The sequence below is a fragment of the Eulemur rufifrons genome, chromosome 20 (genome assembly GCF_041146395.1).
Source record: "Eulemur rufifrons isolate Redbay chromosome 20, OSU_ERuf_1, whole genome shotgun sequence".
In the NCBI taxonomy this organism is placed as follows: Eukaryota; Metazoa; Chordata; class Mammalia; order Primates; family Lemuridae; genus Eulemur; species Eulemur rufifrons.
Window position 1 is genome coordinate 41,818,018 of NC_091002.1, and position 121,887 is coordinate 41,939,904.

General features: G+C 46.3%; 2 protein-coding genes across 3 annotated transcripts; one reads left to right on the forward strand and one right to left on the reverse strand.

The window, feature by feature from the left end:
- Positions 1 to 28,407: 28,407 nt before the first annotated feature.
- On the forward strand, positions 28,408 to 90,701 carry SLC9A8 (solute carrier family 9 member A8). 2 transcript variants are annotated; one of them, XM_069495640.1, is made up of 16 exons: positions 28,408 to 28,464; positions 30,408 to 30,589; positions 33,670 to 33,750; positions 44,131 to 44,189; positions 47,417 to 47,500; positions 52,937 to 53,038; positions 54,137 to 54,171; positions 58,951 to 59,094; positions 65,271 to 65,409; positions 66,534 to 66,639; positions 73,937 to 74,053; positions 76,823 to 76,905; positions 79,915 to 80,026; positions 85,258 to 85,478; positions 88,046 to 88,192; positions 89,059 to 90,701. In XM_069495640.1, exons 1-16 carry the CDS (start codon positions 28,439 to 28,441, stop codon positions 89,164 to 89,166), a joined length of 1,746 nt encoding a protein of 581 aa, XP_069351741.1. In that variant the 5' UTR covers positions 28,408 to 28,438; the 3' UTR covers positions 89,167 to 90,701. The 2 variants fall into 2 exon arrangements, with proteins under 2 accessions (XP_069351741.1, XP_069351740.1); XM_069495639.1 differs by having other exon boundaries at positions 52,937 to 53,037; positions 54,094 to 54,171.
- A 10,328-nt stretch (positions 90,702 to 101,029) lies between these two features.
- On the reverse strand, positions 101,030 to 104,270 carry SPATA2 (spermatogenesis associated 2). Its single transcript, XM_069495890.1, has 2 exons — positions 103,856 to 104,270; positions 101,030 to 102,901 (listed from the first exon to the last, which is right to left on the reverse strand). The coding sequence occupies exons 1-2, from the start codon at positions 104,189 to 104,191 to the stop codon at positions 101,678 to 101,680; spliced, it is 1,560 nt and encodes a 519-aa protein (XP_069351991.1). The 5' UTR covers positions 104,192 to 104,270; the 3' UTR covers positions 101,030 to 101,677.
- Positions 104,271 to 121,887: the final 17,617 nt, after the last annotated feature.

The window sequence follows — 121,887 nt, forward strand, 5'->3', positions numbered from 1 at the left end:
GGGAGAGGCTGCTAAGGGTACAGGGTTTCTTCTGGGAATAATGAAAATGCTTCAAAATTGATCGTGGAGATGGTTGCACAACTCTAAATATATGAAAAACCATTGAATTGTACATTTTAAATGAGTAAATTATGTGGCATATGAATTATATCCCAATAAAGCTTTATAGAAAAAAGTTTAAAAATAATAATGATAAGGAAGTGAGCTGTGACTGTGACCTAAACTGCAACCCAATATTTGAACATCTGCACCTACGATGTGCTCAACTAGCCTGAGCCAAAAAGAGCGAGGCGGGGAGCAGAATATAATTAGCAGAATATATTGAAAAGTCCAGGAGTATTTCAGGCATGGCTGGATCCAGGAGCTTAAGCAATGTCAATGAGACTTTGTCTTGCTCCGTGTCTCAGCTCAGATTTGCCCTGTGCTGCCTTCCTTTTCAAGCAGCTGACAAAAATGGCCTCAGTAGCTCAAGGCTAGTGCTCTTATCATCCTGGCCACCCTGTGGGAGTACATTTGTCCTCATAGTTTTAGTAAAGGTCTGACGGAATGTTCACTTTGACCTAGCTGGGGTCACCTTTGAATTAATCAGCATGGCCAGGATGATTTTCTGCTCTGGTGGGCCAGGACTGCACGATGTGACCCACGCTAGAGCAGGGTTTGTGGTCAGCTTCACGCAAACTGCATGGTCTATGGGGGCGGGGCTGTGCCCCAAAGGAAGGTTGGGACTCTGGGCAGGCCCGAGCCATGGCTACCCATAGTACTGGGGGACTGTGGCTTCCACCGCCCAGGTTTCACCCTTGCTTCTTCCACACGCCAGCTATGTGACCTGGGCAAAGTGCTTACCCTCCCATGTGTCAGTATCTTCCTGTGCAAGGTGGAGATCATAGTACCTCCCTTGTAGGGTTGTTCCGCAACTTAACTGAGATGACTCAGTGAAGGGCTTAGAATGGTGCCTGGCACTCACTATATTGGCTGATATTGTCACACACACACTGTGGAGCCAATGCCAGCTACCCATATCACTTCTGGGAAAGCAGGTCATAAAAATACCAATTGCTAGTCAAATAGGAGTTAAGGAGGCAACTGCGAGGAGAAGGGAAAAGACAGCCCTGGGACCCTCTGAGAGACAGAATCAGGGCCACCTACGGCACCTCTGTTGGGACACAAGTCACTGTGTGGTGATCGCACGACCCCATCAGACTGAGGGTTCCCTCTTTGACTCTTGGCACCTGACAGAAGGCCTGGCCTAGCAGAGGTGGATCCAGGGTTATAGGTTCTGAAGTTCATGCAATTTTCAAAAAAGAATACAAAACTGTAAATGTGAAATAGTTAAGAAAGTATTTACTGGCAAAGAAAAAATCATTTATCTCGAATGATGAGACACTTGGAGAGTCAGGACCCTTTCTTCTGAGGTCTCTTTAAGCAATTTAAAAAATACTAACACAAAGGCTGCCCCTCCCTCACCCAGAATACTCTAGAGCTCCCAACACTGGTAAATCATGGCAAATTTGCCTTTGGGCACAATAAAGAATCTAAATAAATGTCTACTGAATGACTAACATTATGTAGCTACACCCCAGATTATTCTTTACAATGAACAATCCATGCCCACAAAGCTAACAGCCAGATGGTTAGTTTTTTGTTTGTTTTCTTTAAACAATGAAGACAGTTTTAAGAAATCTCCTCTCCTGAAAAGCAAAGGGATCCTGCCCGACTGAGTGCTGGGGCTCTCAAGTGGACTGACCTGGATTAATTTTCGGTTCTGGGTTCTGACTGGGGTGAATCACCGCCCTTCTCTAAGCCTCAGTTGCCTCCCCCATGCAATGGGCAGAGCTGAGAGGAATAAATGAGAATCATCTCAAGCATTAACTGGCGTAGCCCAGTGTCTACAATATGTGTCTAATAAATGAACATTTATTTTCCATTTTTTACTTGTTTATTTAAGTCATACTTTCAAAAATAAATACAAAAGCGTGTCAAACAGCACCTCACACTACAAAGAAAAAAAGAATAAAAAAGAAAGGAAAACAAAAAGTACAAACAGGGGAAAAATGAGTCCCCCTTCCTTGTCTGTTCTCACCCACTTCCCTCCCACAATTAGAAGTTTTGAAACAATTTCAAATTTATAGAAATGTTGCAAGAATAATTCCAAGAAATGCAGTATACTCTTTGCCCCAAATCACCTATTTTTAATATTTTGCCATGTGTGTTTTATTATCCTGTCTTTCTTCATGTGGATATATTTATTACTATTAATGTTTATTTTTCTGAACCATTTGAGAATAAGTTACATACGTCCTGTCCCATTGACCCCTTAATATTAATATTTCAGCATATGTTTCCTAAGAACTGGATATTATTTTCTGTAACCACAGCACTGTTATCAAATTCAGGAAATTTACCTTGATACCATTCTTTAATCTACCATCCCCCAGCTTTGTCAGCTGTGGCAATACTGTCCTTTACAGCACTTCCCCCTTCTAGTACAGGAGCTAGTTCAGGTCCATGATTTGTGTTTTGTTATTACGTTTCTTTAGTTTTCTTTACTCTGGAATGATTCCTCAACTTTTCTTTGTCTTTTATGACCTTGACATTTTTGGAAGAATGCAGGCCAGTTATTTCACAGAATGTTCCTCATTTGAGGTTTGTTTAACAAATTTCCCCCCAAATTCCTGTAAGACAGGAATTCAGGAAGGGCATAGGAGGGAAAGCATCTCTCTGCTCTGAGATATCTGGGGCCTCAGCTGGAAAACTCAAAGGCTAGAAGGCCGGAATTATCTGAAGGCTCATTTTTTTTGCTCATCTGTCTGGCAGCTGATGCTGGCTGCTGGCTGGGGCTTAGCTGGCGCCGTTGGTCTGAGTCCCTACACATGGCCTCTCCATGTGTCTTGAGCTTCCTCACAATATGGCAGCGGGGATGGAAGGGCAAGTGACCCAGTTAGAGAGAGAATGGAGGACACCATATTGTCTTCATGACCTAGCCTTGGAGGTACGCAGTGGCACTTTGACTGCATTCTATCAGCTGAGGATATTACAATGTTCTGCTCAGGTTCAAGGGCAGGGAATGTGGACCCCACCTCTCAATGAGGCATGTCAATGGCACATTGTAAGAAGAACATTTGTGATGGGGTACATATTGGTTTGGCCATTTTTGGAAAATACTACCTGCCCAGTTTGATTCAGGATCTGTGTCCCTGGCTGAAATTTGACTTAAGTGATGTTGTATCCTCAGGGTATCACAATTGGAGAGGCGTGAGGTCCATCTGCCCCTAATTGATGACGTAGATTTTGATCTGCCAATGAAAGTAAAGTTCTCCCTGAAACTAATAAGTAATCCATGCATGAGGGAGGGGTGAAGATGAAGACCATTTAAATATTTTGTTTCTCATCAAATTTCTCCCTTTAGATTTAGCATCTATTGATGATTTTTTGGCAGAAGCAATTCTTTTTTTTTTTTTTTTTTTTTTTTTTTTTGAGGCAGAGTCTCGCTCTGTTGCCCGGGCTAGAGTGCCGTGGCATCAGCCTAGCTCACAGCAACCTCAAATTCCTGGGCTCAAGCAATCCTTCTGCCTCAGCCTCCCAAGTAGCTAGGACTACAGGTATGTGCCACCATGCCCGGCTAATTTTTTCTATATATATTTTTAGCTGTCCAGATAATTTCTTTCTATTTTTAGTAGAGACAGAGTCTCACTCTTGCTCAGGCTATTCTTGAACTCCTGACCTCGAACGATCCTCCTGCCTTGGCCTCCCAGAGTGCTATGATTACAGGCGTGAGCCACCACACCCGGCCCTGCCAGAAGCAATCTTTACAATAGTTATAAAATACTATATATATTTTAATTCACATAAATGTAAACATTTCTGCACCTTGGATTTGTTAATTGGTTTGTTTTGTTTTGTCTTCCTGTAACAATATATCTTGGAAGACATTCCACCCTAGTACAATCTTTTTTCAGGAGTGGCTATTATTTTATTGATGGTGAGTCAATGTTATTTTAATGATAGCTGCTCCTTCTCAGTCTTCCCTCACGAATTTGAGGAATGCCACACTCCCTCATCATCCTCAAGTCTTTGCTTAAATGTCACTTTCTCTGGGATTCCTTTCCTGAACACTCTATTAAAAATTACAAACCCAGGCCAGGCACGGTGGTTCACACCTGTAATCCTAGCACTCTGGGAGGCCAAGGTGGGAGGATCACTTGAGGTCAGGAGTTTGAGACCAGCCTGAGCAAGAGTGAGACCCCATCTCTACTAAAAAACAGAAATAATTATCTGGGAACTACTAAAAATAGAAAAAATTAGCCATGCATGGTGTTGCTCGCCTGTAGTCCCAGCTACTTGGGAGGCTGAGGCAGGAGGATCACTTGAGCTGAGGAGTGTGAGGTTGCTGTGAGCTAGGCTGACGCCAAGGCACTCTAGCCTGGGCAACGTAGTGAGGCTCTGTCTCAAAAAAATAAAAAAATAAAAAATTGCAATCTGCCAAACATGTCTTGCACTCCCTATCTCTGTCTCTGCTTAATTTTTCCCCATAGCGCTCATACCATCTAACACACCATGTATTTACTTGTTTGTTTATTGTCTATCTCCCTCCACTAATAAGTCAGCTCCAGCAGAAAAGGGACCATGTCTGTTTGCTACACAGATGCATTTCCAGCACCTAGCATAGTGCCTGGTAGATACTCAATAAATATTTATAGCATGAATGAATGAATGAAGTGTCTTTGTCCCACCCACGAGCCTTGCCTAGAGCCATATACAGATTAGGTGCCCAAAAAGTGTTGTTTGAATTCATGCATAAAAGAATGAACAGCACCAACCCCACTGTGAGTTCAACCTGAGGTTGATCTGAAGCTGCTGCTCAAGGTTACTTATTGAAATTTCCCTTTCTAAACAATCTCTCCCACAGTCCCAGAGCTGATAACGCGGACAGTCAGGCTGGCTGGCACCAGACTGGACCAGGATGTGGGGCAATCAGGCCACATCACAGGGGTGAGGGGAACTCTGTGGCCAGAGGCTCCGGGGCAGGCACCAAGGGGAGCATTTGGAGGGAAGCTGACGCCTGTACCTCGAGCTGAAACAGGAACCGTGGTGGCTGGCAAGGAAGGATGCCCCCACCTGTGCCCCTCAGTCCCTGGGCCACTGCCGGCTTCCAACAGACCATAGAGACTTTGCGGGGGGCACTTTTTGATTGAAGTGTAACAAAAAAGTGCACACATTAGGAAACTGCACACATAGTGACAGCTCAGTAAATTTTCACATAAGCAACCCAGTAGGGTGACCAGCCCCTAGATCAAGGAACAGGACGTTCCCAATGCCTGGAAGCTTCCTTCTCATCTTTGCCATCCTTAGTGCTAACCATAATCCTGAATCTAGCACTCATGATTGTTTTTGCCTGTTTTTGAACTTTGTGTAATGGCATCACATAACACTAATTCTTTTGTGTATGACTTCTTTGCTACAGACTTCTTATGTTTGCAGCAACAGCCTTTTGACCCTGTCTCTTTCTCCATGAGCTCAATGAGGGAGGGAACTTACTAATAACTTACTTTGCTTGACTGGTTTCAACGTGCCACCCATTCCTTCACCGCTCAACCACCCAGTGGACTGGAACTGTTACTGCTTCCATTTCACAGAGAAAGGGACTGAGGCACTGAGAGATTAAATAATTTGCCCAGCCTGGAAGTGAAGGTGTGCGTTTGAACCCAGATCTGTCTGATCGCCAAGTTCATATTCTTGCCAACCGTACACTCATTGTCAATAAAATGACCATTTATTGAGCAACCTCTTTGGACTGGGGACTATACTTGAGCTTTATGTTCATTGCCTTGTTTGATTTTCCCAGGCCCTGATGAGTAATATACCATACACCTGCTTAACAAATGATGAAAGGAGGATTCAGAGAGGTTACATAACTTATCCAAGGTCACACAGCCTAAGAAGGCATGAAAGAAAGATTTAAACTCTATTGTATTGATTCCAAAGTCCAGTACAGGATGATATCAGTACCCAGAATTTATGTACATCTTTCAAATATATTAAAATACCTACTGAGGGCCGGGCGCCGTGGCTCACGCCTGTAATCCTAGCACTCTGGGAGGCCGAGGTGGGTGGATCGTTTGAGCTCAGGAGTTCGAGACCAGCCTGAGCAAGAGCGAGACCCCATTTCTACTCAAAATAGAAAGAAATTATATGGACAGCTAAAAATATATATAGAAAAAATTAGCCGGGCATGGTGGTGCATGCCTGTAGTCCCAGCTACTCGGGAGGCTGAGACAGGAGGATCGCTTGAGCCCAGGAGTCTGAGGTTGCTGTGAGCTAGGCTGACGCCACGGCACTCACTCTAGCCCGGGCAACAGAGTGAGACTCTGTCTCAAAAAAAAAAAAAAAAAAAAAAAAATACCTACTGAGTTTTCAAAAAAGAGACAACAACAATAGCAGTCTCCTTTTATAGAGCTTTTCTTGGTCAGATGCTTTGGGCAAAGATTGCAAATGATCCCCTAATATCTGTTCTTGCCTCCTCTCTCCTAGTAAGAGTACACTTGATTTTTAACTTGGCTTCCTATGGCTTTACTCCATATCCCAGCCTTTCTTGCAGCTAGGTGTGGCCACATGACTAAGTTTACAGCCAGTGGAGAACTCTTCCCCCACAGACCCACATCGCCCCTATCAACCCCTGCATCACACCAATTTTGTTTTTAAGAGATAGGGTCTTGCTATGTTGCCCAGGCTGACCTTGAACTCTTGGGCTCTAGCAATCCTCCTGCCTCAGCCTCCCAAGGAGCTGGGACTACAGGCGCACCACTGCATCTGGCGTACACATTTTTTTTTTAACCTCTCGGTTTCTCTGGTTGAGAAATGGAGGTTTAAATATTTATTTAACAAAAGCAGGAAGTTATGTGTTAGAGTCACCTGGGGCAGCGGTCCCCAACCTTTTCGGCACCAGGGACTGGTTTCATGGAAGACAGTTTTTCCACAGCCAGGGTTGGGGGTGGGGCAGAGCTGAGGCGGTGATGTGAGCGATGGGGAGCGGCTGTAAATACAGAGGAAGCTTTGCTCACTCACCTGCCACTCACCTTCCCAACAGGCCACAGACCTGTACCAGTCTGTGGCCTGGGGTTGGGGACCGCAGTCCTAGGGCATAGATTGGGAGAAGCAGCTAGGACGGGAGGAACACTAAAGGGTTTGTATGGATAAACAGACTCCGTTTGTTGGGAGACCACTGGCTCCTGGAGCTGGGTTGCTGCTAACTGAATGAGTTTGGCCCAGGCCCTTCCCCTAGTTGGGCGCTGGTTCCTCATCTCCACATGGGGGGTTGGATTACATCTATCCTCTTGGCTTTGTCTACTCAGTCTCAATTCCCCCATCCTCTCATAACAGCACCCTGATTTCCCTGGGAGCCTCCTTCTTTACTCCTTGTCCATATCAGGCAGGTGGGGCTAACTCCTTCCTTGGCTCAAGGGAACATGCCCCACAATGGCCAATCAGCACACCTCCTCCCTCTGCCCACAGGGATTGGTTCACAAATGGGCATGTGCCCCAAGCGGACCAATAAGTCAGCCCTCCGGCTTTTGCTGGAATTATTGGGAAAGCATTGTCTTCTTTCTGCTGTGCTAGTGCCAGGCCAGTGTGATGAGGGCCTGAAGCTCAAAGGTGGCCACTACTGGGAGAATGAGAGAAAGACTGAGCCCTGATAATTTGTGAGCCCCTGAATCTAGCCATACCGGAAGCCACCCACATATCCCTGAACATGGTATTCTCCATGAGCCAATATGGTTCCTGTCTTGCCTTAAGTTGCTGTAGCAGATGATGTCACTTCTCTGCCCATATCCCCTTGGCACTCATCCTTCTGCTGCACAATGACCTGATGACTTCCAATTCCCAGCAGCTGGGGACTTTGCCCCCATAAACACTCAGCACATGCAGGCTGAGAATGCTGGGGCGTTCACTCTCCCCTACAAGCAGCCTTTAGCCAACAATTGCCAGGAGCTGGGCGATAAATGCCCCTTGCCTGGACAATTCTGAGGTGTGTCGTACTCTGCGTCCCAGAGTGATAACCTGCTCAGCTATCTAGAAACCTTCTATTGGCTGTTTTCCCTTCTCTGTCTCACTTCTCACTCCCCCACCAGGGCTTCCTGGGATCATTTCCCAAATAAACTATCTGCACGCAAATCCTTCTCTGGGATCTGCTTCTGCAGGAACTCAACCTAAGCAATTCCTAAGATCAGTTTTCCATCATGTACACCTAAAACGGCAGACACATAGTTCAAGCATTCTTTAAAATATTTGCCTAGTAACTATATTTTTCCTACCTGCTTTTCAGCTGAAAATCAGTGCATGCACTGTGTGAGGTGACTTATTTGTGTGCACAGCAGAAAGGGGCCCAATAAGAGAAAAGCCCCAGAATGTCCCTGGGGTAGCTCAGTGGTCCACCCTGGCCGCTTCCTCTTTCTCACCCACCAATCTTTCCCAAGCCCATTCACTCTGAGGCTCTGGACAGCTCCCCCGCCCGCCCCCGCCCCAGGAGATAACCCCAGTTCCTTCCGTAAGGCCTCAGCCATCTGTCCTGTCAGTGATAAGGACATTTCACGTCTCTTCCTGTCCCTGACCTCTAAAAGAACCCTACCACCCCAGGGCCTGTGATGTAGACTTAGACCAAGGTGTTCCCTCTTGGGGATAAAATCACTGGGAACAGAGAGGTTCCTAAGAGGTCACTATTCATTTATTCAACAAATATTTATTGAGTGCCTGGGCAAGGCATTCTAAATTGCAAACAACAGAATCAACTAGAGGCAGCTGAAGCAGGAAGGGATTTACTAAAGGTGTGAGGTATACCCTAGATGTTAAACCACCACAAACAGTGCAGCCAGGAGCAGCAGAGCCAGGAGGAACACCCACCTTCGCTGCTGAACTGTTGCAACAGAAACATCACTGCTGCCGCTGCCACCTCTGCTCAGGACCTAGGAAGCTAGAGACTGGCTGCCAGAACTCCCCTACCATTCCCCCCAAAGGACCAGATACCTCTACCACTGCGCTTGCCAGAAGATTCTATCTCTGGCATCTCACTTCTTGCTTCTGCCTCCAAGGCTCAGCAGGGGAGCCTGGGGCCCATGAGGTGCTCCTGCTGCAAGGAAGTGTGGAAAATGTAGTTCCTCTCTTTCTGGGCTTCGTGGTACAGGAAGCCATACTACAGGGGATCAGCATAGGTATCCCACGAGCCAGTCTGTAACGCCTACAACAGGCTCCCAACAAGGATAAAGTCAGAAAAGTCCCCTGCTTTCCAAGAGCTCACAGTTGAGGTGGGGAGACCAACACCAGAGGAGTAACTCCAGGAGGGATAATATTACTTAAGGGAAATTAGACACAGTTCTGAGAACATGGACCAGGAAGACTCAACCCATTCTAACAGGACCTCCTGCAAGAGGTGCCATTGTACACGAGTCAGGAAGATGTTTAGAGGCTGACCAGGCAAAAGAAAAGCAAGAGGGAACAGCACCTCAGGCAAGGGGAACTATCACATGCAAAGGCTCCACGGCAGGGAAGCTCAGAGGCGTGGGAAGAACTGAGAGAAGGCCAGATGACTGGAGAACAGAGAACAAGGGGAAGAGAGGGAAGGAAGTGGGGGAGCAGGGAACAGACCACGACCTTGTAGTCCACGTTGAGGAGTGCAGACTGTCTCCTAAGGGCAACGGTGAGCCACTGAAGGCTTATGAGCAGGGCAGTGACATACAGGCAACTGCTAATATTTGCTGACCACTTATTCAGTGCCAGACCTTTTTCTAAGCTATTGACATGTATCATTTAGTATATATTTGCAACAATCCTATAAGTAATGTTCTACATACCGTGAGAAAATTACTCAGCCACTCTGTGCCTCAGTTTCCTCATATGCACAATGGAAGTGATAATAGAACCCACCACAGAGAGTTAGTTTGAAGATCTCAATAAGTGCTTGGCACTTGGGCCATGCTGTGTGTGTGTGTGTGTGTGTGTGTGTGTGTGTTAGCTTTTGCGACTATTTTCCCCATCTTACAGATGAAAAAGCTGAAGCCCAGAGAGATGAATCAACTTACCTGAGATCACACAGCTAATAAAGTACAGAATAGACAGGACAGCGTGGCAAGGGTAGAAGGGCTGGTGAGCATGGAGAAGCCACATCTTTGTGCCAGGAGCAATGGGAATGAGGACCAGCCATTGGGACCCACATGGCCAGCCTGTGCTCTGATTGGTCGGTGCCTGGGTCATGCCAGTTGTTAAATATTTCAATATCGCCCCTGATATTACCATATATGTGACATTGTTTTGTGGCTTTAACGTTTACATAAACGGCATCACACTAAATGCTTACTTCTACAAGTTCCTTTTCTCACTCCACATTATATATTTAAGATCTATTTAGATGGAGTCCATTCTTTTTAATTGCTCACTAGTATTCCATTATGGGAATATATCATGGTTTACTTGCCCATTCTGCGGCCAATGTCTATTCAATCCCTTCCACTTTGGGCCCATTATAAGCAATGCTGCCACACCCAACTTTATGCACGTTAGAGCCTCTCTAGGGCGGATGCCTGGCAGTGGGATCACTGGTCACAGGGTTCATGCATTTCAATTGCCAAGTGACAGTGCGTGAGAATTCTTGTTTCCCCACTTCCTCTACGATAAGAATAATGTCACCACCCCGTATAACACTTACTATGTGCCTTTCTATTGGACATGAAATAACTCATTTAACGTCCCAGGAAACTTTGAGGCAGGGAGCATCATCATCCCCACTGGACAGACGGAGAAATGAAGGCACAGAGAGGTGACAGAACAGGCCCAAGGTCACCACCTAGGAGTGGCAGCGCACACCATGCACCCAGAGAGGCTGGCCGCAGAGCCTAGGGTGCTAATCTCTCTTCTGTACTTGGTATTTTCTGGTTTTCAAACTGCTGCCAGCCCACAGCTGTGCAATGTTTCCAAGTGTCTTCACTTGCCGAGCCTGCTCAGGAGGGACCTCGAGCCTCTTTCCATCCATTTGTTGGCCAAGCAGGTGTCCTCTTCAGGAAAATGCCTCTTTGTAGCTTTGGTTGCCCCTGAATTTCTAATCTTCAAAGCAAATGCTCCTGAAGGCCAGGACTTGGGGCAGGGCCTGGCACAGAGCAGGCACCTGTTGAAAATGGGCCAGACTGACTGGCAGTGTCCCTCCCGGCTCTCACCCTCCCTTCCTGCCGGAAGTCTGATGCCGATGAATAAACCTGCCTAACTCACTGGCCCACACCCACGCTGGGCACCGCAGCAGCTCCCTGGCCCCAGACTCATTTCCCGCTCCATGACTTGACCTCATCTCCTTCGACTCTCTCCCTCCCTTGTTTCTCTGTCCCTTCAGTTGGCCAAGTTCATTCCTACTGCAGGGCTTTCGCACAGTGTTCCCTCTGCCTGGAACACTCTCCCCACGGTGGCTCCACTCATTTATCGGGACTCAGCTCAAATGCCACCTCCTCAGAGAGGCTTTCCTGATCATCCTGTTTAGAGGAAACAGAGGTCTGAAGAGATTGAGCATAACTGCTAAAAATTGTGCAGCTGGAGTATCGGTGAGATTTTTTTGAATTATGTTTTCTTATTATGTGCCTATATATGCAATATTTTCTAAAATGATGATTCCCTGTGTGATTTTTTCTAAAGTCAAATGTAAAATTCATTAAGAACAAACCCTGAGGAAGGACAAATGAGTTTCGGGGGCTCTGTTTCCCAGTCCTCTGGGGTCAGAATCGGATCTTAGCATTTTGGGGCCTCCAGGATTTCCTTACGCCCCACTGCCACGGCCTCCTCTTGCATCCGATGACCGTCCACTCCTGGCTCTGAATCAGAAGCCCGAAAGCAAAATCCAGGATCCACAAGGCCTCTCTGCTAACCCGCCTCCCCTCCCCCACAGATGCCTCTCATCTGCAAAACCGGGCTAATAAAAGACTTCACAGGGATTTAGCATCAAGGGGCTTAAGAACATTTGGCGGAAGGAAGGGCGATTGCTGTGTGGGAACCGTACTGTGTGGTGAGTTTGGAGTCACATAAACTCTAGATCAAAGCCTGGCTCGCTGTGTGACCTCAGGCAACTCACTTAATCTCTCTGAGCCTCAGTCTCCCTGTTTGTGAAATAAGGCTAATAAAAATACCTACTGAGTCCTTTAGAAGGGACATTTATAGAACTGGACAGTGGCAGATCCAGCAGCCCAGTGATATCATCAGGGACCCAGGTTCTTTCCCCGTCTCTGTCCACAGTGTTTGTTTCGCCCTCAGGCTGATGGAATCCTCGTGATCACAGGGTGACTGCCAGGAGCCATCAGGGCCACCGGCATTCTCTTTCATGTCGAGTGGGAAAACAAATTCACTTCCAGACTGTCTCCTGGAAGAGTGTGGAAGAACTTTCCCAATACTTCTGGCAAACTTCTCTCCACATTTCATTGGCCGAAGATGGGTCTCCTGCCTGCTCCCAAACCAGTCTCTGGCGAGGGTATGCAAGTCCCATGATTGGCTTAGACTGACTGGGCCTGAGGCCTGTGGCTGGGCTGAACCGAATGTCAAGGAGTCAACTATTGTCCACCCCATCTGCCTCGCAAGGCCGCTGGGGGCATGAGACGAGCTCATGCTTGCAAACTCAGCTGAGAGCAGTTCTTATTACTATTAACATTACAGGTTGAGCATCCTTTTTCTGAAATGCTTGGGACCAGAAGTGTTTCAAATCTCAGATTTTTTTTTTGATTTTGGAATATTTGCATTCTACTTACTGTCTGAGCATCTCTAATCTGAAAATCCAAAATCTGAAATGTTCCAAATGATCATTTCCTTTAAACATCATGCTGGCACTCAAAAAGCTTTGGATTTTGGATTTCAGATTTTCAGATTAGGAATATTCAATCATATTATTATGATTATCATCATTACCAACATCACCATCATCATTTAGAGGCCTTGGCATCAAACAGACTCCAATTGAATGCCAGTTTCTCTACCTCTTAGCTGTGTGGCCTTATGAAAGTTGCTGAGCTTCAGTGCTACTCTAAAATGGCAATAAGTGGTCCTATCCCATATCATTATTGTGTGGCAATAGTTAGTGCTCAGTATGTGCTGATAGCGCATGTTTTTTGGCCTTCCCAGTGGGAATTTGGGCGGCCTTATCTACCCTCAGTAGATATGGTTCGGCTGAGGGACCTCCCTTCTGGTTCTAGGAGTGGACACATCATCCTCGCTTGGATTCCTGCATCCCTCGGGCCAATCTGATTGGTTCAGGGAGAGCAAGTGTGATCCAAACTGGACCAATGACAGGCAGCTCCAGAACCTTGCCAGGGAATGGGGTTCTCTTTTTTCTCTAGAATTGCTGAGCTGGAAAAATGGAAGCTGGGAACTACTGGAAACCATCGTGGTCACCTCCTGAAGAAAGCCAAGAGGAGGGAAAGCAGAAATGAGAGGGGGGAGAGGCGAGGCCTGTTGATACCGTTGAACTCCTGGAATCCAGCCATACCACTGGGCTTTTCCTTGTGTGAGCCGATAAATTCCCCTTTTTGGGAATAGAACCTCCACCTCAAAGCTAGTTTGAGGTGGAGGTTCTGTTATTCGCAATGACGTGCACAAAGTCCAGCCCAGCCCAGCAGAGGTGAGGAACTAGAAAAGGAGGTGGCCCTCTGAGGGCAGGATCGTGCCTAAGTCAGCTTGTTATCCCAACAGTTTTGCCCAAGCCGATGCACCGAATGGAACTGCAGAAGCTTTGGGAGTTAAAAGCACAGTCTAGCGAGTAGCCCTCCAGATTGCTTCTCTGTGATTAGAATAAACAGACATACACACACACAGAAGGATATTTTTAGAAAAATGGAACCATGCTCTCCATTTTCAGTTCAAACATCACCTCCTCAGAGAGGCCTTCTGCGACCACGCATCTGGAGTACCTCTGGCCGCGTCATGCTCTCTCGCACCCCGGCATGTTTCACTACCTACGTTACCCACTGGGTTTTCTCATGCACTTTCTCTTTCTACCAGATTGTCAGCTCTGTCAGGACAGGGATTTTTCTCTGCTTGCCATTGCTGTGTCCCCAGTGCCCTGAACAGACTGGCTGAGTATTCAATAGACATTTGTCAAATAAACATTGCTCCGCAGTTGGTTGGTTTGTTTAAACTTTCAGGGTAACAGACATGGGTCTGCCTCGATCTTTCAGTGCGTGGAACTCTGTTCATTGACTGGGTCATGTTTGTTTTCCAAACCCTGTTGAACGAGTGGGGGTGAAATAATGGCCAAACCAACCAAGGAGATGGGTGAGTCAGTCCCTCCTGCCCCGAAACACAGAGTAGGGGAGGGGGAAGGAGGACCCACCCAGCCTTAAACAGGCTTGTCCTGATTCACAGGGAGAGGACTTGACTTTGTGTCAAGCAAGAATTTCCCCGGCAAAAACAGTTCGTAAACATACGAAGACTAGGACAGGGAAGTAACTCATTGATTGCTTCAACACCACAGGGTGGAGCTGTTTATTAAGCCCCCCCCCCAAAAGGAATTAACTTAAAATTCTTTTCTGATTATAAAAATAGTATTGGCTCATTATTATAAAATTTTTTTCAGACGATAAGGAAAATTGTGAAGAAGAGAATGAAACACAGTCATAATTTTATAGCATTTTATAAATAATCTCATAGATTTTTAAATGCATAGAGGTATATTTAAACTCTAAAGTGAAACTGTGCTTTTTATTTAACAGGAATACCTAAGATTTCTTGAGTACTTCACAATGCATATACTAGTTGCTGTCTGTGTATGAATCCATTTTATACTCACAGTAGTCCTGTGTGATGAACACCATTATTAAGCCCATCTTATAGATGGGGAAGATGAGGCACTGAGAGGTTAAGTGATTTACCCAAGATCACACAGCTGTAGGTGGCCAAGCTTGGATTCAGACACAGGTAATCTGGCTTCAAGGACTATGACCCTAACCACCACACTACATTGCCAAGACAGAGCGTAGGCCCTTCTCAAGTTAATGTCCACAGATATGAGTCATTGTTTTCAGTGTCTAATTTATTCTTCTATTAATAAACAACTGGGGCTTTTATAATTTTCTCCTATTAGGAAATAGAGAGAAACTTCCCTTTGGGGCCTTTAATGAGGTAAGAAAACTGTGGTTAGATGTCACCACAATCCATGTTTCCTACCCAGGAAAAGCAGCAAAGCGGCACCACTTGGTTTTATTTGTTTGTTTGTTTGTTTGTTTGTTTTTTCTCCTACTTAACACAGTCCCAAACAAACAGCCAGTGAAAAAAAGGTAACTGAGCATACTTTAGAAGCTTGAAGAAGTGACCACCGTCAGCAGGGGGGAAAAGAGTTACCAAAAAAGACAAAAATTCAGAAGTCTAAGACTTAATTTGGATGCAGATGATCTAACGTAGTTTAATACTGTCTGAAGCCTTCACTGTATTCTAGTGCAACACAAATGTTCACCCTAATGACTGAAATATCCATTCTGAAAAGCTCAAATGATAGACACATACTCCATCTGACGACAGTAAACCATGGACACTGCATCGCAGATGGTGACAGATGGAAACATACAAGCAAACACAGGGAAGACTCAGTCCTCTGGCACGCTGGCTGGGCTGGAATCCCTCATTCTGTCTTTGCTGACCATGTAGCAAGGGTAGGAGGTCACCTCACCCGCTCTGTGGCTGTTCCTTCAGGACTGTGAGGGTGGCAGGAATATGAAATGACATCCTGGATGTGAATTTAGGTCATTAGCAGCACCGTGAAGCAGCCGCCCCTTATGCACACCTGTATGGGCTGCAGGGTTTGCGAGTATTTGAGAAACATCCATAAAGGACTTGTGTGCCAGACATGGTTCTAACAGCTTCATGAATATTAGCTCATTTCATCAAAAAATAGTACTCTGAAATACATACTGGGGAAACTGAGGCACAAGGAGGTTAATTTGCCCAAGATGATGGAGACAGTAAGTAACTTGGCTCCAGTGTCTGGGTTCTTAACTCCTAATCCAATCAGCCTCTCTGTCTATATCTTGGCCCAAGAAAGCTGGCTAGCCTTGGGACATTCAAAGCAAGTTCACTTTCAGCTGGGGGTTGAAGGGCAGCCAGGTAAATATCTTTTTTTTTTTTTTTTGAGACAGAGTCTCCATATGTCACCCATGCTAGAGTGCAGTGTCATCATCATAGCTCACTGCAACCTCAAATTCCTGGGCTCAAGCCTCAGCCTCCCGTGTAGCTGGGACTACAGGTGCACGCCACCATGCCTGGCTAGTTTTTTAATTTTTCTGTAGAGAGGGGCTTTCGATATTGTCCAAAATGGTTCGAACTCCTGGCCTCAAGCGATTCTCCCACCTCGGCCTCCCAAAGTACTAGGATTACAGGCATGAGCCACACCACCACGCCTTTTTTCCCTTTTAAACAACATGCATTTATTAGCCCACAGTTCTGTAGGTCCCAGGTTCACGCAGGCTCTGCTGTGTTCCATGCTCAGGATATCACATGGCCGAAGTAGAAACATCAGCCCATCTGAGGCCTCATCTGGAGGTTCTGAGAAGAATCGACTTCAAGCTCATTCAGTGTTGGCAGAATTCATTTCCTTGCAGTTGTAGAACTGAAGTCCCTTGTCCTCACTTGGTATGAACTGGAGGCTAGTCTTGCTGCAGCTAGAGGTCTCCTGCATTCCCTGTCCTGCGGCCCCTTCCATCTTTTTGTTTATGGCAAATATCTTAAGTGTCTCACAGATTTGTCTTGAATAAGAACCAAAGGTAATAGAGTAGCTCCTGTGGGAGGCTGGGGGAAGAACCAAAGGGCCAGGGAAACCCCTTAGAAACAGGTGCTCAATGGGACTTTTGTTTCCATTTTGGTTGAGGCCCCTGTGTTGGTGTGACGTGTCCTTCTCTAGAGAGAGCTGGAACACGTCTGCTGTTAGCAAAGGGGAGACTTCCCCAAACCAGCCCACTAACCCTTAGCCTTGAGGGTGCACCCCGGGAGACTTGAAGATTACTGAGGAGAAAATAGGGGTTCAAGAGTATTTTTGGAGTTTTTTGCGCTACTGTGTACATAGCACATAGTAGGTGCTTAATCCATATTTAATGACTTATGCCTAGTCTAGGTACCAGAGCCCCTGAGAGTCTAAGGGTGATAACAGATAATAAGGAAGCAGATTTTTTTTTTTTTTTTGAGACAGAGTCTCGCTCTGTTGCCCGGGGCTAGAGTGCCTTGGTGTCCGCCTAGCTCACAGCAACCTCAAACTCCTGGGCTCACATGATCCTCCAACCTCAGCCTCCCAAGTGGCTGGGACTACAGGCATGCGCCACCAACCCGGCTAATTTTTCTATTTTTAGTAGAGACGGGATCTCACTCTTGCTCAGGCTGATCTCAAACTCCTGACCTCAAGCGATCCTCCTGCCTCAGCCTCCCAGAGTGCTAGGATTACAGGCATGAGCCACTGCACCTGGCCAAGGAAACAGATTTTAAAAAGAAATAGAATATTATGCTAAATGAAAGAAGCCAGATAGAAAATGCCGCATATTCGATTCCATTTATATGAAATGCTCAGAACAGGCAAATCCATAGAGACAGAGAAGAGAGTGATGATTGCCAGGGGAGTGACTGCTGACAGGTAGGTACAGAGGTTCTTCTGGAGGTGATGGAAATGTTTGGGAATCAGATACAGTGAATATACTAAAGGTCACTGAATTGTACACTTTAAAATGGTGAAGTTTATGTTATATGAATTATATTTCAATAACTTAATTTTTATCATTAGGGACAGGGTCTCGCTGTGTCGCTCAGGCTGCATGATCCCACTGCTGATCAACATGGGAGTTTCGGCCTGCTGCGATCCTGACCTGGGTCACGTCACCCCTCCTTAGGCAACCTGATGGTCCTCCGCTCCCAGGAGGCCACCACATTGATGCCAAACTCAGTGCAGACTCCTGATCAACAGAGGGTGCAGCAGCCCAGAACTCCTGGGCTCAAGCGATCCTCTCACCTCAGCTGAGACTACAGGTGCACGCCACTGAACCCGGCTCAATAATAATTTTTAAAACATTTTTTTACAAAGAACAAAACAAGAGAATTTCACATAATATGTGCCATGAGGACAAAACTGTGAAATGCTGGAAGAGACAGTAGCTGGTAGGGGCAGGAGGGGAAATGACCTCAGTCAGGTGGTTGCTCTGAGAAAGTGACATTTGTGATGGGACCTGGATTACGACCAGGAGGTAACTATATGAACATCTAGAAGAAGACAGACACAAGAACAGCAAGTATAAAGGTCCTGGGGTAGGGACAAGCTTGGCATGTTCAAGGAGCAGATAAGTGAGGTGGGGTGCAGGGGAAGAGGTCTAAGAGGGGTCAGAGACCCCTTCAGGAAAGGAAGCAGACCAAACAGGGCCTTGCAGATCACTAGGAGGAGTCTGGGTTTTGCCCACAGTAAAATGGAGAGTCACGGAAAATGAACATGATCGGATCCATATGCTTCCAGAAGACTGCTTGGACTGCCGTGTAAAATCAATGCAGTCGTGTACACATAATGTTTCAGTCAATCGTGGACAGCGTAAATGTCCCATAAGATAACACCACATTTTTACTGTACCTTTTCTATGTTTAGATAGGAACAGATACACAGATACTCACATTGCATTACCACTGCCTACAGTGTTCACTGAGTACAGTCACATGCTGTCTGTGCTGTCAGTATAGTCACACGGAAGCAATAAGCTCTACCAGACAGCCTAGGTGTGTCCGAGGCTACACCATCTAGGTTTGTGTAAGCACACTCCGACGTTCCCACAATGGTGTAATCACCTAACCACGTGTTTCTCAGAGCACAGCCCGTCATTAAGCGGGGCATGACTGTCGTAGGCAGGAGAGAGTAGAAGCAGCGAACGTGAGGAAAGCCCTTTGACACCACGCCTGTGGCTAGCGACACTCAGCAACTGCCAGTCATCGCTCGTGAACTAGAGACATGCCCGTTTGCCATACTTATTTAAACACAGGAAGTCAAGGCTGTGGCTATTTTGATATTTCTGTCTTGATACTGCCTCTCCTCCCTATTCTGTGAGTCACCCAGGGCCGCCGAGTCTTCCTCCCCCACCCTCATGCCTTCTGTGATCTCCTCACCGTCCCCACCCCAGGACAGAAACTCTAGCTTCCAGCCTGCCCCTGGGCTTACCTTTTTTCTTTCTCCCTTTAAAAAAGATCTATTTTTTTTTTTCTTATTTCACACCATATGTCATTTTGCAGAGAAAATGATAAAAAATATAAATGAGCAAAAGGAAAAAAAATACCCATGATCCACAATTCAGCACTAATGATTATCAAAACAACATTTTAATATATGTTATTCCTGTCCTTTTTTATTTTGGGGGTTTTGGATTTTATTAATATTTGTATCGAGGTCACCACACATGCACAGAAGTTGAAGAGTCAGATTTCCTAAAAACAGAAATCTCCACTTCACTCCCTTCTCTCATTTTCCTCTTCCCAAAGACAACCACTTAGGGCTGATTGTTTTGGTACTTAACTCCATGTCTTGGAATAACATGCTTGTATCGCCACTTCTTAATTTTTCAGTTTTTAGCAAAGTCTGCTTTCCCACTCTGGGTGATGAAAGTCTTTCCTTCCACACTCCTGCCCAGCATGTACACACCCTGCCTACCTCCCATCCTCTCAATATAAGTCACATGGTAATTTTGGTGCAATCAATATTTACTATTATATTTACATTATTGTAACAATATAAATGCCATTCACAGCTGAGCTCCATGGTAAACTATAATGACCTTTGCTTTTCTGAAAAGATTCCCATTTTTCTTGGATTAATTATTATCTTGTTCCCATACCGATTCCACCCAGGCCTAGTTTTCTCAGTATTTGTCAACAGTTCAACTTTAAACTCTTTGCAAGTGTCCAAGTGTCCTCTTAACAACTTCCAATGCATCAGAAATTTTACCCATTTACCTTCTAGAAGGAACCTCGCTGAAGTTTTCAGAGCTGCTCACATCTGGACTGGTTACCTCTCTGGTGCTCAGCTGTCATCCTGGGATCTCCCTCATCATCTAGGGATCCCAGCTGCCTTTCTCCTGTGATGGGTTTCCATTTCCTGGGTAACGTGTCTTATTCTTCCTTCCTTGACCCGCCTCCTTTTGGTGTAGCACAGCTTCCAGCAGCTCCTTGAGAAAGGATGTGTGGGAAGTGGACATTGTGATACTTCCATATGCTGAAAGTGTTTCTCTTCTTTTCATTTCTTTCATGATGGTTTGGCTGGGTATAAAATTCTAGGTTGGAAAGTGTTTTCCTTCAGAATTTTGAAGGCATTGCTCCATTACCTTCTTGCTTCCAAATTTTGGCTGAGAAGTCCAAAGTTATTTTGATGCTCTAAATGTGACCTCATTATTCCCCTCTCTTCTGGAAGTTTGTAAGGTCAACTGTTCTCAGTATTTTGAAGTTTTATGATGATGTTCCTGGAAGGACCTGGAAGTCTGACTGCTTCTCAAATAAGCTCTTAATCAATTTCCCTTCTGTCAATGGAAAAGAATGTAAACTGTAAAATAATTTAAAGAGTTTTATTCGGAATTGAATATGTGCAACCATGGCCAGAGAGCCATGCCCAAGAAGCCTTGAGCAAGCGGTCTCACCGTGGTTGGGTTACAGTTTGGTTTTATACATTTCAGGGAGACAAAAATTACACATAAAGTCTTAAATCAACACATGGAAGAGGTTCACTGGTTTGGCCCAAAAAGACAGGACATCTCAAAGCAGGGCATTACAGGTTATAGGTAGGTTTAAAGATTATTTGATTTGTAATTGGTTAAAAAAAAAAATCAAGCTTTGTCTAAAGGCTTGGAATGTTTTTAAGTTAAGATAAGCAAGTCTGTTAATCAGGAACAAGCCACCGGACATATACTGGACATATACCCAGACTCAAATAATCTGCTAAATAAATTGATGACCTGCAAGTGTGGTTTAAGCTTTGTCTTGCATCGCCTTAGACCTGTTAATGAGTTACAAAAGACATCTCCAAGAAGGAAAGGGGAGCATGACGAGACATGTCTGACTTCCCTTCTCATGGCCAGCAAGTCAGCTGTAGGATATTCTGGGGTCCCCTTGGCCAAGAGGGAGTCCATTCAGTCAGCTGGAGGGGCACTTCAGATTTTATTTTTAGTTCACACTTATTATACCTTCCTGTCCACAACCCCTGCCTGCATTTCAATTTTACTTTCAGAGGCACTGGGTCCCACCAATTCCTGAGCCTTCTGGAATTTGGGGGAGTAAATCAGGTTGGGAAAAGCCCCATTATTGGCTGAAGATTCTGTTTGCCTTCTACCCTACAAAATGATCTTACTATTATCTCCTCTCCTGTTCTCCAGTCTGTTAAGTCTGGAGCTGATAGGGAGACATACGAAGCCTGGGGTGTAGCAAAATGCTGTTAATTTGAGGATCTGGGTGCAGATGGGTGGAGGCCAAAAAGAGCACCCATGAGAGAAAGGAGAGAGCCTTGGGTTTTACAGAGGGTTTTTCCAGGGGGAGTGAGCAACTGGGCCAGAACAGCCACTGTAATAAATTCTTTTCAAACAACCAATTTCTGGGACCCCTGCATCAGTCACATCCTGCAGAGAGAGGGAGGGATAGCTTTGTCCTTATGGTGGCGGGGCGGGGATGGGGATAGAAATGCGGCATCGCTGCAACTGTCTGTGGTCAGAGTTAGAGTTACAACCTCCAGGCTCTCCAGACTCCGGTGGCTATCGTTTCACAGGCTTTATGATCACTAAGTTTTCCATTAACCACACTTCGTCCTATACATACTCTCTGGGTTCCCACCCTGAGCAAACCTAACACAGTCCTTGAGGGTTTATGCCTTTAAAAAATAAACCCCTTTACTCTCAATCTAGTGGGGCTTAGGGGTACAGCAAAGGTAGAAGCCCATGTTTGTTCTGCCATCTTTTCTCAAGAGTCTCACTGGCTAATCTTACAATGGCGCTCCCTACCTCTGCTGAAATCCCACTTCCTCCTCCCCCAGAGGCCCTGCCTGACTCACCTCTCCTTTCCCCGTGCCAATGATGGGGACTGCCACACAGTAAGCACAGGGGATGTTTGTGAACAGGGTCATCCTCGGTGGTGGTTACCAAATGGGATCACCCTAAGAAATTCCTGAAGTGAATGTCTTAGTTTGCTTTGCCCAGATACAGAAGTGGAGAATTAAGACAGGGAAGTGAAAGAAGTCAGTACAGGTGTGTTTTCACGCACGTCACCACTGTGGGCAGCTGGAGCTTAATCCCACTGGGGAGCTCCAGGAAACAGTTTAGCACATGCCCCTCACACCTGTTCCAACCGAGGGCGAGGGGGTGGGGGTATTTATCCTCCAACGCCCTCCGGTCCTTGGTTGAGGAGCACTGACTCCCCAGCACAGCTGGCTCGTGCTGTGCTGACGGGAAGCCTGTCTCAGTCTATTTTTGCTGCTTTAACAGAATGCCTGAGACTCTATAAAGAAAATAAATTTATTTCTCACAGTTTTTTGTTTGTTTGTTTGCTTGTTTTCAAATAGAGATGGGGTCTTTCCCTTGCTCAAGCTGGTCTAGAACTCCTGAGCTCAAGGGATCCTCTCAACTCGGCCTCCCAGAGTGCCAGGATAACAGGCATGAGCCACCGCGCCCGGCCTATTTCTCATAGTTCTTGAGGCTGGGAAGTCCAAGATTGAGGGACCAGTGTCTGGCAAGGGCCTTCTTGCCGTGGCATCCCACAGCAGAAGGGCAAAGAGAGAATGAGAGAGAGGCCAAGAGGACATGACTCATCCTTTTATATGGAACTCATGCTCAAGACAACAAGCCAACACCTACTATACTGGCATTAATCCATGCACAAGGTCAGAGCCCTCCAGCCTAACCACCTCTTAAAGGTCCCACCTCTTCATACTGTTGCAGTGGGGATTAAGTTTCCAGCATATGCTTTTAGAGGGACACATCCAAACCACAGCAAGCCCTTAGGCAGAGTGTCACAGGTATTTGCAGTGGGAACTTGCAAGAGTTATGCAGGTACTACAGTCTGCTATGTGGGTAGAGAAACAAGTGGAAATTCATATTCCCAGCCCCGCATCTGAGACCCAGTAGGTCTGTGGTTGGACTGGAATCTGTTATTTTTTCACGAACTCTCTCAGGTGTATCTGTTGCACCTGACTCCATTGAACTCTACTTTTTAATTTCTGCCTAGAAATTCTAGTGTCTGTTATCTGCTAAGTGGCCAAGGCTAGATTAAAGCATTAGAGTCCCTCGGCATTAAAGAAATTATGCCCATTCTCTCCCATGTGTAAATCAATATGAAATAATACTAAACGGCAAAAGTAAATGAAGGGAAGTCCAAATGATCTTATTTTTCCTATGTGTGTGGGTGGAATAATGACTCTCCGAAGACATCCACGTGCTAATCGCTGGCTGCCACGAATATGTCATGTTCCATGGCAAGGATGGATTAAGGCTGCAGATGGAATTAGGTGGCTAATCGCTGACTTTGAGATGAGGAGATTATTCTGATTATCTGGGTGGCTCTAACATAATCACAAGGGTCCTTATAAAGGAAAGAGCAAGGCGAGAGAGTCAGAGTCAGAAGCAGAGGGTGGAGCGATGCAGTCCCTGCCTTTAAGGATGGAGAATGGGCCAGAAGCCATGGAATGCGGCAGCCCCTAGCAGCTGGAAAGGCAAGAAGAACTCTGCTGTAGGGCTTCCAGAAGGAATGCAGTGCTGCCAACACCTTGACTTTAGCCCAGTGACACTTCTAACCTACAGAACTAAAAGTATTTAATAATAAATCTGTGTTGTTTTAGGCCAATTTCTTGCCATAAATCTCTTAATATATATCTCCTACTGGTTCTGCTTCTCTCATTGAACCCTGACTGATATTCATGGTAACCACTTTGATTCCCTGTTTAATGAAAGTATGAAATATCAAATTCTTTTAAAAGTTTTTGTTTGGGCCCATTTTATGGACAGCTTCAGCATTTTCTGAGCTTTGGGAAAACAGTGATGACTAAGACTTCAAGTTTCTGTAAAATTGGGCTAACAGGAGTACTTACCTCATAGGATTATTATGAGGATTAAATACATGAGTGAACATAATTCACTTTGAATAATGCCTAGGACAAAGTAAGTGTTCGAGCAACTTTAGAAGAAATAAAGACCGAAGCCAGGAGAGAGACGAGATCCTTGCTTTCAGGGAGCTTATATGCTAAATATAAATGGGTGATAACTCTGAGAGGAAGGAAAGAAGAAAGGAAAGGAAGGCGGGGAGGAAGAAGGGAAAAAATAACTGATGGCGAGTGCTTCAGAGACACTTATTTATGTTTAAGACTTTATGTCGCATTGGCAGCCCGTGGCCAAATCCAGCCTGCCACCTGTTTTCATATGGCCCATGAGCTAAGAATGGTTTTACATTTTTATTTTTTTATTTTGTTTTTTTTTAATTTTTTATTTTTTCCACTCTGAATTACCAACTGAATACATTTTTAAATGGTTGAAAAAAATCCAAAGAAGAATAATATTTCGTGATATGTAAAAATAATATGAAGCTGAGAGTGATGGCGAGTGCCTGTATCCCAGCTACTCAGGAAGCCAAGGTGGGAGGATGGCTTGAGCCCAGGAGTTCAAGGCTGCAGTGTATTAGGATTGGGCCTGTGAATAGCCACTGTACTCCAGCCTCAGCAGCACAGCAAAACCCTCTCTCTAAAAAAGAAAAGACTCTGGGAGGCTGAGGCGAGAGAATCGTTTGAGCTCAGGAGTTCAAGACCAGCCTGAACAAGAGCAAGACCCCGTCTCCACCAAAAATAGAAACAATTAGCCAGGCTGGTGGCACATGCCTGCAGTCCCAGCTACTCGGGAGGCTGAGGCAGGAGGATCACTTGAGCCCAGGAGTTTGAGGTTGCCATGAGCTTGAGCTTTGATCATGCCATTGCACTCTAGCTAGGGCGACAGAGCAAGACTCTGTCTCCAAAAAAAAAAAAAAAGAGAGAGAGAGAGAAAAGAACATGAAATTCAATTTTCAATATCTGTAAAGTTCTACTGAGGCCAGGTGCAGTGGCTCATGCCTATAATCCTAGCACTCTGGGAGGCTGAGGTGGGAGGACTGCTTGAGCTCAAGCGTTCAAGACCAGCTTGAGCAAGAGTGAGACCCCGTCTCTACTAAAAATAGAAAAAATTAGCCAGGCATGGTAGCATACACCTGTAGTCCCAGCTACTCAGGAGGCTGAGGCAGGAGGATCGCTTGAGCCCAGGAGTTTGAGGTTGCTGTGAGCTAGGCTGATGCCACGGCACTCTAGCCCAGGTGACAGAGCAAGACTCTGTCTCAAAAAAACAAAAAAAATGTTTTTCTGGAACACAGCTATGCTTATTTATACTGTCTATGCTCTTGCACACTACAGAGTTGAGTTGCTCCTACAAAGATCATAAGGCCCAGGAAACCTACACTATTTACTGTCGGACTCTTTACAGAAAAAGGTTGCCAATCCACCTTTAGACTGAGTAGCCAAGGGAGGGCTTCCCTGAGGAGGTGACATTTAGGCTGAGACCTGAATAACAAGAAGGAGGAAGACTGGATAGGGAGGAGGGCAGAGCTGTCCAGGCAGAGACAACAGAGAACAAAGGCAGAGCTTTCTCTCTAACCCTTCTAAAGGGAGGCTCTGTCAAAAAATGTGATACGGTTCTGTGGCTTTAAGGGTGCTATGACCTCTCAGGGTCATAGAACCTGTAGGTGCCAAGCGGGGCGTGGTATCCAGGACTGCCTGGCTCCCGAACTTGCTCTGCCCCATGCTGGCCCCTTCTCAGCCTGGCATGGAACAGGAGCCCAGGAATGACATGTTGAATGGCTTTATTTGTCTTCCTGGGACAATGACTGGAATTTTAGATTCATTCCCAAGAATAGGTGAGAAGAGCCATGGACTCACCCATGGGCTGAGAGCAAGTGCTCTACAGACTCAAGGTTGGCAGCAAGCCCAGAAGAGGCCACGGTTGGGAGCCTCATGACCATCACAAAGCCCTGACCCGGCCTTGACGGGAGAATCTGTGGCAAGGGCAGTGGGTGGGACAGTGGATAGAGAGGAGCAGCCCTCCACGAATCCAGCTGTCTGGGGTTTCTTGGCACAGGGAGAAAAGTGTTAACCAGTGTGGCCAGAGAGAACCCAGCTCTTAATCCTTTGTGGGCCAGTTCATTCCTGTCAGGCTCTGTGCTAAGAGAGGAAAGTAGACTATCAGCCCCATTTTAGAGCCAGAGAAGTTAAGGCAGTGGAGGGCAACGGGGCCACTGGTTAAAAATGCAGACACTGTGTTTGAATCCCAGCTTCATCATTTGCTAGCCGTGTGACGGCAGGCAAGTGGCTTGACTTCTTTGTGCTTCAGTTTATGGATAATGACAGCATCCGCCTCAAAGATATGTAAGGAATTAAGGAAATGACAGCCCAATGCCACACCTACAGGAAGGACTCAGTAAACATTAGCAGATCCTAACGACATTCTCTCAGGTAGCTTTGACAACAGTCCTAAGAGGTTTGGGAGGACAGGTACAATGAACACTATCTGGGTGATGGGCACACTTTTACCCCTGACTGGAGCATTACAAGAGCAATCCATGTAACCAAAAACATGTGTATACCCATAATACTTTGAAATTAAAAGAAAAAAGTTTGAGCCAGACAGATCTCTTCTCCACTCAATTCTTCAGGGCCAAAGCCATGTTATCCTTGACCCCTCTCTTATACGCCATAGTCCATCAGCAAACCCTGCTTTCAATATGCACCCAGAGTCCAACCCTTCCTGCTACTTCCAGGGTATCACCTTCATCCAAACTGTCACCAGCTCTTGCCTGGATTATTGCAAAGACTTCCTAGCTGGTCTCGGGGCTTCTATCCTCACCCTCCCACCCCCAGGCAACTGTCCACAAGCACCAAAGCTCATGTCACTTCTCAATCCAAAACCCTTCTATGACTTCCTAACACACCTACCATTAACAAACACATTTATTTATTTATTCAACAATTACTTATTGAGTGTCTACTGTGGGTCAGGTACTGTTGTAGGCATTGGAGATAAAATGGAAAACAATATAAAAAAATTTCTGCATTCATGAAGTTTCCATTCTCGTGGAGGGAGTGGACAACAAACAAATATGTTAGGTGTCATGTGGAAAAATAATTCAGGGAAAGTGGCCTTGGATTTTAAGTAGGATGGTCACAGAGGCCTAACACACAAGGTAAGGGTTAAATAAAATCCTTAAACAAAAGCCTTAAAACGAAAGGGTTAAACAAAAGTGGGAAAGGGGGAGCCAAAGGGTTACCTAGGAAGAAAGCATTCTAGACAAAGAGTGCAAAGGTGGAAATGTTCCTGGTGTATTTTGGGCACAACAGGAAGCCACTGTGATGATATTGGAAAGTGGTGGGGGGGGTCGGGGGGAGGCGAGGAGGAAAGCTCTTCCTCAGAGAAGAAAAGGGGGGCCATGTGAATCCTGTAGATCATCCAAGGTTTTTTTTCTCTAATGGAGATTGGAAACCACTGGAGGTTCTGAGTAGAGGAGTGACTGGAGTTTTAAAGGCTCACAGTGTGTGTGGAAGACCATCAGGAACAACAGTAGAGTCAGAGACTAATCAGGGACTGCAGCGACTAGACTATCCAGATGAGATACGGTGGCTTGGATCAGGAAGGCAGGTAGCGGCAGGGGAGGTCCATCAGATCCAAAGGCCTTACAGTGAGGTTCTGGCCCTCCTGATGAGGTCCCTCCCAGCCCTCCAACCTCACCTTGTTCCTTCTGGTATCCCCAACCCCCCAGGCACATAGAAGACATCTATTAAGTATTTGTTGAATCAATGAACAAATTAACGAATAATCTACCCCTAGATCAGCATCTATTTTAATGCAAGGCATACAGTTCGAACTCGGCAAATGTTTACAGATGGAATACTGAACAGTCCTGCAAAGTCCAAAGGGTTACTCCTCTTTCCAGCTGAGGGAAACTGAGGCTCAGACTGAGGAAGTGTTCCCCCTGGTGTCCCTCTGCACAGTGGGGCATCCTTCCTTCCCAACCCTTAGCGGAGTGGGCACTGGGTGAAGGGTGCTTGCCCTCAGGGTGAGTCACAGTGACCGCACAGGAGTTTCCCCAAAACGTTCCCACCCCGTGGTAGGGAAAAGCCAGAATCTTTTCGGGGCCAGAAGATCATGTGGCCAAAGCCGGACACACATCCTGAAAGTCACCCCAGAGCAGGGGTGGGTCCTCCCACGCGCCTCCTCCCACCCTCGGGCCACTGAGACGAAGGGACAGAGGGCCGCCCTCGCGCGGCCGAGGCCCCGCCCCCCACGCGCCCAGCCGCCCGCGCACCCGCCCCTCCAGCGGAAGCCGGAAGCAAAAGCGGGCCCTGCTAGTCCCGTGGCTCCGAACTCGGTGGTCTTGGAGGCTCCGCAGGATGGGGGAGAAGATGGCGGAAGAGGAGTGAGTGGGCTTTTTCCGGGGCGGCGGAAGCGGCAGGGCTGGGCCCCGGCGGGTGACAGCGAGCGCCTCAAGCCGCCCTCCGGCCCCGGAAGGCGGAGCTCCTTGTGCCAGTTGGCCAGGACTGACTATGCCGGTGCCTACGAGGAGGGCGGGATGGGCGGGCCTGGGCCCGGGCGGGCCCAGCGTTCTCCTTGAGGTCGTTCCCTCGAGCTGGGTTCGGCCGCCCAGCGCAGGCCCGGAGGGACGTCTTGCGGAAACTGCAACCCATATTTCATTTTCCCAGTCTTCGGTCATCTGAGCGCGTTCCTCCGCCTATTTCAGGAAGTCGTCCGGGTCCCCCACACCTACCCGCTGCTTAGCCAATTGCTTCCTGCGTTGTAATGATCAGTTTTCATGTCTGTTTCTCCACTAAGTTTCATTCATTCATTAACTGTTGGCCGTCTAGTCAATTTCAGGCCCTGGGCACATGATAGTAAAGGAGGCCAACCAAGAGCCCCCGTCAGGGAGCTTCCATTCTAGCGGGGAAAAGAAGACCATAAATAGACAAAGTGGTTTCAGATAAGTGCTCTAAAGGAAATGGAGTAGTGTTAGGGTGGGGAAGGCTACTCAGGATGACCTGATGGAGAGATAGAAGAGGTAACATGAAGTTCAAAAGGCCTGAATCAAGAAAGGGTTTAGTGCTTTTGAGCGACAAAAAGAAAGGCGGGATTGTTGTAGCGAGCAGGGGGGGCGGCTACCTGTACAAAGTGAGAATCGGAGGGGGTCTGTGTCCTCCAGGTACTTCTGGGCAAGGACGGCTGTTACGTCCATTTACACACCTGCAGGGCACAGTCTGTTACATGTTATAGATGACCTATCCCTGTTTGTGGAATGAGTGAAGATTAACAAGGAACCCTTTGATTGATACTGGACTCCCTCACTTGATAATATTTCAGATGTTTCTTGGCCAGCTAGGTTTCGCCGGGGGGGGGGGGGGGGGGGGTGGGGGGGGGTGGGGGGTGGTATTTCATGTACTCACCTTATTTATTGAGCATCTGCCTTCTCCTAAACACTAAACTGGGCCTCAGCAACACAAAGCAAAGGAGATGGTATGGCCCAGTGATTTGAAGTTTGAATTTGAAGCTTGATTCTGCCACTGACTGAGATGTTGGCCAAATTATGCAACCTCTCTGAGCCTGAATTATTCATGGTTAAAGAAAAGAAAAGTAATAGTACCCACATCCAGCATGTTATGCCTATTCAATAAGAGGTGGTATGTTAACCCGGAGCCTGGAATGAAGCAGTGCTCAATAAATACGAACTGTTAGAATCATACTTACAATTATTATTGTATCAATATTGCACTAGTTCACAGTCCAAACACAATATGAGGAGAGAGCTCTGGGAACAGAAGCAGTGGGGTGGGTAAATTGGGGTGTGGTGGGATATTACAGAGGAGGTAGAATTCAAGCCTTTTGAAATTTGAGAAGGATTTTGTAAGGTAGGGTAGGGCATTCCGAGCAGATCAACAACTGAGTGAATTCAGGGGGCGTCTTCATCTTGAGGAAATAATCTAAGGAAAAGAATGTAAATGGAGAAATAAAGGTGCTAAGTAAACAGTGTCAGGCCCTGGCACATGATAAGACTTCAGTTTGCCTCCCTTTAAATCTCCCTTTAAATGTCAGAGAGCGGGCAGCATTTTGTTTCTACACCAGCCCTGATTCCCCCTTGTCCCTGTCCTCTAAGTGACTGTATTCAAAAGCACCTGAGGCCACTGGCACCCGTGTGCTGTGCAGGCAGGGATTTTCTTAATCAGTGTCTCTCTGAGGCCTGCCTGTCAGTTGCAAGACTTTCGAATCCTATACAGCTCTTTCCCAGCTTCCCTTTCTGGTTTAAGGTGTGTGTATTGATACTTTGGGCCCTTTTTCTCTTTATCTAATTCTGCTGCTTTTTATGTCCTCTAGTAGGTTCCCCAATACAACTCATGAGGGTTTCAACGTCACCCTCCACACCACCCTGGTTGTCACAACGAAGCTGGTGCTGCCGACCCCTGCCAAGCCCATCCTCCCTGTGCAGACGGGGGAGCAGGCGCAGCAAGAGGAGCAGTCAAGCGGCATGACCATCTTCTTCAGCCTCCTCGTCCTGGGTGAGTATGAGACACCGTTGGCTGCCGTCCTCTGCCTTCTTGAGTGTCTGTGCTCTGTGTGCTCAACCCTCTCGTTCCTGTTTACTTTGTCTAGTCTGTCTCCCATTTGGTTTTCACTTCAAACACTGAGCGAAAATGATCAGTTGATAATGTCCCAGCAGGATACTTCCTTTTTTTTTTTTTCCCCATAAAATCATGTCACTTAGCAGTTCTGACAAGGTCTTAATGTAATATCTTAGATGCCTTTGAAAGAAAAAACTAAAGAATTTTTGACCTAGAAAGAATCTTGATCATCTAGTTTAGTGGATTTCAAATTCTAGTCATACAGGGGTGGGTGTGTGTGTGTATGTATGTGAGGTGGTGGCAGGAGGTAGGGGGAGTCAAATGGGAAGGTGTCCAACCTCCTGACCCTAGCTTCAGCCAGAGCAGCATTTTTTTTTCTTTTTAGACAAGGTCTTACTCTGTCACCCAGGCTGGAGTGCAGTGGATTCTTTGTAGCTCACTGCACCCTCAAACTTCTGGGCTCATGCGATCCTCCTGCTTCAGCTTCCTGAGTAGCTGGGACTGCAGGCTTGCGCCACCACACTTGGCTAATTTTTCTATTTTTTTTTATAGAGTTGGGGTCTTGCTTTTGTTCAAGCTGGTTTTGAACTCCTGGCCTCAAGCAATCCTCCTGCTTTGGCCTCCCAAAGTGCTAGGATTACAGGCATGAGCCACTGTGCCTGGCCACGAGCAGCGTTTTGTCTATTATATTTATTAGCTTCCATGTAAAATTCTATTTAGTTAAAGGTTTTGCTGCTGAGTAAAAAAGAGCCCCAGCGCCCTGTTTTCTTCAACCTCTACCATCCTCATTAACTGTGGTCATGGCTTTTGCCATATCTGTGTATCACCTGCACTGTTATTATATAATATCTTGTTTAACTGGATTAACTCTAAAACTTAAAATCTCATTTTATTCAATCTCCTCCTTTAATGGGTGAGGAAATTTAGACCCAGAGAGGTCACATGATTGACGTACTTGGGAGACTAGAGTCTGATATCCAGGTTTCCAGACATCAGTCAAGAGGTTTAGATAAAAGGCAAAAACTGAAATGCCTCCCAGAGGCAGTAGACAGTAGACAACTGTTTTAGACAAAAGAAATCCAGCTGAAACTACACAACCGCTTTTGATTAGCTGACTAAGGAAGAAATAGCTTAGAGTTTGACCCAAGTCCAAACTCTTGTTTGAAAGTGAAGTTGGCACATTTACATTTTCTGCTTTTCTTTAATGATACCAAAGTCATATTTCTAATGAGATTAGATCTTTTCAGAAGGTTGAAAGGTGGAACTGGATTTTTATTATTTCTCTGATGTCTATTAGGACTGTTTTTTTGAGGAAAAGAATAACTTCTTTCACGTTTATATTCAGACTCTGGTAAGTGGTTAAACAATTTTAATAATATAGTGATTTTGTTTGGAATCCTAGGACTCATCCTTGTCTTTCATAGAGTTTTAGAAACCTTTAAACTGAATACTGAAAAAGTACACATACCAGAAGTGTACGATGTCCCATATAGATTTCATACACCCTGGTCATTTTTTTACCCTATAAATGTAGTTGAATTCTGTGTCTGGGGGATTACTTCAACAATCAAGGATTCTTTTTTGTTTTTTTCCATTTTCTTTTGTTATAACTGTTGAATACAAAGAAGAAAAGCAGTTCTTAAGAAATCTTTAGTAGCTGAAGTCTTCCTTCAGGATTAAGGCATATTAATCTATTTACATTGTTGTCAGCTTAGTATGTTAAAGAATGTAAAAGGCAAGCCTGGAAAAAAAAGTCTTGTAATCACTTTTTTAAAGGGAGTTTGAAAAGTATAATAAGTAAGACTTTCAGGATTTGGAGCATTTAAGATTAGCTGTGCCAGAGACCACAAAACAGGTTTCTATAATGTGCTTTTAAAACTAGACAAAATCCTGTCCAGTGTTATATCTTTGGGGCCAGAAAGGGCTGAACTGTATTGAATAATGCTGTGTATTTCTCTTAGATCGTCTTCTCTTCAAACAGATTATAAAGCTAGACTCTAGAGTCACACTAATGTTAGGTGGGTTTCATTTTCACCTAATCGGATTTTTTTTTTTTTTTTTTGAGACAGAGTCTCACTCTGTTGCCCAGGCTAAAGTGCCGTGGCATCAGCCTAGCTCACAGCAACCTCAAACTCCTGGGCTCAAGCAATCCTCCTGCCTCAGCCTCCCATGTAGCTGAGACTATAGGCATGTACCACCATGCCCGGCTAATTTTTTCTATATATATTTTTAGTTGTCCAGATGATTTCTTTCTATTTTTTTAGTAGAGACAGGGTCTCGCTCTTGCTCAGGCTGGTCTTCAGCAGGCTGGCAGAAGGATTGCTTAAGCCCAGGAGTTTGAGGTTGCTGTGAGCTAGGCTGACGCCATGGCACTGTAGCCAGGGCAAAGGAGCAAGACTCTGTCTCCAAAAAAAAAAAAAACAGATTTCTGTTGCTCTTCCAGTAACTACTGGAAGATGAACTAGTTTAGGCATACAAAAACACACAGAGAACGTACAGTAAACACTGCTAGTGTATCTCCAGGGTAAAAAAATAAGACATTAAAAGTACAACTGAAGGCCAGGCACAGCGGATCATGCCTATAATCCTTGTGCTCTAGGAGGCCAAGGCAAGGCAGGAGGATCCCTTGAGTTCAGGAGTTCCGAGACCAACCTGAGCAAGGGCGGGACTCATTTCTACTAAAAATAGAAACAATTAGCTGGGTGTGGTGGTGATGGCCTGTAGTCCCAGCTATCTGGAGGCTGAGGCAGGAGAATCGCTTGAGCCCAGGAGTTTAAGGTTGCTGTGAGCTATGATGACACCACTGTACTGTAGCCAGGGCAACAGAGTGAGACTCTGTTCCAAAAATAAATAAATAAATAAATAAATAAAAATACAACTGAAGTTCACTGTGTCGTTGCCAACTGTCCATTTTCCTGATAGCTCCCCAGAAATAGCCAATGCCTTGAACTTAGTTTTTATCATTCAAAATTGGGCTTTTTTTTTTTTTTTAACAATGTCTTATTTTTTTCTCACAGCTATCTGCATCATATTGGTGCATTTACTGATCCGATACAGATTACATTTCTTGCCAGAGAGCGTTGCTGTTGTTTCTTTAGGTAAGTGCTTATTGGTGATCCCATAATAAAAGCAGTAACAATAACTATCACTTTTGAGTGCCTCTTTAGTGCCAGGAGCCACAAGACATGCATTACGTACCTGATCTTACTCAATCCTGCCACAAGGATGTTATGGTACCATTTTACAGATGAGGACACTGAGACTCGAGAAGGGTGGTAACCTCCTAAAGGTTATGTAAAAGCCCATCTATACAGCTCATAGGTACTTTTTCTAGGCCCTTCTACTTGGGGCACATTGACCTCTGTCTGCTGTGAGGCTAGGCTGACATCTAATTCAACTAAGGCAAGTAATTGACACTTAATTCATAGACTCACTAAATTTTATGGGCAGAAGGGACTCTGACTTTACAGTTTAGGGGGGAGAAATGGCTCACTTAAAGTCAGTCAGATTGAAAGTCTTCAGAGAGCATTCCATTTCACTTATATTTTTCTTTTGTTTCTTGTGGCAATTAACTGTTAAGATAATTAGCTTCTAGTTGGAGTGAAGGAATCAGTGTAATAACTGTTGTGAACACACATGCAAGTTCACTGAGGTGGTTAGCAAAACAAGAAGCAAGGACATGCCAGTAAATATTAAATTCAAGGCTAAAATGTGGGTGGGATGCTTAAGGCATAGTAAATAAAGTTTTACTAAGGTTGGCCAAAGCTTTAATCAGTTTATTATATTATAGTTATTACTTTTACTAGTTTCCACTTGCCTACTGATGTGTTTAATTTTTCCTGATTGCTACTGATGCTTTATAAGTTCATTTTCTTTGCCTTGTAGATTTTGTTTAGTGGAGTAGTGATTCTTTCACAGTGTAGCTATGGCTTAGGTTAGCTTTGGAAATGGACATTCAGACTCTGTCCCCTAGCGTCCCCTTCCCCCCCATCACCACCTGAGTTCCTACTATCCTGGCTCAGACCCTCCAATGTTTTCCTTGCACTTCACGGTACTACTAAGTTCCAGATTCTGCCCTATGAACTTTCACGTTGCCGTCTCTCTTAAGCCTCAAAACCTCCAGGTGATGCCATATTTTAAGGAACAGGCACCACTGAGTATTATTGATCTTCAGTACAGAGTTGAAAACCAGTTTTACTCAAAGAGTTCCTGATCACTTTTTAGGAGCTTCTGTAGCTGTGTATGTTGGCAGAGTCTAACAGCCTTAGCTAACAAGATAGTCTTAGAGCTCTAAGAAATGGGAGGCTCGGCCGGGCGCGGTGGCTCACGCCTGTAATCCTAGCACTCTGGGAGGCCGAGGTGGGCGGATCGTTTGAGCTCAGGAGTTCGAGACCAGCCTGAGCAAGAGCGAGACCCCATCTCTACTAAAAATAGAAAGAAATTATATGGACAGCTAAAAATATATATAGAAAAAATTAGCCGGGCATGGTGGTGCATGCCTGTAGTCCCAACTACTCGGGAGGCTGAGACAGGAGGATCTCTTGAGCTCAGGAGTTTGAGGTTGCTGTGAGCTAGGCTGACGCCACGGCACTCACTCTAGCCTGGGCAACAAAGTGAGACTCTGTCTCAAAAAAAAAAAAAAAAATGGGAGGCTTGCTCATTAACATTCCATTCTGCTATTAGGCATGAAAATAAACTACGTAGCTAATATCCATTATTCTGGGACATTCAGTAAAGGCTTGAAAAACCGACCACTCCAAGGAATTTGAAGTTTCATAGTTTCTTAAGAATGAAAATTATAGTTGGTATATATTTAGGTGTTGTACACATGAAAATTAAAAGCATAGGTCTTATAATTTGATGTGCAATGTTAAGTTCTTCACTGTCTCTTGACTGTTTGGGTAACTGCAGCTCACTGAACACCAGTGTTTGTATTAGGACTTACTGCCTAATGCAAGCCCAGTGCTCTTGGTTGCCTCTCCAAGAGTCATTTCCCTCTTTTTCCTTGAAAATAGAATCCTAACTTGGGCCAGGTATGTTGCCACAGTGCACTGAAGGAAGTCCCTCCAAGTTAAGGTTGGTCCTTGCCATTATGTAGTTCCACTCTCTTTTGCCTGTGATTGGTTGAGGGGGTGGGGACAGTGAGATGGTGTTTTGGCCAATGACACCAAGGGGAAGTCTGCTGGGGCCATGAGTCCTAGAAAATGTTTTCCTCTATGATAGAAATGAGAAATTTCTCCTTTCTTCCTTTGATGCTGCTGAATGAGGGTGTGATGCCCGGAGCACTGGTAGCCATCTTGCAACCACTAAGGGTCAAAGACAAAAGCCGGAATGCTAAGGATTGCCAAGGGGACAGATGGGAATCCCAGATTCTTGATTGCATTGTTGTTTTGTTGAATTGATAGCCCTGGAGCTGCCTTTTTCAGTGCTGCCTCTTTTATGAGAAAGTAAACATCTATTGTTTAAGGTAGTGCCAGCTTTAGCCTTAGTTGGGTCAAGTCTCCTGGACCCAGTTCTCCATTTCTCAACAGTGCTTCCCTTTTTTTTGGCTCCACTCCCAGGTGGGCTCTCCTTGTGTGGGAAGCCCTTAGAGCAGCAATCGCAGTGGGAAAGAGGCCCTCCTCTTCTCTGTGGCGCCAGAAGTTGTAGGATGAACTCTGACCACGTGGCCATATCAGAATTGGGGGTGGGTGGAATGGTGTTGGGGGTCAGCCAGAGCTCTCCGTCCACAAGGTTCTTGTCTTCATTGATGTTGCAGAAACAGTTATAGCCTGTATAGGTAGGTCTTGGGAGAGGTGATGGAAAGTGAGTCTTGCTTTTAATACTTATTTCCTAACTCAGGTGATTGGAAAGCTGAGCACTTCCAGGGAAAGAGTGTTGGGGTCCAGAAAGTATTTTTGTTATTCTATTAGAGGACATTTGGTTGGAATTTGCAAATGCTGACAAAGCTATCAAAATAGTTCTGTATTTCATAAAGCTATAAAATTGAAGGAAAACTTTTTTCTCCAGCTGGAGCAAAGTATAACAAAATCTGGAGATATCCACCATTTCAAGAGCTTCCAACTTTTATGCCAAAAAAGAATCCAGATGAAGCTACAAGAGAAAGTAGGATTTTCATTCTTTAAGGGGTAAATTTTCCCAGCCTACCTCTTCTAGCTGGAAGTTGGGCTGCAGTCATTTAGAGACACTATTGGCCTTTTGCTTTATGGTTAAGCACTCAATTCCTAAGAAATTCATATAGAAAAGGATCATTTGCAACTCCAAAAGCACATTTTTCCTCCTTCTACTTTATTGTATTTTTAAATGAGTGTCTATCTAGCTTTATTTCATTCTTTATAAAAACATGGTTTCCCAGCCTGAGCAAGAACGAGACCCCATCTCTACTAAAAATAGAAAGAAATTAGCCAAACAACTAAAAATAGAAAAAATTAGCCGAGCATGGTGGCTTGTGCCTGTAGTCCCAGCTACTGGGGAGGCTGAGGCAGGAGGATCACTTGAGCCTAGGAGTTTGAGGTTTCTGTAAGCTAGGCTGATGCCACGGCACTCTAGCCCAGGCAAGAGAGTGAGACTCTGTCTCAAAAAAAAAAAAAAAAAACAAAAAAAAAACATGGTATCCACCTGAAGTTCTAAACTAAACAAATTTCCTTGGCCCTTATTCAAAGCTTTCAGGATACTTTGTATACTTTATGGAATTCTGTAGTTTGGGTCTTCCTAAAAATAATTTTTTTGCATAAACAACTATTTTATATATAAAAATGAAAACTGTTCATTGACAACTTCAACTATTTTTATCATGCTTCATTCTCTTCCAAAGCATGTATAGGCATATAGATATGTATTAGATGACTTGATGTCTAATTTAAGTTTATGTCATTTTTTGTGTTCATTCCTTTTTTCTATTCCTTCCATTTATTAGTTGAGTTCACATATTTATTTTTACTGGCCCTATAGTACTGATTCACTGATTATATATTTTGGGCTAAAATTTGTAAGGAATGCAAATGAAATACCCGTAATTGTATTGGCCAGTATCCTTTGTTGTGTATAGCAACACAGCAGCTACAGTTTGGAGTAACTGCTTGGCTAAGTTTGTATTAGTCTGCTGTCTTCTGCTGTGACCCGTCCAGCTTTTGCAGGGGTAAGACCAGTTTATTAAATGGGGACCACGACACTTGCATTCTTTAAGTATTTGAGGACGGCAGTAACGTCTGCCATTCTCTCTGGGCTGCTGTGTTGTTTTTTATTCACTAATTTGGCCAGAGATGGTAGGGGACAGTTTTAGGCACTTGTACTTGACCTTTTCTACTACATTAGCTCTCTATAGGTCAAGGAACTAATGTGACAGTCCTGCTAACTGCTAAGTATGTCCCAGAACTGAGGAAACCACCACCAAGTAGATGAATTGAGAAGTGAGCCACTATTTGACCAACCTATGCTAGGCCTTCGCTTATTACTGGACCTCATGTGACCCTTGTCTAAGAGGGGAGCCGTGGTGGTGCCCTGGGATCACTGTCAACCTGGACCCTGCTTCTGACAGCCTTTGAAAGACCTGGGTATGCTGCTTTCCCTGCGATGTATAGTAGTTACCTGACTGAATGGCTGTAGGTCTCTTTGGGGGAAGGACTGGGCGATCAGTGCTGCTGATGCTTGCTGTGGTATTACCTTCCTCGTGGACCTGGCTTTTCCTTTAATCCATGGATTCTGGGTCCCAGAACTGCTCAGATCTGGAAATTGAGTAACATTGTGGCTTTCCGTTGGAAAGACTGAGGCAGGAGAATTGCCTAAGCCCAGGAGTTTGAGACTATAGTGAGCTATGATCACTCAACTGCACTTTGTGCCTGGGCAGCAGAGTGAGACCTTGTCTCAAAAAACAAAAAGAAAGAAAGAAATCAGAAGAATGTGAATCCTATACTAACATTAGTCTTAAAAATTGATATGTACATGCATATGTATGTATATGATTATTAATGTACAGACATTCTCAGAAGAAACGTACAGTGTCACCAAGAACCTGGTAACACTGGTAGCCTCTGTGATGGAAAGAAGGAAGCAGGAGTGGGAGGGAGCCTTATCTTCACTGTATACCTTTTTCTACTCTTTTGCACCTTTTTCATTTTGTACCATATACATCTGTTACATAATCAAATAAAAATAGCATGATTTATTTTTAAAGAGATTCTGGATCTGCTAATTACTAGTGATGCTGGGCCTTAGCCTCAGTTTCCTTGTAAAGCGCAGGTGACAGCACCTTCACTTCATAGGACTGCAGACATTACACAGGGTGACGCGTGGAAATCACTTAGTGTAATGCCTATCGGGAAAGTAATCAATAAGTGTTAGCTGCTGCTATTAATATTATCATCTATATTATTATCATTTATTATTATACCTTGTTAGGGTAGAGAATGAGCTGAAGTAATTTATATTTTACACATTAGCAGAGTGCCTGGCACACAGTATCAATATGTGTGTGTGTGTGTGTGTGTGTGTGTATTTTTAGCACAGTGCAAATAAAAATATATGTATGTGCATATATATATTTTTTAGAGAACTAGGATTATGTTCTATTTACTGTTTTTTAACCTGCTTATTAATACTTATTAAGCATTTTTCGTATAACCCTAATGTTGAGGAATACTCACATTTTACAGTGATGATGGTAGCGCGCAGCGCACTCTGGAGAGAGTGAGCATTAGCGGTTCGTAGCGGTGGTGCAGATGGACCACAGCAGTGCCGTCTCCTGTGTGTTCAGAACTGGGAGCTGGCAGAATGCACCCAGGAGCCAGCAGGCCAGCATCTCTTGTTGGCCCTGAGCCCTCATAAAAGCTACTTAAGGTGGCTCAGTGGCTCACGTGTGTAATCCTTGCACTTTGGGAGGCTGAGGCTGGAGGATTGCGTGAGGCCAGGAGTTCAAGAAAAGCTACTTAAACTCTCTGAGCCTTCGTACTTGCAGCATTCTTTTGAGGATTAGAAATAATTTAAAGTGACAAATCCTGGGAGAATGGGCTCAACAAATAATCATTAATTGCTCCTGATGCTCTCAATGCATCTAGCGGTGTCCCTGACGAGGTGTGTGCACAAAGATCAACTGGGAGCAAAAGAAAATTGTACAACTTGTACTTCTATTTATTTTTAATCTCACTCTTTTACAATTTCTATTTTTTGTGTTAATTTAAAATATGTTAGTACAGTAGCACTTTCATATAATTAAAAATAAATAAAAATTTGTATAACTTAGAGTACACACTCCAATTCTTTTTGCTAATGGGAACATACGAAATTGTATCTAGAGCATTATTTCCATCTGGTGGCCAGTTGTGTGATATAAATTAATTTCCCCTACCTTCAACTGATTTTGACATAACTTTAAGCCTCGATCTCAAGAGGTAAAGTAGTTGTTTGCCAACTTAATGCTGCGCCATAGTTAGTCTGAGGACCAGTCCCAAGAGGATTACTCAATAATAATAAAATCACATCGTATTTTACAAAGCTTCCTGGCACCTCATAAGTAATAATATAGACGCAGACTTGGACAATAGAATAATTACTGATTTTCAAATATAACTGCTTCATGTATAGTTATGAAAGCATTAATCATGGTACTGAGGTTTGGTATATCCCTCCCCTTCCGTCTCCTTCTCGGTCTTCTAAATTAATAAATAAAGTTTGTCATACATTTACAAGGGAAAAAGAAAGTTGGGGTTTTAGTAGAGCAGAAAAACACTAGCTTTAAAAATGAAATCTGAAACCATGGAAAGAGGTTCAGCTTCCCTAGTAATCAGGATGATTACTGAATGCAAATTGAATCAAATACAAACTGAAACTTAAAGTACAATTTCTTGCCCATGATATTGGCAGAAATGTTAACATCTGATCATTACCCAGTGCTGGTGAGGATGTGGGACGCTTTCTTGCGAAAGTGTAACTCGGTACAACCACTTGGGAGGATAATTTGGCAACATTTTCAGAGATAATGCTCATGCTTTGTAATCCAGCCATTCATAGTGTCTGGATCTGCTCTAGAAAAATACTCTTTGCACAAAGTGGCATGCTCGTTGCAGCAACACTGTTAGTAGCAAGCAGTTGGAGACAGCTGCCAGTGGGGGAATGGTTCAAAAGATCGTAACTTTAAAAAAAATTGAAATATAATTCACGTATCATAAACCACCATTTTAAAGTATACAATTCAGTGGTTTTTAGTATATTCACAGGGTTGTGTGACTATCACCTCTAATTCTAGAACATTTTCATCACCCCCAAAAGAAACCCCACACCCACTAGCAGTCACTGTCCATTCTGTACCCCACCTTCACCCCGTCCCCTGGAAACTACTAATCTACTTTCTGTCTCTATGAATTTGCCTGTTCTGGACATTTCATATCAATGGAATCATACAATCTGTGGTGCTTATTTTTGGCAACAGCTTTATTGAAATATTCATTTACCACATGGTTCACTGTTTTAAATGTATAATTCAATAATTTTCAGTATATTCACAGAGTTGCACAACCATCACCACAATCAATTTTAGAACATTTTTATCATCCCAGAAAGAAAACTCATACCCTTTAGCTGTCATCTCCAAACCTCTCCTCCCTACCCCTAAACAACCATTTCTGTCTCTATAGATTTGTCTATTCTGGACATTTAATATAAATGGAATGGTAAAATATATGGTATCTTGTGTCTGGCTTCTTTCACATGGCATATTTTCAAAATGTATCCGTGTTGCAGCATGTATAGTACTTCCTTTTGTTGTTGAATAATACTACATTGTGTGGATATACCACATTTGTTCATTCATTAGCTGATGGACTCTTCAGTTGTTTCCACCTTTCGACTGCCACAAATAATGCTGTTATGAACATCTGTGTGCAAGTTTTTACATGAACATATGTTTTCAATTCTCTTGGGTGGATTTGCTGGGTCATATGGTAACTCTACTTAACTTTTGAGGAATTGCCAAACTGTTTTCCACAGCGGTTGCACCATTTTACATTCCCATCAGCAATGTATGAGAGTTCCAATTTCTCTACGTCCTTGCCAACACTTTTTATTTTCCATTTGTTTAATTATAGCCATCCTAGTGGGTGTGGAGTGATATCTCATTGTGGTTTTGATTTGTACTTCCCTAATGATTTATGAGGTTGAGCATCTGTTCATGTGTTTGGTAGCCATTTGTGTATCTTCTTTGGAGAAATATTTATTCAATTTGTGGCTTTTTTTTTTTTTGAGACAGAGTCTCACTCCATTGCCCGGGCTACAGTGCTGTGGTATCAGCCTAGCTCACAGCAAACTCAAACTCCTGGGATCAAGTGATCCTCTTGCGTCAGCCTCCCAAGTAGCTAGGACTATAGGTGTGTACCACCAGGCCGGCTAATTTTTACTAGTTTTAGTAGAGATAGGGTCTCACTCTTGCTCAGGCTGGTCTCAAACTCCTGACCTCAAGCGATCTTTCCACCTTGGCCTCCCAGAGTGCTAGGATTACAGGTGTGAGCCACTGTGCCTGGCTGGCATTCGTGTGTGTGTGTGTGTGTGTGTGTTAATGTGTGTGTATATGAGTGACATGGTCTCACTATGTTGCCCAGGCTGGAGTTCAGTGGCTGTTCATAGATGCGATCATAGTGAATTACATCCCCGAACTCCTGGGCTCAAGTGATCCTCCTGCCTCAGCCTCCTGAGTAGCTGGGACTACAGGCGCATGCCACGACATCCCGCTTCTGTGACATTTTTATGCTATGCTCTAGAGCTATTAAAAGGAATGAGGCAAATCTATATGTATTTATTAACATTCCCTGACTAGATCACTAAGAGTTAACATTGAGCAAAACAGTAAGCAGTAGAATGATACGTTATAATACCGTGTCTTATATAAATACAAAGGCATGGGATGCATGTATATGCACACAAACGCACACACACATACCAGTACTATATGGTTAAATATACCCACACACATACATATATATATATATATATATATATATAATATATATATATATATATAATATATATATATATATATTTTTTTTTTTTAAGAGGATAAAGACGGGTTGAGTATAATATTCCCCCAAACTTATCAAGATGGTTTATGACTTTGGGCCGGGAAGAAAGAGAACTAAGATGGGGGTAGGATATGATCCAAAGGGACTTTTGTCTTATTTATAACATTTTGCATAGTATTCATGAACTATTTGGCTAATAAAAAGTTTAAAACTCCATAAAATGTGAAACACAATTTGAAAAGATTAGAAAAAAGGAGCTCTTGGGAAACTCTAGCAGGAGCAGGGTTAGAATGCAGGCTTCATGCACCTCAGCAAATGAAGGTACAAACACTGTTCTGAAAATGTGTTCATCGATGCCCTATAGCGCAGCTATATTTTGTCTTGGTCACTTTCTCTTTTTCAAAATAATTTTATCATTGTTTTACTAATATATAATAATACAAATAGTAAAACGCTTCATAAAGTTAAAATGAACTTATCTCCTCTGTTCCTCTCAAACTACCCACTCCCCACCACCTCCAGCAATTAGTGTTAGTACAGATCCTCTTCCAGTTAGATTTCTATGTTCTGGTACTGTCTCCTGCCTCACCCAGTAAGGTGTATTTCTTTAGCCTTCTCTTGATGGGGAGAGCTCGTTCCTCTGTGGGAAAGGCGGAAGTCTACAACCTGAAGCATCTGTGGCAGTTGTCTGCAGGCTTGCTTTGTGTCACCCCCTACCAGACATTGTGATTTGGTAGGTCTAGAGTTCTGCTTGGGTGTCTTTAATTTATCAAAAGCCGCCATGGTGATTCTGATGAACCATCGGGGGTAAGAGTCATTTATCTGGTGAATAGCAGAGCAATCGTGAATTGTACCCATGCTATTTCTTTGGGAATTATTTTTGGTGGTGCTTTATGAGAGAATGATGAGCCTGTCAACTTTATAGAAACATGCCTGAACTTAAATGGTCTGTTTTCTTCCAGGAATTTCACAGAACTTTTACTTTAGGTTATTTCTGGCATTTGGGTTTTATCTCTAACTAAATATTTGACGTAGAGCTGCCATCTGAGTCTGAGAAAGTGATCATGGATTCTTTTTTGAAAATGGGAGGAATAAACAATATAGGGCCAACTTAGCTTGGAAACTCCCTGCTATCTCACGTTGGAAATGGGTGGATGTAGCAGAAGTGCCAGGCATTAAATCTGCCATGCCAGCCATGGTGTCTGTGGGTCTTACTTTGTAAAGCTCTTTCTTCTTCCCAGACTTTTGTAGACTTCATTATAGTGTGTTTGGCTGAGATCCAAATGTGAGAGACTCATGTGACCCATAAAACTTCACGCTAATTCCCATTCTTATGTTTTCAGATGTAAAATTTGCAGAACTCTATAAAAACCATTTATAGACACAATAATATGAAGTTTCTCTAGAATAATAAACCTGAGTAATCTCTCTCATATCTTAAATTTATGTTAAACTTTATGTTTTCTCTTTTAGGTATTCTCATGGGAGCAGTTATAAAAATTATAGAGTTTAAAAAGCTGGCAAATTGGAAGGTATGTTTGCCCAACTATTCGTTTTTAACATAAACACAATTTTTGGTTGTTCTTAGTTTTAGTAACATTGATGGTTTTGCTGGCTTTCTTATCATTAATTGACTTACAGTGGAGTTGTTTATATTCTCCCATTAATTTTTTAACATTGTATTGGATCTAGGTTGATATCTTTACATCTGAGTTTTTGCAAAAAGCATAAATCTCACACTTTCAAGTGAACATGGGAGCACTCAATGGCATGTTTGTTGTTATTTGCATTTTTATAACCCTAGAGTATCCTACTTTATTAGGTGGGGAAAAGACTTTAATTAGCATTAAACATTAAATAATATTTATTGCTCCCAGTTTCATTCTGACAGCTGAGGACAATAAAATATATTTGTCCAGTACTCTAGAGCTTGCAGAGTGCTTTATGCACGTTAGCTCGTGTTGTCCTCATGACAGCCACGTGAGGGAGATTGACCAGGTGTTGTCACCACCCGTTTTTATGGATGAAGAAAGTGGAACTCAGAGAGCTTGGGACATACCTATGTCAGAGCTAGAAAGAAAGTGGCTGAGTTGAGTCTTCTGTCCAGACCTCCTTGTCCGGTATATGCAATATTCCTCCATCATACCATGCTGTCCTCGGTTTGCTGATATATTAATACACCCCTTGTGTTTATACAATGGTTATTAGGGTGTGAGCATCACTTTGGGGTGTGAGGACTAATTGAAACTTGAATTTCAATTTAAACCTGAGCATTCATATTGAGTAGAATGTTACAAAATTGATTTTGTGAAGAGAAATAAGGTTCATTTCAAAATAACAAATAATTATATGGCTAGAATTTATCACATTGGAGCTACATCTTAATTTGATGTAGCTCCTAGGTTAATTTATCTGTGAAACCATAGATTGTAAAATTTGCAAAACAAGGCTCATAGTCTGACCTAAAACACAATTTGAAACTGTTATAAATAATAGTCATGAAATATTCTATGCATTAAATGAGTTCTCAAAAAGTGTATATTGAGCTCCTAACATTGATAGAACTCCCTCAGCTGCAGAGAGAGCAGAGGAAGGGGCTGGGCAGGCTGCCCTGGAGCACAGGGCATGTGGTGTCTGTCCCTTCCTTCAATTTGCTTAAATTTAACCACCCTGAGAGTGGGTCCCTCTAGGGCCGGGTCACAGACTGGAAACCTTTCCTAGGCTGGATATATCCTGACATGTACATATTTTGTTTGATTTGACTTACTTCCAAATGAGGTCACATTCTGAGGTTCCTAGTGGATATGAACTGGGGCAGGTGGGGATGGGGTACACTGTGCAACCCGACTATAGGTGGGTTCTCCTTTTCCCAGGGGGGTTAGTTTTTGAAACTCCAAAAGGATCTGTACAGTGGTCCCACTGCACGGATCCGGAGAACAGATTGCCCCACAAAGCGTAGAGCTCAGCCCATCACTTTCTATACAGTCCCAGTCTGAGATAGGAGCTTGTTGTACATGCTGTTATTTTAAGACTTAATAAGGCATTTCAGAAGTCATCATTTGCTTCTCTTTTCAGCCTTTTTTGAATGTTATTTTAGTCTTAATGGTAACAGCTGTGCATTTGTAAGAATACATTTAGGCATTCTTTTGAATAGGGATTTTGATAAGAAATCGGACTGTTGAGATTGGGACATGGAAATATTCACATGAAAAAGGGCCTGATTTTGCAGTTTTAGATAAACTGTGTATTACATGTAGCCCTTTGGGCTTGAGGACCAATATATATTTTCCCCAAATTCTATCAACAACTAACGATATACATTAATGTAGAAAATAAAATTCTCATTGTTTGATCCCGCCAAAGATGGCTGTGTTCTAGGAATACCTTTCATAATGGCACTTTCAAATCTGAAAGCATGGTGCTGTGGTTTGGATGTTTTTCCCTTGCAAACCTCATGTTGAAATTCGATCCCAATGTTGGAGGGGGGGCCTAATGGGAGATGTTTGAGTCAGGGGCAGATCTCTCATGAATAGATTAATTCCCTCCCCCCCACCCTTGGGAGTAAATTCTCACTCTATCAGGTCGCTTGAGAGCTAGTTGTTAAAAAGATCCTGGCACCTCCCTGCCTTTCTCTCTCCCTCTTGCTTCCTCTCTCACCATGTGATCTCTCCACTTAGCTTTCCACCGTGAGTGGAAGCAGCCTGAGGCCGTTCCAAGTTACCCAATCTTGAACTTTTCAAGACAGCAGAATTGTGAGCCAGATAAACCTTTTTCCTGAGCAAATTACCTAGCATCAGGCATTCCTTAATAGCAACATAAAATAGACTAAGACACGTGGTAAGGGGCTCTCTTTATAGCCACATCCCAATTTGCAAGGCATCAAGTGGGGACTATTTCATCACAGTCAGACTTAGGAAAATGGAAGCATTGTCTTTGACAAGCAGAAAGAAGGCAGAGCTATTTTAACCATGTGTATGGTTAAATTTTCCTCTGAGTGGTTTTTTTTGGGGGGGGGGGCGGGGCTTACCATTACCTTTTTCCTGGAGGAATCCAATTTGTATATTTGTTTTTGAAAATGTCCTATCTGATTTGAAATTTTCTATATTAAAATTAGTTTTCTGGCCGGGCGCGGTGGCTCACGCCTGTAATCCTAGCACTCTGGGAGGCCGAGGCGGGTGGATCGCTCAAGATCAGGAGTTCGAGACCAGCCTGAGCAAGAGCGAGACCCCGTCTCTACTAAAAATAGAAAAAAATTATATGGACAACTAAAAAATATATATATATAGAAAAATTAGCCGGGCATAGTGGCGCATGCCTGTAGTCCCAGGTACTCGGGAGGCTGAGGCAGGAGGATCGCTTGAGCCCAGGAGTTTGAGGTTGCTGTGAGCTAGGCTGACGCCACGGCACTCACTCTAGCCTGGGCAACAAAATGAGACTCTGTCTCAAAAAAAAAAAAAAAAATTTAGTTTTCTTTTCCTTACTAAGGAATAAAAAGCATATTACTGTGTGTTTGGAAGCAATTCATTGTACTATTTCTTTTGCTGGTCACCTTTTAAAATCTCTTGTCCTACATTTTAAAATGCAGTTTAATTTTGTGTATGTGTGTGTATCTCTCCTGCTTGGTGTTTGTCATTTAAACATTGTACATTTCCACTGGGCCAAGCCCTGAGAGGATAACTATTTTGACTCTTCATTGATGAATTTATTTCTTAATTACACTAATTCCGTGTCTCTGAAAATACCCAATTTTTATTTATAGGAAGAAGAAATGTTTCGTCCAAATATGTTTTTCCTCCTCTTGCTGCCACCCATTATCTTTGAGTCCGGATATTCCTTACACAAGGTGAGACTCAGGCACACGTTAGTGCTTCTGTGATGTTTCTCTTGTTCGTGAGGCAAGTTCGATAAAGGCCGGGGTGTTAATTTAGCAGCAGCGGCTCTGCGGCTTCCGGGGCCTGCGCGGTAGAAGCTGGACTGCAGTGCCTGCCTTTCGCAGAGGAGCAAACGTCATCCACCAGCTGCTTTAATGGTTTCAAGCAGTGTGGCTCATTGAGCCAGTGTTTTCCACAGGGGGATACTTTGCCTAGAAAGATGGCCAAAGTGATTTTAAGTGACACGTGGACAATACATTGACTCCTCTTGTTGGACACAGACTGACTCATGTTAAGAGGATAGACTGTGTCCTGGGATGACAGGGAATGGGCCCCAGGCCATTTTCTTCTCTCAGCTCACCCTGTGGCACCTGTCTCCCTCCTTAAGTCCGTCCATCCTTCCCTGGGCCTCAGCCCCCAACTAACTTTCCTCCCCTTCATCTCCCAGCCTCCATTGCTTCCACCCATCCTTCCCCACCTGGTCCGCAGCTGTTCCACCCGTTCTCGCCTCCCTGGCTCTCTGGGCTTCAGTGTCACTGGCCTCTGTCCACTTCCGTGCTTTGTCTCAGCCTTGCCGGCCTCTGCCCTCCAACCCTCAGTGTGGCTCTGTCTGGGCAGGAGCTTCTCACTTTTAAGCCTGTCTCTGTGTGTGCATGCGTTTTTATCCTCGTCTGTGAGTTTTCTTTAAATATAAATGTATTGAAGTATTAAAATAAGGCGATTCAACTTAGAGTATTAGTGATCCAACAGTTATTTTGTGAATGTGATTTTTAAAAAATTGTGAAGGCTGGAAGAACAAAGGTTAAGCCAGCCCTTGGAGAGAGCAAAGAGCCTGGACTTTGGAGCCGGGGAGGTGTAGGGCTGATCATGTGCTGCCCCCTACAGTTTCCTTTTTGGTAGAGTAGAAATTATTACTAAAACCCCACCAAAAACCCTACCTCCCAGCTTGCTTTGAGATTCACACTAGGTGAGAGAATGTAGGCAAGGCACCACCCACCACACTAAATAAATGGAGTGCTGCTTCTTTTGTTACTACTAATAACATTATTATCTATTATTAATAATATTGGCCGGGCGCGGTGGCTCATGCCTGTAATCCTAGCACTCTGGGAGGCCGAGGCGGGTGGATCGTTTGAGGTCAGGAGTTCAAGACCAGCCTGAGCAAGAGCGAGACCCCCGTCTCTACTAAAAATAGAAGGAAATTAGCTGGACAACTAAAAATACATAGAAAAAATTAGCCAGGCATGGTGGTGCATGCCTGTAGTCCCAGCTAGTCGGGAGGCTGAGGCAGGAGGATCACTTGAGCCCAGGAGTTTGAGGTTGCTGTGAGCTAGGCTGACGCCACGGCACTCTAGCCCAGGCAAAAGAGTGAGACTCTGTCTCAAAAATAAATAAATAAATAATATTAATATTAGTAGTAGTAATAATAACTTAGTAAATTTAAGAGTTAAATTTGTCAAGAGAGTTTTGATAAAAAGCATACTAATTAAATCTTTAATTTTCTAGCTGGTACTAAAACAAAAATATTCTAAGATGTTCAGTCCAGATTTTTTTTAATAAGTTGTTATTTTATTGTGCATCTATCCAGAGAAAAGATGAAAAGGATGTTTAATGTAAAAAAAAAAAATTCCCAAGTCTTACAAACTGTTACCGATATCAGATACTTGTTAAAAAGGAAACAAAAAGAAATTGAATGTCAACATCTTTTACTCTTTCCTTTTGTAAACAAATCTTAAAGGAAGTGTAGGCCGGGCGCGGTGGCTCATGCCTGTAATCCTAGCACTCTGGGAGGCCGAGGCGGGTGGATCGCTCGAGGTCAGGAGTTCGAGACCAGCCTGAGCAAGAGTGAGACCCCGTCTCTACTAAAAATAGAAAGAAATTATATGGACAACTAAAATATATATATATACAAAAAAATTAGCCGGGCATGGTGGCGCATGCCTGTAGTCCCAGCTACTCGGGAGGCTGAGGCAGTAGGATCGCTTAAGTCCAGGAGTTTGAGGTTGCTGTGAGATAGGCTGACGCCACGGCACTCACTCTAGCCTGGGCAACAGAGTGAGACTCTGTCTCAAAAAAAAAAAAAAAAAGGAAGTGTAAGTAGATTATGGAACTATTTCAAAACAATACTGAGGAAATTGATTTGATTATGACATTTTGAATATTATATTAGATCATGTAAAGTTTTTGTTTTCTAATTGTTTTATAGGAGGGAGAGAGAAACTTGTTCAAAATTTGAGGAAAATAATAGTGTCTTAGAAAAACATTTCTTTGACGATGACATATTCCAGCAGAAAATGTGACAATTTATGAGAAAGGGACTGATGGGAGTTGGAAATGCCAATTCAGAGGCTCTTGTCCATTTCCTGCCCTTCCCCAAGGAAGATAGAAAATTGACATTGAATGTTTTATTTTAATATTGCTGTATTTGCTAATATAAATTTGGGGCTGGAATACAAATTTCAGTAAGATTATCATCAGTTGATACGCCTTAAGTAGGCAGCTACTGTAAATATATAAACAATAGGTTGTTAATTATGTCAGAGAGAAATAGACAAATTTGCTTTATACAGCAGGTGGAAGTTCTTGTAATGTGGTAACTTGAATTGGGTAAATTTGCAGTATCTAGATTAATATTAACCAGGCACATAATTTATATCAGAATTAGATCCCTATAAACAGACCAAGACTGATTAATCTATTTTTAAATAACAAAATAAAGGAGCCATTTCCAAAGAAACTCACAGATGAAAGCCTTTGTTTAGGAAAAACAAATCATGTGTTGGCCTTGAGTTATTTTAAAATTCTTTGTGTGCTAAAGATTGATATGCCAAACAAAGGAATTGAATGTCAGATTATGGGCAGCCAAACCAAAATTACAAAGAAACTTCCTGAAGGAGATAGGCTTATTGGAGCAGTCAGTGTTGGGCTGAGGATACTCTTTCTGAAGTGAGCTTTAAAATGGCAGGTCCTGACATCCCTGGCTTGACAATTTCTGAGTGAAAGATGGGATCCTCTTATTATTATTATTATTATGGTACAAAATACTTGTATGTCTCCATAGGGTACATGTGATGTTTTGATACAAGCATACAATGTGTAAAAATCATATCAGGGTAACTGGGGTATCTATCACCTCAGGAATTTATCATTTCTTTGTGTTAGGAACATTCCAATTTCACTCTTTTAGTTACTGTAAAGCATACCCTAACTTACTGTTGGCTATAGTCATTCTGTCGTGCTATCAAATATTATCCATTCTATCTATCTAACTATATTTTTGCACCCCTTAACCATCCCCACTTTATCCCCCTCTCCCTGCTACCCTTCCCAGCCTCTGGCAACCATCATTCTACTCTCTGTTTTCAAGAGATCAATTGTTTTTAATATTTAGCTTCCACGTGTGAATGAGAACATGGGAGATTTGTCTTTCTGTGCTTGGCCTGTTTCACTTAACATAATGTTCTCCAGTTCCATCCATGTTGCAAACAGAGGATTTTATTCTTTTTGTGGCTACATAATATTCCATTGTGTGGATGTACCCCAATTTCTTTACCTATTCATCTGTTGATGGACACTAGGTTGATTCCAAATCTTGGCTATTGTGAATAGTGCTGCAATAAACATGGGAATGCAGATATCTTTTTAATATACTGAATTCCCCTCCTTTGGATATACAGCCAGCAGTGGGATTGCTGGGTCATATGGTAGTTCTGTTTTTAGTTTTTTGAGGAACCTCCATACTGTTCTCCGTAGGTCGCACTAATTTACATTCCCACCAACAGTGTACAAGGGTTCCCCTTTCTCCACATCCTCGCCAGCATTCATTATCACCTGTCTTTTTGATAAAACCCATTTTAACTGGGGTGAGATGATATGGTAGTTTTGATTTGCATTTCCCTGATGACTAATGATGTTGAACATTTTTTTTTTTTTAAACAGTCTCACTCTGTTGCCTGGGCTAGAGTGAGCGTTTTTTCATATACCTATTGGCCATTTGTATGTGCTCTTTGAGAAATGTCTATTCAGATCCTTTGCCCGTTTTTTAAATCAGATTATTTGATTTTTTTTTTTCCTATTGAGTTGTTGGAGCTCCTTATATATTCTAGTTATTAATCACTTGTCATATGGGTAGTTTGCAAATATTTTCTCCCATTCTGTGGGTTGTCTCTTCACTTTGCTGATTGTTTCCTTTGCTGTGCAAAAGCTTTTTAGCTTGATGTGATTCCATTTCGAAAGATGGGACTCTTGTCCACACCCATAATCAAGGGCGATCAAAGCCTCTTGGTGGTGGTTCCTAAGTGGTGTCCTGATTTATTAAGGTTCTCATAAACAGCTTAATTTCCTTAATTTTATGGAAATTTGAAAGATTTTACCATGCTGCTTGGACTTGGGTATTTTCTCTTAAATGCTGTAAAATATAGATGGAAACATATTTCATCTATCATGTTTAATGATGCTACTAAGAGAGTGAAAGAAAATTATTTGAAAGACCTGAACAGCAAAAAGAAGATTCTGATAATATAAACTATTATCTTGATATTTTTTGTAATAATGCACCTTTTTTTAATTAAAAGAAAAATAATAATTGTGTAGACTTTGGACTTTGACCAGACATGAAGCGCAGTTAATTTCTTCAGTGCCTGTTCACTGGCCATCTTCCTTCTGGCAGGCCGTGTGGCACTGACTGTGCTGTGTACAAGCAGACGTGGGCGTTGCCCCCACTGAGCCTGCAGCCTCGTGGGAAAGACAGACATCCATCAAATAGTTACACAAGTAAATGCGAAATTACAGCCATGTCAAGCGCTACAGGAGAGGGTCATTGTGCTTTGAGAGCATGGTCTAGGATCTGAGCTGGGAACTGGTCAAGGGATCAGGGAAGGCTTCCCTCAGGAAGAGTTGAAATGCCCTGAGATCTTAGAATGATTAAAGTTCACCGAGCAAAGAGGGAGCACAACCTGCTCGAAGCCGCCAGTGTGACTGGAACCCAGAGAACAAAGGGGAGTGTGGTGCCAGATGGGGTTAGGGGCCTTTCCAGGGGTGGAGCCAACCCAGGTGGGTGTCATCTGCATGGGGGGGTTAGGGGGAAGGCAACACAATCAGATTTGTCTTTTGCAAAGATCATTCTGGAAGCACTTGGACAGTGAAGGGAAAGGGGCCGGGAAGGGCTGAGGAGACTTGTGAGAAGTTGTGCAGTGGTCCAGGTGAGAGATGACATGAGGGACAGGGGACACTGAGGCAGGTAGGAGGGTGCAGGGAGACTCCCAGGTTTCCAGCTGGCCAAGTGGGACGGGTGGTGGTGCCCATTACTGAGTATCAGGCCTGCCTGGAGGGCTGGGTGGGCGGGCTGTGCCTTCACTGACGGGACCAGCTTTTCTAATCATTTCTCTGATTTCTGCTGTTTCAAACAGGGTAACTTCTTTCAAAATATTGGCTCCATCACCCTGTTTGCTGTTTTTGGTACCGCGATCTCAGCTTTTGTAGTAGGTGGAGGAATTTATTTTCTGGGTCAGGTAAGGAAAACATTTTTGAAAAACTTTGAAAATCTTATATTCTTTGAGCTAGTGCAAGGAGGTGGGGTAGGAATACCTCATGGGGCCTGGGTTTCACTTTCAGGGTAAATGCCTTCCTGGAAGGAAAGCCCAGCTTCACATGAGGCCCAGTAAAGGCATGTTAAATTGTTTCTTAGTGTCCTCTAACAACTTTGGTATCTGGAATTGAGTGAATCTTTTCCATAATCCCCAAAAATATTTGATCTTATTTGCAAACTAATACTGTCTTAAATTGGAATACCTAAAAATAAAGCAGAATATATAGCATTAAGAACTTCAGATTATAACAGTATTGGTTGTATTGTCAGATAGACTGAATTGGGGTTGAATGCTGTTTTTTAACAAAAATTTACGTTTTAAAATCAATGATTCTGACTCTGTTCACTCAATTCTAAGCTGTCTACCTGTAAAAATATATACTCTGAATTTTCTACCACTGCTAAACCACCTCCTAGTGGCATCAATGGGGTGTTCTGTACTTTGGCCTTTCATTTGAATTAATGCAGACCACACATCCCCTAGGATGGTAGTAGCTGTGGTTTTGCATTATGCATGTCCACGCATGTCACACTTCTTTTCCTGTATTGCCAGTTGCAGAAAGTTTGTCTGCCCCACTTCTGAAAACTAAGTGGGGGTCAGGCATCTGGGGGACCGGCAGATTTCTCTTACACATGTCAGCTATTCTCTTGATAGCTAAAGCCCATTCCATCTGATTTTCACCTTTATTCCTGCCTCAATGGCACCAGAATAAATCTGTCTGTCATGCAACTTTGTTCATTGCTCAGCTTCTAGTCTCAAAGAGAAATAAACTCTAGAGAAGAAAACTGCCATTAATTGGGCTTGATAAATGTAGCATTCTTTTCCATACTTTTGTTGTATAATGATCGAATGCATGCTTAAACTAAAACTTAGGAGTTTTCTTTATTTTTCAAGTGGTTTGGGGACTGAAGATTAATGTCCTTATTAGTTTTAATGAAGCACTAATGGACATTTTAATCTTCTTGGCTGTTCTCCAGGGGGTTTTTTTGTGTCTGTGTGTTTGTGTGTTTTATTTTACAGGCTGATGTAATCTCTAAACTCAACATGACAGACAGGTAAATCCTTCATACTGTAACATCCATGTGACTGCTTTTCAGACTGGGGAAAATTTTCTCCTCATTGCTTCCTGGGCGTGGTACTTCTCTATTCTCTTCCTCTTGCTTTTCTCCCACTCTCTCTCTCTCTTTCTCTCTCATTTATTTTTGCTAAGGATTTCTGCTATAGAATCTATTCTGAGTTAATTTACGTCTCTGAAATGAATCAAAACTATATTGAAGACTTTTGAATATCCCTAGTCAGAGCATTGCTGATTGGAAATGATTGATTCGGTTTAAGCTTTGCGGGGAGTGACTCTGGTCCGCTAACTGCCCCGTCCATACATACACATGCCCTGCTCTATTGTCCTTTTATTATTTCTAAGCCTTTTCAATAGCTATACTAAAAAGCTGTCTTCTTGAGAGATTAGGGATGAGGAAAGTGAGCAAGAAATGTTTACTCTGAGATTCCCACCAAGTCTGGGCTTGAGGTGGGGGCAGAAGGCAGGGCCAAGGGCTGTATTTTGAATCCCCCCTCAGTCGCAGCTCCCCCACTGAGCACTCTCCAGCGAGGTGCTGTCTAGGAGGCCCACTCAGGAATTTCCATAATTGCTTAGTGAGAAGCAACCAAGGCAGCTGTCTCTCAGAAGGTACTAGATCTAGTGCTGAAAAAGTGCCCAAGCAGAGCGCAGCCTGGTTTGCCCACACTGAGAGTATGCAGCCTTGCTCCGTGTGTCCGCGTCCGCCATCGGGTCTTGGCTTGGTCTTGTGGCCGGCTGGGGAGCTGGGCAGTGGGGCCAGGCGGTGAGCCCCACCTGGGTGCTTGCTGTGGGGCCAGCCAGAGCTTTCAGGCTTTAGCAGCAATGTAGCAACTTGGGACTGGTATCTTGGAACCCTTTTCATGGGAAATGCGCCACTGATAACAAGTCCAATCCCATTCCCACCACCACTCACCACCCTCCCCTGCCTGGGACATAAATTTTGGAGCTTTTGTTGTAAGACAGTTTTGATATATAAACAAGTCCCATGCCTCTTCCACAGAAGCTGAAAGTAAAGCAGAACTGATACAACGTGTTTTGCAGATATTTTGCAAGTGAAAAGAAATTCCCTAAACCCAGCTGACCTCAAGGAAGGTGTCACAGCATTCAAACCTTCACCCTGTTTGAGAGGCAACTGGTTAGAGATACAGACGATGCTGGATAAATGTTTGTGAAATTGAATTGAATCAGTGGGTGGGGTGTTCGGGTGCGGGAGAGGAAGAGAATTGCCCATAGACAAGCCGGCTGAGAGCCGGGTAGGGTTCCTCTCTCCAAGTGCAGATGCTTTTTCTGCTGCTAGAAAGTGACTGTCCACAGACAGGACTGCTCTGGGCGGCAGACCCACACAGCTGCAGGCCTGGCAGAGCACGCGACAGAGGGAAGCCGGCCAGGTGTGAGTCTAGGGATGGGACAGGGGCCAACAGGAGAGCACATCCTGTCAGAAAGGGACAGCCACGTCTCACCTCCACCTAATAATCACCATGGGAAAATATGGGCCCACAATTACTAGATATTTAAAGTAATTTTTTTCAAAAGAGGCCAGGTTTCTAGATTTTTGTAGAAAATCTTTCAGCTTTTAAATGTTAATAACTTGTTCAATTTTTTCAGAAACACCATGCAGGCAAAACATGAGCACTACAGACCACCTTTGCAACCCTTGCAGTGTAGAAAACATAAAAATGACTTTGTTGCACAGATTTCATTTTAGTGATATTTCTGCAGGAGAGAGATTTCACCCTTAGGTGCCTTGAATTGTTTCACTATCCCAGTCTATTTTATTTTTATTTTTTTACTGTTGCTATCTTTTGAGGTGACAGAATAAAGAAGACACATTTTTAAGTTGAACTTCTAGCTTCTAACCTTTCAAAAGACTGGCTAGGTTACGTGACTCCTTAGATACAGACCTCTCGATGATTCCATCGTTTGTATTTCAGACTTCTCACTATCAGAAATACTCTGGCTCAGTTTCTATTGCCAGTCAAAGCTAAATGTGTTTATATGATTTATACAAAGCATGTCGCCCCCCAACTTTTTATTTTGAAAAATTTCAAGCATACAGAAAAGCTGCAGCCGTGTACAGTGAACACCCGTATGATCACCACCTGGACTCTGTGATTACCGCCTTGCTGTGTTTGCCTTGACGTATATCTTTCCATCTGTGTGGGCCCCGCTCTCCAGTCATCAGTTCATCTGCTAGTTCCTGCTATCTCATTTCCAGTTCAGGATGTCAGAAGATTGTAGCAAAGTTCGTCAGCCAGGCCTCCTCTTTCATTGCAACTTAAACCCAACACAAACTAGTTTAAGCAAAAAAAAAAAAACAAGTTTGTTGGCTTGTAGAACTGAAGTGTCCCCAGGGTGATGCTTCCGGCGTGACAGCCTCCGGGGGCCACGATGTTGAGAATCTCTCCTCTCACTGGGTCTCAGCTCAGCTGTCCCCTAATTGGCTTCCGCCCCACACTCGCCCCACTTGGCAGCACTGGTGGCTCCAGGCTTATGTCACCCTCACTTCAGCCGTCCCTGCCTAAAGGGCCAACCTGTTCCCTGTAACTGGTAAAATGACTGGCAGCGACCCTCACTGACCAAGCTCTGGCCCCCTGCCCACACCTAGAACCCCACGTGACTACAAGGATGGAGAGGGGGAGAGGGTGTGGCTCCCCAGAGGAAAATTTGGGTGCTGTCACCAAGACCGGGCGCGTGGGCCCTGGGCAGGGAGAACTGTGGCCGTCCACCCTCCTGTGCTCTGCGTGGAAATGGACAGAGGCCATTTCAGGATACACTTTGGAGATGTCCTTCTTCCGTCATGGCCCCTTGTGCTGCTGCTGTGGTTGATGAGAGTGAGAATAAAAGAAGGGGAGACAAGAAGCTCTGCGTCTGGGCTGCAATTCCAGGGCCTAAGGACCAGCTGCTGGCAAAATAGGGCCTCCCAGGTCCGCAGTTGTTTGGTGGAGTTACCTTCCCTCTCTGCCTCCCTTCCTGCTTCCCCCCTGCCTGCTGCCTGCCTTCTGCAGGTGTCTCTGGGCCACGCTCAGTGCAGGTCCCGGGAACACACCCACGATGGAAACACGGCATCTGCCCGCTTTGGGGTGCACGTTTATGTGATAAGCTCTGTGAGGACAGGTGAAGTCAGGGAACTCAGGCCTGAGGGAGACCGTCTCGTGGGGGCAGGTCCTCAGCCTGGGATCCCAAGGCCCTCCCAGATGAATTCACATTTATTACACTCATAGGGAGTTACCATGGAAACCAGAGGCCAAATTATACATTTACAAAGAGAGCCGTAACTGGCCAGGCAGCCAGGCGTTTCCTGTGGCCAGCACTCCTCTCCCTGACCCTGGAGTCAGACGGGCGTCCGTCTGCCGGAGGCTGCCCAGGGCCTGGTCCTCTGCCCTCCCGCACACGAGCCTGGTGAGCGTGGGAGGCACAGGGCAGAGGGTCTCTGCCTTATGACTGGTGCAGGCTGTGTCCTGGGGGCTCCGTGTTCTGTCTGGTGGTGTAGAAGGGGGCAGACCCACCCATTCGGCTGTGCGAGAAAGAAGGCAGTGCCAGGCGTGGCAGTTTGAGGGAGTAGAGGCTCGTGAGAACACCCGGCGGGAGCGACAAACTAAGGGGGCTGAGAGATTGAGCCATCCAGAGTCCTCACAAGGCCCCTCCAAGGAGCTGGGCCTGTCACTCGTCCCCCTGCCCTGCCCTGTGCTGCCACAGGCACCTCCCTCCTGTTTCTTGGCAGCCAAACCCGCTCCCACCTCAGAGCTCACTTGCTCTCACCTCTGCCCCCAGGCCTTGGCTTGGCTGGCTGCTGCTTGTCATATAGGTTCTTGCTCAAATGTGTCACCTCTTCAGAGGCCTTTCCTGACCCCCCGATCTAAGTGGCTCCCACCCACTTCTCCACCAGGTTACCCTTGCTCACATCACCCTGGTTTACTTCCTGTATCACACTGGCCGTTTTCCAGATGTGTCTTAGTCTGTGGATGTCACTATTTCCACTGTGCGGCTGAGGAGCACCAACTGGGGGCCAGCTAGCCTGGGTTTGAGTCCGGGCTGTGCCCTTGTTAGCTGACTGACTGTGGACAAGTCACTGGATGTCATCGTCCCTCAGTTTTCCCCGGTGTCATTGGGGCAGCAGTAGTATTCTCTCATACAGTTGCTGTGTGGAGTGTTGAGTTACTGTATGTGAAGTGCTTAGACCAGTGCCTGGGCCGTGCGAGAGGTGGCTTGATCTTTGTGGGTGCTGTCAGTGAGGTCAGCCGGCCTGGCTGGGAGACGGCGTCAGTGCCGGAGTCTGCCACCCACGCCGCCCATCCCCCGCAGAATGCTGGAGTTGCTGCTGGCTTTTGGCACTTTCTTCGGTGTTGCAAATCTGAGTGGGGGCAGGGGTTGGTCGCAGGTGGCACTGCGATGGCCTGGTGGCAAGGGGCAGAGCAGAGGTCAGACCTAGGAGCTCAGGGGTTGTTTGGCTCCAGCCACTCTGATCAGGAGGGCTGGGCAGTGTGTAATGCATCCAAGCAAAAGACTTCCATCCATCGCTGGTCAAAATACAGTCCCAGTACTGACAGTGGAAACGCAGGCTGTTCGTACCAACTCATTTTAGAGTGGGCCTTTCACCACTCCACTAGCAGAGAAGTGGGGAAAAGACACCATCTGCTGTAGTTACTTCAGCGCCAGTGTGTACTACGTGTTATGTTAAATGCAGGCTTTGACTTTGGTGCTTTGATACGTGGCGCTAGTGACATGCACTTCAGAATCTCCCCTTCCTTTTCTCTTGCAGTTTCGCGTTTGGCTCCCTGATATCGGCCGTCGATCCAGTGGCCACCATTGCCATTTTCAATGCACTCCACGTGGACCCTGTGCTCAACATGCTGGTGTTTGGGGAAAGTATTCTCAACGACGCAGTCTCCATTGTCCTGACCAAGTAAGTGTGGGGTAGAGGGAACAAACGCCTCTGCAGGTGACAGAACTAAAGGTCCTGTAACAAAGGTCAGATATTAAAGCAGCTGCATCCATGGTTTCTTGTTCTCTGGGGTTTGGCTCACCTGTCGATTTTCTTTCATGTGCCACAGGAATATTGTCAGGGTCCACGGGTGATTAGGGGATGAGAGTCCCCCTTTGTCGACCTACCTTTTTTTTTTTTTTTTTTTTTTTTTGAGACAGAGTCTCACTCTGTTGCCCAGGCTAGAGTGAGTGCCATGGCGTCAGCCTAGCTCACAGCAACCTCAAACTCCTGAGCTCAAGGGATCCTCCTGTCTCAGCCTCCCGAGTAGCTGGGACTACAGGCATGCACCACCATGCCCGGCTAATTTTTTCTATATATATTTTTAGCTGTCCATATAATTTCTTTCTATTTTTAGTAGAGATGGGGTCTCGCTCTTGCTCAGGCTGGTCTCGACCTCCTGAGCTCAAACGATCCGCCCACCTCGGCCTCCCAGAGTGCTAGGATTACAGGCATGAGCCACCACGCCCGGCCTTCGACCTACCTTTTAGTGGTGGCTTTTCAACCCAACTTCTCCTCAGCACCACTGAACTGCTTATCAAATGTGACATTCTTAGGCCCCGCCCTCAGAGCTTCTGAGTCATTTGGCCTGGGGTGAGTCCCAAGACCATAGGTTTTTAATAAGTTCCCCAGATGATGACGCAGCAGCCATTGGGGGCTCAGTGTTTGGGCAGTGTTATTGCAGACAAAAGCAGCAGACAGAGGCCATACTCTGCCACTTAGGAGCTGTTGCGTGTCACCCTCATTTTCACAGCTGTAAAATGAGATAGTAGTACCAACAGGTGTCCCACCTTAAGATGCTATCATGTAAAAGCTACTTTGGAAACTGCAAATTTTTTTCAAATGTTTATTGGTATTAATGCCTTAGTTGATGGGATCTGAGAAATTAAAAATGAATCATAAAATGTCAAGAAGTCATTGGGAAAAGGAAATCCATTTAAGATAATCTCAGATGCATTTATCTGATGCAGGGCTGTTTGCTTGGACTCCGCATTTTATGGTGGTCATTAACATGTGTGGGCAAAAGACTCAAGGATAGGCCGGGCGCGGTGGCTCACGCCTGTAATCCTAGCACTCTGGGAGGCCGAGGCGGGTGGATTGCTCAAGGTCAGGAGTTCGAGACCAGCCTGAGCGAGACCCCGTCTCTACTAAAAATAGAAAGACATTATATGGACAACTAAAAATCTATATAGAAAAAATTAGCCGGGCATAGTGGCGCATGCCTGTAGTCCCAGCTACTTGGGAGGCTGAGGCAGTAGGATCGCTTAAGCCCAGGAGTCTGAGGTTGCTGTGAGCTAAGCTGACGCCACGGCACTCACTCTAGCCTGGGCAACAAAGTGAGACTCTGTCTCAACAAAAAAAAAAAGACTCAAGGATTTTTGCCAAAACCCAGAGAAGGTGTGGACAGTCAAAGCAGTTAGAGCACGGAGTATGCCTGGAGTCCCAGCTACTCTAGAGGCTGAGGCTGGAGGATCGCTTGAGCCCAGGAGTTGGAGACCAGCCTGGGCAACATAGGGAGACTCTATCCACCACCCTAGAAAAAAACAGTTGGAGAAAAGAGCCCTGGATAGTATATCAGAGACGAGCTAAGAGAATTTTAGAACCCAATCTGTGTTGCTTAGAGAATAGAATTTCTGTTTACCTGAATACTGGCTTGTTTCCTTTGTTGTGGGATTCCTTGCTAAGCATAACTACTCTGTAGCATTAATAACATTTTCTGAAAAGCTTTGTTAGAGACTACAGAGGATTGGATTTGAGGACTGAACAGTTTAATAGGATGCTGTGTGAAAAGTATGTGACATCAATTAATGTGACATCCTTTCCTTTTTTTTTTTTTTTTTTTTCTTTTTCTTTTTTGGAGATAGAGTCTTGCTCTGTTGCCCGAGCTAGAGTGCTGTGGTGTCAGCCTAGCTCACAGCAATCTCAAACTCCTGGGCTTAAGCAATCCTCCTGCCTCAGCCTCCCCAGTAGCAGGACTACAGCCATGCGCCACCATGCCCGGCTAATTTTTTTTCTATATATTTTTAGTTGTCCAGATAATTTCTGTCTATTTTTAGAGGAGATGGGGTCTCACTCTTGTTCAGGCTGGTCTCAAACTCCTGACCTAGAGCGATCCTCCCTCCTCGCCTGGGCCTCCTAGAGTGCTAGGATTACAGGCGTGAGCCACCGCGCCCGGCCCATCCTTTCCTCTTCTACCCCTGCTTCCGGTTACTGTTTCACCATATTTGCCCCATTTTTGCCCTGCCTTTGCAGGCATAGCTTACCAGATATTGGCCAATTGCAAGAGGTACTCAACAGACCTTAAGACAAACAAACTTTAAAATATTTTTGGTATTCAAAAAGTAATACATATATTCTTCATATAAAATTAAGAAAACACATGGGCAAGAAAGAAAGAAAGAATAATCACACACATTGCTACTCCCCAGAGATAATTATGGTTAACAATTTGGTGGCTGGGCACGGTGGCTCACGCCTGTAATCCTCGCACTCTGAGGGGCTGAGACAGGAGAATCGCCTGAGCCCAGGAGTTTGAGGTTGCTGGGAGCTAAGCTGACACCGCAGCACTCTGGCCCACGTGACAGAGTGAAACTCCACCTCAAAAAAAAAAAAAAAAAATACAATTTGGTGTAAGTATACATATATTTTGTTTAAATGGGCTTATATTCCAAATATATATATTGTAACTTTTCCATTGAACAGAGTTGATAAAACAGTCTTCTGTGACATCATGTTACTGGTTACAGAGTATTCCTTTCTGTGGATTTACCATGTTCTATTTAACCAGTTCCCTTTTATTGGCTTTTTTCCCTCTTGGCAGACATTTCCGCAGCTTTCTTAGGAAATTATCATACATCATGCTGCAAGACCTTTAAACAGTCTGATGGCAATATTTTTTCTTATTTAAGATCTATTCTGAAAGCTGCTTAGCTTTCTGGTTTTTACTTCTATCTTGTATCTTGGCTACACATATCGAACATTTGTGATAAGGAATTTTGCCCAACTTGGAAGTGACATCACAAGTTATTTTTATACATTGGGAGCTAAACTCAATCGCTTTGTCTCTGATTTAGTTAAAGAAAAAAAATCTGTCAGAGGTAGGACTTTTTCAGAGTTTTTCCAGGTCTCTCTGCTGTACAAAGGCCAGAGAGATTTTCTATTTAAGATGGGAAGTGATGGAGTCATTGTAAGTAGCCAAAGGTTCTTACTGTAAAAGTGCTTTTGGAGGCCACGATCACCTAGGATAACATTCCCACATTTGGATCTGTGGACCACATGCATGTCTAGTTTCCAGCCTTCTCTTCCACCATTAGCCCGACCCCCTCTGAGCTGCAGGCTGGTGTAGGAATCAGCCTCACTGAATCTTCTGACCATGCTGGTCACCTGCCATCAGCATTTGCTGAGGGACCTCTGTGTGCCAGACGCTGCTCAGAAACCAGTTGGATTTGATGAACTCTGTCCATAGTGGTGAAAGATGTTTATAATGAAGTGAACACAGTGCCTTGAATACGAGGGGATACAACAACCGTGAAAGATTAGAGGACAGCTTCTCAGACGAGATGCCTTGTGAGCTAGCCCTGGAAGGCTGGCAGGCAGTTTCAAAGAGAAGAGAGAAAGGGGGCATGGTAGACCTGTTTAGTTTTTGTTTAGTAGTATATTAAAAAAAACAACCCTACCACCCAGCTCTTAGGAGCTGTTGTCACCTTTCCTTAGTTATAAAGTAGAGAATCACATGTTTTTAAGAGGTGTACTTCCTAATCAGTCGTCTCCAAAGTGATCTGACACATTTATCTTTGCAACTGAATATGTGAATGAATTACCACCTTTTTATTGTTGTTACCTTCATAAGTGCCAGAAAACGAAATGTTTGTTTCTTCATTAACTTTAATTAAATCATTTTTAGCTTTGATTTAATACTATGACAATGTATGTTTATAATAATTGCTGTAGAGGAAACCTCTTGTTTTCTCCAGCTACAGCTTACGCTCACGAAATGGATCCTGAAGCAGCACTGTCTTTTATCCTGTAAGGTATGAGAAACATAACCTTAAGAAAGGAAATGTAAAAAATTACCAGGCCAGAAAGAGTCCACATTCTACTTCCATTTATAATATCTTGAGTTCAGAAACGACTGGTCCAGCCCTGAATCTGCTCACTCAGTTACTCACTCTCCTTGGGCCTCAGTTTCCTCTATATGAAAAGAAAGCAGTGAAACCAGCCTGGGTGCCACGTGGTAGTGATGTGGGGGTAAGGCTGGACCCTGGCTGCGTGTGGCCCACAGATCCACTTTTGGGAGCTATAGGTGATCATGGCCTTCAGAAGCACTTTTCAATACGATCCCTTGTTGGCTCTTACCTTCCTCACGGTGGGATGTTGACTTGTGATCTGCTGGGAAAGAAAGAGGATTGAGGAGATTGTGCATTCAGGTAAGTCTGCAGAACTTTCATGTGAATGTTAGATTTCTTTTTTGCAGAACTTCTCAGAACCTTTATTATGTTATTTTGTGCTGTGAATCTCCTCAAAAGGCTTTCTAAGGTTATTTGACCAACTCCCCTTCTATCAGAGATTATTCTGCTTTAAAAATGATACCAATTCATGAAATGCTGATTAATGACACTGAATATTTCTTTGTTTCATTTACTGATTCGGAGAAAAGGTACTGAGTATCTTTTGCATGCTGGGCTCTGCTTTAGGCTCCCAGCATATAGCAGTGCCCGAGATGGACACAGGCTTGGTCCTTATGAAATAATGCCCTACAGTTTTCCCGTGCTGTGAAGGAGAGGTCAGGCACCGTGAGAACCTATAAATGGGCCAGTCTGTGTGAAGGGGTCAGGGCCGCTGGGGCCAGGGAAGGGTGAAAGATGACCTATTGGGAGGTGCCAGTGACAGGATGGCCCCATCCTGAATGAGGAGGAGATGCGGTCAGAGAGGTACAGGGGGACAGGAGCCAGGTCATGCTAAGAAGACTGGGCTTCCTCCTGGAGCCCCAGGAAACCCTGGAGGGGTTTTGAAAGGGCTGGTGATCTGATTGGGTCTGCATTTGAAAGGGGTCATTTAGGCCACTGAGGGCAGAACTGGGTTGGTCTGTAGGAAGGCAAGGATGTCTAGCGAGAGATGAGTGAGGCATATCCCTGGGAGGATCGTGGGGAGGAGTGGATGCATTGGAGAGCCGCTCAGGAGGCAGGATGCAGTGGGATGACGGAAGGAGGATATTTAATGAAAACCACTCCTTGCTAATGGTGGAATCCTTTTCCCTTTGGGGACAAAACCAACGATTGAATTTAGTGGCTTCTGACATTTTGCTTTGTTCTGTTATGGTGAAAGGAAAGTTCTTTCAATTTTTTTTGTTTAATGCCTCCTAAATCCTCCCTCTAGGCTGAAAACCCCTGACATTTCTTCTTTGGGCGGCTCCATTCTGTTCTGACATCTTGCCACAGCCTCTATTTCAGGTTTTGCTACAGGATTCCTGTACTGAAAAGGAAGTGGACTCTCCCAGGCCTTCAGGATGAAATGCCAGCACCTTCCCCAGCTTCTTCCCAGCCTCTGCCCCTGCCTGCTGCTCTTGCCATATCTCCTGCCACTCCCCCCAATCCCCACTTCCTGCTCCCTGAATGTTCCCACAGTGCACTACCTATGCTTGGGCTCCCTGCCTCCTGCCTTTGCACATGCTGTTCCCTCGGCCTGGAGTGTTTTCCCTCATGTCTTCACCTGGGCAGCTCTTTATCCCAAATCTAAACCCAGCCCACATATTTTCAAGCACTTTCTTCGCCCCCCACCAGTCTGAGTTAGATTCCCAGCCTGTTTCCATAGCCCTTTGCCCTTCACCCAGATTGTCATTAGTTCTCATCTTGTTTTTCTCCCCCATTAGCCTGGGGGGTGCTCCTTGAGGGCGAGGACTGTGCTGTCACCTCTGAACCCCAGAAACTAAGGCCATACCTGGGACAAAGTGAACAAACAAATATGTGACTGCTGATTGAATGGTGGGATAAATGCATGAATGAGGGAAGGAGCAGGAAGTAAGTTTTAAGTTCTAAGTTAATTTCTAAGAACTTTGTGTATAACATTTTAACTTCTTTCTGTCTTCTTTTATTTCCTAGCACAGCTGAAGGTTTAACAAGAAAAAATATGTCAGATGTCAGTGGGTGGCAAACATTTTTACAGGCCCTTGACTACTTCCTTAAAATGTTCTTTGGCTCAGCAGCGCTCGGCACTCTCACTGGCTTAATTTCTGCATTAATATCCTTTTAATGTGCTGAACATGCAGGGCTGAGATTATTCTTGATCATACCCATCTCCAGCCAGTTTCTCGGGTTCCTTAGTGGGGCCGATTTTAGACTAAGGTTTTGTTTGAAGGAGCATTTGTGTGCTTAGTTTTGGTTTGAGAAACACTCTAATTTGAACTCAAGGATTTTTAAATTTAATATGTGAAATTTAGGGTGTCACTTTTCAAAGCTTAAAAAACATGAACACTATTGGATATCATAAGTGGTTTGGGGGCTTCTCGGTTCCCAGAGTATGATAACCACATGCAGAGGATTTCCATTTTCCACCGTCTCACTTTTCCCGTTCAGAAACTCGGAAGAGAATTTGCTTTGAAAATGTCAAATTGAGAAAATCTTTAGCCCACTGAAAGTGTTCATCTGAAAGGATTAGAAAAGGGATTTTGAAAGTGTGCTTCATTGAAGTTATTTGCACTGATTTCGTTGTTTAACAACCCATAAGCTTTTCCAGCCAGAGAAGGAAAGAGGCTTGTTCAGGCCAATGGCACCTTTATTGCTGTAGAAAATGCATTATGTTTAAAATAGGAGCAGACACCAGATCATTTCTGTGTGCGCCTAAGCCTACGTCTCAGGGAGATGGCCACCTGGCCCTCCTCCACGAGCAGTTTGTTTCACAGATGGCCAGAAAAGACTTTTGCCTGGTTAAAGGCATGTTTTTCTGCCATTTTGTTGAATTTTCCCATCAGCTCCCTTGTCCAAAAGTCTAAAGACTCTATTGAGTTGGCTGACAGCTTCTTATATTGTACCAATAAAAAGAATGGAAGAGAAAACTTTTTCCAGTTCAGTAGTTTCCTCTATGTTTCTATTTGTTTTCCTTTTCTTTTCTTTTCTTTTTCTTTTTCTGCGTTTTTTTGTTTGTTTGTTTTGTTTTTTGAGACAAAGTCTCACTCTGTTGCCCTGAGTAGAGTGCCGTGGCATCAGCCTAGCTCACTGCAACCTCAAACTCCTGGGCTCAAGCGATCCTCCTGCCTCAGCCTCCCAAGTAGCTGGCATGACAGGTGCATGCCACCATGCCCAGCTGGCAGCAGTTTTGTGACTTCAGCTATTCCTTGATTCTTTTTCCTTAACAACTGTCATCACGTGCTAAAGCATATCGACTTGAGGAAAACGCCTTCCTTGGAGTTTGGCATGATGATCATTTTTGCTTATCTGCCTTATGGGCTCGCAGAAGGAATCTCACTCTCAGGTAAGTGACAGAGAGCCTGGAAATGCCGCCGTGATGGCACGTTGTCCTGCCTGTGAAAAAGGTTTTGTCAGTTAGGTCACTTTCAGTTGTAAGAGACAGTCACAACCCTGAAGAGCTTAAGCCATAAAGGGGATTTAGGCCTGGCTTGATCCAGGAGCTCAGACAGTCACTTTGGTATCATGGGCACCTTTTCTCTTGACCCACTTTCTTTCTTTTATCTCCTACCAGTCTTAGGAGGCTCCGTGATTAATGTAGAGCCAGTGGGAGGGAGGTGAAGGTCCCTGAGGAGAAAACCGAGGCTGAGAAAGATTGAATAAATTGCCCAAGGTCACAGATGAATTGGTGAAACAGCCATTAAAACTAATTGTCTTTGACTCAAGAAATGATGCTTAGATGCCCTCCTCTAATACAACTGCCTCCAGAACAGATAATCATAAAACCACGTACTAAGTGCTACACAGAGGGACAAGCAAAGTGTAGTCATGGCGTAATGATGCAGTAGCAGAGTATATTGGACACACCTTACCTGTATCCAGTTTTTTGATGCTCTCGCCACTCCTGTGGGAGCGGTACTGAGAGGTTAAGTAATTAGCTAAAAGCTGCACAGGTCGTAGGTGGCTCCAGTGAGATTGGAACCCAGCCTGTCGAGCCCCAGAGCCTCCTCCCTGCACCCCAGTGGAGGAGGGCACGCAATTCCCAGCAGAGAGGGGTCCTCTTTGACGGGGTCCTGGAAGATGGGGCTCACCAGCTGGAGGAGGAGTGGCCACTCAGGGAGTAACAGTTCTTGGAGCCTTCACCTCCTTGGAATCAGGCAACAGCTCCTGTTTGCAAGGCTTGGCTTAGTTGGTCTTTCTGCCCCCAAGTGGCAGTCGAGCCTGTGTCCACGGTTTGTTAAACTGTAAGGATGCTGACTTGGACATGGAGGCTGCGTACCATGTCTGGAGCATGACTCAACCCTGCCCCGTGTGGGGGGTGCAGCTGAGCGGGAGGGGCTCTGCCCCCAGCAGTCTGACCCCATCCTTTGAGTGAGGCCCTTCAGAGCTTTGTTCTGGAGATGCAGCTCCATTGCAGGGGATGTTTTGATCTCTGGCATAGGATGGTTTCTCTTTGGTATTAATTTTGTTGAGGTATAATTTATATACAGTAAATGCACCTATTCTGAATGTTTTGACGAATGTATACAGTGACTTAGCCACCATCATAGTCAAGATGTACATTTCGTCACCCACGTGGCTCCCTGTGCCCTCTGCAGTCAGCCCCTCTGCCCATCCTGAGCACTGGCACCCACTGATCTGCGCTGTCGTCATAGTTTTGCTTTTTCCAGAATGTCATATAAGTGAAATCATGTAGTATGTAGTCCTTTGTGTCTCTTTTCTTTTAGCTACCATCATATTGTCGAGAGACATCCATGTTTTTGCATGTATCAGTAGCCTATACGTCCTTATTTGTCCATTCACTGTTTGAAGGATGTTTGGGTTTTCCCAGATTTGGGCTATGAACAGTTTTGCATGTTTTCATTTATCTTGAGTAAATACCGAGGAGTGAGGTTTCTGGGTCATCTGGTAAGTACATATTTACTTTCTTAGGAACTGCCAAACGTTTTTCAAAGCGACTATATAATTTTACATTCCCACCAGAATGTGTGAGGGAGTTCCAGTTGTTTCTTCATATTGTCACCAATGCTTATTTTAATTTTTAAAAAGTTTAGCCATCCTGATAGGTGTGTGGCAACTGGATTCGGAGGGTCCTTGTGATTCTCTTTATATTCTGCTTGGGGTTCACTGAGCTTCTTGAGTTTATAGTTTATGTGTTTATAGCTTTTGTCAAATTTGGTAAATTTTTACCCATTTCTTTAAACTTTTTTTCTGTTCTCCCCACCCCCCCAGAGACTCCAGTTATGACAGCATGCTGTTGGCCCCACAATATGCTCTGGCCTTTTTCTTCCAGTCTTTTTTTTCCCCCTATATGCTTCATTTTGGTCAATTTCTATTGCTGTGTCTTCAACGCCTCTGATCTTTTATTCTGCCTTGTGGACTCTCCTGTTAATCCCATCCATTTTATTTCTCATTTTAGATAATTGTGTAATTTACCTAAAGTTCCCTTTGGGTTATTTTTATATCTTCTATCTCTTTCTTCATCCTATACGTGTTTTTTCCTCTATATTCTTGAGCATATGAAACATGTTTATAATAGCTCTGTTCATGTCCTTGTGAGCTAATCAATTCTAGGTCTGTTCTATCAATTAATTTTTCCTCTGTTTATGGATCACATTTTCCTGCTCTTTGCTTGCTATTAATTTTTTTTTTGACTGCCAGTCACTGTGAACTTTATGTTGTTGAGTACATAAAGATTTTCTTGTATTCCTTTATAGAGTTCTGGCCTTTTCTTCTGGCATGTATCTAAGTCTCTTAGAATCAGTTTATTCCTTTTGAGAGTTACTTTTAAACTTAGGGCAGGTCCGGAGTAGCAGTGGCCTAGCTGGCAACGCCCTGCTGAGGCCTCTGCCTCACACCGTATGTATTATGAGGTCATTCCACTCGGCTGGTCGGAACACAAACTATTCCAAGCCCTGTGTCAGCTTTGGGAATTGTCCGGCCTACTGCTTTTTAGTGGTTCTTTCCCCAGTCTCTTGGAATTTCATCCTGCACATGTTCATGGCAATGATTCACTGGGACTTTATTGTGGATCTCCAGAGCTCTCTTTCTCTGCAGCTCCCCCTACTCTAATCTGTCTCCTCGTTTCAGCAAGACAGGCTGCTGGGCTCTGTTTGGGTCTGCCCTCCCCGAGCCTCCGCCTGTTTCCCGCCTCCAGGCAGTAAGCTTGGCCAGGGCTCTGGGTAAAGAGTGGCCACCATGTTTGTTTGCCTTCCAGCCGGAATCACAATCCTACCCTGCCTTTTATCCAATGTCAGAAAACAGTTTTGTTTCCTATCTTGTATCAGGTTTTCTATTGTTTATATCAGGACAGTGATTTGTGTAGCAGCTATTTCTTTATGGGCACAGTGGAAATCCCCAGTGGCTTTTAATGATTCGGTTGAAGGGAATTCTCCTTCCTGTAGCTCACTAGCTGGGGTCACACCTGGGTACTTTGTGAGCAGATCTTGCCAAGGAGAAAGTAGAGAGGACTCTGGCCATTTTCATTGGTGAACTCTCTGTAAATCTCAGGGTTTTTGGGTGGTGTTTTTTGTCCTGTTGTATTTTGTTTTGTTTGGAGACGAGGTCTCACTATGTTGCCCAGGCTAGACTCAAAACTCCTGGGCTGAAGCAATCCTCCCACCTTAGCCTTCTCAGTACCTGGGACTACAGGTGGGCCACCGTGCCAGGCTTGGTTGTGTTTGTTTTTAATCCCAAAGCAGTTTACCAGGATAATTTCATCCGGGCATCTGCCATCAGGTTCCCTCTCTTATCAGTACTAAACCTTGGCACTGAGATAAACATTACCTGTGAGTCACTCGGCTCGAGCCTAGCTATTTTTACTTCTGTTTTTCTGAATTATTCCTCTACCCCCTTGAGATTATCATTGAGTACCTGTTGGCAAAGATATATGCATCCGGAATTTGTGATTAAAACAAAGGAGTGTTTTTCTTGTCTTTTCTTTAGAGTGGCAGTGTTTTCTGTTTATAGGGGTTTCGTTTCCTTAGGGACCTTGCTCCCCACGCTGACGGTGCCAGACAGAGCAACGCAGGCTGGAAACATGCCATCTACCTCCGGGAGACGGACTGGCTCTGTCTGCACTTTGCCTTTTAGGGTATTTGTCAGGCGGGATGTTCAGAGAGGGGTAGGATGGCCTTTGTGTGCTGTGTGGACCCGCCACATCGTGCTGTGCGAGTACAAGTGGGAAGGTGGCATTTCTCCTGTCTTCTCCTTCCTTTCTGTGCTCCCTTGTTCCTGTCACCAAGGACTGATAGTGAGTGGTTCCCAAGACTAAGGAGCAGGACATTCTCTTCCTAGGGATCATGGATCATTTACCTAAGTCCACATGTTTAGAACGAACCTATTTGTACTGCCATGGAAAGAAAGACCTATTATTAAATTTTAAGAAAGTTGAAAAATCGAACAATCATTCATCCATCCATTCAATAAATATTTACTAAATGCCCACCCTATGCTGAGAACTACCCTTGCTATCAGATCTACAGTAGTAAACAAGGCAAGGTCAGGTTCCTGCCTGCAGAAGAAAGACAATAGGCATGGAAGCAGACACGTACGATCATTTCAGGTAGTGAGAAATGATGGAGAAAGAAACCAGGGTCATGTGATAGAGGCTGACAGCACAGAACCGTGGGGAGTTCAGGCAGACAGAAAGGGCTCCCCGGAGGTGGCACTGGATCCCAGACCTGCGTGGTAAGAGGAGCCATCCCTGGGAAGACCTGGAGAAGGAGTGTTCTGGAAGCCAGAACAGCAGGTGCCAAGGGTCCAAGACAGGCGTGTGGGAACGTGGCATGTTCCAGAAGGAAAGACCAATGTGGGTGGGACAGAGCCGGGCAAGGACGCCCCCTGCAGGGCTCTGTAGGCCTAAGAAGGAGCTGGGATTCTATTATGTGTGCCAAGGCCTTTGAAAAAAATCACTCTGATGATAATCCGCACCGTATGTGTGATATCCTGTTTATTACTTTTTAAAAGATGGGTAAACTTTATAGTCACATTGTAAAAGAACTGGCAGTCTGCATGTTGAAGTGTTGATAGTGTTTACCTCTGAGCAGGCCGTGTGAATGGCGATTCTCTTTCACGCTATACCTCCGTGAGTCTGAATGTTTTATAGCAAAATTTGAAGACTCGGTATGGTCTGACTCAGCCCTCAAGACATAAGTCATACTTTGCCCACAGTAAGGTACAATACAGTGGAAGTTGCACCATGACGCCTATTCACTGCCTTTTACACTTGAGCCCTTCCTGCCTTCCTTTATTACATCTAAAACAATTGATTTAACCACAAGCAGACGTGGATTTGCTCCCTCCCTTTTTTCTTCCCTTTTTCCTTCCAAGAGCACATTGTTATCTTCTTTCTTAAATGATTTTGCCTTCTTAAAGGAAATTCTTCCTTAAGGTATTTTTTAAAATAGCCACGCTTTTTATATTGCTTATAAAAGTGAGCCTAGTTTGCACCATCCCCCTGCCTTCAGGTGGCAGCTGCAGCGTGTGAGGGTGCTCAGGGTGGGGAGAGTCCCCTGACTTGGGGGAGCTTCTAGGGCAGACCCATGAGCTGGCCCTCAGGCTTCTGCACCCACCGCTTCCTTGACTCTTTCCTTTAGCCCAAAACTTGAGAGCTGCCCTGACCCCACACTAGCCTGGGGAAAAGTGCTCTTGGATTGTCCAGATGGCCCGTTTCTAACACCGGTGGGTCAAGTGCACAGATGGCAGCTGTGGTCCAAACTCAGCCCCCAGATAGGGTTTATTTATACAGAAAAATTTTAAACATTTGAATTGGTTGCTATCATTAAAAATTTGGCAATTTCCCATAAGAAACAGATTTCTGGCATCTCTTTAAAAACCACAACGGGGGCCAGGTGCAATGGCTCACGCTTGTAATCCTGGCACTTTGGGAGGCTGAGGTGGGAGGATTGGTTGAGGCCAGGAGTTCAAGGCTGCAGTGAGCTATGATTGTGCCTCTGCACTCCAGCCTGGGGGACAGAGTGAGACCCTGTCTCTAAAAAAAAAAAAAAAAAAACTTAAGTTGGTTGTGCCTCGCCCTCCCTCCCCCCCCCCCCAGTCTGATGGTGGAGGTTGAGTTCCAGACCAGGTTGTGGTCTCGTGACTCTTGTGACCCTTCTGTTTCATGTGGCTTCGCCTTTCGATGGTGTTGGTGCCCGCATTTTGTTGCAGGATCAGGAAGGGCCAGCTCTCCTGGTGGTCACCTGCAGGGACATACTGAGAGGAGCAAGTGAATTTAGAGAGGAACCAACTGGAGGTTTCTGTTGTGCGCTTGCTTAGTGTCTGGTGGAACAGTGATCCAGAACGACTCTGGAGCTCCAAAGAGCTCTCATGTAGCCAGTGAAGGAATTTCCTGCCCCCTCGTTTCCCTTTGCCCATTGTCAGTTGTGTCTTCCAGGAAGCATTGCTGGAATCTCCGTGTCAGGGAAAAACCGAAAGAGCAGCGGCATCTGCTATTATCTAGGAGGGTTAGGAGATCAAATGTCCCAGCTGCTGCTGTCACTCAGGCAGCCCACACCTGTTGGGCAATACAGAAAGAGTAGGATTCCTATATTTTGTAGGGTATTGTGTAGACAGTCAGCTTAGCAGTCGAAAAGTCTGCAATGCAATGCTGTGATTTTCACCCTATTATAAATGGAGAGTTAGCCAGTTAAGCCCCATTTCTACAGAATGGCAGAAGTGAGTTAAAATTTTGCTTATGAAGTTTGGCTTGCAATTAGCATATTTTGGCAGCTTATTTGATGACTTTTTAAAAATCTCAACTTCCTTACATGAAATAGAGACTGCCTAGACGGGGATTTACTGAGAAGAGACCTGTGTAAAGTGATTTAGGGGCAGTGGACAAATGTTGAGACTCAAATCCTGAGTAAGCAGAGAAGGTTGTAGACTCATGGAGAGCTGAAGAAAAGATATATTACCTTTTAAAATAACCTGTTTATATTATAACAGTAATGTATGATAATTATGGGAAAATCCAAAATTAAGGAAAAATAATTAAAAATTCAATCAGAATCCACCCAGATTCTTAGGCTCCCTTTCTGTCCCCCTGAGTGGCTCACCTGCCCCCCCCCAGGCCCCTACTTGCCCCCCTTATATAATCATCCCTTAGCATCCACAGGGGCTCAGCTCCAGGCCCCCTAGATACCAAATCCATGGGTGCCCAAGTCCTTTATATAAAATGGCATAGTGCAGTCAGCCCTCCGTATCGGCAGGCTCCGCTTCTGTGGGTGCGGAGGGCCGACTCTATCCTTAGGTGACAGTGACAGCTCACACCATTTAAGCCCTGGTGCTGTGATGGGCACTTGGCATGGCTAGTTTTCACTCACCCTCCTAACAGTTCCATGAGTGGGCACTATCAGTTCCACTGTACAGAGGAGAAAACTCAGGCTCTGGCGGGGGAAGTAACTTGGCCCAAAGTCACTCAGTTAGTAATGAAGCTGCCAGAGAGAAGGGGCCCTTGGCATTTCTCTGAAGCCTTTGGGAGGCCTCAGGTATTATTTTCTTTTTCTTTTTCTTTTACTCAAAACCCCTGACACTCTAGGCTCCAAGGACTTGTAGGAAGTGAGAGATCTGATTTGGGTATCACGTGGCAGATGCTTTTCTGTTCTGTTCATGTCTGTGCACTTTGACCTTCCCTCCGTCTCTAGGCATCATGGCCATCTTGTTCTCAGGCATCGTGATGTCGCACTATACCCACCATAACCTCTCCCCGGTCACCCAGATCCTCATGCAGCAAACCCTGCGGACTGTGGCCTTCTTGTGCGGTGAGTTCGGCCTCTGTGTGGCCTACCCAGAGCAAATCCTTCTCCCTTTCCCTGTTCTAGGGGTCACTTGAGATTTTCCCTGGCAGCAGGGCAAATCCTCAGAGCCAGGTACCGTGTGCCTATGTCTTTTATTTGTTCCTCTGGCTTTTAAATCCCATAAAGTAAACCAAACACCTAATGAACAGAACATTTGATGCCTACAATTTTAAGACCAAAAATAGTGAGAACTACTAATTACGAATATTTGAGGCGTGTTATTTTTAATGTATTAAAGTGACATTTCTTAAAATGTATCCCTTGGAAAGGATATTAATGACAGTTAGATGAAAAAGGCTCCATACTCAAAAAAGAGTTTAGGAAATCCTGGGTTAAATAAAATTTAACAAGTTTATGAACTGGAAGACTTTTCAGCTAACGTATATTGTAAATTTCTAAGTGGGGAATATAGTTATAGCCTTTCCCAAACTTGTCTATAGAGCCCTTTGTTTACAAGAGCATCATGAAGGACATAACTTGGGGAGATTTTGCAGTGGAGATGTCATTTGTTGAGCTGGGATAGACCATGATGCCTTTTTTCTTTTTTCTTCTGAGACAGGATCTCACTGTGTTGCCCAGGCTGGTGTCAAACTCCTGGGCTCACACGGTCCTCCTGCCTCAGCCTCCCGAGTAGCTGGAACTACAGGCATGAGCACTGTGCCCAGCTGACTCTTTCTTCTAAGTAGTTTCGATTTGAGCTCATTCCCTGCCATGCTCAGACATACCTGTGTATCCTCACTCCCCCACTTTATACCTGGGAATGAAGGAACACTCTCACTCTGTCCCTTTAAGCTGGTCCCCAAGAGGCTGAGCCCTAGCTGTCATCATTAGCATCACCCCTGGTATTTTGAGGGGGGCTTGTCAGTTTGTTTTTTTGCTTTTTTAAAAACTATACTTTTTTTTTTTCCTTGACCGTAGATAGCCCATGACCAAAAAAAAAAAAAAAAAATTACAAATTGAGACAGAGTCTTGCTGTTTCCCAGGCTGGAGTGCAGTGGTCTGATCACAGGTCACTGTAACCTCAAACTCCTGGTCTCAAATGATCCTCCTGCCTCACCCTTCCAAGTAGCTGGGACTACACGTGTGCACCAACACACCTGGCTAATATATTTTTTTAATTTTTTTGTAGAGATGAGGTCTTGCTGTGTTACTCAGACTGGTCTCAAACGCCTGGGCTCAAGCAATCCTTCTGCCTTGGCCTTCCAAAGCATCAGGATTACAGGCGTGAGGCACCGTCCCCAGCCAGGCTTGTCATTTTGAAGTGCTAATTCCATACTGTTGTGTGTTAGGAGGCAGAGGCAGCCCATGCAGAGACTTCCACAGATAAGGAGGCTCCGGTGAGAAGTGGTCAGGTGACTTGCCCATGGTCTCATGGCCAACAAGCGGGTCTGGAAGCCAGGTCTCTTTATTTCTGGGCCAGTGGGTAATTTTTCCATAGCACCTTTCTCTGAAAGCCAGGGCTACAGATTCTGACCCTGACCCTTCCAATTAAAGGAATATAAAGCAAAATATCCATCAAATCCTATTTTATACCTATCAGATTGGCAAATTTTAAGTTTCATAATGGCCACTTCTGGCATGGGTATGTGGAAACCAGGCCCTGTGGATGGGCATGTACATTGCTGCCATCTTTTTTTGGAGGGTCATTGGCAACATCTTTCTAAATTTAAAAGGCACATGCTCTTTGACCCAGCGGTTCAACCATCTGGAATTTAGCCTGTGTACCAGAGTGTTTATTGTAGCTATCAGAAATAGAAACAGTCTAAATATCTGTCCACAGAGGATTGGTTAAATTAACTATAATATATCCATATACTAGAATTTATGCTGCCAGGGAAAAACATAAAGTAGATCTGAACGTGTTCTAAATGTGCTGGTTGGAAAGATCACAAAACATTTAATAGATAAGAAAAAATTTTAAGAAAGAGAAGGGTGAGTATACTGTCCAACATGTGGACTTGTTTTTAAAAGGATACATGTTTAAAGAAGAAACATTGCTGAAATGTTTTTAAACAACCTTACTGTTTTGTGATGTTCAACTGTTTTAACACAGTCTTTGTCTCTCTATTGGACTATTCTGGGAGACATAACAGTTTAAGCATGGAGCTCAGCGTTAGAAATGAGTGCTTTTCCTTAAAATGCACATGTTTGTACAACAGAGTAAAAAGTTGGGCCTTTTTTGGCTTGCACAGTGGAGCAGAGTTGGAAGTGGATCTCCTTGTGCAAATCCTGCTGGGTGTGAGCCATGTTCTAAACCTGTGGGGCTAAATCTGTTAAGTCAGTCATTTGGCCTTGTCCAGCTCTGGCAGGGAAGTTAAAAAGGGCCCTTTCACACTTGTCATGTGGTGTCTGCAGTCATTTGCTCTGAATTTTTGCCACTTTGCTGCTGTCCGGATCCTTGCTAATGACAGTGTTGAGCAAACAGACAGATTTATATGTTTATCATCTTCCCTGGGTGGGATAGTGTTTATTTGCAAAAATATTTAACAGTTGACTCATTATATTAGGAAACTTCTGAATATTAACAGCAGGGACATGTTGCTTGTGCAATATAGGAAAGAATGAGAGAGAATCTAAGTACAAGTTTGACCAAGATGTTGGTTGTAGGATTTTCCAGAAAATAAGCAAAGTTACATTAGATCTGACTTCTGAATGTTTGCTTGCTTAACAATTTAATATTATATTGCAAGAAAATGGTAGGGACTGAATAACTCACTCTTTGGTTTGTTTCAGAAACATGTGTGTTTGCATTTCTTGGCCTGTCCATTTTTAGTTTCCCTCACAAGTTTGAAATTTCCTTTGTCATCTGGTGCATAGTAAGTATTTTCCTTGTTTTTTATTTAATTACTTATTTTTAAATCAATAACCACATATTCTGGATTCATTTATGTAACTGTTAACTGTTCAAAGTCAACAGCTACATAGACACTCTTTTGTTTAAGGTTTCTTTTGTTAAAAAAAATACAAAAGGCGGGGGGAAGGGTGGAATTAGGTGAGTGAATATCCCTGGAAAAGGACTTCTGCTTGTTTTAAAATGTTTAGTGGCCTTGAATATTATGGTCTCCTTTAAAAAGTGCAAGTTATTTGTTTTTTTGGGTTTTTTTGGTTAGGTGGTAAAAACAAAATTGAATATGTAATTGATCATAATGATGTAAAAATGTGTATAGAGAAAGTGTTCACAGTGGTTACAGAACATTCTTTTCTACTTTTTTTGGATAATTTATAATGTACTTCTTAATGCAGTTTTCTTCAAATTTGTCTATTCATAAGCATGACCTTGGACACTTGTTTAAAGTAAAGATTACCAGGCCCTTACCTCCCCTGGAGAGGCAGCCAGAGGAATTATCCAGGTGATGCTTATGATCAAGGAGATCTGGGAAACTAGCTGGGCGTGGTGGCGTGTGCCTGTAGTCCCAGCAACTCAGAGGCTGAGGCCTGAGTTCAGGAATTCAAGGCTATAGTGAGCTGTGTGTGATTATGCCTGTGAATAGCCACTGCACTCCAGCCTGGGCGACATAGCAACACCCTGTCTCAAAAAAAAAATATATATATATATTATTTTTTTTTAATTTTAAAAAAGAAGATTTGGGAGACAGTGTTATAATTGGACTGGGAGTGGCAGTAGGAGACAAGTTAAAAATATACCTTTAAAAAAGGAAAAGAGATTTTTAATCATTTGCAGCAGAATCAAATCCATTTGGGGAATGGAGTGGAGAAAAATCAATGTTTAGCGTTTAAAAGAAAGGTCCAGCTCCCTCAGTCATCTGATCAGAGTAACATTAATGTCCCCTAACACTTGGACATTTAGCTGAGTGTCCCCAGGTCCCTCGTCTGTGCTCTTCCTCCTGTCTTTATTCCTATAGCTTGAGCTCATCTCTCCTAGGCCCTGCTGCTGAGTCATATTCTAATCCCTAATTTGATTTCTTTGATGTCATTTTAGATCCTCTGTTAATTTAAGTAAGATACTTAAGAAACACGCCTTATTGTTGAATTATCATAATTCATCTTCAGTTAATTTTTATTGCCAACTCCACTTAACAAAGCGTAGCTATTAAAAGGCAAACTTTTGGCCGAGCGGTGGCTCTTACCTGTAATCCCAACCACATAGGAGGCTGAGGCAAGAGGATCGCTTAAGGCCAGGAATTCAACACCGTGTCTCTGTTAAAAAAAAAAAAAAAAGAAGAAGAAGGAAAGACAAACATTTTTTTTTTTTTTTTTTTTTTTTTTTTAGCATTGCCACCTATAGTGTGCAAACTCAAACTGGTAAGGCCTACCTGTTTGACCTGTGGGGAAACCGAGACACAGAGAAGATAAGGAAGCCTAAGGAAAAGGATATTCTCCTTGTAATCCGGGTTTTTCCAACTCTCAGCAACAAGAGCTCGTTGCTGTTTCTCACTGTTTATCTGTCCACCAGCTCAGGTTTCAGGACGACAGAATAGCAGCAAAAGTCTTTTTACAGGAAGTATAATAGTCTTTAGTGCAGTCACTGGGGAAAAGGGGCCCCGTTTGGTTAAAGCTGACACGCAAGTGTAGGAATGGAAGATTGGATTTCAGTGGGTGAAACAGGAGGTGACTGTCCCAGCTGCTGGCTGGGAGGAAAATGAGAAGATGTCCTGGGTGATAACTCAGTCTCCCCTGAGCGCACAGGCACGGGCTGGACCATGGGCTGGTGGAGGCGGCCTGTGCTGTCAGGTAGATTCTAGTCCCCACCTTTGGACTCGAATTAGTGATCAGGAACATGGACTTTGGGGTCTGGAGATATGGGTCCACCACTTCTTGCCTGGTCAGGTCGGACCAGTTAGTTAACCTCTCCACGACTCAGGTACCTTGTCTGTAAAGTGGAGACGATAATACCTACTTCATAAGACCTTTGCAAGGATTTCAGTTTAGCAAGATAGTGCACGTCAAATGCTTAGCACATTGTCTCGCATAGAAATGTTTAATGACTGGGAGCAATTATAAACTTAACCATGCAAAGCACGCCACCTAAAGCACTCAATTCATGCTTGTTGAAAGAATAAACTTAAAGCCTAAGGAATGTATTGTACATGTGTATATCATCCTTTTCAAGTTAGTTATGGTGAGAACTAAGATGAAGGAAATGAAAGTAATAAATAGTCTTAACAAAATATAGCTTTATATAAAATTTAAATCTTATCTGAGTGGATTTGTAGAACAAACACTAACATGCCTTTGGAGATGGTTGGGAACCAAAAGCCATGGCGAGCACCTGCCTGGGCCGGCCTCCTCGTAGACCCTACCTCCGAGTTCCCGGTGCAGAGGGCGCCAGGAGGGCGTGCACAGGAGGGCGTGCACAGGAGGGCGTGCACAGGAGGGCGTGCACAGGCAGTCCCTTCAGAGTCTGCCCTCCTTGCCCTGAGGAGTGGGCCGCCGCAGGAGAGGCAGAAACACCTTGTCTGTCCCTCCAGAGCTGGCCTGGTGGGAAGGATTAGCACAGGCCTGTCCCACGGTGGGGCGCCTCCGGAGTCAGGTTGCCCTAAATTAATCTCTGGATACTTCTGCATGGCCTCTTGGCGGTCAGTGTTGTTCCGCTGTCTGAAGCCCCTGCTGATACCTCGTTAGTCCTCTCTTCCAGCTACCGAAGGGCAATGTTGAGAGCGGCATCCTCTCCCAGACGCACAGAACCTGGCAGCTGCAGCAGCAAGCCGTGCCAGGTCTCTGCCGAGCGTTGAGTCGTTCGTGTCTTCCCAGAGGGGAATGCTGCACTTACAGTGGGTGTGCCGCCGGGTCTGCCTTAGCTTTGACAAGCTTCAGCTTGAAGAACAGACGTTTTCGCCTAAAACTTAGTTTGTTGCTGTTAACAGGTGCTTGTACTGTTTGGCAGAGCGGTAAACATTTTCCCTCTTTCCTACCTCCTGAATTTCTTCCGTGATCATAAAATCACACCGAAGATGATGTTCATCATGTGGTTTAGTGGTAAGTCAAATCTTGGATAGACAGGTAGAGGGAAAATGCCTTTTGTAAAGTACACACGAGGCAGAGAGAACATGTGGGTATCTCTCCAAGGGCCCTTTGAAAATGAATTTGCCTCACAAGCCAAAAATAATGAAAGCTCCCAGTTAGCAGGCACCCACTATCATCCAGATGTTCCCCTCTCCACGGTGCTATGAAGGGGGTGGAGCTTGGGTTTGAAGGGGGCAAAAGGACATACTTAGCATCACATGGCCACTGGAGGCAGAGGAGGATTTGCCCTTCCTCCTGTCCGCCCTTTCCTTGACAGGACAGTGCAGCCGGGTAAGCTGTGTGTGCTTGAGCTCTGTGCGTTTCCTAGGCTGAAGTTCTAATGGGCTCAAAATAAAAAGGGTGAAAGCTGAAACTTTTTTGTACTACGTGCTAGTTTTGGATCTTTTCCCCCCTAGTCACAAAGTTCTCATAGGTTAATTTGAATGTTTCAGCCTCTGTTCATTCATTTTTTCAAGGGTGGAAATGATTTCATAAATCTTTGGCTCAAATTTATTTTTGAGCAATACATATAGTTCTTTATGCTTTCTTGTTTAAATATAATTAAAATATTTTCCGTGTGGGTTAGGATATAGCAACATGCTTTATAACGTTCTCTATCCAACAGCATGTCTTTAAATCTGTCTCAGATTTCTCTTCTTTCAAAAGGCCATATTTAAAAATGTGGTTTTGATATGTATATGTGTGTGTGTATACATATGTATTTATATATAGTGAGAGAAACTCATTATCTTAAATCATTTTTGCCAGTGAGGCAAACGGCTCTACAAAGTATAATAGTTGACCCGAAGTCTTGAAAATCTAAGAAATGTGGGCCGGGCGCGGTGGCTCACGCCTGTAATCCTAGCACCCTGGGAGGCCGAGGCGGGAGGATCGCTTGAGCTCAGAAGTTCAACACCAGCCTGAGCAAGAGCGAGACCTTGTCTCTACTAAATATAGAAAGAAATTATATGGACAGCTAAAAAATATATATACAGAAAAATTAGCCAGGCATGGTGGCGCATGGCTGTAGTCCCAGCTACTCGGGAGGCTGAGGCAGGAGGATTGCTTGAGCCCAGGAGTTTGAGGTTGCTGTGAGCTAGGCTGATGGCACGGCACTCTAGCCCGGGCAACAGAGGGAGACTCTGTCTCAAAATAAATAAATAAATAAATGTGTCAGATATTTTGTAAAGTCATGTGAGCTATTTGGGAGAGAGGCCATGATGCTAGACTTTTATGGGGCATGTGGGGGCATGCTGTGAAGAGTGAGGGCCGTTGCCTTCCCTCCGTGGATTTCCATCCTGCCCTTCCTGGGTCTTCAACCTCTGCCTCTCCTGCCAGCTCCCCCCATCATCACTGAACAGTCAAAGATTCTCTTTCCCAGCAAACAACCACCTCAACCAAAATCCCACCCCCACGTCCACTCTAGCTACTTTGTACCTCCTTTTGTGGTTGGACTTCTTTGAGTGGTCTGTCGCTGGTTTTCTATTCTTCACCTCTTGTCCACTGGGCTGGAATTGGCCTGGCCCAGGTTGGCAGCAACCTCCTGCTGCCAGACCTGGAGGGTGTGGGTCCACCCTGGTCCCAGCCCATCTCCTCCCCACCACACCTGCCTTCAGAGATCACAGGGGACCCTACGGGCAGTGTGAAAGACTGAAGGTGACTGTGATTTGAGTTCTTGCCTTTCCAGACTTGGTATTTTGGCACTGTTGGCTTCCCAAAGACAGCTCAATGAGAGTACCTATAAATCTTCAATCTTAACCAATTAAAAAGCTGCTCCAGATGAGAAGGAATCAGCAAAAGACCTCCAGATACATGAAAAATCAGAGTGAAAGGACACCCTCAAAAGAAAATAATAACTCTAAACAATGGAAACCAACCAAAATGAGAATATTGAAATGACAGAGGCCAGGCGCAGTGGCTCACGCCTGTAATCCTAGCACTCTGGGAGGCTGAGGTGGGAGGATCGCTCGAGGTCCGGAGTTCGAGACCAGCCTGAGCAAGAGCGAGACCCCATCTCTACTACAAATAGAAAGAAATTGTATGAAAAACAAAAAATATATACAGAAAAAATTAGCCGGGCATAGTGGCACATGCCTGTAGTCCCAGCTACTCAGGAGGCTGAGGCAGGAGGATCACTTGAGCCCAGGAGTTTGAGGTTGCTATGAGCTAGGCTGACACCACGGCACTCTAGCCAGGGCAACAGAGTGAGACTCTGTCTCAAAAAAAAAAAAAAAAAAAAAATGACTGATAAGAATTTCAAATATAAATTATAAGGAAGCTTAATGAAGTATAAAATAGAAACCCAACCCAAAGAAACCACAAAAACAATGCAGGAAATACATGAAAAATTCACCAAATGGAATTTTTTAAAAACATCAAGCAGAGTTTCTGGAAATGAAAAATTCATTCAAGGAAGTACAAAACACAGTGGAAAGCCTTAAGAGTAGGCTAGATCAGACAGAAGAAGGAGTCTCAGAACTAGAAGACAACACCTTTGAATTAAACAAGTCAGTCAAAGAGAAAGAACAGAGAAATAAGAGGAATGAACAAAGCCTACAAGAAAGATGGGCTTATGTAAAGAGGCCTAACTAAGAATTATACGCATCCCTGAGGGTGAAGAAGGAAATACGCAAGGGCTGGAAAACCTATTTGAGGGAAAAATTGAGGAGAATTTCCCAGGTCTTACCAGAAATCTTGACATCCAGGTACCAGAAGTGCAGTGGACTCCTGGGAGATTCATCACCAAGAGGCGATTCCCACGACACATAGTCATCAGACTGGCCAAAGTACACACGAAAGAGGAACTCCTGCAAGCCGTAAGGCGAAAGTGTCAGGTAACTTACAAAGGAAAGCCCATCAGACTAACTGCAGACTTCTCAGCTGAGACCTAACAAGCCAGAAGGGCCTGGGGCCCCATTCTCAGTCTTCTCAAAGAGAATAATGGCCAGCCTAGAATTTTGTATCCTGCAAAACTAAGTCTCTTTCTGAGGGAGAAATAAAGACCTTTTCAGACAAGCAAACACTGAGGGAATTTGTGAACACGAGACCTGCCCTGCAGGAAGTACTCAGATCTGTGTTGCACACTGATCAGCACGATAGACACCCACCAGCACAGAACCCTCCAAAAGCTAAAAGTTCAGAGCCCAGATCCCACAGTGGTTCAACAGGTAAAACTAAGCAATAAGGTTCTACCCAACAGGATGAACAGAAATCCATCCCACTTACCAGTTCTTTCAGTAAACGTGAATGGCTTGAACTCCCCACTGAAGAGACTTATGCTGGCTGAGTGGACAAGAAAAATACAAGCCACGTATCTGCTGTCTCTAGGAAACACATCTAACCCACATGGACTCATTCAGACTCAAGGTGAAGGGATGGAAGACAATATTCCATGCAAATGGAAACCAAGAGAAAGCTGGTGTAGCCATTCTCATATCAGATAACATAGTCTTCAAATCAACAAAAGTAAAGAAAGACAAAGACGGTCATTATGTAATGGTGAAGGAAATATTCAACAAGAAAACATAACAGTCCTAAATATCTATGCACCTAACACAGGTGCGCCCAGATTCATAAAGCAAACCCTTCTTGATAAACAGCAGCCAAACAGAAAATAAACAATGGACTTAAACAGGACTTTAGAACAAATGGGCCTAACAGACATTCACAGAACATTCTACCCCAAAACTACTGAATATGTGTTCTTCTCATGAACTCATGGAACATTCTCTAAGATTGATCACATCCTAGGCCACAAAACATGTCTCAACAAATTAAAAAAAAAAAAAATTATGTATCTTCACACCTGCCTTCAGACTGCAGACCCTTCATCCTCTCCTCCTGGCCTCTGGGCCACACTCCTAGTTTCCCTTCTTTCCCTCTGGGGTCTCCTCAGGCTCCCGTGTGGCTCCTCCTCCTCTTCCTCCTTTACTGAACCCTCAAATACTGGCTTCCCTCCAGACTTGGCCCCAGCCCCGCTTCTGTTTTGTGTTCCCCACATCACTGAGTGAGCTCGTCTGTCCTGTGGCCTTGACTTCCATCTAGTTCCCTCAATCCCAGAGCTGTTCCCTCTGGCCCAGACCTTCCTCTGGGACGCAGACTCCTGTGTCTGCCTGCTTGGATGTGGTGCAGACACCGATGGCAATTGCGACGCGGGCTGGCTTGACGGAGCGTTTGCTGGGGCATGCCTTGTTCTAAGCACAGTACGTGTGCCAAGCCACTTAATCCTCTAGCCCTTGTGAGAGGTTTGGAGAGGCTGAGTTGTCACTCACCATGTCGCTCTGAATTCCATCCCCTTCTCTTTGCCCGCTGTCTCCCCTTCTTGGTCTGGCCTGCTGCAGCGGCCTAACCGTCCCCCTCACTATGATGCAGGCCTTCAGCTTCGACATCTGGGTCAGGGCCTGGCACTGTCTGCGCTGCCCTGCCCCACCCCTCCCTTTTCTTGCGAGGCCATCTCACAAGTCCTCGTTTGCTCCCTCTCCTCCCAGCTGCTCTGGGAGCCCCCGAGGGCAGGGCCAGCACTGCCTGCCCCCTTCCTATGGCACCGGGGAAGCCAGGAGGTTTCTCACAGAGGGAGGTGCTGTTTTCCAGTTTGGTCCGTGCCCCTCCGCCACACCCCAGCAGCCGCATGGGGAACCAGCAGCCTTTCAGCACCACCAGAGCAGCCCAGAGCCCCGCTCGTGCCAGCAGGGGACCACACAGGGACAGCATCTTCAGATACGAGGGGCGCTGGACAGACTGCATTCTGTGCTGTTGCCTGTGTCGGCTGTGTGGCCTGGCCTCGGTTCCCCTGCTGTGTGTGGTGGAGGGTGGCAGCACCTGCTTTAAGGGGTTCCTGGAAAATGCAGTGAAGCTGGACTTGCCAAGCACTTAGCGAAGGGGGGCTCGGCCCACAGCAGCTGCCATGCGACTTCTAAGACGCAAGCGTCAGGCTTGGTAAATCCTCACATACGCACACCTGGTGCTTTGCAGCCAGGACAGGCCGCCTGGTGAGCTGCCCAGGTGGGCGTGGAGGTGAGTCTGCCTGCTCCCCCTGCCCTGCAGCCTGACCTTCTCACCCCCAGAGCCACCCAGAGCGAATGCCCCCTCTCCCCTGGGTCTGTTAGAAGGGTCAGCTGGCCATGGGGCCTGGCCTGCCCTGATCCCCTGGCCCGTAAAGGCTCTGCCTCCTCCGTCTCTCCTCTTACTCGCTGCACTGTCCCCAGGCCTGCGGGGGGCCATCCCCTATGCCCTGAGCCTGCACCTGGACCTGGAGCCCATGGAGAAGCGGCAGCTCATCGGCACCACCACCATCATCATCGTGCTCTTCACCATCCTGCTGCTGGGCGGCAGCACCATGCCCCTCATCCGCCTCGTGGACATTGAGGACGCCAAGGCGCGCCGCAGGAGCAAGAAGGACGTCAACCTCAGCAAGACAGAGAAGATGGTTAGTGCGGGATGCACTGGGGGCGGGGCAGAGGGCTGGCCTGCATTCCTGGCTGGTCCCTGCTGACTGCCAGGAAACGGGGAGATGGGGACGCCTAGACACACACACACACACACACACACACACACACGTTGCACACGCACCAGCTGCCCGACCTGAGAGGGAGGTGGTGGAACTCGAGTTCTGAAGCATGGCTCTTTGGGGAGGGGTGTCTGCCACCTCGTGACCTGCTGAAGGCACAGAGGCTGCGGGCTGGCACCGTCTGCTCCCCTCTCTGAAGCTTCATGGGGCGCTGGAGGAGCCTGGGCCTGCGTCAGACTCCCAGCAGCGCCTCTGCCCTGCCAGTAGCCGAGACGCCCATCGGGGCGGGATTGGAAGGTGGCAAAATCCCATCACTCCCCAACACTTACTGAAAACCTCCTATTGGGGGCCTGAGGCAGTGGCTCGCAGTGGCTGCAAGGGCCACGAGAGAGACACCCTCCCCACGGATAGGGGAGGGCATGACGTGGGGCTGGAGTGCCTGGGGCCTGGCCTCGGGGGCAGCCGAGGCTCCTGTGCCCCGGCCCACTCTGCTTCCTCAAGCCCCCACAGGCCCCTGTGCTGGGCCAGGCTCCCTGACAGACGCACAGGCTGCTCTGGCCTCTCACCCCACCCCCAAGCATTTCTGGAAATGCATCTTTTTCTAGTTCCCTTATTTGAGGCTGTCAGCACCTTTAACCAGTCATCAGAGGTACAGAAACCCTCACGTGGCCACCCACTGTCAGTGCTGGAGAGTCAGGGCTTCGTGGCCTCAGCCTCCAGCCTCCATGCTGGGCCCTTCAGCCAGTACAGTGCTGCTAGGAGGAAAGTTCCAGATGGCCTCAGTCCTGAGCTCTGTAAAACTTTTCTCACACTCAGAGGCCCTTCTTCCCTCACCCCTAATCTACTAGCTTGCTTTTTTTTTTTTTTTTTTGAAACAGTTTCTCTGTTGCCCTGGGTAGAGTGCAGAGACACAATCATAGCTCACTGCAACCTTGAACTCCTGGACTCAAGGGATCCTCCTGCCTCAGCCTCCCGAGTAGCTGGGACTACAGGTGCCCACCACCATGCCCGGCTAATTTTTTTATTTTTTAGTAGAGATGGGGTCTCAGTCTTGCTTAGGCTGGTCTTGAACTCCTGCGCTCAAGCGATCCTCCCACGTCGGCCTCCCAGAGTGCTAGGGTTATAGGCGTGAGCCACCGCACCTGGCTCCCTGTTTGTTTTACCAAGAGCTGTAGCAGTAGATTCTCGGAACTTTTAGTAGGTATCATGATGGGTGGAGGGCTTGTCGCACACGGGCTATGGGCCTCAGGTCTGGGGTGGGGCCCAGAAGAATCTGCATTTCTAACAAGTTGCCAGGTGCTGCCGTCACATCACGTCACCACTGACCCTGCAAACACACTTGGTGAACCACGGCTCTAGGCACACCAGGATGTCTCCTCAGAGGAAGAAGAGCTGTGTTTCCGGAATGTTTCTGTGGCCCAGTCAGGGTGCTTGCATTTTCCTTGGACTATCGAGACCAGGTTGTCTCTATAACCTGCAGGAAACAGGTGCTGTCGTTCAACCCATTTTGCAGATGAGAATGATGAGGCACAGAGAATTCAAATCGCTCGGCTGCCCTCACACAGACTCCAGAGCCTGCACTTCTCACCACCACACTCTCCACCAGGAGTCCTCACGGTGGGGTCCCTAGAGCAGCAGCATCACAGGGAACTTGTTACCTTGTTAGAAACGCTAACTCCTGGGCCTCACCCCAGACTTCCTGAGTCAGCAGCTCTGCAGGTGGATCTGACCCGCCCAGTACTTTGGGGCTTCACAGCCCTCCCCTCCCCCTCCAGCCCTTCCTCCACTTCCTCCCCCTACCTGCGCCAGCTCCGCTGGGCCAGGTGTCCAGGTGGGGTCCAGCTGACTGTGGCAGAACACGCTTCACTGTGGCTTCCTTGCGGTTCCTCTAGCAGAGCAGTGAGCGTCCTGCGTTCCCATCCCATTTGCCTCTGGTCACCCCGCGTGGGTGGAGATCCGGTGGCCTGAGCCGTCACTTTTCACGGGGAGTCCTTTTCATCCCTGTCCTGTGCTGCCTTGATTGGCAGGAGCCCGCCCACAGCGTAACCACAGCTGGTGGGGCCACAGGCCAAAGCCATGGAAGGAGCCTCCCTGGTCCGGTCTGCTGGTGCAGCCCAGAGCGGGGGTCCCAGCCCTGGCTGCACCGTCCCATCACCTGAAGAGTTTAAAAATGAAGCCCTCTGTCTGGGTGTGGGTATACACCCATTGCCCAGACCTCAGAAATAATAAATACATAATAAAATAAAATAAGCCCCAGCCGTGTCCCAGACCTCTGATTTAGGTGTCCTAGGTGGAGTCCCTGGCATCCATTGTGTTCTTACAAACCTTCCCGCCCTCCACCCGGGCCCCCCATGTCACGCCACACTGATACAAGGTGGAGTTAGAGTTGGGGACACAGGCGGCCTGGGTGTTATGGGGGCTTCCAGGAAGAGGCCAGCCTGGTGGTGCCAGCTGACGGCCATCTGGCTGCGTCTCCTCCTGCCCAGGGGAACACCATCGAGTCTGAACACCTGTCGGAGCTCACCGAGGAGGAGTACGAAGCCCACTACATCAGGCGGCAGGACCTCAAAGGCTTCATGTGGCTGGACGCCAAGTACCTGAACCCCTTCTTCACACGGAGGCTGACGCAGGAGGTGGGACACGGGCCGCGCCACACTCTCCAGGGGCCCCTTGCCTTCCTCGCTCAGGACTGCAGTGGCCGAGGATGGGGAGGAGGAGTGGGAGGCGGGAAGGCTCACGTGGGCCTGCAGGCCGCCGCCCCCGTTCTCGGGCTGGATGTGCTTGTGGAGCTCGGCATCTTCCGTTTTTCCTTCGCTGCCATATTTAGCGCTGGTTTAATAATAGACTTGTTAACGCAGTTTGGTTTTCCAGACTCAGGACATCAATCAGCTACTGGCTGAGCTGAGGGACTCTGGACATTACCGGGGCCTCAGGCAGGGGCCCAAGGCTCACGGGTCTCCTGTTCCCTCCCTCCAGGCACTGCTAGCCTCTTACAGAAGCAGGCCTGGGGTGGGGGTGTCTTCCGGCTGCTGCCCCCTTTGTTCCTGAGCCCCGTCGTCCGTCCTGGGGCTGGCACCATGGCGGGCAGCGTGTGAGGTCTCACTGGGAGCCAGGCCCTGCGCCCAGCGCTTCCATGGGCGCCTCCTTCATTCCGCAGCCCATGCAGGAGATGCAGCTGAGGAGACTGGGCCAGGGAGGTGAAGGAGCCCCCAAGGTCCCAAGGCCAGTACTGGGCAAAGCCCAGTGGGTCTGATTCCGGAGGCCACGGCTCTTAACACCACGCCACCCTGCCGCCTCCTCCCCCCATTTCTGGAAGACCCTACTGTTATCTCCACCCACACAAAGAAAAATCCCAGCTTGAGTCAGTTAACACTTTGAAGTTGCCTGTGGCCGTTGCCCCTGCCACCCATGCGCCCCCACACACCAGGTCCAGAGCAGCCTCCCCTCCGTCCCTGGCCCTGGCCCACTGACGGGGGCTTGGTTGTGTCTCTTGCCCCAGGACCTCCACCATGGGCGCATCCAGATGAAAACTCTCACCAACAAGTGGTACGAGGAGGTGCGCCAGGGCCCCTCCGGCTCCGAGGACGACGAGCAGGAGCTGCTGTGACGGGTGCCCAGGCTCCGGGCAGCAGGACGCAGGATGGGCGTTTGCCGCCCGCAGACACCCAGCAGGGGCCTCCCGGAGGTGCGTGCATTTGGCAGCCTCTTCAGGACATGAGCAAGCAGGGTGAAGTAGAAGCTGCGGAGTCTTCTTAACGTGGAACTTCGCAGGCCTTTGGAGCCAGTTGGCTTCAGAAACGCGTGTCATCTCCCCACTCCTCACTGAGCCAGCCTCTCTGCTCTCAGTGTTACTTCTCAGCCCCCAGATCGGAGTGACCACCTGTCCTAGGTGAACACTTACCTCTGCTTCTGCAGCCAGGTGAGCAGTCGTCTGTCAAGCTGGGTGCCTGCCTGGAGGAGGAGGAGGACTGCTGTCCAGCCTGCTGAGAGGAGCACTTGTTCGCAGTTGGTGCCATTTGCAAGCCACTGCCTTCATCACAGCCCCTGCTGGGGCGGGCCTCTGTGCTGGCAGGCGGGAGTCAAGGTGCCCCGGCTCAGCAGCAGCAATTCTGACCCGAGTGGCAGGGCGCGGAAGTCTTGACAACCTCACACCGCCTTTGTGATAGTTCCTGCACTCCCCGAGAAAGAAAAACCCAGTGACTTTTTTCCTTTACCTCTGATTGGCACCTCAGCCTGTCTCCCTGGGTGGCAGGCAGCTGCTGCCCTTCTCTGGGCATATTCTGAATGTTTACACTGGTACCTTCTAGTATCTTCTCTAGAGCCCCACTGGAAGCTGCAAACCTGGGTTTTGGGGGGTGGGGGTGGGAGAGTGAGCCTGGTCTGTGGGGTCAGCGCGCCCTCTAGAGGGAAAAGCTAGAGGTACAGGGTTTGTGCCCCCTGGCACCTTCCGTCTTGATTCAGTTTAAATTCCTGCACCGTCACAACAAAGAGTGAGAGCCTAGTAGTCGCCTCCTGCCATCTGATTCCTCCCTCACTGCCATTCCCCTACTCAGTGGTTCTTTTTTATTTTGTTTTTACATGAAGCGCGGCGCCCCAGTTCTGTAAAATAGAATGCAAGCTCCCATCGGTGGCCCTCGTTCGTCCCGCCAGAGCCCCTTCCCTAGGCTCCGCACCGTGTGCTCACCAGCTTCCCGCTGCTCTCCGCTGCTAACCCGGGCTCATCCTCTTGCCCCCTCCCAGTTCCCTACCATGTTTCCTCCCTTTTGTCACTCACACCAGGGGCCCAGCTCCCCAGCACACTGGGGCAAGGGCCAGAGCAGCAGCACATGGTCCTCCTCCCCTCCCACCCCTGCTTGGGACCCCAGCGGCCTGGCGTCCGATGCGCGCGCACACTCACCCAGCAGCGTTGCTCCGTTCCGACCTCCCGGCCATCTGCCGTGATGAGCTGGCAGGAGTTACCGACTCACATCCTCCCCTCACCTCTTTTAACAAGCCTCGTAACTGCTCAACTCTGCCCACCTGAGGGCCGTTGACAACTTTCACATGTGGTTCTGGGTCCCAGTTGGAGTCCTGCAACTCAGCACACTTGGGGGGTCTAATCATCATTTGCGTGTCCTTGTTTCATGTGTGGGCCAGCATGGACCACCCCCCACCGCCCCCCCCTCCCCCGGGCTGGGAGCAGGCGCATTTCCATGGCTTCTGCCTCAGGCAGCAGCGTGGCCCTGGATGTTAGGAAGGGCTGACCTCAGGACCCTCCAGGATTCGTGGCAGGCATGAGAGGCCAGGTCCCACCCCTACACCTTGCCTTGCCCCCAAAGTTGTCAGAGCAGGCCAGTTGGGCAGGAAGCTGTGATGTGCTCTTATTGCATGAAGAGTAAATTTTTACTAGAGCTGAAATGTGATCTTTTTATGATCTCTCATCATAACCTCATAATTTGAGCCCATGCCTTGCTTAATTTTCGCCTCCACCATTTCCTTTTAGTGGAAAAGAGGTGAAAGAGTGGACTCTTGGAGAGAGTGGCCAGGTGGGGCCAGGGATCTGAGACCAGATTGTTCTCACACCGCAGCTCAGAACTCATTTACCTTCTCCTGAAACTCAGGGTCTGATCTCACAGATGTAAGTGGCTTTGCAAACTCAGTAACTTGCCAGGATTTCTTTCTTTCTTTCTTTCTCTCTAATCTTAAATTCACAGATTAAGCAATGAAGAGTCAGATCTCAGTTCACACTGCCCCTTGTCACCGCTCCGGCTCTGATGCCCCAACCACATCACACGGGGCCTCCCACCTTCAGCGGAGACCTGCCACGCCTTGCTGATGGTGCTGTGGCAGGAGAGCACTTGGGGCTTGAGGGAGGGGCCCAGGTTTGCAGGTGGGGGTGGGAAACATTTCCTGGGAGGTGCCAGCTACCCCTGGATCTCCCACAAGCCTCGCCTGCCCCCTGCTGGCAGCATGTGGGTTTGGCAGCCAGGGAGAGCACTCCTAAGAGAGCACCGTGTAAGTAAAAGGCCATGGGAGTCTATTTTTCTGGTGGATTTTTTTCAAATGTTTTTTCCTGAGAATCAAAAATTGCTGCTGTCTACCTTTAACATACCCAACAATTACTTTGGGCAGTAAAGGCATGGAAGATATAAAAATGCAGTTTATACCTTTCCGCACAGGTGTTTCCTTTTAGGTGTAAGCCGCAGGACAGGAGAGCCGTAGCCCGTAGGAGGAAGTGCTTTAGGGTGAGCGGCGCTGTGGGGAAGCTGGCCCTTCCGCCGGGAACTGGGGCTCCCCAGCAGGCTCTGCCATGTCAGACCACTTCTTGGAATAAACTGCATGCGTTCTGCAACCCCTCAGAACAAACACCCCCTGCAACTTGAGCTGTGAGGCCTTTGGGGAAAGGAGCTGGCTGCTCCTAGGGCCACCGAGATCAAGCTGTGCAGTGGGCTGGGCCCGGGCCAGGCTGAGGGGGGCTCAGTTCCATCATCTGAGGCTCAGACACTCAGCCCAGGGCAGAACTGAAGCCCTCGCGCCCCAGGGCAGCCACCCTTTTCACAGTGAGAGTGCTGGCTGGGCCCAGCCTGGCTGGCAGGAGGCCGAGGGACAGCCCTGAGCCAGCCCAGAGAGGCCCTGATTTGCCCGCAGTTTCCTTTGTGGGCCATGGAACGCTGAAAGAGGGGTGAGCGGGGATCCTTCTCAAAACCCTTGTCAGAGGTGCCATCAGCAAGGTGTGGCCTTATGAAGCCTCCAGTCCCTGTTCCCACAGGGGCCCCCACGCTTGGCAGAATCCTCAGCAGGGCGGCTAAAGCCGGGACCCCACTTCTTTGGAGGGGGCTGGCCAGTGTGCAGGTGGGGCCCGGGGTGGCTCTGGGCTTCTCTGCTCCCTGATTCCAGTATGAGAAAGAATCTAGTTATCTGCTTTGATTAGGATTTTAAATGTAAACAAGAGAAAATTGTTCCTCCCCGCTCCTCTTCAAAACACTGGCAGATGTCTCCCGGCTGGTTGGTGGGTAGGAAACCAGATCTGAAACGCTCCCGATACAGCAGCCAGAATCACTGAGAAGTCATTCCTGGGGACCCGTCTCCAGAGCCCTAGGGGAGGTGTTTAAATGAAAACGCTGCAGTCAGAAGTAAAGGTTCAGAATGCGGAGCCACACCCCCTTCCAGTGAGGCTCCTGCGGCTTCTCAGACATGCAGTTAGATGTCAGAGACTTCATGTCATCAGCCATGTGACAAAAGAAGGAAGACTCTAACATCCCCTACCCACCATCCCACGGTCCCACCCCAGCCAACACAGTCCCCAGGGAGGCTGCTCTGCGCCAGCTGGGCTGGCTTCAGGGGAGCGCGGCTGGGGGCCCTGTGGCCCTGAGACTGCACCAAAGGTGGTCGTTGGTGGTCAGAACAAAAGTCACCTGCCAGCCCTGCAGGCCCCATAGCCCCTGCGAGGTCGCACGCGGAGGAGTGGGGGGGACTCCACAGTGGACAGTGGGGATGGCTGTGGCTGCTACCAAAGGCTGTCAACGTTTTCTTCAAGCAGGGCTTCTGCAAAGGCTTGATACTTTCGCAAGGTTAATCAAAATGTTGTATTCTTTTTCGTTTTGTTTGTAAAAGCAGGGTTTTTAAAAGCACTGGTTTTTTGTTTTGCCCTAAGGCCCATTAGGAAGGCCAGGCTTATTGTTTTGTCTCCCCCAAGTGAGATGTGAGAGGCATTGCTGGGGCCCTGGCTCCTGAGAAGTGATTGGGTGCTCTTGGGGGGCTGTGGGTGGGGAGGGAAGGTGGGTCAGAGATGGGCCCCTGCGTCTGTTATCTCACTCAGAGGATTCCAGAATGGATGGGCAACAGTCACGTCACTGGATGCTGGATGCTTGTTTAGAAATAAAAGTGGGTACTGCTGAATCAGAGCTGGTTTCTGTGTTCATGTTCAGGTGGCTTTGCAAATGCACGGGTCCCACACTCCCACCTCGACTCTGTCACCGGCCTCCCAGCCCCTCTGGGCCAGCAGCCCTTGAAGTGCCGTGGTTAGGAGCGTGGCTTTGGGTCAGGCGGGCCTGGGGCTGGGTCCTGCTTCTGGCTCTCGGTGAGGAGCACAGGAGGCCGGGCAGGTGGGCTCAGCCCCCAGCCGGGCCTACTCCTTTTCCTCACGGGTGCAGTGAGCCCTTCCTCTGGGCACGATGGTCCAGTTCTCCTAGGCCAGTCGGCAGGGCCACCTGGGATCACGGATCAGTCCCGGGCGGGGCCTCTGTCTGATGGTGAAAGGGGGAACTTTTCTTTCTTTTTTTTTTTTTTTTGAGACAGGTTTCTCTCTGTTGCCCAGGCTGGAGTGCAGTCATCATAGCTCACTGCAGCCTTGAACTCCTGGGCTCAAGCGATCCTCCTGCCTCAGCCTCCTGAGTAGCTGGGACTACAGGCGTGCACCACCACGACTGGCTAATCTTATTTTATTGTACAGACAGGGTCTTGCATGTTGCCCAGTCAGTCTTGAACTCCTGGCCTCAAGCTGTGCTCCCACTTCAGCCTCCCAGAGTGCTGGGGTTGCAGGTGTGAGCCACCTCACCTGGCTGAGAATGTCTTTGATTGAACTGGCACTGCTACAGGAGCTGGGGGCCGTCCACACCTCTGATAGGTGACGTTATGTGTGGGACGCCTGGGGCATGAGTTTATTTTTACCCCGACGTACTTCCAGAAGGCATCCAAAGCTGCTTATGGTAACAGGCACAAACCAAAAATGCACATAATGTAAGAGGAAACCAGGCAGGAGAAGCTGTCCTGCCCCAGCCAGGAGGCAAGAGCCGGTCTAGTCCCTGCCAGTCCTGGGCGTCGCCCGCCCCGGGGTGGGGCGAGGCCTCAGCGGGCTCCCCTTTGCCCACTTTTGATGAATACCCAGGTTCAGAGAACTGATTCTCTACCATGACAAAAACTGCAGGAGTGATGACAAGTGGTAACTGCCACGTGGCCTCAGTGTCAGGGAGACCCCACAGGAGTGTGGAGGACTCCGCTTGCCGCCCTGCCGGCGAGGGGGCGTCACTGAGCAGGCAGCGGCAGCAACGTGAGTCGCCGGTCAGGTGGGGCTGGGCTGGGTCCCACGGAGCCACTGCGTGTTTCTCACTCGCACTTCACTAGAAAAAGCTCTCAGGGTGGAGGGGAGCAACTGAGGTGAGAAATACTCTCCTTAAAACAAAATTCTCCTTAGAGGCCAGACAGCTGGGGAAGGGGCAGGGTCCCACACAGAGTTGGGGGCTCACAACCCCCCACTCATTCCACAGGGGCGCTAAGGCGAGGTGAGGCCGGCCTAGAGGGGGCCCATCGCCTCTGGGAGGCAGCCCCCTGCCCCTAAGGGACGCAGCCCTCTGCCTCTGGCCTAGAGAAGGTCCGGGAGACATGCAGGGCAGTGGGGTCAGGGCCAATGCGGCATTTTGGGGCCCCAGGTGACAGTAAGTGCCTGGTAAGTGGGGGTCCTCTGGGAATACTTAGGGACCTGCAGGACAGCAGGCAGGCATCAGCCACACCCCCACTGCCCAGGGAGGCCACCTGGCAAACCTGGGGGTCTTAGCATCAGATGGGACCAGCCTGGCACCGGGGATAGGAGGGACCAGGAACCCTTTGAGCACACAGGCAGCTGCCGCCTAGCGCTCTGACGTCAATGGGGAAGAAAATAAGTCTTTGCTTACCAAAAAAAGAAAGGCCAGAAAAAATGTAGCTGGTTTACTTTGTGGCAGAGATGAAGCGCACACTCATAACTACTGGTGGGAGGGCCAGCTGGCTCAGACTTTCCAGAGGCCAATGTGGTGACACCTATTAAAAGCCTGAAAATGTCCCAGCAATCCCACTTATAGGACAAAATGGATGTGCACAAAAATTTGCCTTCAAGAATGGTCATCCTGGCAATATCTATAATTAGGAAAAATTAAAAACAATCTCTCTGCCCATCAGTAGGGAGTTAGCAGATATATAACTATAGAATATTGGCCAATAATGAAAGAGTTTTGGTCAGGTGAGGTGGCTCAATCCTGTAACCCCAGCACTTTGGGAGGCCGAGGCAGGAGGATCACTCGAGCCCAGGAGTTGGAGGCTGCAGGGAGCTATGATCACACTGCTGTATTCCAGCCCGAGCAATGGAGCAAGATCATGTCTCAAAAGAAAAAAAGAAATTTAAGAATGTGTAAAGATGTTCTGAATGTACTGGGCTAGCATCTTGCCACTTTTAGAGAGACATGAAAATTTCACCCTATGCTTAAATGTTGTTTGAGATGTCAAAATGACTAAAAATGGGCTGGGTGTGGTGGCTCAGGCCTGTAATCCTAGCACTTGGGGAGGCCGAGGCAGGCGGATGGTTTGAGCTCAGAAGTTCGAAACCAGCCTGAGCAAGAGCGAGACCCCATTTCTACTAAAAATAGAAATTACCTGGACAACTAAAAATATATAGAAAAAATTAGCCGGGCCTGGTGGCACATGCCTGTAGTCCCAGCTACTTGGGAGGCTGAGGCAGGAGGATTGCTTGAGTCCAGGAGTTTGAGATTGCTGTGAGCTAGGCTGAGGCTACGGCACTCTAGCCAGGATGACAGGGGAACTCTGCCTCAAAAAAAATCTAAAAAATTAAAAAATGACAAAAAATGAATCAAAAGAGTATAAATTTAGTATGCTTTTAAAAACACACATACTGGCCGGGCGCGGTGGCTCACGCCTGTAATCCTAGCACTCTGGGAGGCCGAGGCGGGTGGATCGCTCGAGGTCAGGAGTTCGAGACCAGCCTGAGCAAGAGCGAGACCCCGTCTCTACTAAAAATAGAAAGAAATTATCTGGCTAACTAAAATATATATAGAAAAAATTAGCCGGGCATGGTGGCGCATGCCTGTAGTCCCAGCTACTCGGGAGGCTGAGGCAGGAGGATTGCTTGAGTCCAGGAGTTTGAGGTTGCTGTGAGCTAGGCTGACGCCACGGCACTCACTCTACCCAGGGCAACAAAGTGACACTCTGTCTCAGAAAAAAAAAAAAAAAAAACCACACATACTAGTACTCAAACACAAACCCATTAATTCCTAATGTGACAGACCTGTTGGTTTCCCCCAAACCACTATTTCTTCCCTGTGCCCTGTCCTGTCATCTTTGCCAAGAAAACCCATTTTGTTCGTGCAATGGGAGACCATTCGCCTCAAAGGGAACAGCCCATCCTCAGTTCAAACAGTTCGTAGTCATTGCCTCTACCTGCCTGAGACTGGCGGAGCAATGGGCCTATGACCTTGTTTGGCAGGAGAATGAAACAATGTCTCAGGGAATTTCTAAAACTGTTTCCTCACTCTCAAAAAGACACTCAAGGAAGAGAAGCATCCTCTTCCCATTGTCTGGCCTTTGCCTCCAGTTAAATGAGGATGTAATGCCTGACCTGCTGCAGCCATTTTGACACCAGGAGGGAAGACCTTGCCAACATGCTGAGGATGGCAGAGCAGAAGGATAGAGGGCCCATGAGTTCTTAATGACACTGTTGGAACAGTGAATGAACCAATCCTGGAACTGACCTCCCTCCGGATCTCGTTATGTGAGACAATATATATTGTTTATGCCACTTCTGGTGGGGTTTTATGTTAATCAAAACAAAAATGATCCTACCTGTTGCAACTTTAAGAAGTGAGGAAAAGGCCGGGCGTGGTGGCTCACACCTGTAATCCTAGCACTCTGGGAGGTCGAGGTGGGTGGATTGTTTGAGCTCAGGAGTTCGAGAGCAGCCTGAGCGAGACCCCCGTCTCTACTAAAAGTAGAAACAAATTAGCTGGACAACTAAAAATATATATAGAAAAAATTAGCCAGGCACAGTGGCACATGCCTGTAAGTCCCAGCTACTCAGGAGGCTGAGGCAGGAGGATCACTTGAGCCCAGGAATTTGAGGTTGCTGTGAGCTAGGCTGACGCCATCGCACTCACCCTAGCCTGGGCAACAGAGTGAGACTCTGTCTCAAAAACAAACAAACAAACAAATAAAAAAAAGACCCATCAACCAATTGCAATGTGGGGAACTTATTTGGGCCCTGACGCAAACAAACAGGAAAATCCATATTTTAAAAATATGAATTTATAAGACAACTGGACATCTGGACATTGATTGGATATTTGTCAATATTAAGGAATTGTTTTAAAAAGTAAGATGTGATGGTAACGTTGTCTTAGTCCGTTCAGGCTGCAAAATACCATAGACTGGGTTGGCTGGCTGGCTGATTTTTTATTTATTTATTTATTATTTATTTATTTATGTTTGAGACAGAGTCTCCCTCTGTCACCCAGGTTAGAGTGCCGTGGCATCAGCCTAGCTCACGGCAACCTGAAACTCCTGGGCTCAAGCAATCCTTCTGCATCAGCCTCCCGAGTAGTTGGGACTACAGGTCACCCAGCCACCTCACCCAGCAAAAAAGGTTTTTAAAATAGGCAAATGGGGAAGAAATGTGGTTTAAACAAGGTTAACAGTTTACCTCTGATGAAAACAGACCTGGAGGCGGGCAGAGTGAGCAGGCCATCGCAGCAGCTCTCTGGGGATCAGGCCGGCCCTGTCCAGCTCCTGCTCACCCGCGTCTTCACGTGGCTCCCCTCAGCCTCGGACAGCCTCTCCACCCCAGCGTCACGGCACTCCAGCCAGGAGGAAGGGGCAGGTGGGAAGGGCAACCTCCCCTCTTGGAAGGATGTGGCCTAGAAGCCAAACACACCTTTCCACGCAGGGACCATAGTTATATGACCATACCTGGCTGCAGTCTTTATTCTGGATGGCCACAGATCTGAAAACTAGGGCTTTTAATACCAAGGGAGAGGGGGTGAATGGAGATTGGGATATGATTCGGTGTCTGCCCGAGCTCTCAGCCCTCTGAGCTTGGTAATTGGGCATGCTGCGTGCCAGATTGGTGCCTGGCATCAGAGCTAAAGCTGTACAGCTGGTGGACCTGATGAGGTTTAAATATGCTTGTCATTCACATTTACAAATTAAGCAATCTGCTCTGAAGCTGCTGCTCCCCTTTGGATGTGGGAGCAAGCATCTGGCTTCCTCTGCCCTCCTGGGCTAGGCGTGCATCTCCCGGAAGCCACTGCTCCTGACAGCCCAGGTGGCAATGCCATTTCCTAAGCTGTAGCTAAATGCAGTCCCAGCACCTGGACTCAGGTCTGGCCCAGGCCTGGATGTTTGTTCAGTCAGTGCACGAAATGGAGAAACCTACTCAGGCTCTGCCCGACAGCTGAGCTGCCTCCCAGGGGCCGCACAGCGCAATGGTCAGCCCAGGCCCCGCTGGCGCTGAAACCCAGGGCTGCACAAGCCGCAGCTGCTCCTCTCCCTTCTGTAAGACTTCTGCCATGTGTTTTGCTTTTAAGTCAATCCTCATTTTAAAAAAAAAAAAAAAAAAAAAAAAAAAAAAAAAAAAAAAAAACCCACCTTAAATTGATTTTTTTAAAAAAATCTATCACTACCATAAATGGAAAAGTAGTATGCCTGCCCTAGATAAAAGGTAGCTGAAAACCTGGCTAAGATCCTGCCAGAGTCTCTGAGCCTGATGCCTGTTTTCTCTTTGTTAAAGAGAAGGTAGCATTAAACCCACTTCTTCCTTGAGACAGTTAAATGGATGGAAGGAATTAAAAATGAAGTTAATTTTTATAACATCTTTCAATGTCATTTAACACCTCTCAGGCACCACCAACAATCATTTCTCCTAGAGTATGCAGCCCCACCCTTGGGAAATGTCTGAATTCTGCACCTCTGGTTCCCCATCTGTAACCTATCTTCTAGGATGACCGAGACGATTCTGTGAGGCCATGCATGCAAAGTCTCAGTGTACAAAGCGCCTGGCTTACAGTGTAGCACTCAAATGCTGGCTGCTATGCGTTAGTTTCACGGAGGCGAAAATTTGAATCCTGTCATTAAGGAACTAAATATGGCTTGAGCAAAAAACAAAAACAAAAACCAAGGAACCAAACTTCAAAGATGTGGGGACGGGGGACATAAAACCCCAAACACTTCATTTAACAATGGAAGACACTTTATTATTAATATTTTTTAATCATCTCTCAACATTTCAACTCTTGGTAGAAATCAAATGCAAAACATCTGCATTTTTAAATTAGCATATATTTAACTATCTCAATCACAGCAACCTCATACAGTAAGATACACACCAAGGAGCATGGTTGTAGTATTTCCTATTCCAGCCTATGAACACAGTATTTCCGTGATGATAGGTACACTGGACTGTTTCCTCCTAGGATGAGTTTAGTCATTCCTGCTTTTGTCCACTGTGTAAGTTACGTGGCATCACGGTTGGTTAAAGGAGTTAGTTACTATAATGCTGGAGCAATCTGGAAATGGAAAACTAGAAAACTAGAGCTCTCAGGAGTGGGCCAGGCATTGCGGTTGTGAAACGTGAAAAGGAAGAACATCAAAGATGAATGCCCCAGATAGGCTGGTCTTAGTAATAAAGTTGGTTGAAATTCAGCTTAATATACACATTGTGTATCTACATGTGATCTACCAGATATATTTTAAAAAAGAGCCATATAAGATTTGGAAAACCTTAAAATCACTCAACGGAGTTGGAAGAACATCAGCAAATTCACAGTGGCCTCAGGATTCAGCCAGATTTAAACTTACGAGCTGAATACCTCTTTCTCCCAGAAAAACCCACTGCATGTAAATCTCTTAACATAGTATACGTCACAAACACTTATGGCTAAATATATTATTAGTTCACAAGGAAGCGGCTTTAAACGCTTGCCCCACTCCTGCTCTGTACCCCAAAAGAAAAATCCAGGGGTTGGTAATTCACAAGAGGAGTTGAAGGGGCCTTCAGTTTGGAAGTGCTTAGGCTCAGCTGAGTATCTGAGGAGCTGTCTGCGCTGTCTGCCTGACAGGCATGTGCCGGCTCCTGCCCAATTTTAGTGCAAAAAGATCGCAAATGTTGCTGCAGATGAGTCCTGGAAACTGGTGCAGAAAAGAGGACTGAGATGGAGGGGTGGTGGGAATCCCAAGTTATTTTCCTTCCAAAATGAGACTCAAGAAGTCTGGAGTACAAGGTTCATGCTCAACAAGTGCCAAAGACCAGGGCAACAGATCCGAAGGGTCCCTGAATCATCACCAGGTGTCACAGTCTGCAGGCAGACACAGTCTGCAGGCTGTCACAGTCTGCTCTAACCCCCTAAGTGCACACTGGAGGTAGGTGTCTAGATATTTATTGTAGGGAAGACAGTGGCTTTCCACCAACTCAAGAAAAAGGGACTCCGTCTCTATTCCTCCCCTGCCCCAAACTCTCCACTCCACCCTCGGGCTGCAGTGAGTGGAGGACACAAAATGAAAGGGCATAAGGCCCTCCCTTGGAAGACTAAAGAACCCAGGGCATTTTCATAAATAGCTATATAATTAATTTTTTTAACCACTTTGAAACACACGGAAAGTTGAATATTTATTTAAAAATAAATCTTAAAAATATCTATTTACAGTACAGTAAGAGGGGCATGTGCAAACAACAGAAAGGGAAGGTCAGTCCTGCTGTGGAAAGCCCACGCTGTAATGTGTTGGGGCCATGTTCATAAACACCACCGGCGACTGAGCTGCGGTGGCAACAAGATGACACTCAGCTAACACTGGACTCGGCTCACCTTCGACACCTAGAGAGGCAGGAAAGTCGGGGTGCAGGGAGTCCAGCTGGGAAGGGGGCGACCAAAGGATAAACCATTGGCAGAGGCCCCGTGTGGCAGGAGGGCTCATTTCGCAAGCCAACAGGCCTCCAGCTCGCCACTCCGGACAGGCGTGCGACCCGAAGGGCCCTTCCCAGTCCAAGCTGGCCTCGCAGTGGGAGGAGTGGGTGCAGCGAGAGTCCCAGAGATAACAATCCTCTTTAAAGGAAAGAAAACCCAACTGAACAGGGAGTGGAGAGATCAGCAAAAATGAATCTGAACGGAAGTGCTACCCTCTCCCTTGTCAGACAACAAAGCAGCCATCAGTTGAAATATCTGAGTCGCTAAGTGAACTCCCAAGTGGATGCAGCAGCCCACGATCCCTGCGATCTACATGGTCAAGTGCAGGTCTCCGCTTCTGAGATCACCACATTAATACTACTTCACCATGAAACCAGAAGGTCAGTGGTGTAGCCCTTGTAGCAGGGAGGTGCAAGGTCAAGTCTATCTGTACACGAAATGGGAGAACTGGGTGGACTTGTAGTTCAGCTGGTTGTTTGGCATGAACTTGTGTAGCTCACTCTTTTTGCAGCAGGGGTCATAATGGTAGGCGCTGAGGCAGGTGTCGCAGGAAACTTTTGAACACTGGGTGCAGGTGTTGGTGGCGCCTGGGCGGTTGCAGAAGCCACAGCGGGAGGTGGCTGTGGCGGAGGGCTTGGGTTTTGGGTGGAGGTGTGGCAGCCGGTCGAGGCCCTGACTCTGGCCTGAGTACTTGTCTCGCAGAGACACCCCGTGGGCCAGGCTGTCATGGGCAGAGGCCTTGCTGGGGAAGACACTGGGCTTGGAGGCCGGAGGACACGTGAGCAAGCTGTCACAGCGCTGGCAGAGGGAGGAGCTGCAGGACAGGCCGCAGTTTTGGCACTTGGATAGGGCGGACTCTTTGGCAGGGGGCGAGCGCTTGTGGTAGAGGGAGTGGGCATCGTTTCTGAGCAGCCACACGTCCGGCCGCGGAGCATCCTGCCTGCGGTAGGCAGCCCTGGGCTCCGAGTCTGTGTACAGATCCACGTCATCGTGAGGGAAGTACGAGCTACGCAGCAGGCCAAGGCCGTTGTTGGGGGAGGCAGGTGGAAGGTCATCTGAGGTGCCGTGGGGGGAGCTGGACATGGTCAGGAGTGAGGGGGATGGGCGGATGATCTCATCCTTGAGGTCATCCCCCAAGTCTGCTGCCACGGGCTCCTTCCGAAGGCTGAGTGAGGCCTTCAGGGGAGGCTTCCTGCTCTCCCAGTAGCTGTCGTAGGCATCCACCGACCTCGAGGGCTTGGTCACACGGGGCTTGTAGTAGTCCTTTGCCGCCCGCTCGCTGGCCGACTTTTGGAGCGCGACGCGGGCCATTGAAGCCGTCAGGTGCTCCCTGCCCTCGGCCCGCCGTCGCAGGGCATCTGAGCAGCCGCGAACGTCCTCTGTGCTGCTCTTGCGCTCGCTCACGATGTCCAGCTCAGAGTACCCCTTGTCCTTCACTTGTGAGTGGATTTCTAGCATCTGCTCACACTCAACTTTGGCCAGAAACAGCTCAAAGGAGACCATCTTCACCTGGACAGTCTCCACGAGCTCTTTGAGCTTGTACGCAGTTCCCAACTCGGGCACGTAGCCCATGTAATTCAGGATGGCTCGGATGTCCTCTTCCAGTAACGTAGACTTGACGTAATAAACGAAAGGGCCAGTGTAGGTCTAGAAGGAAAGGAGTAGAAAAAAGGTGGGATTTTCTCTTGGAGACCCACACCAGAGACTGTCAAAGCAAGGGACATCCAAGTCCAAAATGGAGCGTGTAGGGAGAGGAAAGGGAAGGGAAGGATCTCAGGAGCTTCTCGCTGCAGAAGGCAGAAGCTCATGCTCACTACGAGCTCAGAGGAAGGTGTGAGAGAATTACCCATCAGCCCCTTTCTTAAACGTAGGGAACAAAACCACTTCTGTGTGGGGCGCAAAGGCCCTGCTCCATGTGAAGAGGAAGCCAGGGCAAAGGCGGGTGACTGAAAGGGATCAGACTATAGGCAGAAAGCCCGATGAGCAGTGAGAATATTCCTTCCTGGCACTTCTATGAAGGGCTGAATAATATGTCCGACTTAAGAGCCTGACTTGGTGGACACTCTCCTGTGCCATCGTCGTCACGGAATGACTCAGAATCCACTCTGCTCCTCCTACGCTGCGCTACCACTTAGTCCAAAGCACCTCTCAGCTGGCTTGGACATCTGAGAAGCCTCCTGACTGGTCTCCCCACCCCACCCGAGCTTTTCTACAGTCTATTTGCCATACAACAGCCAGAAAGGTCCTTTTCAAGTGTAAACCCCAGCACTGCCTTCCCCCCAGCCCACTTGGAACAAATCCACACCCTTTGCCCTGGGCTACCGGGCCCCCCATGACCTGGCCCCTGCCTTCCCAACCCTTTGGTCTAAGATGTGGCAGCAAGGGGCGGGAAACCAGTTCAGGGATGACACTGGGGAGACAGGCAAGGTGGGGAGCCGTGGTGGTCATTCTGCTTGTTGTCCCAAAGGCAGTGGGGAACCTGTGAGGGTCTGAGAGCAAGGGAGGGATGTGATCAGACTGGGACAACCCCTCTCAGAATCAACTGGAAGCAGCAAGAAGGGATAAGGAAGACCAGCATGGAGGTTACTCCCTGGACCTCACCTTGATGCTTCTGAATTCCTTCTTCCACGGGTAGAGGAAGAGGTTGATGCCCACGGTTTCCAGCGTGCTGAAGGCACAGTGCAGAGCCCGCAGGCTGGAGGAGCTCAGTGAGCGCAGGGAGCTCTCCACCACCTCATAGAACTGGATCAGCCGGAATCGATAAAAGGGATCCACCTTGTGCAGGCTGAGCAGGGTCGAGGCTGCCACCCGCAGGTATTCATCGCTGCCAGGCTTCTGCTTGCTGGGGGTGGTATCCACTTTGCCCTCGTGGAACTGCACGTACTTTCGAAATAAGTCATCCTTGTATTTTGCATCCATTGAACTGGGCTTCCCCATCCGATCAAGGTGGGGCTACCTTATCTCCTCCATGGCTTCTGGTTTAAAGACGGGGACATCGCTGAAAGTACTAACATGCTGCCACCTGGACCAGCGGAGTGCAGTGCCCTAGGAGAAGAAGCAGCATGTCATTCCTCAAAATGGTCCACACAGCAGCTTCTGACCGCTGAGGCAAAGCAAAAAGCAGAACTGTCCTCAGCTATACTGGGCACCACTGGTCCCCTTTCTGCTCACTCATTAACATGTTTATGGAACACGTTCTACGTTCAAGGTTATAGTGGAAACAAGACAGATACGGTCCTTGACTTTTCTGAGCTCACAAATGAAAAACGTGATTAATACTTCTGAAGACAAAGTTTATCATGAGTGTAAGAGGAACACCTATCCTGGTTTTGTGGGAGAACGGGGAGTTTAGGAAAGCGCCCCCAGACAGTAATAGTTAGACCTGAAGGATGAGGGCTTTGTCAGGCCACCAGGCAGGGGAAGGGCAACAGTAGAGGAAGGGCCCTGAACTAACCCCAGACGTGCCACGTGCTTCAATCCTTCACCTGCACTACCTCATTTAATCTTCTTAACCAACGCTGGGAGACAGGTACCACTGTTAATCCCAATGTTCCCAGGTGAAAACTGAGACACAGAGACAGTAGAAACCGCGCAAAGTTATAGACCTCTCAACAGGCAGAGCTGAGAGCCGAACCCAGGCAGTCTGGCTCCAAAGTCCATGCTCTTAGCCACCACACCCTGCCTGTCTAAGGCAGGAAGCCTGACAGGGAGGCTGAAGCAGCGAGGGCAGGGGCAGGCTCCTCCTTCCCAAGGCCTCGAGAGCATATTCAGAATTTTATATTTTATTCAAAGAGCCATGTGAAGCCACTGAAGAGTTTAAAGCAAGGTGAGAGTGACACAATCATACTTACAATGTAAAAAGGAGACCACTCTGGCTGCTGTCCCCTGGGAGTGCTTCTGTCTGCTTTGATGGCCTGCACTCCCCTTTACCACAAGTGTCTTACAGCCCCCTGTTGGGAGAGGACAGAATGTTCTGAGCTGGGACATGCAGGATTTATACAATCTTTTCATCTGCTTAGCAACTTGTTAGCAGAACATGTACAGATCCAGCAAAAAAAAAAAAAAAAAAAAAAAAAAAAAAAAAATATATATATATATATATATATATTTTTTTTTTTTTGGAGACAGTTTTATTCTGTTGCCCTAGGTAGAGTGCAGTGGCGTCATCATAGCTCACTGCAACCTAAACTCCTGGGCTCAAGTGATCCTCCTGCCTCAGCCTCCCGAGTAGCTGGGATTACAGGTGTGTGCCATGACAGCTGACTAATTTTTCTATTTAGTAGAGATGGGGTCTTGTTCTTGCTCAGGCTGGTCTCGAACTCCTGAGCTCAAGCGATCCTCCTGCCTCAGCCTCCCAGAATGCTAGGATTACAGGCATGAGCCACCACACTTGGCCCAGATCCAGCAATATTCTTACTGCCACAATGCTGGGAGCAAATCTGAATTCATGGGCAGGCCATGAGCACAGGGTCATGAACACATGGTCCAAAGCCAGGCTACCTGGGTGTGAAACCTTGGCCCGCTTCTCCAGGTTACTTGGGCAAATTACTCAAGCTCTCTAGGTGTCAGTTTTCTCATCTGAAAAAGGGGGTTAATAATAGTGCCTCCAGCCCAGGGTTGGTGTGGGGATTATATACAATCAGGACATAAAGCTGGTCACAGAATGCCGGCTCCACGTAAGCCCTTGACAGCCATTCCTGTTGCCTGAAGGTACTGTACCCCACAAGATGCCACGCCTTCTTAAGAAGGCAAGAGCAGAGTGGAGTATGTATCTCCAGCTGGGTGGGAGATGTGCATTTTCACACTCTCCGTCCAGTTGCTCTTGCCCAGAAGCTCCCTGGGTGAGGGATCGTGATCATCTTGCTCAGTAAGGTGACCTCAGTGGTGCCTGGGGCAGAGCATGTGCTTCTCAAATGTCTGCTGACTGACTGTGGGAGATGACGAGGGGCGGAGAAAGACACTGCAGTAGGATGGGGACTGGGACTGACCTGGGACAGGCCTCTGCAGATCTGTGCTCAGCTCAGGAAGGTCTAAAGGCCTATGAACTGGGCACCTGTCACAAGGTCAATAAAACCACCCTTGTCTCAAGGAGCCACTGATCTGGCTTCTCCATGGTTTGGGGGAGACTCCTGGGAGTATTAACAGTGGGACGAGAGATAGGGGGTGCAGCAGAACTAGGGACACAGAGAGGCCACATTCTCCTACCCACCACCCTGCTGAGGGAGCCCGGTACTGCAGGGACAAATAAGCCAGAGGAGGAGAGGAGGCAAACATAAATCCACTTAGAATTCTACCTCATGTCCAAGGCCAACATGGTCACACCCCTGCTCACCTCTCACAGCAATCTTTCCTCTAAGCTCCACCCACATGGACCTTTCTGTCTGTTTCTCAGACATGTCGAGCTCATCTCAGGGCCTTTGCACATGCTGTTCCTGTTGCATGTTCTTTCTCTGATTCTTCCCATAGCTGGCTCACTCTCATGGTTCAGGCCTCAGCTCAAATGTCGCCTTTCAGAGGCTCTTGCTGACAACCCCATCTCAGGCAACTTCCACCTTCCCAGTCCCTCATTGTCACATTATCCACAATCTGAAATTACCAACTTTATTCATTCACTAGCTTCCCCCATAACCTAGTAAGCCCCACAGAGGCAAGGACCGAGTCTGTTTTGTTACTATGATGGCTAACACAGAGCCTGCCACATTGGAGATGTTTGATAAAGTAGGTGAGATGAATGATGCAAAAGATGTGAGCGTGGACGATGCCTCTCCTTTGGTTTCTCATTGGTACCTCCCAAGACTCCTGGGAGATCAGCTGCAGAGAGAAGAAACAGACTCCAAAAGATGGCATGATACACAGCAAGTAGCTCAAGGTCAGAAGGTGGGCCCAAACTCCCAAGCCTGGCCTCTGACATGAAACCTGCGTCCCTTTTGTCACTCAGTGATTCCCATGTCCAACAAGTATTTATGCAGGACCCAGCTTCTGCCAGGCCCCGGGCAGGGGGCAGTGGGTAGGTGGGGTAGAAGGCAGGAGTGAAGAAGACATATCTTGCCCTCAATTCCAGTTGGAAGAGCTTACTACCTAGTATCATAGTATGCATGTTCTCTTAAAAATAAAAATGTATTGCAATCCAAAAGAAGATACTCATTGCTATTCTTGCTAATAAATACCACATGCATTTGCCATTGTCTTCTTTATTCTATTTTATATTACATTGGAGACAGGGTCTCACTCTGTTACCTGGGCTAGAGTGCAATGGCGTCATCATAGCTCACTGCAACCTCAAACTCCTGGGCTCACTCAAGCAATCTTCCTGCCTCAGCCACCCAAGAAGCTGGGACTACAGGTGCGCACCACCACACCCAGCTAATCTTTCCATTTTTTGTAGAGACAGGTCTCACTATGTTGTTCAGGCTGCTCTTGAACTCCTGGCCTCAAGAGATCCTTCCACCTCAGCCTCCCAAAGTGCTGGGATTACTGGTAGGAGCCACCACACCGGACCATGTACCATTCTTTATTTATCTAAGAGAAGCTTCCATCTCGTCTCTGGCCCAAGGCACTGTTTTTTGGTCCATTTGAGAACTATTCAAACAGAGGAACATCAAATCTCCTAAACACTACTGTGATTTTTCTCTAAGAAAGTCAGCCTTGAGCTCAAAGAGACTGATTTTTTTTACAAAGTCAGCCACCCTCAAGCTCAGCCCCTCAGCTCCATGTCTGCTGCTTTGTAATCCCACCATGGTCCACACCCTTGTTTGTTGCTGGCTAACAGTAAACCATGGGGCCCAGTTGGTGTTCAAAATCCCAAAAACAAGGATGGGAAGCTCATGTAAGAAGAATTTGAACCAACCTGGGTAGGTGAAGGAAAAGGAGAAAGAAAGTATATGCTAAAAGATAACTAAGGAAAGGAAAGAGAGAAAGAAACTAACAATTACTGAGGTCCCTCCTACTATGTGCTAAGCATTAGGCTTTCTGCTTTAACCGCACCATTCCATTTAATCCTCACAACACTATGCTCAGACGTTAAGCAACCTGCCCAACAGAGCTTGAAAGGGTCAGAGCTGGAATCTGAACTCTGGGTGGCAGGCCCTGAGGCCTCGGCTTTCTCCAATCTATCTCATTCATTTATTGTCACAATTAGTACCATTTACCAAGGCTTAGTATGTGGGAGCCCCCTGCTAACTGCTCTATGAAAATCAGTTAAATCCACATGCCGATTCCAAGGTTAAAGAGCAAACTGAGGGTCAGAGAGGCCAACTCACTTGCCCTAGGGCTGGGAAGAAGTGGATCTGAGATCTGAACCTAGGTCTGACACCAAAACTCTGACTTTTAAGCAAAGCCATCCTGCTGCATCTGCTGGACAGCTCTACTTGAAAGCACTTGGCTAAGTTAGAATGCCCCATAGCAGGGTGAGCAGAGTTGAGTTCTAAAGATTCCCATAGTAGCAAAATTTCCATCTTCCCACACAGAATGGGGCTGGGAGAGCCACAAATCTCTCTATGATGTAAGCTAAGGGCCAAAGAAAGAGGCCAGCCAGTGACCGGACAGTGGTAAAGCAGCTGACATCACTCCTGCCGAATGCATTTTCTGAGAATACAGGCTGCCTTGTAGCTGGTCAGAGCTGATGTCTTTCCTGAGCACAGAGCCAGCAATTTATTCCCAGCACTCTGCAAGAACAACAAAAAACACGCTCTCTGCAAAAACAGCGTGGTTACAGGAGAGCAAGACAGCCCAGCGACAGAAGCTGTTAATTTCTCCAAGCAACCCAAGGATTGGAACGCCAAGCTGTGAGAGTCTGGCAGAGGGGGAAAAATGGCACCGTGAATACCCTGAACACAGACGCAGGTGGGTGCCCATAGCCAAGGGCCCTGATCAGCACCTCCTGCACCCACAGTCTGGAGCTCCTCTGAAAAGCAACTCAGTGAAGAGACAGATATTGCACAGTCAGGGAGGCAGTGGCTTTTTAATTATTATTTTTTTAAACACTAAAAGGAAAACTGCATCTGTTTCAAGTCCCGCTGAACAGAACTGAAATGATTCTGGTAAGTAAAGCATTATCTTGGCTTTACCTCGGCTGGCCCATCAAGCAGAAACGTTCCCCAAGCAGCACTTGAAGGCGCCCCCTTCCCGGCACAGGCAGAAGCTATTCTGGTGCCTGCGTTGCCCCTGTCCGCAGGTTTACACATCCCAGGTCTAGCTTCGGCCGCCCCAGAGTTCCCTCAGCCTCCAAACAGGAGAAGAGAAAAGCAGTTCAACCCCCTCCGCCTCCCCACCAACTCCCATGCTCTCGTTCCAAGCGGGAGCTCCTGAGACACATCCAAGGCACCTTCCGCTGGCTGTGCGACACCATAAGGTCCCCACACCCCTACTAGATTCCAGAGAAATTCACACAGCGGCCTTCCAAACCTCTGAAAATAACCTCAGCGGTGCCGAAAGCGACTTCCCCAGTGGCAGCTGCCTCTCAGAGAGACTCCGAAGGAAGCCGTGTCGCCTCCCTGCAGGAGACAGAAGCTGGCGGCTGCCATTCCCAGCTCGGTAATTCCTGCAGCCCCTGAAGGCCACGTCGGTGGTGCAGAACAGCCCGCTCTCCAACTCAGACCCTCCCCACGGGGTTGTGAAGGAAGTAACAGGGGCTCTCATTTATTAGACGCCTATGTACGCCTGAGGCCATGCTTCACCTGCTTTACCTCATTCCATCCCCACTTCGGCCCTAGCGAGCAGGTTCACTCCCATTTAAAAAATGAGGCAACTGAGGCTCGTAAGATGAAGTAATTTAGGCAAGGTCACACAGTGAGTACGAACTCAGGTCTGCCGCCAGAGGCTGAGGAGGGAACCACTGGGCGGTAAGCGCCTCCCGGTGGAATCGGGGTGTCCTCCTGCTTGGCTGGTCGCCGAAGATGGGGGTGTTCCTCTTGGACTGCCCTGAGCCACCGCTGGCCGGTCCCAGGAGTCTTCAAGGCAGCCCCCGAGGGAACGGGGAGACTGAGAACAGGCTGGGAGTCTCAGGAGCGCCGAAAGACCGGGCCTCTCCGTCACCCCTCCGACCGCGAGGGGACCCCACTCCCGGGCCCGCGGAGCCCTCCGTGTCGGGCGCCCCCTCCGCCTGGGGAAGCCCCGGAGGCGGTTTCCGCCCGCGGCCGCCCCTCACCTACCCCGACACTGCCGCTGAGGACGTCCTGGTCGGGGGAAGCAAGCGACGGGCACGGCCGCCGCCGGAGCCGGGCCCGCCTGGGCTCTCGCCGCTCCGGCCGGCTGCAGGGAACCGAAGCCAGTACCCGGGGGCCAACCGCGACCCGGAAACACTCGGCCCGGAAGTACTATCCCCGCGCCACGGGCGGCCCGAAGGAAGGCCGGACCGCGGCTGCGCGCTGGGTCACGAAGAGATCGACGCCCGCGGCCGGCGGAGACAACACGGGGGCAGGGGAAGAAAAAGCGGGAGGCAGAGGAGCGCGCTGAGAAGGCGCAGAACCCCGCTTTGTGGCCTAAAGAGCTGTTGCCGTGCCTGGAGCTGGGACCCGGAAACAAACAGGCCGGAAGTGACGCATGTCACTCGGCCTTGGGATGGTGGCTGGCCGGGTTGTCATGGAAACCGGTCGGGAGCCGGGAGCTCGGAGCTGCGAGCATTTACTGGGCGAATCCTGGCTTTCACCTACTGGACTTGCACTTAATCAAGATGGTCCACGATCCTCTGGTGTAAACTGAGGTTTTTTTTTTAAAATCAAGATCTGGAAGAATTTGCTTTAAAAAAAAATAAAGATGATCCACAAGCTGCGCTCCCAACTGTGCCTGAGCGAGCAGGAGTTGACGGTCGGATCCCTAGATCCCATTTTACAGTCGGAAATACCAAGGCTGAAAGAGATCAAGTGACATGCCAAGATCACGCGAGACTGGAATCCAGCCGTGAGAGGGCTGTGGAGGACTGTGATTAAGAGCGCGGGTTCCAGTTTTGGCTTTGCCACTTAACTAGCTGTGTGACTGTAGGCAAGTTACTTAACATCGCTGAGCCTCAGCTCTCTCACCTGTAAGACGTAATAATAATAGTACCTGCCTCGTGAGACTATTGTGAGAATTAATTGCGTTAACATACGGAAATCACTACAGTGATTGGCATATAGTAAAGATCTAGGCCGGGCGCGGTGGCTCACGCCTGTAATCCTAGCACTCTGGGAGGCCAAGGCGGGTGGATCGCTGGAGGTCAGGAGTTCAAGACCAGCCTGAGTAATGAGCGAGACCCCGTCTCTACTAAAAAATAGAAACAAATTATCTGGACAACTAAAAATATATATAGAAAAATTAGCCGGGCGTGGTGGCACATGCCTGTAGTCCCAGCTACTCGGGAGGCTGAGGCAGTAGGATCGCTTAAGCCCAGGAGTTTGAGGTTGCTGTGAGCTAAGCTGACGCCACGGCACTCTAGCCAGGGCAACAGAGCGAGACTCTGTCTCAAAAAAAAAAAAAAAAAAAAAAAAGATCTAAATACATTTTGTTTTTTAAATCTGGTAAATATCTCTGGCTTCCATTTAGGTAATTTGAGGAGAGGACCTCTCTTACCTAAATGGAAGTCCAAAATGGGGAAAAGCAAACCTCCTTGTTTTGCGACTTTGCACCAGACACCTACAGTACTTACATGGTCTACACTGGCATCAATCCTGGTGGCTTGTCACCTCACTATTCATGGGTTACACTCCTACCCAATCCATTGACCGTGAGCCCCCTGAGGACTCGCCTCTTGTTGGTTCACTACTGAATCCCTACTGCTTGCAAAGTCCCTAGTACATAATAAACTACGTTGAACATATTTGCAATTGAACTATTCATTCTATCTCTGGCTGAGCCCAGACATTTATTGAAGGCTCACAGCACATTCCATGCCAGGTTCTCTTCCTCCAACATGCTCTTGGCTCCCTGCACCTACCATGTTCTTTCTCCTTTCTGGGCTCTGTGCCTCTACATGCTGTTCCCTCAGCGTAGATGTCTCTCCCCTCACCTCCTCTTTTCCTTGCCTTCTTGGCTTCCATCCCCCCAACTCAGTCCTCACTTCCTTTCTGAAGCCTCTTGTGTTTTCTCCAGGCAAAATCCTTCGTTCCTCTGGTTCCCCATAGTGGTCTTCCATAAGTTTGTCTCCATTCTCACCACAGTGGATTAACCTGAAACACCCACCAAGCCCCAAACTCCTTATTCATCTCTTTTCCCCCTGAGCTCTGCACGTCTGATAAGGTGCAGATGTTCCTTCACTGTAGAATTCTCTCTGAGCCTTGGTGACCCCAGCAAAAGCCAGTGGGGCTTGTCTAAAAAGTCAATCACAGAATACTGGGGAAACATTTGGAGAACCAGCAACCTGTGCTATTCACACAGTGGCAAATCAAATGTCACTTAAAATGATTAGAAAGAAAAAATAAGATCAAATAAAAAGAACAAACCAGGCCGGGCGCGGTGGCTCACGCCTGTAATCCTAGCACTCTGGGAGGCCGAGGCGGGTGGATCGCTCGAGGTCAGGAGTTCGAGACCAGCCTGAGCAAGAGCGAGACCCCCCATCTCTACTAAAAATAGAAAGAAATTATATGGACAACTAAAAATCTATATAGAAAAAATTAGCCGGGCATAGTGGCGCATGCCTGTAGTCCCAGCTACTCGGGAGGCTGAGGCAGTAGGATCGCTTAAGCCGAGGAGTCTGAGGTTGCTGTGAGCTAAGCTGACGCCACGGCACTCACTCTAGCCTGGGCAAAAAAGCGAGACTCTGTCTCAACAACAAAAATAAATAAATAAAAAGAACAAACTGGCAATTACTATATTTATCTGTCACCACCTGAGTAGCTCTTAAGGTCTTTGTGTTCTTTATCAGTTCAGGTTTAAGCTCCTCTCTTAATTAGCTGCAAAGTCATGATGTTCACAGGAATTCCATCTGAGAAAACCTGTCCCATCTGAAATATGTCTGCTTGTAGGGCCACTCAAAACTCTCCTTTGGGCTGGGTGCGGTGGCTCAGACCTGTAATCCTAGCACTCAGGGAGGCCGAGGCAGGTGGATCGTTTGAGCTCAGGAGTTCGAGACCAGCCTGAGCAAGAGCGAGACCCCATCTCTACTAAAAATAGAAAGAAACTAGCTGGACAACTAAAAATATATAGAAAAAATTAGCCGGGCATGGTGGCGCATGCCTGTAGTCCCAGCTACTCGGGAGGCTGAGGCAGGAGGATCACTTGAGCCCAGGACTTTGAGGTTGCTGTGAGCTAGGCTGACACCATGACACTCTAGTCCAGACAACAGAGATTCTGTCTCAAAAAAAAAGAAAAAAAAAAAAAAAACCAACTCTCCTTTGGTAACTGTTACAAGATCACATTTTCACATGAAAACTGCTAAAAAAAAGTCCCTTCTATCTTTTTGGTTCTGTGACAGCCAAAAGGGAAACAGATTTTTAAGAGGGGGTTTACCAGTAGGAAACCCTGGTAATCAAGACTCGTGACATCTCCTATCGGAAAGGACCCAAAGTCTCCGAAAAGAGTAAAATTTCTCATCTTTTTAACACAATTGAAGGCCTGTGATTTCTCTATTTGGTGATGTGGAAATCACAGACGCATCCTTTTCAGGCTTTATTATATAATGATTAGCAGATTATATAACGGTCATGCGACAATGACTAGGCACCTCTACTTCCTAAGAGCCAACAACATGAACAACCTACCTACCCCTTTCTATTTTTTAAGTTTTTTTTAATCACCAAAGTAACACGAGTCCAACAATACAGAGGTGTATAGAACAAAAAGTGAAAGAGAAAAGCTACCCCATGACCCAGCAATTGGATTTCTTAGACTCTACCAGAGAAACATACACAAGTTCACAAAGAAACTTGTTGCATCATTGTTTGTAGTGCTTAAACAAAAACTGGAACCATTCTAAAGACCATCAATAGGGTAATGGTATATCCATACTAACAAGTACTGTGGGTCACTTAAAAAGGGTGACATAAACCTAAACAACTCTGCAAGATACACTGTGGAATGAAAAAAGAAACCCTGAGATGAAAAAACAAACAAAACATCAACCAAGCTATATATTTTCTAAGGGTGCATATATATGTATAAAATCAACTGGGAGCAGTAATATAGATATAGGTATCCGTTTTTCCAATCACTCTACAAATACGTATTTATGTGACTTGTATTAATATCTTTCTCCTCCAGATGTCAGTGAGCCCCACAGGACAGAACTATATCTGTTTTGTTCACAATTATATCACTACCACCCGGCATATATACTCTACCTAGCACACAACAGGGGGTTCAACAGTTTTTGTTTCTGGCCAGAATTTTCACTGAATGCTTGCAATGTACCAGGTTTAATGTTAGATTGAAAGGGCATAAACAGCCAAGCACAGTAGCTCACACCTGTAATCCCAGCACTTTGGGAGGCCAAGGTGGGAGGATCACTTGAGGCCAGGAGTTCAAGGCCAGCCTGAGCAACATAGTGAGACCCTGTCTCTATAAAAAAATTTTTTTAAATTCCCTTTTTTCTATCTGTTGAGAGGGTCTACAAGAAATGACACCCCATAGCAACAAGCACCTGGAACCCAGATCTTGATTTCTTTTCTCTTTTATTTATTTATTTATTTTAGAGACAGGATCTCACTCTGTCCACCAGGCTGGAGTGCAGTGGCTCGATCATAGCTCACTGCAGCCTCAAACTCCTGGGCTCCAGTGATGCTCTTGCCTCAGCCTCCCAAAGCTCTGGGGTTACAGGTGCACACCCCCACGCCCGGCCCAGGTCCTGATTTCTAAATACCATTCTCCATTAAAAGGATCCAGGGATTCCTGGAGAAATGGCTTATTCCCAGGGATGGAGCAGGGAATCTGGAACATCTTATTGAGCCAGAAAGTGAGGAAGTGCCCAAAATATGTCAAAAGAACACAAAAGCCAGGATGGAGGCGTTCCTACTGGCCAAATCTGGGACAATTTGAGCATGAAAACAAATAATGATAGTAATGAATTATAATTCCTTAATGGAGGGTGGGGGAAGAAGTTATGTGCCCACGCTGATACTAAATGGAAATAAAATACTGTGTTTGCCAGAGGAACATGTCTGAGGGCTGCATTTGGCCCTGGGTGCCAGGTCTGCCCCTTGCACTGAGGGTGGATGAGGAGCAACAAGCAGTTCAGCTGGTTAGTGATAAGGGTGCAGAGGGGAGCAGGAAAATCAGGGTGACAGGAGATCAGTCCAGTCTCTGAGGACCTCAGATGTTAGGCCAAGTGTCTGGATTTGACCCTGTGGGCATCTGGGAGCAGCTGAAGTTCCGTGAGCAGGAAAGATTATGATCACAGCCCTTGCGCTCCAGGCCATGGGCTTGAAGGCAACAGAGTATGGTGACGAGAATTTGGCATCTAATGTCCCCAAGAACGTGCCACAGTGGAATAGAAATGACCTTGCAGCCAGTGAGACTTGGGTTGAAGTTCCTGGTACAGCATTGAGTAGCCCCATGAGTTGGGCAAGCCACTGAATCTCTCTCAGTCCCCCTAAGTGGCCAGACTCTGAAGTTCAAAATCTGTCTGGGTTCAAAGTCTGGCTTTGCTGCCTACTACCTGTGACCTTGGGCAAAATGACCTAACCTCTCTGCGGTTCAATGCCTTCATCTGTGAGATAGGGAAGATAACAATAATATCTACCAAAATACAGGTAAATCAGATAGTCCAAGTGAGCACTTGACCTGGTAATTACTCAATTAGCATTAGCTATCATGGTCAGTCCTTTTATACTCCCTCCTCCCCAAAGAGCCTAGAGAGGCACTTTACCCACAGGAGGTGCTTATCACATTTCTCTTGATTGAGTAAAATGTTACAATGTTGCCAAGTACTAGCTCTTACTTCCTGATATTTATCTTTTTCCAGGATCCTCACTCTGGTTTAACAGCATAATTTTAATTGTGTTGTTGGACTGTTTATCTTCATGGTTATGACATGGAGTCAGACTGCGTGTGGCATCATCTCTCTAAGCCTCAGTTTCCTTACCTCAGTGTTTATCAGTAAAATGGGGCTAATAACAGTACCTTTTCATAAGGTTATTTTGCACGTTTAATGGAATAATGCATGGAAAAAACGTCATCTGGTGCCTTAAAGGGAGTAAGCCTGCAGCAAACGTTATCCAAGATTGGATTGTTGTCGCACCACATGAATTTTCTGAGTGCTACGGCTTCCGTCTGGCTCCCAAATCTCAGAATCATTCTGATCTCCCACGGGTGGAGGCAGGGTTTGAGGGAGGTTTGTAACCCCAAAGAAGGCACGTTTTGGACTGAAAGCTGGCACTGTCAGGCTTCTTCACAATCAGTAAGAAAGGCTTTCGTCCCCCTTTTCCCTAAACATAAACCCAACTGCCAATTGCTGCAAAGTCTTTATGTCTGCAGCGGGAGCCACCCACAAGTCCAAAGGTAACTCAGCTGGCTGAGGGCTGCTATTAGCAGGATCCGCCCAGCCCTGCCCCAAGGAGACTCAGCTCATGGGGTGGGATGTGGGCAACCCAGCATCTCTTCTGGATGATTCTTAATTGTACCTGAAAACAGTACCTGGAGGTTAGGGGCTCCTGGCGTATATTGTACCAGTCACTTAAAGTATTGAGTTTCAACACTTTGCAGGAAGCAAACATCTTTGTCCTTCCCACTCCCTTGAAGCAAGAGAGGGAAAGCCACACCCAGGTTGTCTTTGTTACATAGCAACGTCATCCCTAGGCAAGAAGGTGAAGTAGACTCTGGAGCCAAGCTTGAGATCAGATCCCAGTCCTGCCGCTTTCCATCTGTGTGACCTTAGACAAGCTATCTAACCTCTCTGGGCCTCAGTTTCCTTATCAGTAAAATGGCATAATGGTACCCTGAGGATGGTTAATAATTACCGCCCCCCCCCAGGATGGTTGAAAGATTAAATATTAATACCTGGTGCCAAGTGCAGAGTGCCATTCAACACAAGCTAGCTGTGATCATCCTTGACTCAGTCGCAGGGCCTGCCAGGTTGGGGTGTAGAGTCAGGAACATGATTGGACTTGATGCTATTCTGGTCAATCCTGGGCACCTTGCATTTATGCTGCTCAAAAAGTAGAATTTTACAATATCCAGAATATATAAAGAACTCCTACAACTCAAAAACAAAAAGACAACCCAATTTAAAAATGAGCAAAGGAGTTGAACAGACATTTCTCCAAAGAAGATATACAGATGGCCAATAAACATTGAAAAGATGCTCAACATCGATAATTATTAGGTAAATGCAAATCAAAACCACAGTGAGATACCACTTCACACCCTCTTGGGTAGCCATAGCAAAAAAATTTTCAAAGGAAAGTAAGCATTGGCAAGGACATGTAGAAATTGGAATACTTTTACTTGCTGGTGGGAATGTAATATGATGTAGCTGCGGAGAACAGTTTGGCAGTTTCTCAACACGTTAAACATAGAATTACCATAGAACCCAGCAATTCTCCTCCAAAGTATATACCCCAGGGAATTGAAAACAGGGTCTCAAAACAGACACTTGTACACCAATGTTCATTGCAGTATTATTTTCATTACTCAAAAGGTAGAAACAACCCAAGTATATACCAACAAATGAATGGATAAACAAAATGTTTATCTCGAACTCCTGGCCTCAAGCAATCCTCCCATCTCGGCCTCCCAAAGTGCTAGGATTATAGGCGTGAGCCACCACACCTGGCCTGCATGATTTTTTTTTTTTGTCTTTTAATTTTTACTTTGAGTTATAATTTGCATACACTGAAATGCACAGGTCTTAAGAGTTCTAATGCACACACCATCTCTATAAAAAACATAGAACATTTCCACACCCTTGGAAATTTCCATCATGCCCTTTCTAAGCAGGTCTACATCAGAGCCCTTCAGTGTTCTTATTTCTTCTGTATAAATACAGTCATGTATTATGTAACTTTTTGGGTGTGGCTTTTTTCACTCAGCATGATGTTTTTGAGATTCAGCCATATGGTAGTACAATGTATTCATTTTTATTGAGTAGATTCCATTATATGGGCCGGGCATGGTGGCTCACGCCTGTAATCCTAGCACTCTTGGAGGCTGAGCAGGAGGATAGCTTGAGCTCAGGAGTTCGAGACCAGCTTGTGCAAGAGTTAGACCCCAAGGGGGGTAGGGAAAAAAAAAAAAAAGAGTTAGACCCCGTCTCTACTAAAAACAGAAAAAATTAGCCAGGTGTGGTGGCACGCACCTGTAGTTCCAGCTACTAGGGAAGCTGAGGCAGAAGGCTCACTTGAGCCCAGGAGTTTGAGGTTGCTGTGAGGTAGGCTGATGCCACGGCACTCTACCGGCAACGGAGCAAGACTCTGTCTCAAAAAAAAAAAAAAAAGAATTGTATGAATATGCCACAGTTTGTTATCCATCCATATGTTAATATACTTTTGAGTTGTTTGCAGCTTGGAGCTATTTGAACATTCCTGTACAAGCTACTATGAACATTCTTTTTTTTTTTTTTTTTTTTTTGAGACAGAGTCTCACTCTGTTGCCCAGGCTAGAGTGAGTGCCGTGGCATCAGCCTAGCTCACAGCAACCTCAAACTTCTGAGCTCAAGGGATCCTCCTGTCTCAGCCTCCCGAGTAGCTGGGACTACAGGCATGCGCCACCATGCCCGGCTAATTTTTTCTATATATATTTTTAGCTGTCCATATAATTTCTTTCTATTTTTAGTAGAGATGGGGTCTCGCTCTTGCTCAGGCTGGTCTCGAACTCCTGAGCTCAAACGATCCGCCTGCCTCGGCCTCCCTGAGTGCTAGGATTACAGGCGTGAGCCACCGCGCCCGGCCTACTATGAACATTCTTATACAAATCTTTTTATGGACATATGTTTACATTTCTCTTGGGTAAAATTTGTGAATTTTAGCCAAATTTTTTTCTTGAGTGAAACATGGGGTCACAGAGTAGACCTTTTAATAAATGGTGTTGGAAGAACTGGATGGCCATCGGGAAGAGATAACATTGGATCCACACCTCCCATCATACACAAAAATTAATTAGAGATGGATCATAGGTCTAAGCATAAAAGCTAAATCTAGCCCGGTGAGGTGGCTCATGCCTGTAATCCTAGCACTTTGGGAGGCCAAGGCAGGAGGATCACTTGAGCTCAGGAGTTCAAGACGAGCCTGACCAAGAGTGAGACCCCCGTCTCTACAAAAAATATAAAAATTAGCTGGGCATGGTGGCGCACACCTGTAGTCCCAGCTACTTGGAAACTAAGGTAGAAGGATCCCTGGAGCCCAGGAGTTTGATTTTGCAATGAGCTATGATGATGCCACTGCACTCTCGCCCGGGCAACAGGGTGAAACTCTGTCTCAAAAAAAAAAAAAAAAAAAAAAAAGCTAAAACTATAAAACATCTAAAAGAACACCTTGGAGAATATCTTTGCAATCTTGGGGCAGGTGAAAAATTTTTAGGACACAAAGGCCTAATAATAAAAGAAAACAAATGATAGGTCAGACTTTATCAAAATTAAAAATTTCTGCTCATCAAAAGATATGATTAAATTTGCTTCAAGGCAGTGCAGGTGGTGGGTAAAAGGAGTAATTAATGATGGTATAAAACAAACATGACTAGTTATGAGTTGATGATTATTAAAGCTGGTTGATAGGTACATGTAAATTCATTATTATATTCTTTTTATATATATTTAAAGTTTTCCATAATAAAAATAAAAAATAATAAAAAGGTTTACAATATGGCTTTTTAAAAAAAAAAAAAAAGACACTACCAAGAAAATGAATAGGCAAACCACAGAACAAGAAAAATATTGGCAATACATATGGCTGATAAGGATTTGTATCCAGAATAAACAAGGTGTGCAAAAGTTTGGTGCATTTTTTAAAGTATTTTTTTCTTTTTTTTAAATTTTTAAATATTTTAATTCTTAGGTTTCTTTTATTTTTTAATTTCTATTTTTTTCCAACTGCACTTTTCAGGATCAGCATTTTTTAAAGTATTTAAAGCTCAAATTTGTACTAAGACTTTTGGAATATCCTGGTAAAGAATTTCTACAGCTAAAGAACAAAAAGGCAACTCAATCATGCTGTGCTTATTTTGCCTGAGCAAGAAAAAAAGGCAACTCAATGAAAAATGAACGAAAGACCTGAACAGACATTTCACAAAGGAAAACATACACATGGCTAATAAGCAAATGAAAAAGTGCTCAATATCATTAATTATGAAAATTAAAACGACAAGGCACCACTATACACTCACTAGAATGACTAAAATAAACATTGCTGACAACCAAATGTCGGTCAGGATGTGGAGCAACATATACATTGTTAGTGGTAGTAAGAAATATTTGGAAAATGGTTTGGTTTGGCAATTTCTAATAAAATTAATTATACTTTACCAAATGATCTAGAAATTCCACTTCTATATGGATGCTTAGCTTTTAAATGTCTTGCTAATTATGATGACCTCGTTTCTATCCTTAGCCAGTGTCTCAAATCACAATAAACACATGGGGTGCAGTCAATTGTTAACGATGGTCGATTTAAATCCCTGTTTCAATCAGTCTTCTTGATAACAGCATTATTTGGTTATAGTTCTTGTCAGATCTTAACTAGATCGTCATGGTTTTTAACCTCATTATGCGGCTGACCTTTGATGTGATAGAAATTGTAAAATCCTGTGCGAAAGCAATGGATGAAACTCACTTTTGTGGAGGCAGCATTTTTATGTGATCCTCTGCCTGTGTCTTTCCCGTTTGAATCGGAATCATTCGCTGCCGTACTCCTACCACCTAGCAAGATGCTTGGCACGTAGAGTTACTGGGTGAAAGGATATTTACACACCAGGGTCTCCTCCGTTAAAACTCCTTGCAAGCTGAAACTCTTGTCCTTTTTGATTTTTATTTTCAGGCTAAGAACAGTAAGCCACAATGGGCAGAGGCAGCAAACACGGAGAGAGCTGGAAAGGAGGGAGGCGGTGTACCTGCAGGACCAGGTGAGTCTGTGCGGTACTCGTGTGCCCCCTAGTGGTAGAGGTAGGAATTCCTTATGGCTCACTCTCAGCAGCTGCCCAATCTTGAAGAACCAGCGGAAAGCCAGGTGAAATTATCTGCCCACAAAACATGGTTATTAGCATGGTTAAAAAAAGAAAAAAAAGAAAGAAATTATCTGCCCGCAGGTTTAAAAATGGAGTGATACATAATGAGGTAAGTTCTGTCTAATTTAGATAAGCGTAATGATACATTTTACACGTGCCCTAAGGCAGAGAGAGGGCTCTGAGGTCTGAGGGTCACGTGATTTGAGGGCCAGGATTATTTCTAATTCATCTCAACTATTCCTAATGCACCGTTGTTTAATCGTTAGTCAAAAAGTGGTGCATGAACTTCGCATAAACCTTTAGACAACACAAGACAGGACAGAATGACAAGCAAGTCTTCCTCCAGGCCCAGAACCTAAGACCCAGGCCCTCAGTTTCTGTTTCTAAGGGGAACTGCTGGTAAGAGACTCTCCGGAATCTTTCCAGTGGGGTGACTGACTCATCCGGGTCGCCCGGGGCTTTCCCAGCCTTGGCACTGAAAGTTCCACATCCTGGGAAATCCTTCATTTGCAGGCAAACCTGGACAATTGGTGGCCTGACCTCCCAGAAGCATTCATGTATCATATACAAACATA

Coding starts and splice junctions, on each gene's coding strand:
- SLC9A8 (XM_069495639.1), top strand. CDS start 28,439: ATGGGGGAGAAGATGGCGGAAGAGGA. Junction 74,054..76,822: donor GACTGTGGCCTTCTTGTGCG/GTGAGTTCGGCC, acceptor GGTTTGTTTCAG/AAACATGTGTGTTTGCATTT. Junction 80,027..85,257: donor GTTCATCATGTGGTTTAGTG/GTAAGTCAAATC, acceptor CACTGTCCCCAG/GCCTGCGGGGGGCCATCCCC.
- SPATA2 (XM_069495890.1), bottom strand. CDS start 104,191: ATGGGGAAGCCCAGTTCAATGGATGCAAAATACAAGGATGACTTATTT. Junction 102,902..103,855: donor AGGAATTCAGAAGCATCAAG/GTGAGGTCCAGG, acceptor CTTTCCTTCTAG/ACCTACACTGGCCCTTTCGT.